Raw genomic sequence first — 144179 nt, 5'->3', positions numbered from 1 at the left:
AGTCAGAGGAGAAATGTGTTTGCTCTTAGCTGCCATTATATTGGCAGCATCCAACAATAAAAAATAAAGAAACATTATTTATAATTAAAATGATATACACAGGCCTATAAATTTAATTTTGCCACATATGAAATAGCATGTATTTTAAAATCATAGTTATGATATAAAATTAATAATTAATAAAATTGAAATGAGATAAAAAGTCTAAATTATGTCATAATTGCATAAGTCAAAAATACAAGATAAAAGTTAGGCTATAATTATAATTTTTAGCTTCAAACATAATTTTTATGGTAGACCATTTCTGCCACATGAGAAAAAAAAAAGCTTTGGCAAATATTTTAATATATATATATATATATATATATACACACACACACACACACACATAAAAGTCATAATTATGAGATAACATCATAGTTATGGCATTAAATGTTATAATTATGACATACAGTGTAGGTTGAAATTACAAGATAAGAAGTATGACATTCAAGGTCATAATTAGCCTATTCAGCATCATACATGCTTTTTGTGGAAGACCATTTTTTCCACATTTGAAGGGGTGGGGGTTATGCTTAAAAGACATAATTATGAGATAAAAGTAATAATTATCAGATAAAAAGATGAAATTATAAGATCAAAAGTCATTGTTGGCTTAATATGAAGTATCATATAAAGGCCTATGAGCTTCATCAATCCTATATAAGCCTTTATATGATTGGCTGCTTTTTATTTATTTATTTATTTAACACATTAAAACAATCCAAACTTGATTTAAATGATTGACAGTCACAGATCTGACCTAATATAAGACTTAACAATAACATTGACAGATGTAACAGTGTGACATATGAAAAAGACAATTGACTCGCCCACTCCTCCCCAAAAATAAAATAAATAAAAAACAAATAAAATATATACATATTTAGGGTTTAGACACATGAGACATCTTAGACTTCATATACACTCTTAAGGAGACAAAGCATGTTTGACATTATACTTATCTCTTTATACCATTTTTTTTTTCAATCAATGCAAGAAAAGAACCCCATATTTTCATTTACAGATCAAGGCGTCCTCCTGAGACTCTAAATATTACACTTTCATAGCCAGCAATATTGGACATGAGTTCTAGCCATTCATCAAAAGAAGAGGGCGTAACAGATTTCCAATGTCTCAGAATGACTCTACATGCAGACACCATAGCTAGACGGCACCACTGCCTTTGCTGCCCGCATCTTCTGTTAAAATACCCAGCATACAGAGAGCAGGATTTTTGTGTAACTGTAGGCTGAAAATGTTATTAACAAGATGCACAATCTTCTCCCACAGTTATTTAACCTTATCACAGTCATAGCCTACAACATATGAACCATAGTACCACTATCTGTGTTACATCGCCAGCACAGGTCGTCATCTCTCAATTTAAGTCTAGCCATCCTGCTTAGAGTCCAGTAACACCTGTTAAAATGTTATAGTTTATTAGTTCAGATTGAATTTCACTGACACAATTATGCCATTTAGATACAACCTGCTTCCATATTTCATCCTTTGATTGTTTCCTCCAGATCTCTTTCCCATGCCATTTTAAGTCCACTTAAATTGGGTGAATTAACATCACTAATTAAGGCACAGAAAGCTGAACAGCCTCCTTTTTTTATGACTAATTGTGACAAAGACAAGTTGTTTAGCCGTTGGTGGGTCAGGGGCATTTTTAATGGTTGCAAAGAGAGAATGTCTTATTTGCAGATATTTCTAAAAGTCATTATTCAGCAGGTTATAGGCTACTTTTGTTTCAAATTATTAAATGAGACCACATTTCCTCCTTCACAAAGATGATCCAAGAACCATATCCCGCTGGCCCACTGTGTCCAGCAGAAAAGCTTCTTATCTATTTGTAATTTAGTATTATACCAGATCGAGGCTCTAGATGTCAGCCATGGTGTTTGTTTGAAGTTTTGTTGAAAATGTCAAAAAGAGGATGCTTAAATTTAAGCAGAATTTCACATATTTTTAGTACTGATTTTTGTTTGTTTGCATTTTTCTTTAAAAACAGCAATTTAATGGAATATAATAAAACACAACACATGAAAAAGAACACATGGAGAAATACAGCAAAACTCGAGAAGGTACTTAAGAGGATTCGCATTTTGGAGAGGCTATACTCTGACATTTTAGGCTAATTTTCTGTATTAGTGTTGCTGGCAGGAGCGGGGGGAGCAGTAATTAGTATAATTAATCAATTGTTACTTGTTTACCCCTTTTATAAATGTCACACTACGTGATAAATATTTATATATTTTTCTCAGAAATTCCAGAACAACCCTCATTAGTGCCTCATTTGCACTTTAGTTTCTATATTGTAGGCTACTCTGTCACTAAACGTGCACGAGCGCTTGTTAACTGACTGATATCATTATTTCAACGACCGCTGCTGAAGTTCAAGGACAAGTACCAACCCAAGCCCTTTCCGGTCACTGTTAAAAAGTAAGTTTCATATTTAATATACAGTCAAAAGGCCCGTATGAGTCAGTGAGGTGTAGCCTAATAGTGTACATGCCAGCGGTGTGTCACCTGCTGCTCATTATCGCGGCTAATTTTCAAAAGTAACCCGCGGGAGAGAGAAAACTCTCATACTCCGGCTTGTTTGAGAGATTAATTGAGTGTTACATAAAGAGTTCAGATTGTAGGGGTTGAGAAGTACAGACCTCATCAGCTTTATGGCAGCCAGTTATAATTGGGCATCATTACAGCCTCTTGGCAAATGTCCAAATCCTCGTGCAATAAGGTGGAAGATCCAGAAGAGGGCACTGTTGTATTATTGTCTAGTCTTCACTAATAGGTCAAGGAATAGTAACGTTTCAGCTGATTACAGTAGCCTATTGATCCAGAAAATAGCAGACTTTCAAGGTGTATTACAGTGTCAGCTTGAAACTGAAAGAATAGGCTTGAACAAGAGTGGAGAAGAATCAAGGAAGGTGAAGGACTGAAACAAATGTTTGTCTTTCGTGTATGTTCAGACCCTGTCAGTGAAAGGTCACTTGGATTTCCATTAGAAACAGGTAATCTAAAATTAGATCTAATGCTGGCCCTGGAGGGTGGATGGATAGATACATTAGTATCAGGAGAGGCCACAGGCGAAGATCTGCTCAACCAGAGGGGACCGTGCCACACCAGTGGGCTAATAGTTTCTAATATCACTATCTGAGAGAATGAAATATCGTTTTTAGGTCAGACCCTCACACTGAATATGACTGATGATTGAGAGAGAATCCAGCTTCCAGAAATGATTGGGTAAAGCTTTTTAAAATGACGCCGTGGGAGAAGGTCAGACCAGAAAATTTAGTTGTGATGGAGGAAAGACAATTATAAAGGACTGCAGTGGAGTTCATTATATTCCTTGGCTTATCTCAAATGCTAACATGTAGATAAGAAGGAAAATGTTTGAGATTTACCTCAAATTAGGTTATCCATGAAATTGGATCTTGAGTCAAACAAATATAACCAGAGCCTATCTAAACAAATAACATCCATGAATGTTATATTTTCATAACTTTATTGAATGAATCGCAATATGGCGTGGTGGAAAAAGTATGTGATACCATGGATTAAATGGTTTACCCTTCCAGCAATAACCTCCAAGTGTTTCTTGTAGTCATTTGGTATATTTTTGTAACTATGAAAATGCATATGATAATCACTTCAATATTTATAGTGTAAAAATAACTGTAAAAAATATTTATTTAAAAAAATATGACATTCCTGCGGTTGTTTTGCCATTTACACAACACAAAATGATTTATTTGTTTGTTTGTCTGCTCTTTTTATTCATTTATTTATTAACTTATAATGTCAGTAAAAAGCTTGAGATAAAATCTGGTACGTGATGAAAATCAAGTTAAATATCTTTTTAGTAAATATCTGTATTTTTATAGCATGAAAATGGTTAATATGCATTTTTCAAGGAAGAAAAGAAAAGAAAAAGAAAACCTTTACAATTATTGTAGGCTGTAATGTGCTTAAGTTTAATTGACCTACACCTCTTCGCTGCTATTCCATAGTTCCTAGATATAAGTCATATGTAAAATAAGTGGCTTTAGTTATTCTAATTTAAAAGCTAGTATGACAAGGAAAAAGTACTGTTTAATTTTCAAACACTCCTATTGATGCCATTCTGAAAATTGCCTACACTGTAAAAAATTACAGTGAATTTAACAGTAAAAGACTGTAAAAATGCTACAGTAAAAACCTGTTAAATGGTTAACGGTAAATTCCCCTACTATATGCGGTGAAGAACCGTATTAAACTTTACATGGGTTGGACATTAATTTAATGGTAGCATACCGTTTTTGGAAGTGAAAAAGACTATTCGTAAATTGACATCCCCAGAATTCCTTGCGTCACATTTCAAATTTGATGTTTTTTTGTTGTTATTGTTGTTGTTGAAATAACTGTTTTTTCTTATCAGTTTTGAATATTAGGACTGTGTGTTACACCTAATGCTGTTAAATGAATGTTTCAGTTTCATGTTTGTTACATTGATGGTGTTTAGCGTTTGTGAATGTGGCTGTGCTCCTTCTATATATGTTATTATTTAAAAGCAGCTTGTGATGGGTTTGGTTCATCATGTGATTTCTCATCACCACCTGCTTTTGGTGGTTATCAGTGTATTACAAAGGTACAAAACAGATTTCAGCACTCCAATAGGTTGGTATATTAACATTTATTTCAGTTAATTAAATTACGGTATTTAACTGTAAATTGAAATGAAAAACGTTAAATCTTAAATGTTGCTACCATATTTTTTACAGTAAAATTCCGGCAACCACAGCTGCCGTTTTTTTTTTTTACCATACATTTAATGGATTTTTTTTTTTTTTTTAGTGTGTCTCTATCAGATTTATTATGATCTCTTTTGACTTTCTAATCAAAGATTAAACACCATATTAACAACAGCTAAACACTCAAATGAATTCCTGACTCGGAGCATGGCGAGTTCAAACCGAGCAAACACGCTTGTGTATCACTTCACCAGCCATAATCGAATCTTTCTGTACATAGACAAAGGACTTCAGCTGGATTGCAGTTTGAGCTGAGGTTTCAAAAATGCTTTTATGGACAGCAGAGTGAGATGCTCATTAATGAGGCTGACAAAACCATGTGGGCAAACTGACCTCTCTAATCTGGCTCTCTGGAGAGCTCTGCTGCTACTTTCTACAGCCAACTTTCAACCTGTGTGCAGCCACTAAAGAAAATAGGCTGTTATAATTGGTGCCGCCACATCATACTTTTGCTGTCCAAAGTAATGGGAAGAAAGCAAGGAAGGAGGAGTGGTGTGAGAGAGAGAGCGAGAGAAAGGGGGATGGAGGTTAATTATAGGCCGCATGCTGTAGATGGAGGGCCTAATCGATGCCGTGGAGTGACATAATGCTGCTTTCTTAAGTGTTTGCCTGCTGTTTGTATATCTAGTTCTTCAAATGTGAGATATCAAATAACACTTTTATGAAGGGATGATTAGGTTGAAATGCTTGTAACATTTGGTAAACAATACTGAATCGAAATTTACACTGGATTAGATGAGTTCTGAGGAGTTTAGTTTTCCGCGGTCTCATTATTCGAGATGCATTTGTATCAGATTCCAGCTTAATCGTCTTTGTTGATTGCATTATCATAAATTGCATTTATGAAACCTTGTTTGGATGTTTTGTTCTGATGAGGGTACCAAAGCTTACAAAATGTTCTAAGTTCTAAGAATGTCTTGCTAACATTCCCGTTAAGTTATGAAAACGTTTTTAATGAATGTGTTGAGGTTTGTTAATCAAATAGCATGTGATTAAAACTATGATAATCTAAACAAACTTAAGCAGTTTTATTATTTACAGTGTGAAAATGTTTTGCATACATTTTTCAAAATAAATAAATAATGCAATGTCGAACTAAACATTTTCAGAACAAAATGAACAATGGATAAATAACGTTTTTTTAAAAAAATGTTTTTAGGATGCTATTAAAGACCAGATACCTTTGAATGAATTTTAATTTAAACAAATAATATTATACTGTGAAAATTATGTACATAAAAACATTTAAAAAAAGTCCAATGTCCAACTAAAACATCTTATAAAACAACATTCCATGAACAATGTTTTTGCTAACTTTTTTTTATTAAAGACCAAATGTTCTATAATCTAAACAAATAAACATAATATTATTTATAGTGTGAAAATGATTTATAAAAACGAAAATGAAAAACATAGAAAATACAAATAAATTCAATCCAATGCCCAACTAAAATGCTTCATTAAAGACATTTGATGTATAAATAATGTTGTTGCTGATGTTTTTAGAACATTTTTAAAAACCAGATACCTTTGAATGTACTATCAAAGTTTATTAATCAGTTATAACGTGACTAAAACTATGATAATCTAAACAAATAAATATATAAACAAATCATATTATAATTATACTTAAAAAAATTATTTACATGAATTAAAAAATACATTGTCCGATGTCTAGCTGAAATGTTTCGTAAAACAATCATTCCATGGAGTATAAATAATGTTTTTGCTACCCTCTTGAAAACATTGTTGAATACTGTATAACTTTGAATGAGCACAAACATTAATTAATCAGTCATTACGATTAAAACAATGATGATCCAAACATATAAAGAAATAAACAATTTTATTTATTGTGTAAAAATTATTTACATTTGAAAAAAAAATCTTTATCCCATGTCTAACTAAAATGGCAGTAAAAAAAGCTATAATGTATGAATAATGTTTTTGTGCTAACATTTTGAGAACTTTATTTAAATTCCGATAACACTGAACTAACATTATCTTGTAACATTATTGTCAGATGTTTGTTCATAGCTCATGAAAGAACCTTGCCAGAATGTTCCGAGAAATCCAAACCAATGCCATTACCAGGCAACTTGGCTCAGGAGAAAAGAAATATTATGGTCTGTGCATGTCTATAGCTTTCTCTCTCTCACACACACACACACACACACACACACACACACACACACACACACACACACACACAATTCTATTCCTTTAGAGACATTTTACTACTCAAGAGCTTTATCATCACTTGAACTGTCTGGGGCTTCTCATTTTCTTCAAGCACACCCTGATGCTCACTGTGACATTAGCTTCGAGCTGCATTTGCTTTTCATGCTGATCTATGACTGACTTTCTGAAGGTGTTTCCATGTTATGTTAATAGCCTCTTGCTTTTTCATCCCGTCGTCCATTTGTCTGGCATTGTGTAAACATCACTGGGACTACAACAGTACTCCTTGTGAAAACCTGATTTTAGATTGTTTTGTTGAAAAATGAGCATCATGCAAAACATTTAAATTGGATTTAAATTGAAACATTAAAGTTGGATTAGAAGTAATGATGGAATGAAATTGAGATGCCTGAGAAGATGCCTTTTCATAGCTAATAATGTGCAATAACTAAAAATACATATTCACAACATATTACACTATCAACATTTCTTCGTATGTTGGAATTGCATGTTTGCGTGTGCCGCTGCTAATGTCCTGTTCAGTCATTCCTGTCACATTAAGTGTAAAGTTAAACTGAAGCTGAGCTCTGAGAAGGTGCAGCCTCGTGCCAGCATGACATTTCATCAAATAGAATTGAAAGGAGGGCAAGACACCTCTAGAATACCAAACACAAATTTAAGAGAGGTGTAAGGGTGAGGGGCTGATCTCATATCTAAGGATGACCTCTCCAATATTTATATTTATATTTTATACAACAATATGCTGACTGGGCTGAGATTTTATTGTATTTGTTTTAAGATATAGAAGAATAGAAACAACGTTTCCCCCCACCCTAGTCCTAACCCCCGAGTTATAGAAATAAACAAATAAGAAAAGTCTCCTTAATACTGAATTAGAGTGTATATATGTCAATAATGTACAAAGTAAACTTTGAATCAGAATTTAGAAACAAAAATGTATTAAAAAAAATAATCGCCCATGTACGTTGTACATATTTACATCAGCAAACAAAAGGGCAGAGAAAATTTAAGAGAATTCCAAGATAAATGTAAGGTGTTTTCTTGAACATTTAGTTGTAGCATGTATGAAGGTACTTGGGTTGGGTCGACGGTGAGGAGTCGCTGGTGGAGGGATGCTGAAAGACTAGAGAGAATGAAGGTAAGACTGCTATGATTATTTATAGTGGTTCTCTCTGGTGGTGGTTGGATATTTGATGTGATTACTGATGGTGTATTGGCCACATTGATTATCTGCACCTGCTCCTCCCAAAATTTGTTAATAAAACATAACGTTGAAGGCTACTCTCACAGGAAACACTCCTCATCCTCCGTAAAATTTGTTGCACACATATTTGGGTTAAACTGTTCTGTAGCTTCGCTTTCACAACCAAACACACAGCGTCTCCACAACATGGCACCGGTGGCATGGGCGTAGATTACCCCCCACTTTTAGTATCACGGAAATTCGTCCCCCGCACTTTTTCGGGCAAGTGTGTTCATATAGAGGTTTTCAAGAGCTGGTGTGAATGAATATAGATTTAAACTCAAAGAAACAGGATAGTCTGCGCATGACCCTATGTTTTTTTTTGACCGAGAAGGCGAAATGAACATCACGGAGCGCTAAACTCTCCTGCAGTGTGTGTTTCATTCATACTCGAAGCCAGAGGGCGCTCTCGCTCAGAAAGTCATAACACGAAATTCCTAATATGGGCAAAAGCGTCCAGCTATCGCTATATGAAAACAGTTTGTTTTCGGTTTTGTTTTTTCAAATCCAAAAAAATCTCCAGCAGGTGATAAAGTATAAGAACAATGCAGGGCTAATTGACATAGCATTTATTACAGTATAGAATCTATTCTGCCTTATGTGATAACAATTGTTTGTAGTACAAACAAATCATTTTATTTGTTATTGTCCAGCAGTTATAGATTTCTTAGCCAAAAAAAGAAAAGAAAAGAAAATCTAGAAATTAGAGAAGAATTAGTTGCCTTTAGTATCCAGTACCAGTCAAAAGTTTTTAAACAGTAAGCTTGTTAATGTTTTTTTAATTCTCTTCTGTTCTCCAAGCCTGCATTTATTTGATCCAAGTACTGCAAATCAGTGAAATTGTGAAATATTTTTACTAGCCTATTTAAAATAGCTGTTTCATATTTGAATATATTTCAAAATGTAATGTATTGAGATTTCAAAGCTGAATTTTTTTGCATCAGCTGAGTAGAATTTTTTCAGGTTTCTTTGATGAATAGACAGTTCAGAAGAGCAGCATTTATCTGAAATAGAAATCTCTTGTAAAATGATGTCTTTATCATCATTTTGACCAATTTAAAGAATCCTTGCTAAATAAAAGTATTAATTTTTATAATTTATTTAACAAAAAAAAAAAATATATATATATATATTGAAGGAGAGGATGGAGATTATGCCGCTGATTATATCCTTTCTTCAATATATATATTATCTCATTAATATTGTGTAATTATTAATCAAGTGTTTGATCAATATTTAACCTCCAAGATTGTTGTATGATGTGACTAAATGAAGAAGCCATCTATATACCATAGATTGATGCATGCCTACTCGGAAACATATTTTCTCTTCTTAGAAGTGTTAGGTTTTACATGTCATGAACATGTGTGAGTGTATTCTCTTTCCTAGGGTCACAAGGTCAGCTAAAAGGGACCGGAGGAGGCCTCTCCTCTATGTGCTACGAGGAAGACATGCAGTACTATGACATGTCAAAATGTATACTAGATATTAAGAACTCTGTTTTATCCTGTATTTCTATTCTTCAAGATTAATGTCAGCCTGCTATGTGTGTGTAACCAACCGTAGTGATGAGAAGACTTGCCAGTACTAGAGAACCTTGGAAGTAGATAAGGGCTGTGTTTTTGTGTGTGTGTGTGTGTGTGTGTGTGTGTGCCCATAAGAGATGCAGCTGACATCGCTGGATTTTAGACCTAAGATGAGGTGTCTTCTTCACCCGTGCTGACGCCTGCTACAGTCACTGGAGATATGCTGAAGATGTATATGCCCATATGTGAAGATTGTCTAAGTTTATCTAGGTTTTGGAACCAATCATATTGCTGCTGACCAGAGCTTTGACGTAACTAAAGTCTCCTGTCTGGAGTATAACTATGACTGATTTTGTATTGTACGGCAGAGAAACTGCAAACTTTTTATTATTAAAATTATTATTATTAATTGAACTCATCTCTGACTCCTGGTCTTCATTGCGACAACACCTGGTCCTTGGGTTTTGAACTGTTATTCCCCTAACAATATATATATATATATATATATATATATATATATATATATATATACTAAGCTTTTGAATGATATGGTGTATAATGTTGCGAAAGCTTTTTATTTCACATAAATGCTGATCTGTGGATCCTTCTATTCATCAAAGAATGGTGAAAAATAATGTACTCATCTGTTTTAAATATTGATATATTGATCAGCAAATTAGCATATTAAGAATGATTTCTGATTAATGTGACACTGAAGACTGGAGGAATGATGCTGAAAATTCACCTTTGATCACAGGAATACATTACATTTAAAATATACTAAGATAGAAAACCGTTATTTTAAACAGTATAAGGGTAATATTTCACAATATTACTGCTTTTGCTGTACTTTGGATCAAATAAAGGCAGACTTGGTGAGCAGAAGAGACTTCTTTCAAAATATTAAAAATCTTACTGTTAAAAACTGACTATTAGATTATATAGATTATAGAAATGTTATATTGTAATGAAATTACACACACACAGACATATATATATATATATGTGTGTGTGCGATTTCTGTCCCCCTCACTTATGAAAAGATAGCTATGCCCCTGACCGGTGGTATCAGCAGAATAAAAGCTACGCCTTCTTTCTTTTTGTGAACATTTTGGTGGCGTTCTACAAATCTTCCCACATCGTGACGACGTAGACGTGGGGGCGTGTTAGAATGAGCCGTTTTAGGGGGGCGTGGACGAGTCTAAACTTTTATAAAGAATATTTCTTTAGATTCGAGACTTTAGTCTCTGTAACTTTACAAATCTTCTTTATGCACCAAAAGCTTGTAACACTCCAAAGAGAAGGACAACTTTAAAACTTTTAATCGACTGCTTTTAATTTTTATCTTGTGTTTGGGTTTGCTTTTTTGTTTCTGGCTTTACTTGAATTCGGGTTCTGTTTATTTTGTTTCTTGCATTACTCTGCTTTAATTCTGAGATTTTTGTTTTGAGGGTTTTATTTAGGACTTTGTTTTAATTTTTGTTTCTGGCTTTCCTTTGCTTTGATTGTTATTGTGGCTTTACTGTAACTCCAGTTTACTGTTTATGCAGAAAGGCTTTCTTGTAAAGTCAAAACATTATGATGCAGTGACAAAAAAGGCATTCCCTGAACCTTGTTGCTACAAAGGACAAAGATAATTCATTTTTGTGACTGAAAAAATGAACATCATAAAACCACATTCTTTCAAAGGCTAAACCAATTTGCTGCTGTACACTCACAAAGCTAGTATTTCCTTTGCTTGAAAAAAATATAGCAAATTAATTACATCTGTGAACTCTATGAATCTACTGCTTGAATGCACAAGCTAAATCTAAATTCATGCCACATATATCTTCATCTGAAAGATACATTGAGTGAGAAGCAGAACTGACAGGCAGCGATAGCTTATCTGTAATACACGTGGACAACATTCAGACACTGAAGAGGTGAGGGAAAAATGACTTATTTGACAACAGCAATTCAGAGTGGTGGCCTTTGTGTGAGTGTTCAATCTATCACAAACCTCACAGAAATGTTCAATTAGGAGTTTCTATAGCTATATTAGAAAAAAAAACATGTTTTTGCAGGTACATAAAACGGTTGTACAATCACAAGACCCCAGTATTGTATAGCGGTTTCATAGGCTTAGCTGGCTTATATCTGTACCATCAAAAGGCTTAAAGGGGTCATATCTGCCTTTTTATTATTTTGTACTGTTCTCCGAGTTGTACTTATAATGTTAAAAATGTTTACATCAAAAACATCAAAATCTAGAATAGGTTAATTTCTGACCTGTTTAAAGACCCCTTTAAAGCTCTGATAGAAAGGTTGCAAGGTAATACCGTTTAAACCCCTGAAATAACACAATCATGTCCACCTATACAAAACATTTAACATAAATATTCAACAGTTCTGTCATTTGCTTGCTTAAGGCGGCTTCTTACAGATGGCACAGGATTGAATTTATGCAAATAGCAACATCAATGCATGTCTTTCTACCTCTTTGAACCATAAAGAATTAAAAAACCCGTCTTATCCACTGAAAGCTTTGAAACATGGTTTATGTTTATAAACATTAAATTAAGTGAACAAATTAAGACGAAACATCCTATGTAGCAGAATTACAAGCTGAACACATTCAACAAAAACAGGCAGTATACAGATCAGTATTCATTGGTTTCTTTAATGCTTATGACAAGAATACTACAAAGTGTATTTTTAACTTTTTTAACTTCTAAATCTGACATTTGACATACTGGCAAGACCTTTCACTTCTGTAAAAGCACATTTTATTCCAAGGCTAATGAACAAACCGCATCATTTCCTGCCAAATGAGGCTGGAGGCAAGCGATGCCTTTTCAAATGTGATCCAGAGTAACATGTCTGTGTTTGAATAATGTAGGCCTTGCTGTATTTATAATGCACTTCTACCCTTTTCCCAGTAATGAGTGGCATGGAAAGGGCAAAGCATGCCTGCTCTTTTATTAAAACAAATGAAAGATCCATTATCACACTGAATAGTCAGACCCTTTTTCTCCTCCTCCTCTTCTGCCTGGCAATAATGTAAGTGAAGGAGGGTAAGTGGAAGGTGTAAAAGCAAAGGCAGAGCCTGTCATTCATTAGCCTGATGTACTAATTCAAGTCAAGCCATGATTTGAAGCCTTAAATGAAAAGGCACGCCAACTTGAGTGACCATGAAAGTTACAAAAAGCAACTTTTAAGAAACTAGACGTCAAACTGGAGTTTTTTTTTTTTTTTTTTACATAGTAAGTATATTATGAAATGCATCTTTTATTGTCTTATTTAGAGCTTCTTTCGTCATACTGTTGTATAGTTTGGTTTAGTTACACAACGGCAGGAGTTTCATCACACTGACACTGTCATTATCTGCCTGAAATAACAGTAATATACAGCTCAAAACAACCATTAATGAAACAAAATATGAAGAAAAAAAAGCCAAAATATGGAAAATGAGAATCATATAAATATTTTTTAACCGTATTTAAACATTGAATTGGACTTTACGTAGACACTATGTATTTAAGGCAGGTAAAACTATGCTTTATGAACACACTAAGTGTTTGATCTTAAAAAAGAGAGATGGAATATTCTGTGAAAGATCAAAGATCAATACATAGTGGTTAGAAATTTTGGGGCACAAGAAATCAACAACATCCTGCGAGTGTATATCTTTGAAAAGGGGTCTGTGACAGCAGCTCTGTGAGATTTTTGATGTCCTCTGACAGATTTGGAGCCGCATCAGTGCCTGCGAGAGCTGACACCTCAAGGCTGGACAATAAATAAGCATGTTCATCATCTGTGACAGAAAATTACTGGATAGTCACATCCTGGGCTTGCGGCCTCCTCCGACCCGATCTCTGGGAATAATTCGTAGCTCCGAGCCATGCTTCAAGAACACATTTCCTGTAGAATCAGAGAGATATAGCATATTACATACAGCATATGACACATCATATGATTACAGCTAAAACTATAAATAAAGGTCTGTTCAGTGGACAGCTTCCCTTCCCTTCTTAGGGAACTTTGAACTGCGTCCTCTAGAGGTTGCTATGGGGAATGCTTTCAGCGTGACCAGTGTCTGAAGCATACATCCAAACGCGACAATAACATCGGCCAGCGAAAGCCTATGATGTCATTACCCGGTGGCTGCATCAGTTGATGGTCTCTCATTGGGCCCTGTTAGACTGCCCATTCTAATCTAATGCTGCCTTCTCGTCGAGCTGAGAAATGCTCCCCTCACTGCCAGGGTTAGCTATGCGCCTATCACTCCCAGTCTATGCTTTGAGGGCCCGCCTCAGCTTGAAAGCCAAGAGTGCTGCTACCGAGAACTCCATTTGCAACAATACTGAGTTTCTAGGACCATCCCTGTTGCCTCCTTGGTCAGTTGCCTCTATGCTGGGACCCTGTTATTCCCTGTTGAAATATGTGATCCCCTTTTAAGCTGGATCCTATTTCTGATGTCCCATTTGCAGTCAATCTGCACTCCTGACATGGCCGTGTTCCCCTTACTGCAGCAGGGTCTTTTATGAGCTTGTCGTTACTGGACAGATTATGTGAGTCCCTGGGCTATTGATCACTTCGGTTGAGCTGGGTTCCTCTCACTTAGCTAAGGGTCGAGGCCTCTAATCTTTGAGCTCTGTGACGGTGACATCAGGTAATTGGCCCCTTGCTGCCTCCCTGATTAGTTGCTCCTATTTGGTTGAGCCTAGCAGTGCTCCCCTCACCTCGGAGGCTTATATTTGAGTAAGCTGCTCCCAATCGAGTGTCTGAGGTCTCCTCTCATCAGGTCATTTGCTAGTGGAGCTCCACTGAGCAGCAGCCTCAGGTTGTTGGGCCTCTCTCCGCCTCCCTGTCAGGCTGCTCTCCTTGTTGGTTGAGCTAAGCAGTGCTCCCCTCACATAGAGGGTCACCTAGGAGCACGCTGCTCCCAGATTGAGCATCTGAGTCCCCCTCCTATTTTTGGAGTTGGGCCTCTGCTCCTTTGAGCTTTCGATTAGCAGTCATGACATATTACTGGGCCATCTTTTGCATCCCTGGCAGGTTGCTTGTTGAGTAAGCTTGATGTGCTCCCCTCACCATGGAGGGTCTTTTGCAAGCAAACAGCTCATTTCTGAGCATCTGAGTCCCTCTCATTTGAGAGTCTAATCCTTTGCTCTGTGAGTGTCGCTGGGTAGCACATCAGGATTCAGCCTTCCTTTTAGGCTGCTCTCTTGGTGAGCTCAACATTGCTTCCCTCACCCTTGAGGGTTATCTACGGGCATGCTGCTTACCAGTCAGGCACTGGTGTCCCCCTCTCAGTCTGAGAGCTGGGTGTTACGCCTCTTCTAGTTATGCATTAGCAGATGCTCTGGAGTCTGTTCTGTGACTGCTATCGTCAAGTTGGTGATACTGCCCTCAAATGGAGGTTTTTTTTATGAGATACGCCTTTTCAATCCACATACGTTCTGAGCTTTTTTTTTAAGACACCTAGCTGTATCCTCTCAAAGAAGGGTTGGGCGATATGGCAAAAAAAATTAAATCTTGATTTTTCCATAATGTTCAACCGATTCTCAATTATTTTATTTTTCTAGTTAAAGAATATTCTATTCAAAGTGCAGCACACACAAAGTTGTCAACGTTATCCAAATGTTAAACATCTTTGCAGAAAAGATGCATATATTGTACAAACTTGTCTTTTACATATTGTGTTCAGAAATAAGAGAAAACATTTCAAAAGTAAAAAAAAAAAATCAAATTCAAAATGGTATAACACCAGTAGACTATTATTAACTATAAAAGTTCTTTAAAAAGAACAGCAGCTTTCATCCTGTCACCATGATGCAAACATGAAATATCAGACATACAGTAATTATTCTTTACAGGTTTTTTATACGATTAAGCTGCCTTTCCATAGTCTTCTCTGTGTAAACATGGATTTGTTTTCACTGTTACGCTTGCGTCTCTTACGGTGTCTCATGCATGAAACGGCATTCAAAAAATACTGAGCTCAAGTTAAAAGAAGTTCCCCATCTTCTTGCATGTTTTACCTATTCCACTGCTCGCATCGTATCCATGTCAACACAAACCCGCATTCTGTGTGACTGGCGCATAGCGCCAATTTATGGTCCTTCACTCGCGTCACACGTGAGCAGTTAATCTCATGCGTCGACATGTGATTAAATAGTTCTTTTCTCTTTACTGTTATCACCAGCTTATTGTCAAAGTGTCTAATTGTAACATTTGGAAATAGTTATATTCAAAATTGCAATTCCTCAATTTCTAAAAAAAAAAAAAAAAAAAAAAATCATTGCAAAACAATGAATTCTAATTAATCGATAAAATCGGTAAAAATCGCCCAGCCCTACCTCAAAGGAATCTCTTTCTTCTGATTCCAAGCCTTTGATCTCTGCCCTAGGCTTGTCTTCCCAGCCCAGCACTTATCAGGGAAGTTGTTTCGGATATGCAGCTCAGGTCTTTGGCTGGAGGGGATAATGTCAGTGACAGCCATCAAGGCGTCCTTGGGGCAGCTCCCATGACAATGGTAGAGTTTCTGGCATGCACTCCCCTGAGCATGGTGGCATGAGTATACCGTTCCCCATAGTGTCCTCTAGAGGACACAATTTGAAGTTCCCTCACAAGGGAATGTCTCAGGTTATGTATGCAACTATTGTTCCCTGAGAAGGGAACGAGACACTGCGTCCACTAGTTTCTAGGCCTGTCTAAGTGACAGTTTCGGTTACCCCTTAGTAACGATGTTTCTAAATTCATGCTATGGTTAAGTATACATGCTGAGCTTCTGCGCACTTTCTAAAATCCTGTATGGTAAGGTTTACGCGCCGTTAGCCTCTTTCCCTTCCCGAGTTTGTTTAGGCCCTGGTTTTAACCTTGGGCTCCACTTAATTTATGTATCCCTCTTGATACATTTCTAAGCCATCAAGGCATCCTTGGGGAAACTCCCATGGCTATGGAAGAGTTTCTGGCATGCACTCCCCTGAGCATGGCAGGATGAGTATACCATTCCCCATAGCGACCTCTAGATGACACAATTTGAAGTTCCCTCGTAACGGAACATCTCAGATTATTTATGCAACCAAGAGACACTGCGTCTATTAGTTCCCTTACCATGCTTTGTACGCATGCTTCAGAAAGAAGAAGCGGATGTGTTCTCCCAGAGCCCTTTTATATGGTGATCACGCTGGGTAATGACATCATCGGTTGTTGCTGACCAATGTTATTGTTCCCATAGCAACCTCTAGAGGACACAGTGTCTCGTTCCCTTTTCAGGGTACCATGGTTACATACGTAACCAGAGACGTTTTTGTTTCAGCAGAATTCATGAAATCATATCAAAGCACCTGTATATTGTATATAAGCAACAAAGTGTGACTCACTCAGTCCCTTCTTATATAAGTAACTCACTCATCACATAAAGCAAAATCTATTCAGGTGTCTGCATTATATTTAGTAAGTGATTGTATAACTTGCAGAGCTGAAGGTACATGTTTCTATAATACACACGCTTCATATTCGGGTCAGGCTAGATAGGTTGCTACTATAATGAATCACATCTCATTTGACATTAATCTCAACCTATGACATGTATGAAAAATTACAGGCCATTTTCATGTGATTAGATGCAACATGGCACTCAGGGAGGAAAACACTGACAGAACACCATTGGGACAGGTTATTAGAGACTGCAAATAATAGATTACAGAGACAGAGACAGAGACAGAGACAGCTCCAGCGGTAAATGACAAGCAGGATGGAAAACATCTGTAAAGAAACATTTAGTCGGGGGAATAAACTCACAACAATGGGGAATTGTATAATTGAAGCACATCATAAATATTCATCAGCTAATATCCAAGATTAACATGCAAAGCCTATTGATGGAGTCTCAGCCAATCAATAACTTTTTTAAAACATGGTTCCCAGGGTGGGTTATGAAAAACCTAAATATATGGGACTTTTAAAGATGTGATTAATGTAAATAAGTCATGTAACTTAATTAAAACTTAAAATGGCACTGGCATTTTGATAAAGTACATACATTTTCCTATTTTTGTCAATCTCCTAAAATATTATCACATCAAAATTGTGAGTAAAACCATTTTTAAATATCCTTATTCTTAAGAATATTGTAAATGCACTGGATAATGGATTACAGACATAGACCGTTCCAACATTAAGTGACAAGTAGGATGGAAAACTCACAGCAATGGGGGATGGTATAATTGAAGCACATCATCAATATTCATCAGGTAATATGTGAAATTCACATGCAAAGCCTACTAAAGGAGTCTCAGGAAATCATTCGATCTCTCAAAAGGTCCCCAGGCGGATAAACGTGAACAACATGAGGCAGAAAACAGAAGGGTCCATTCATTTGCATGTCCGTTATTATGAGGGATAGGCAGGAAAATCACAGCCACGCAAGTAAACAGTGAGAGCAAAATGAGGTATCATTTCATAAGATGGCAATGAGAAAATGCATGGAAAAGGAAGCTTAAAAAACATGGAAGGTGGATTGAAGCACCAATAAACAAAACAACAACAACAACAAAAAACTATTTCCTGTGTGACATATAGATATATCTAAATAATTTATGGCTGACAAAATTACATTTATTACAGTCAGATGCTGCTGCAGAGAACAGCCCTGATCAAGTGAAGAAGCATCACCGACCTGCTGTCTGTGCCGGGTTGATTCCGATGCCATCTACACAAATATTAATCACAAACAACATCAGCATCACAATGTGAGTACATATGCAAAACAATCATTATTAAAGACAATCAATGAATAAGACAGATGGCCAAGAGCAGAGAAAGCCTTGAAGTGCTAAAACGCTGAACAATCACAATTCAAACAATCTCATTTACAATATCTGTCCTGTGTTGTGAGTGGGGAGTTATATCTTCATTCTGTTTATGATTTGTTTAATAAGAACTCATGACATAGCATAGCCCCACAGTCTCCCTCTCTAACTATATATTTGCACAACAGCTCATTTTGAGTGAATTCATTATGTGAAGGATTCAGCAGATGTTTTGTCTGATTCACGAAAAACAACCAGTTTGTAATTTGAGCTATAGTGTTTTTTTTTTAGTGCAGGTGACAAAAAAACTCAACCCAATGAAGATGCGAAGGTGATGTGAGAATCTGCTAGAGCATTAAATCAATTTAAAATAACACCAAAAAAAGAAAAAAGTTCCCATGGTTTGGGAAATACTGATTATTTTAGTTTAATTAAAAAAGAGAGAACCACTGGTTTAAGGATTTGACAAAATATGACCATTATGATGATAAGAATAATATCAGCAACTTACCGTTTGTAATGATGGCACTGGTGGCTGCTGGCACCTTAAACTTCAAATGCAAGAGAAAAAAAAAAAAAGTTTTATGGTTCAATCCATCAACAACGTATGCTGACAGCTAAATATGTCCTGTAAACATCCCCTCTGTCAGCCAAGGATAAGAAAATATCAACTTGAGTCTGTGTTTGCATCAGGTGATTTAAAGAGTCTGTCCTACAGAACAGAAGCCTTCAAACGTGTGAGGAAAGAGCTCTCTGGGCTGAGCTTAGTAGAAACTGTCACTGTCACAAAGACCAACTGGAAGGAAAAAAACAGGCAAATTCATTCTGAAGGGGCTTTAAAAAACTTGCGGGGTGACCTGAAGGCATTTCTACACCCTTGAACAGCATAAAACTGATGGGGAGCAAGCAGCCAGGCTAGTGCCAGAATTAGTGATCAGAAAATCAAATGTATAACTGTTTATATTGCACAAAAATGCATATTTAATCCACTACAGATTTTTGTGGGAATTTATTCAGTTTGTAATTCTCCTTTGCCTACCTTTTGTCAGTAGAAAAAGAGAAAACAAAACAATGAAAGATCACATAACCATAACCTGAAGTGGGAATACAAAAAATATTATTGAGAGGTGAAAAAAAGCTGAAAATAAGCCTGTGCCTTTTTAAAAAGGCACTTTATTATTATTTCTTGCTTCCACTTGATGCATTACATCTTCTTCTTATGAGGTTGTCAGATTTGGCATTTCATTATGTCAAAAAAGCAGCGATCACCCAAGCTAACCTGTAACATCGTCCTGCCGTGGGTCTGCGTGCCTTGAATACAGCCGTGAAACAGACCAGACAGCTCACCACAAATCAAAGAGTGTTCTGTCAAATTTGATCCTAATTTCATAAGATTCATGGCTAATCACGAACATATCGCTATCAGCCATTATTTGTGTTTTTTTTTTATTTATTATTAATTTATCAGCTTTATATTAGACTTTACTTTTTTTCCAGTTTGACTATACTCTTCAACAATGCAAGGTTTCAAAAATCAAGTGATAAAATCAAGAATAAAATCAAATATATTGTATATATCTAGATATAATTGAATGGCTATTATTGAATATTAAAATACTGATAATGGATTGTCATCTAACAAAAGCAAAAATAATAATAATAATGTTTGTTTGTTTTTTACGATAATTTAAAATCATATTAAATAACATGGGTTAATCAACCTTCATATAATTCTGCATTTATCCTGTTCTGATTTTTACAAGAGAGGCTATGGACAGAATAAATCATTAACTACTCAAAAAAGACACTCTATTGTTGCTACAGGATGCAACTGAGCTAAAGTTCACATCATGATCAATGCTATGATGATGATACATGCCAATTTAATAAATGATTGCACAGAACTGAGCAAATCTGACAGAGAGTCAGTAATGCTCCAACCACTGTAGCAAATTATTGTCATCATATATATATTTTTTAAACTATCGTCACTCAGTCAGAAGCACAATGGCAAATGCATTTCAGCAACTCTCTCAAAAATACATTTTCAAATGAGGTTGCAATAAGACTATGAACATTAATTAAAAACAAAAAAGATCAACACACCTCTTCCGCTGCAAATTTCAAAACTGCTGTGAATGGTGTGCTCTCAGGTACACTTAATCTGAAATACAATTATGCCAATGAATCTTGGTGCAACAGTAAACACATATACACACATAAATATTGAGAACTACCCCGTGTAGAAAACCTAAGTGAATGTGTGTTGTCCAGAAACAAAGAACAAAAAAATCTTATTGCCTAATTCTGTTTTAAACCAGAGCACATTAAGAAATCATGCTTTTTCAAATGATTCTCTGGTCATCTTAACCAGCCACTCAATGAGATCAAACATGTTAGCTAAAACTTGGCATGTTAAAAATCATCCACAATGCCTGGCAACCATCAGCACTGCAGGTGTTTGGAGAAGCAGGTAAATAAGCCAGTTTGAATTGCCCTTGACAGACCACTCTCACCCAAACAACATGTGAGTCTGCCCATCCATCAGACACAGTATGACATTCATAGATTACCACTGACCACAGCACTACTATAGTGATAACAATCAATATAGCAGACACATAAAAGAACACTAACATTTAGAACACTGACATCCAAAACATGTCCTGCTTCTTTTAGACTAGGTGAAGAAAATACAAAATACAGTTTTAATAGTTTATTTTAACAGTTGATCTATTTGCATCTGTAGATCTCTCTAAAGACTGTTTCCTCAAAATGATGCACAGCGGGTAAAATTAGTATTGAACACATCACCATTTTTCTCAGTAAATATATTTCTAAAGGTGCTGGTGACTTGAAATTTTCACAAGATGTCCGTAACAATCCAAGTAATCCATACAAACAAAGAAAACAAATAAATTTTAATAAATAAAAAATAAAATACCCGCTGTATCTGCATTTTTAATCCAAACACTTAAAAAACAAATTGTAAAACAAAATAAATGTCTTTATGGACTATAATTAATCAATATGGGAAATATGACATCTAGAAGTAAAAATGCTGCTTTACCTATTTTATCTAGGCATAAAGTACTGTCATACATTTCTCTGTTGACAGTTGTGCTAAAACGAAATATCAACACTAGAGTAGAAGTTTAATGTCTTAGTCAGGCCATTATTTTATCAATTACTTAAAATAAATATAAAAAATACTAAATAATAAATGTATAAATGACGATGAGAAAACATATTTAGCTATTCAAACTACAGAGCTGGGGCACATAATAAAACACGCTCCTGTCATAATGAATAAAATCAGGGCTAATGCATCCGTTGAAACATGAATATTAATGTTAATGTTTAGTTTGTCATGTGTTGAATGATGTGTCACTCACACTTTATATGGTAACCGAGGGTCCGACGTCAGCGTGATTTTAAACGTTACTTTCGACCTAAAGCAGAAAGAGACACATATTCACGGAGTTTATTTATATATACTTTACTTTATATCGCTAAAATAAAGTGTTGTTTTATGATAAACGGTTTACTTACATTTTTCTGATTTGTATAACAGGACCGAACACTGTTTACACGGAACCGGAAGAAGCAAGGACCCGCTGTAACACGTCATCTGTTCGATGGACCTCTCTTTTCCGTCTTTTATTTTTCCCTTTTTTAATCTTATAATGTTAGACTTAATCGATTGGATCATATTTATGTATTTTAGAGAATTAAAAAAATATGATGAGCGGAAAAAAACAGAAAGGGTTGTGGCATGTACATTTCAGTCAGGCAAATTTCAAGCTTACTTGAATTGGGTATTACCATAAAGTGTGCTCTTAATGCATCCAAACTTTTAAGAGCATGTGGATTGAAGGGAAACAGTAATGCATTTTTATGTACAGCGGCACAAAAAATATTTTGACAAATAAGTCATACTTAAAATGTGTAAATACTTATTCCATTGCAGTAAAAACTATTAAAAGTAGTATGCTATCTGCAGACAAATTATTCAGAACAGTCATATGATTGCCTTCAGGCTAGTCCAAATGTAATAATGGATGGGAAATCAGTTCCTCTTATCTTTTAAAATTATATATATTTTGTAAAAAATATATATATATAATTTAATTGTTTTGAGTTTAAAGTATGCTTGTGTTAGATTATTTCTTTATACTAAATTATTCCCACAATTAGATTTTGAGTCGGAGACAAACCTTTAGGAAGCCATTAGAAAATTTAGTCAACACCATTATATTGTTAAAGCTATTTTATTTTCTGCTCATTTTAAGGGACAGGATAGGCTATTTTTGACATGTGATGTGATTAAACTTGATTACAAATTTTTTATATAACTGATCAAAAATGTCTAATAAGTCTCTTCTTATCAGTGTTGTTGGATCCTGTAATTTGTGCTGTAGAAAAAATATGGAATTTAGAATGCTTTTTAAAAACATATTTAAATGTAATTAAATTATGTCTATGAACCCTGTTTTAAAATAATTACCAGTTGTATTTTGTCTTTCAGAAACATTTAACATAATTTATAAATAATAGAAGCACAAAGCAATAACTGAAAACATTTAAATTAATTTTGTTCACACCAGTAGTCAGTCACAGCTTCTTCTTTTTTTCCCTACCCTTTGCTGTATATGTTCTGAAAGGTAATTTACAGTCACCCTGGTAGGCTTAGAGTTGTATTTTATTCTTTTTTTTTTAATCTGGAAAAAAAACTGCATTATTTCTTGGCAGAAATTCAGAGGACTCAGTAAGGACATTATTATTATTATTATTATTATTATTATTATTTATGTTTTTATGTATGTTTGTGTTTGTGTGTGTGTGTTTTATATCTCCAATGCAGACAACTGAACCAATGAGCCACAGGTTCAAAATAAGCTAGAATACCCAGGATCAGTGTATAACAACACAGATGGAAATAGCCCTGTAGTAATACTCGTATAATTTTTCATATGCAAAAAGCCCACTTGGGCCCAATTAGGAATCGGGGGAGGACTGCTGTTGGAACAATTGATTAATCATATTTTAAATACACATTTGCCATAATCTGTTTGGCCCAGAGGTCTATTTCCTGGCTGGTCTCAGAATGCTGCTTATAGCGCCGGCGGCTGCTGTTTTTAAGGAGGGCTTGAGTCATCCTCATAAAGCCAACCCTGCTTGCTCGCACCATAGGGCACACTGCCAGCATCTTCCCTAAAGGGACATGTGGGTGTTGAAGAGAAAAGGCTTCTCAGTGTGCCTCGAAACCCAAATTCACCAGATGCTGACAGTTTTGCAGGAGTCCATTACACTTTTGTCACAGGCTTATTGAAACCACTTAAATAAAGTGGAAAAGTTGTTTCCTCTGAATACAAACAAGAGAATAGCTGCTCTGCATCTTTATTGACACTGAATAAAGTTGTTTTGTATCAAATGTGAGCTACTGTACTGAGACCTCTAAGAATCTGCAAATCTTTTATCTCCAAATCGTGCCCAGAGGCAGGAGCCATGGCATCTTCAAAACACAAACATTCAATTATGTATACTAAGTCTTGAGAAATTAATATTACAGACATCAAAAGACCTTTCAACAAAAGACTGTTCCTTTCTTTGACAAACATCTCCTGAAGGAATTTCCTGACTTTGTTGTCTTAATCCTAATCATGTCCCGTGCTGAAGCTCGTAGTGAGTCATATGTGGTGACAAGCAGCTGTGCGGTTCCCGTGGTGATGAGGATGAGATACAAAATTCATCGTTCATACTGTCAGATGAACTTTTTTATGCAGATAATATAACAAATAATTCAGTTGAGACAACTGAAGGTCGAAAATAGATGTGGTGAACACTTTAACCAATGTGAAAGTACATCAGGATTGTTTGCAGGATGTTCTGGGATGCGTTTCCTATATTTCAATTACACTGGTAATAACAGAACTTGCGATCACAGTTGCTTTTGGAAATGCACCAGAGATCTGTTAAACTAGATGCAAACAGCTACTTGTTTATTGGATTTTAATTTACGTTTTTGAAAGAAACGTGTAAAGTTAGTTACTGTTAGTAATGTATAATATAATAATGTTTAATAAAAATGTATAATATTTAGTAATGTATCTCTTGATGTGTTTTATTTCAACAAATTATTTTTGTAGATAATGTCATATTTATTGATTGGTTAATTACAAAATATGATGCAACAATATAATTCTTGTATCAGTCATTGTGGATTAAAATAATAATATAAAATAGCATTAAATGTCTTTAATCATGTCTTTATGTGTAAACCCTTTAATGTTTTTTTTTTATCTTCCTCTACTTTTTCAGTTAGGACAGACTTAATTTAATGTGTGAAATGATAACAGCTTATTCTGTCCTAGCAACATTAATTTATTTATAAAAAATTGAGTATTTTGGAGAATTGAAACAAAGCCAGTTTCTAAAGTGTCCTTGTTTGCTGTCCGTGGTGCTGAAAACCGAACTGTACAATCTAAAGCAAAAGACCTGAAGAAATCGTGTCAATATTATAAGAGCAATGCAACCTTACAGGACAAACATAGAAAAGCCACTGTAGGTACTGTTCAGGTTTGTAGTATCCCCCCCCCCCCCCAAGTCATTCAATCGATTTCAATAAGTGAACAAACGTGAGACATCCAAGCAGAGAAATTTGCAATATGCGATTTAAAATGAGTCATATTTTTGGAAATATAAGGAAATATGAGGAAATATAATAAAATCTTTCATACCTACACGTTTGCTCCTTCTGTACTATGATTTCATAGCAACTGTGTTTGCATTCACTGCAAGATTTTTATAGGCAACCATAGGACTTTATCATAGCCCTTTCCTCTTGCATTGTCTTGAGTGTGACACCTCACCTGTGCTATAAATAACACACAGAGTCAGTTTGTCGTTCCTCAGGGCTCGAGAGCAGAATCTGGATGGCTATTTCAGGCAGAATCGGGTTGTTTTCAGGAGGAAGGAGGATTTGGACAGCTTAGAACATCTGCTGGCTCTTGATAAGAGCAAAGGAGTGTGGCATCTTCAGTGCAGTGGAACAGATGAGCGTTAAGGAGGCTACGGACTGCCCTCAGGGATATGAGCTCCTAAATATCTCTACTTGCTCTTGTGCACAAAGTTTCTTGTCTGTTCTTGATATAACCACACAATACAGTGCATGTTTCTATTATTGGAATTCAGTAGTTCAGTTGTAAAGCTTAAATAACTATATTAAAACTGAATACTGGAAAATAGTAACCAGGTCAAAACCAACATTTGTCTTTGTCACATCTAAATCATTTTATGTTTCTTACTGTGCAATTCTTAGTTCATTCTGGCACTACTTTCTACTATATAAATGTATTTTGGCTGTTTTTGAAAGGTGAACTTGTTATTTCTAAAGGTTAATGATTCTGTTAAGCCTCCAGGAGAGACAAATGACACCAAAACGGAATATTTTAAAATACCTGACACTTTAATTTTTTTCAGCGACTGTGACTGTTCAGTGACTTTCAGTGTTTGTTTTTAGTGAGTCATAAACTGATTCAACCGTTTTGTTCAAAAACGATTCGTTCAGGAATGAAACAAGTGAGTCTCTAAATGAATGAATCATTGAATCATTTACTGTCAATTCAAACACACTGATTCATTAAAGAGCAAAACACCACTACTGAGTTTTACAGACTTTAATAATGCATTTACACTGTTACACTGTAAATCTTTTAAATTTTAATGTAATGTACTGTATATTTATATCAATATACTTTGTTTTTCTTACCTTTTCAATTAATTACATAAACCTTACATTAAACTATATAAAATCCTGCTAAAAACATATATTCCATTATTTAATTTGTACTTAATTGTATCTTGAGAAAATGTAGATTAAAAAAAATAATAAATTTGTCATGTACTGTATAAAAGACGTCCCAATGTTTCCGGTAAAACCATGAGCAATGCCAGTGCCAGGGTCTTTTTTTTGTGATTCTCTCAATTTGCGATGTTTAGAAATGCTAACAACTGGAACATTCCCTTTGAAAAGTACAGGAGAGTGTGTCATTTAACACATCTGAATGTACCTGTCAGGAATCAGTTGGAGGGCTAAAAAATGAAATGCAGAAAAGGTCAACTAGGTGCTTCAATTGTGTATATTCTAAAATAAAGAACATGGGCAATCATTTCATAAGATTTAATGCCCTGCTATTACTAATGTTCTATTGTATTTGTTCTGCCTCATGTTTTAAGTGCTATTGAAGTACACTCTCTGCTTTAGACCTTCATCAGACATAATTAACTATAATTGTTGAAAATAAGCCTATATAAAACAGTCAGGTTGAAATGACTTTATTGGAAGTTTAGTGTCTAAGGTATTCATATGTTGTGCTTTCACTCTAATTAAACTGGCACATGGCTGAACACCTACACTCACTTCACTGAAGTTTCCTGCAAGTGAGTTCCCCTTATGTTGCACGGAATACCACATTTTGGTAACAGACTGAAAGGTTGAACGACAAAGGGTACCCAAAGCTAATCCAATTTACTTGGTCACTGTGACATTTTGCTGTGCTGCATATTTGGTCAAGGGTCATACACTGAGCTCTAGATAAAAGCTTTCTTCAGACATTTCTTTTGTAAAATAAGGGTAAGATGTGTCAGATACCATTTAATCTAGCAAACTGTCCACATTTTTTTGTGATGTGACAATATATTCAGAAAGTACATTTACATATCCACTGTGTGTGTGTGTGTGTTTGTTTGTGTGTGTGTGAAAACATTTTTAGTTTAAGAACTAAAACTAAATAAAATATTAAAGTAAAATATTATTTAATAAAAATAAATAAATAAATAAATCATACATTTTAGAGGAAAAATGTAATTGTTAATAGTAACAAAAATAGATACGAATAAAAATGAAATGAAGTAAAAAAAACAATCAAAAACTTAAAAATAAAATGTAATTCAAAATGATGAATAAAATTAATATTACAAGCTAGAAAAAAGGAAACTTAATGGCATATTAGAACTGAAGCTGAAGTTTTAAAATGACTAAAACTATAACTGAAATAAAAGTGAATAAAAGTAAGCTAAAATAAATGCAAAACATAAAAAGTAAAACTGAAAATATAAAAATAAAATATAATTTAATAGAAATAAAACCATATATATATATACTGTATATATATATATATATATATATATATATATAGAGAGAGAGAGAGAGAGAGAGAGAGAGAGAGAGAGAGAAAACAAAATTAAATATTGTTAACTGTAACAAAAAAAAAGAAATAAAAATGAATGAAAGCTAAAAAAAAAAAACTTTAAAATTAAAACTGATAATATAATAAAATCTAAATAAATACAATCTAATTCAAAATGTCAAATAAAGGGTTCAGATGCAAAAGCCTAGTCATCTAAAATGTTCTTCTATTAGAAATTAGCATTTTTCTCAGGTTCCTATGTTTATGTTCAGTTATTTCACTTTAATGGCAATGAAAATAACCTATTCATTGCCATTAAAGTGAAATTACTGAACCTACACACAGGAGCCTGAGAAAATGCTAATTCTAGAAGAAAGTTTTGAATGGCATGTAGAGGCTTTTGCATCTGAACTCTTCAAATAACGGCTTAAATTGAACTTCAGATTTTATTTTTTTTAATATAAAAAGATCTGAATGGACAACTTAAGTACAGTGGCACATCTTACCCCAGTCTCATCTATCTCTCAGCATAATCCCTGAAGTGAGGCTGACCCTGATTAACTGTGTGTTGAAGGTGAACTTCTGATTGTGTCAACAGCTCTGAACAGATAAAAGTGCCCCATCATGGATCTCAGTTTTAACTTTAATTAATTTTGCTTTTATGCATGGTTAATTTTAGATTAAACTATCATGTTTATCTAGTTTTCTTTCCAAGAATAGCTGCAGAAATACAAATGAAAGTGACAGAGGAATTTCCAGAGTAATATTTCACATTTGCATGTTGGTGGAAGTCACTCTTGTTTCAAATCATGTAGTAGTGCACAAAAAGAAGAAAGGTGTCTGGGTGAACAGTTAGTCACCATTTTATCAGATTTACTCTGTTCAGGTCCACCAATTCTATTAGATCTTACAATTCTGGACACAATTCAACCTTATCTGGACAAACAGAGGTTGTGCCAATATGGAAGATTTAATTGATTAAATGTATTTTTAATTGGATTACACAATCATTTGTGTCTACTTGATTGGGCTGCAGTGACCTGAAACAACAGGAAATAAATAAGCCAAATGGTTCAGCAGTGACAACATGCAATCAAAGCCAATTATTTGTCTACAGCTGATTTCTTAACATGAAGTAAACTGTGCTAAGGAGGGAGACACAGTTGCTCATCAGGGCTTCCAGCCAGATCTCCAGAGATTTTCTACAGCCTGTTTGCCTTTGAGAAAAATCCATGCACACATTCTGCTGACAGATCATGACATATTCTGTGTTTACAGATTAAAAGGACAGTTTCCTGAAAATTCTGGTTATATCTACCATCTTCACGTCTACTTGATTCTGACAGGTCCCTGCAATCTGTAATCTCCATGTTAAATACAATCAGACATCTAATATACACAAGGCAATAGCAGCAAACAACTTTTCTATACAGGTGGAAAATGTAAATCCCTGTTTATTTGCTGTTTTCTTTCCTGTGTTTCCTCTAAAAAATTATTTTAGCAATTGCTTTTGGAAAGCATATTCTAAGATATTCTGCTACTGGAGCGAAGAATTTCACATTTTTGCATGTTCGATCAATATGCAAATCAGTAATCATAAGCAGCCAAGGATGGCAAATAAATGTCTGTACACCTGAAAGCTGACATGCTGTGAATCATTATGATTAAAATGCGATCATAAGCTCAAATCAAAACCACAGATGCCCCATTTTAGTAATTATAAGAAATGACAGTCAATATCTAAACATGATTAGCATTAATAGAAATATTTTCATCACGTATTGTGGGTTTGAGAAGAGATATAATTGCATTTGTAGCATGGGCATATTTAGGTGGGTTTTATTTTTAAATAAATGACGATGGAATTTGTATATAATTGTAATTCAGCTAACAACAGCATGACATTTGAGCTGATTAATCAAAGTCCAGAGAGCTACCCTTAGGAATAGCTCACACAAAAATGAAAATTTGCTGAAAATTTACTCATCTCAGGCCATCCAAGATATAGATGAGTTTGTTTCTTGATTGGAGAAATATAGGATTACATCAACTTACCAATGGATGCTCTGCAGTGAATGGGTGCCGTCAGAATGAGAGTCCAAACAGCTGAAAAAAAAAAACCTTACAAAAACGCTCAAATTATCCGTATGACTCCAGTCCATCAATTAACAAATGAATTATTAAGATGTTTTTAAATTCAAACCGCAGCTTCCAACTAAAATATGAGTTGTCTCAATAATATTGCTTTCTCCAGTGAAAAAATTTGTCTCGCCTGAATTAGGAGTAAAATATGCATAGATCAAGCACTCTTTACAAATGAAAACAAATGTTCATTATTTTAATTATTTTATTATCTAATTATTTTATATATTTATTATTATTTTGTTATTTATATAATAGTTAAAGTGAACTATTCCTTTAAAGAATATCACGGCAATGTTACAGTTTATGTTCATATGTGTATTTTAATTTTCAAAATTACATTTCTAGCTTTTTATAGCTCTTGTAAATTGAGACTCATGCTGGCAATTTATTTTTTATATATATATATTTTTTTTTTCAGTTTTCCTTTTATATCTCCATATTTAGCTTTCATGATCAGGCTCTGTTGACAAGGAGTCATAGGCCTGAACCGCAATCACAGATCTGCTAATTAGCACCTTGAGCTTCATTTAGTGCGTGGGCAGCTGAGACTCGCTCTGAAATAACATTGAGAAGGTACAGCTACATTTAAATGATCAATACTCTCATAGTTATTATGGCGCCATAATTGACTGTCCAACTGTTTTTGTACTCATTATAAAGTCCAATGTTTAACTTTTAGGATTTGTTCCAGTGAGTTACATTACATTTTGAAATATGAAATAACATGGACATATAACATAACATGTGCATATCTAAAAAAAATTTCAAAGAAAGATATTCTAGAAAGAAATTAGTTAATAATTTTAAAATGTTTCTATAGAAATATATTTAAATAACAATTTGTATTTTGTATTATAAAATGTACTACTTAAATTATAAAGTTGTACGTCATAAAATATTAAATAGATTATTATTGAAAATAATATTTTATATTTAAAAAAAATAGAAAAATGTTCAGTAGATATATTACATTAAAATAATACATAATACATGTATACAGTACATTCATTGACTGTCAAATCTTGGGGTCAGAAAAGTTTTTGTCTGATTTTATAATTGTATATGGGATTCCTGTATATACAAATACACCCACTGCCAGGCATTACCCAGAAACCCTTTAATATAGCATATTACACAGCTGGAAACATGCACCAAATTTTGGATCATGTAATATTGTTACATCTTCCTCAAACATCCACTTTTCGCTCCTCGTCTATTGTTATCACTGTCAAATGTGTGAAACACTGGCGCCTGCCCCATTAACAAATGTCATACAGTCAAAGACATATAGATACACACTGTGAACTCAACCTTCATGAAGAACTAAGCTGTCCTTTCCTTTTCTTTTTTTTTAACTATTGTTGCCATAACACAAGTAGAATGAAATACATTTCTCATGCCTTGCAGTGATAACGGTAGCTGAACGGTTTATGTCAAGAGTAGAAAGCCTCATTACAGCTGCACATCTTCCCTTTTCCCTTGAAATTGTACTTCAGGTTGATGCAGACACAGTGCATGGGCGTACTCAGGACATATATGAGACTTTATACATGACTTTGTATGTTTATAGCAGTATTAATGAGGGCAAAGGGAGATGAGTGGATGTCTTTACTTGATTTGCTTCCGATTTTATAATGGAATCTAGTGCCTACCCAGCATAACTAAAAAACTATTCATATTTTCTATAAATATAATGGAAATATATATCTAAATGACTGTAAATGGTTTTATGTTTTTAAGATACATCTTGTATTCTTTATATGGTGGCATGACATTTGATTTGAAGGTAAGTGACTTTTAGTTTGAGCAAACTGTTCCTTTCAGATAATTTATACAAAGCATTTTCATTTTTAGGGGTACACATTTTAAGAGCCATACAGTACTTGTATTTTTGAAACACAATTATGTTATAGTAGATATATATTCCAAGTAAAGCCAGGCACACACTGCATGATTTAGGCCCCAACTTTCAATTGCCGAAATCATAGACAAATACCTGAAAACTCAGAGGCAGATTGGTGCTCGTTCAATGTGAATGAAAATCACGTGGTACTGTATGTGTTATCAAAGACATGATCTGAGAGAAGATTTGTGACAAATGCCAATGAGATATTTAACATCCTAAATATCTGGAACTGTCTGTGACTCCTGAGAGTCCTGCAGTATGAAATATATTTTGACTGGAAATGGCATTGCCGATGACCTACAGCCAATGAGAAACTACGACAGGGCAAGGGGCGGTTCAGGGGGAGGGGTCAGATGAACAGTGTTCCGACAACTTTGAAAATCATGCAGTGTGTCTGGCTTAAGGTGTTTAAATTGCATGACCAATTGGTTTAGCTGGGTTATGGAAAGCGTTTAGCATGGTTTTATGATCCATACATAATCAGAATCTGACCAAACTCATCAGAATATTCTTTTCCATTTCTGCAACACTGTCGGTTGAGAATCACTGGATGAGATACTAAAGAAAGGAAAAGTGTCCAGCTATGCAGGAAACCAACACAACAACACCAGCCCTCATGGAGGGGAGATACTGAGAAAGATACGAGGAAAGATGCAATATCATGGTGTAAGTGGGGGTTAATTTTTCAAGCTGCAGTGATGTGCACAAAACCTTGTCTTTTTCCTCACTTCTCGAGCTTAATGTCGGCTAGAAACAGCACCTGTTCCAAATCATTGATCTCTCCCTTGGCAACACCTGTGGGCTCCATTGAGGTCTACAGAGGTTGAGGACAGTGATAATACATTGCTTTCTTTATTATAGGATATATTCCTACTAGGAATTTCCTGAATCCAAAGTGAAATTTTTTTAACGCCGAATACATAAATGTGATAAATGATTTATTAAAAAAACCCACTGGATGATCTCAAATGTAGCCTATCTGTCTGTGTCTGACATAGAGAGAGGATGTCACATACAAAAGCAAAAAGACGGAGATGGAGAGAGAGAAAAAGGTAGCGAGACAGAGAGGTGCTAAAATTAGACCAGCCCCATGTTGAGAGGCAGTTGAATTTCCACTTCACAGAGGGAAAAGTGAAACATCTGGATATTTTTGTACCATTGCAGAGGGAAATAATTTCAGAGCAGTTATTGATTGACAATGTGGCACACCTGTAAACAGGAAATAGATTTTTGGCAGTGGATTCTGAATCCACATTGAGCTGTTATGGCACTGCGGTTGGTCTGAAAGTACTCAGTTGCTACACATTGCGACATTTCACTGCTTTTCTCCCTTAAGGTGTTTTTATTTTTTCTGTTAAATAATACATTTTTAAAAACTACCATATATCTAAACTATTTGTAGTTGAGTTTTCCCAAAAATGTTGTGTTACATAAATGCATTTCAATGTTATTTTTATTTTTTGCTAAATTAATTTTAATCACAGGAATGGCCACCTATTCCAAATTATGCAATTTGGTTCCAAGTTCGATATGTTTTTACTCATATTTGCTTTTACTTGAAATCCATGTGAAACAGAATTTGCATTTCTTGCATGCAATTGTTTAACATTTTACATAAGTATTTCAGTTTTTTATGCATTTACCAATAAATGAGACCCATTTACAGTGACTGTTGCATATTTAATTATTCTGTTGCCAGCAGCAACATTTGGCCCCTGCTGCTGTGTACATTACTGCTAATCAAAAAATCAATTATCCACATGATTCATTTGTCTAATCTCGAGGACTCCATTCGAGCTTACATCTCGAATGCTGCTTTTCCAAAGTGATAACAGTTTTCCTTTATGCCCATCAACACACAATGTATGTAACAACATCAATAAAATGCTAAAACCAAACCAGAAGAGTTGACTGTGGGAAATGTATGTATAGGCTACAACTGATTACCACAGCGCAGGCTTTCAAAAGTACATTATTCAACAGTAAGAGGGTCGTTTATGTGGTTGTTATGCGTAGCACAGCTGCAAACCAGTCATATAAAATTACAGTGCGAGTCTCACGACACAATCCTGCTCTGTGATCTTAATCATTATTTCTGTAATTTGTATATTTTTCAAGTAATCATGTAGGCGTATAGGACATGAGTGTCAGTGCATGATAATGAATGTTAGTTCAAAGAAAGTATGTCTGTGGATAGTTTTAACAGGGTTTAGACACTTTTCACACAAGCCTATAAATATCTGAGAAATGTCAGTGTGTTGGACAGTAATTCGAAGCGCAGTTCATGACCACCTGGGGAATATAATCAAGCCTGCATTTCACTTTGATCCTCTGTTCCATATATGTGTCCCCAATAGCAAAGCTTCTTCTGAGGCTTTCTGAGATCATAAATAGTATATCATTAGAAGAGAAATACAATGGGTCAGAGAGAATCACATCAGATGCTGCAATATGGTCATTGCTTTAATGTTCAGATCAGTTTTTCAAATACACTTTTTAATTGTACAGTACATGCTTGCAGAATAATATATATAAAACAGAAATAGCTAAGTGTGCTAAATGCTCCTTCCACCGTTAAAAGGACAGAAAAGTACATTACTGGTCATTTTCATCTTTTCTCTGATGTTTATTGATTATGGTAAACCACATGTAGTTGTACAGCACATAGATGATATTACTCAGGTGACTTTCCAAACATATCAGTGCTTGATTGTTCATGAGGAAAATGGGTTTGTCTTTGTGGTTTGGGATGGTCTCATGTCTAAACTGATTTGTTTGCTTTTGCATCCAACCACATTAGAGAAAAAACTGTGTCCCTCTCTCTCCCTGCCACAATCAAGATGGCAAACAGGAAACCAGTGGCAATAAAAAAAACAGCTAAAGTGGTCCTAATGTGTTCAGAGAGAAGAACAGGAAGCCATTTCAATGCCATTTGATGTTTCTACTCAAAAAAGGCCAAACATGTCTACTGTAAGACAACCGCAGAGAGAGAAAGAGAGAGAGAGAGAGAGAGAGAGAGAGAGAGAGAGCATTAAACTGTAATGTCTTTTAAAGTTACCATTTCTTTTTAAATTTTATTTTACTTTTTAATTTATTTGGCACCATTGATTTATTCAATAGACTTCAGTTTACATTTATTTGTACAGCTCTTTTCATGATACATATAATTTCGAAGCGTTTTTAATGTAACTGTATCAAAGTAATGGTAGTTCTAAGATTACACAAATCTTCCTGTAAGTTACCCTCAAGTGTATGCAATGTTTACCTGAACAGATTAAAGCATGTAATCATTATGACTGCAATAAGGACAATTTAGCAGTTACGATATATCATTTAATTGATTTGTGTCTGTGCTTGCATATTCTACGTAGACTGTGCAGATTTTAGTGGTGTTTTTTTGTTTTGTTTTTTTGATTAAAGGTTGGAGGTTAAATGATTATGCCAGTAGAGGGCAGCACTTGACTTACTGAGTCGTTGAATAATTCATTCGACTGATTCCTTTAAAACACAAATCAATTCTGGAAAGAAACAAGTGACTGGTTTCATGACCGAGACCCTGAATCATTCACACAGATTTGTAGAAAATGTAAAAAAAAACTGTGTTACATTCAGGATTGTAACACATGATTCTTAAAGATAGTATTGTGTATAAACCACTGTATAAAACAAAACAGTATCACAGACATCACGGTCATGCAGCTGTATACTTGCCCTTACATGAAATTGCTTTATTTTATATTGCACGATTTCTCATTGTACTCATCCAAGCTGCAAATGTACAGATTCCATCATGACGATTAAGATCATCTAAATGAAAATAGAGACATGCAGATGGATTGCTTTATTTGTGGACAGAATTTCTTGTCTCATCTTTTTTTTATAATTCTTATTGTACTGTTGACACTTCACAATAAAGTTTTAAAACATTGTTCACATTATCCATCCATCCATCCATCTTCTTCCACTTATCCGGGGCCGGGTCGCGGGGGCAGCAGTCTAAGCAGAGAACCCCAGACTTCCCTCTCCCTAGACACTTCCTCCAGCTCTTCTGGGGGGACACCGAGGCGTTCCCAGGCCAGCCGGGAGACATAGTCTCTCCAGCGTGTCCTAGGTCTTCCCCGTGGTCTCCTCCCAGTGGGACGCGCCCGGAACACCTTCCCGGGAAGGCGTCCAGGAGGCATCCGGAACAGATGCCCGAGCCACCTCAGGTGACCCCTCTCGATGTGGAGGAGCAGCGGCTCTACTCTGAGCTCCTCCCGGGTGACTGAGCTTCTCACCCTATCTCTAAGGGATCGCCCAGCCACCCTGCGGAGAAAGCTCATTTCGGCCGCCTGTATCCGGGATCTTGTCCTTTCGGTCATGACCCAAAGCTCATGACCATAGGTGAGAGTAGGAACGTAGATTGACCGGTAAATCGAGAGCTTCGCCTTGTGGCTCAGCTCTTTCTTCACCACGACAGACCGGTACATCGACCGCATTACTGCAGAAGCTGCACCGATCCGTCTGTCAATCTCCCGTTCCATCCTTCCCTCACTCGTGAACAAGACCCCAAGATACTTAAACTCCTCCACTTGAGGCAGGAACTCTCCACCAACCTGAAGTGGGCAAGCCACCCTTTTCTGACTGAGGACCATGGCCTCGGATTTGGAGGTGCTGATTCTCATCCCAGCCGCTTCACACTCGGCTGCAAACCGTCCCAGTGCATGCTGAAGGTCCTGGCTTGATGAAGCCAACACGACAACATCATCCGCAAAGAGCAGAGACGAAATCGTGTTGTCACCAAACCTGACCCCCTCCGGCCCCTGGCTGCGCCTAGAAATTCTGTCCATAAAAATCATGAACAGAACCGGCGACAAAGGGCAGCCCTGCCGGAGTCCAACACGCACCGGGAACAAGTCTGACTTACTGCTGGCAATACGAACCAAGCTCCTGCTCCGGTCGTACAGGGACCGGATAGCCCTTAGCAAAGGGCCCCGGACCCCATACTCCCGGAGCACCCTCCACAGGCCGCCGCGAGGGACACAGTCGAATGCCTTCTCCAAATCCACAAAGCACATGTGGACTGGTTCTCCTCTCCAGTACCCTGGCATAGACTTTCCCAGGGAGGCTGAGAAGTGTGATCCCCCTGTAGTTGGAACACACCCTCCGGTCCCCCTTCTTAAAAAGAACATTATTTGAAACCAATATAATGAAACATTACATTTGTGTCGAAATGAAATGTGCCCCTGCTGTTAATGGTACATATCATAAGTGCAGTGATAATTTCTTCAAAATATGCATTCTAAATCTTTTTAAATCAAGCAAGTAGCTCTTAGTCTATAAATGGCACTCATATTTATATTAAACAGCTCAGAGTGGCAGGGTTGATTAAATCTCAGTGATGTCTTATGTTAATTGTTATACTTCTCGAATAAATCATTCTTTATTCTGATTTCAGTCCTTGCTAGTCAATTATGCAGTAAAACTGCATTTTAAGACACTATGAGTCTCTTATGAAGCAAAGCACAATGATACAATGATACCCAATAGTACAATACCACAAAATATGGAAAACCTTTACAGACCATATTTTAGCTGAAGAACAGACTCCAGCACAAAATAAACACAGTTCAGTATATGACCAGCTGAAAACACCTGCTATTCAGATGATTCCTTTGGGTTAAATCTTGTTCTGTGGCATTCATGTCACACTATCTTGTTCAGCAGCCTTTGAGGAGATCTCTGAGCTGTGTAGAGACTCAACTCGTGTTCTCAGATTATGTAATGTTTTGAGCACCAGTCCTAGTGTGATTCAACAGACTAAATGAACCGTATACATGTTTTAATAAGTTATTACGACCTTTTAAAGACCTTGTAGATAATTACTTTCTTAGTAAGCATCATTAGCACTACACTGGATTCTTCAAAGCATTAAATTGAATTAAAAACAAACTTAATATAATTTTTTCAGACCATTAGCATATTTATATTTCCTGAATACCTTATGAGTCTTATGGTTGCTCATTTAAACTGATTAACAGGAGTTTCTTGAAATTTTATTTCATGAAATTGTCTCTTTAAGTTGTTGTGCTGCTTCTTTATTTTACACACAGCTAAAGCAAAGCATTTCCTAAGCCTTGCCTGGCCTGCTGTCTTTAGTCAAATAGCCTGGGAGGTTCTCCTTCAGTTGGTCTGAGTAGTTTTTCAGCCTGAGCTGGCAGATGGGGTGGCAGCAGAGGTTACAGTCATTACCTCACTCTCAGAAAAAACACTCTCCAGCCCTCAGGGCTCTATTAGGTTTTCCTTTCCGCTCTTACCAGCACAACACGCACTTCATTGTTAGTCTGTTTGACAGGAGTGAAGTGTTGGCTTTCATTGGAGCCACAAGCGTTACTCGATTATGATTCTATTCACCCTAAAGATGTCAGAGAGGGTCAGAGAGGGTCTGCCTTCCTATTTGGCTTGTTACCAGATAATTGCACAATAAATTTCTACTCAGGGCCATTCTTTATTCTGAGAAATATGGTTTAATGGGTTCACTTTCAATATGAATCAGTTTATGACCAATGTGAAACCTTTGCTATTGATTTCATCGATATGAAATATGACCCGTTTTTATGTACGCTGTTATTTACTCAGCCTTGTGTTATTCCAAATTTACACCAAAACCGAAAACTAGAAATCATGTGGTCTTGCCATATACATTTATAGTGAATGAATGAATGAATAAACCAGGAAAAAAAGTATCCTGTATTCCAAGTCCTTTGAAGTTGACAGATTGTTTCTATCGTCAAAATGATGAGAAGATTTGAAAAATAAATAAATGTTAAATATTTCTTGCCAGTGGTGGATACATGCAATTGAGATAAACTGGCCTTACAAATTAGCCTTTTGTTATAGATAAAGTAAACAAAACAATAGTAAAAAAATAAATAAATAAATAAATAAACTAAAAAGCAAAGTAAACAAAACTATATTCAAAATATAGCAGTAATCATAACTCACCTAAACAAACACTTAAATTGCCTAAGATTTTATACTTTTTATTAGTAGTTGTGTTTGATTCACTAAAAAGAACTCACTCATTCAGGAATCGTACTGATTCGTGTGCTGGTAGTTGTGTGTAAAAACTCTGTCAGACCCTTTTAGTAGGCTAATACACATAAGCAGAAGAACCAAGGTGCAAAACCAAATTAAACATTCTGCTATTTTGAAAAATAAAACACATAAATAAAAAATGTGACCCAATTTCTGTCTCTTGTGTATTCAGTTCATTCATCCTAGGTGTCTCCTATGTTTAATTTCCATTGATCCCAGATGTGTCTCATCTTCCCCTCGTCAAGTCTTGTGCATTTGTAGTGATTCATATTCAAAGTTTCTTTGTCTACTGTTAAACGTCTATTCTCCCTGCTATGTGTGTGTGTCTTGCTCCTGTGTTCCCTGATTTGCATTGCATTTGCAATAAAGATGATTCCATATTGATCTACTCTGACATGTCCCCGATACCTCGTTCTCTCATAGTAGGAGTAACCGAATCGTGACATGTCTGATGCCACGTGACGTCACAAATTGTGATGTCAACACAATGTAGATTTTAAACCCAGAAGACGAAAAATAGTGCAAAAAAGCTGAAAATGAACCAGTTTTCTCCAACAGTTAAAATTATTGGACACTAACTTTGTCTTCTATGATGTGCAACACAAACACCTCTGCTAAAATCTCAGAAAAAGTAGTCTGGGGTTTCATGACCCTTTAAGTAATATTTGGAATATAGTGTTGCACTTTATTTTACAGTACATTTACTTACATGTATTTACAGTGTACTTACCTAATTTGTATTTTTTTAACTAGAAAACATACAAGTTGTATAACTACGCGGAGGTTATTAGCGAGAGGAAGAATTACTATCTTCTGTGGACATTTATTTCTACATTAACCATGAACAGATCGCTTTCAGATGCACACCTCAACGAGTGGGGTCGGTTTGCAGCTGGTGTTCCACAGTTGTTCACAGTTTTAAGTCGAGGTGAACCCATATAACTGTCTTTCATACATGTCATACTATCAAAAGTTTTACCTTTTTAACCATAACTTAATGAACAACAGAAAATAATATACCCGCTCATTCGTGTACTGGTGCCGCATTGCAATGCATTTCAGAAGAGGGAGAGTTCATTCTTAAAGTGGCCACATTTCACGCTTTACCTTGGTTCAGCAATATTGAAGAGTTTATTATGAAAGTCATGTTAAGTGATAATCAATTTAGAAAATTAATCATGAATTAGTTCAAAATATAAAGATACTACTAATAATAAATAATTTCCAATCATGTAGCTAATAGTACAGTAGGACACTCTTAAACTGGAATTTACTATTTGTGTATTCAGTTGGGCTTACAGCAATTATATTACTTTAATGGAGTGTAGCAGCAGTATAGAATTCAGACTGCGTTATTTAACGAATTATTAATTGCAGTATGCAGATAAAATTAAGTCAAACTACTACTGTTGTTTATAGCAGCGGCAGCAGGAAGTATATGGTTGCATGAAATTACAGTGATTACATAGGATTAGTAACTCTAAAAAACTGAAATAGGCTTTTATTACTTTGTTTATTTAACGGAGTACACAGGGCGTTTGTGAACTCTTCTAAGTGAAATAGGCCTTATTTGTTTGTGTTTCATTGTATAATAAAGATGCTTATAGTAATTCTAAGTACTTTGGTGCTGCTGTAGCAGCTATGCATAGCTATTCATATTGCAATTTTTAGTGAATTTAATAGCAGCAGAATGGCATTGCAAATCCTGATGCAATGTTAGAAACAATATTAGCAGCAGTCTGCATATCAACCAATTATTATTGTTGCTAATACAGCAGGGGCGGCAGAAAGTACTTTAGTTGCATGAAATTTCAATGATAATGCATGGATGGGCTACAGTAATTCTAGTACTTTCATGGAGTGTAGCAGCAGTATCCATAGAATTTCAAATAGGGTTATTAGTGAATTATTAATTGCAGTATGCATATCAAATCAAATTATGCATTTAGTTGCGGCAGCAGTAGTAGACCATAGTTTACATTTACATTTTGCATACGCTTAATAAAGCGACTTGCAATTGCTGAAGTTTCAGTGTCTAAAAATGGATGGTATGTGAACTCTTCAAGAAAATAGGCATCATTAGCATTTTGTTTATTAAAAAATTCAGTGATAACGCATGGGGTAAGTAACTCTTTAAAGTGAAATAGGCATTTTACTTATTTGCTCATTTTACAGGACTAGTAGATTTTGTGAACTCTTCAATGAGAAAAAGCCATCATTTACTTGCGTTTGGTTGTTAATAAAGACACTTATAGCAATTCTAAGTACTTTTGTGCAGCTGTAGCAGCAGTATGCATAGCTATTCTGATCGCTTAGTGAGTAGTTTAGTAGCAGCAGCACGCATAGCAAAATTCAAATGCAATGTTAGAAATATTAGCAGCAGTCTACATGGCAATCCAATTTTCATTGTTGCTAATATAGCAGAGGCAGAACAAAGTAAATTTAGTAGCATGAAATTTCAGTAATAAGATAACACTTGGATGGTAGTGTACTTTTTAGGTGAAATAGGCATTTTATTACTTTGCTATTCAGTTCAACATGGTTTATAGAATGCTTCAAAGCGAAATAAACATTCATTGGTTGTGTCTGGTTATTTAATAAAGGGACAGTAGCAATTCTAAGTACTTTTGTGCAGCAGTATGCATAGCTATTCATATTATTATTGTTGCTAATATAGCTGTGGCAGCAAAAAATACTTTAGTTGCACGAAAGTTTATTGATAAATCAATAGGCATTTATTACTTTGTTTATTTAACAGGGCTTACAGGTTTCATGCAGCAGCAGTAGATTAAGCTTTGCAAATTCTGATTAAATATCACAATTGCAGCAGCTCTCACAGTAAATTCCTACTACAACATTGTGAATATCATTATGCGTGCAGATGAGGAGTTAATGCGCCTGCTTGCTTGATGGCGGAACAGTGAACCATGTCTACACCAGACGCAAAACCACCACGGTGTCACTGACACAGGACATTTGAACTCTGTGTCTGTGCTGCTGCTCTTGGTTGTTGCTGTTGTTGTAAATTATTGTTGCTGTAAAACAAGTACAGGAACTTGCCACTGCCAATGCATAAGCTGAGACCGTGCTATGAGAATTCAAGACATACCAAGTAGCATATATTATGTAGCACATCTATACAGATGAGCCTGTCCTCCAACAAAAAACGACCATATAGGTCGTTTGTGCAAGCACCTCATTACGACCTATATTTACGTTTTAAAGTTAAGCGCCCTCTAGCGGGCGTAAAAATAATGACAGTATCGCGTTGCGTCTGTCATCATGAAATGACGTATCACGTCATTACCAATCAAAACGTACGTTTATTTAAATGCAATGTGTGGGCTTTTTACACCGATCTCACAGTATTTCCTACACATTTTACTAGGTTGCTTATTCGTTCGAATGACCACACCTAACCCCACCCCTAAACCTAACCCTCACAGAAATCATGCTAAATTATGATTTATTGAGCATATACATTTTCGTGCATATCCGTTCCCTAGGATCGAACCCATGATAGCATGATTACATATCAAGGTATAACGCAATAATCTACCAACTGAGCTACACGAAACACATACCGGAGTGCAAATAAAAGAATAGAAAACATTAATATGAAAACGACGTTTTGCCGATAGGGGCGCAATTGTAGGATACGCTCTTATGGGTCGTATTTCAGGGATTTGTACAAACGACCTATACGAGCGTATTGGTTGGAGGACAGGTTGATAAAGATGGAGCTGGGGAGGTGGAGGGTTTCAGATGAACTCTGAAAGCACACTGTGAAATGCTCTAGAGAATGCTAAACTGCCATTTAAATGTAAAGGACCAAGATCATTGGCTGTGTATGCAACATGAGCCAATCACCTTGTGCCAAGTAGTTAAATGCTGTGAATATCATCAATTTGCATTAACATCCCATCAGCCTGCATCATCTAGAGTTTCATGACAGAACTTGGCATTTTCTATTATAACTACATGTACATGTGGAACAGGACTGTACAATAAAGTGCTAAAGACTATTATTGTGGTGTTTTATTTGTTAGTGAGCTGTTGTTTATGGAAAGACCTGTCTAACAATTTTACTTTTGTGTTTGTGTCTGTCTGAATACAGACAGAAATAACAGTAGGTTTATGAGGGTGAAAAATAATGACTGAATCCTCATTTAGGGAACCCTTGATTCCCTTGATGCCAAATCAACAGCGATTGATAACCAGAGTGCATTCTGTTTTAAATGTTCACACTGTTAATGGTGTTCTCAGCTCTTGTAGATTGTGTTCTGTAATAACAGACTTTTTCTGACACTTTGAGTGCACTGTCAAGAACTAAGACACAACCTTGATCTCTAAAAAGCTGTTCCAATTTCATCCTGTTTAGTCTGAAATAACACAAGGAGAAATAAGGCTGATACATTGCGATAACTTATGACTTAAAACTTTTCTCGGCATGAAATGAGGTTAGATTTTTCAGCGCTATTCAAAATCCATCTGCTCATGGTGAGAAGTAATTATCTGGACTTCTGAAATGGAACAAATCCAACTGTTTTGTTGACTTAACTTGACTTGTCAATCATGTGAATTGAACCCCAGAAACAGATGAACTATTTGAAAACCCACAAGATTCCCCTCCCTTATCTGTCACCAGCAAATCAACCCTTTATTTGTTAAAACATATGTGAGTAAATCCATTATTTTTTGGTTTTGCCCTCATTTTTTTTAAATGCATCACAAAATTGCTATTTCCTCATAAGCGGAGTGGTTATTTTATATTATGAATTTTAAAATACTGTTGGGCTTTTGTGTGTTTCGAGTGAAAATTCTGCAGATGCATTTGTGGCAGTTCAGAATTGTATTAAAGTAGCTGGTCACTCCCCTGGCTGTGCTTGGAGGGAATTTTATTAGCTGCTCACTCGTGTCTCATATTGAGCTCTAGACAGTGGGAAATATCTTTCATCTTCTGTCTCCACCCACTCGCCTTACGAGAATCCAAACATCGGAAATAAAGCCACCTCCAGAATACAGACACTTCATATCACCCCGGCTCATGACAAAGGCTTATTTTGCCATCTCACCTGAATTTCCCATCCATTTAATGGGGAAGCGTATCAAAGGATTTATTAATATGATTTTTTTCCTTTTGGTTTTAGTGCTTGCAAATTGTAGTTTTTAAAAACCAATTTGGTAGTAAATTGTGCCATACACAGACATTGTTGGCATTGTTTGTATGATCTTTGACCTGTGATGTACTAGAAGCCACTTCCTGATGAAAACATCTTGAACTAACAAACATGGATACTTATTTCAGGAACCATTTTAACTTTTTTCAAGACATATTAAATCACATCTTTGAAATCAAATGTCTTTGTTTTATTTATTTATTTATTTTTATATGTAAAGTACCTATTTCCTTTTGACATGTCCAGTTATCCATTCTGCATGTCATTAAGCCACCCTCCTGACTTTGTCTGTGATGGATCAATCTTTAATTAATAAAACCCCCTCACATACGCCAGCTGAGAGGGGGCATGCACACTTGTAAAGTGAGTGAGTGACACTAATAGCATTCATGTTTTTATCCTGATTCCTGAGTCATCTGATAAACTTTATCTGAAATTAGAGCCTAATTCAGCTGCTGTTTACTATTATTTAAAAGGGTATTTGACTCAGTCACCTGGTTCTCTAGTTAACACTCAGAGACCCACTGCAGCAGTTGTTTTGAACAATGCTTTTTTTATTATTTATTTATTGTCTTCAAAAACATGAGTTAAAGGCAGTTCACAAAATACCTATTTTGGTAGGAACAGTTTGAATCTCTAGTCTTCAATTTGTATCATTTAATTAAAAAAAGTCTCTGGTGCTCTGCTTTATTTGATCAAAATTCAGTACAGCAAAAAAAATTCTATTTTAGTATATTTTAACATGACATTTATTAATATATTATTAATTTATTTCAGATAAAAATATGTAACTTTAAATCAATTTAATGTATTGTTGCTGAATAAAAATATTAATTCCTGCAACTCCAAACTTTTGCATGGCAGTGTGTGTGTGTCATATCTCCCCAAAAATATGTAAATATGAAGAATTCTCTAATTCAAACAAAAGTAAACATAAACCATAAACAGCAAGGATTGGTTCACCCAATCAAAAGTCGCAATTACTTTTTATTTTATTTTTTAATGGTGGGGGGAAAAATATCTGAATTGCCAGATGTAAACTTGGAATGGCGAGAAAAAGAAATTCTCGAATTCAGTTTATATTTTGCAATTCTGACTTTTATCTCCCCTCATAACTGCAAGTTTATGTCTATAAAAAAAAAAAAAGAATAAAAAAAAAAAGACTACATTCAATTATGTAAATATTTTATCTCTAGCCTACTCAAACACATAATGTTTGATGAACTAAACTGAACTGAGTAAAATTGCATGTGGTTGAAAATAACTGTGTTAGGTTAACTTGATTCAGTTAAACTAAACAAGCACCACATGGTCTTTTGTTAAATATTCTTTCAAACTGAAAACATTTAGTTGAACCAAAGCATAACTGTTTCAAATCAGTTTACCACAATGCAACTGTTTGAACAAGAACTCAAATAGAATGGTGTTCAATTAAAAATATTTTTTTAAATAAAGTGTACAGTATCTTAAAATCATTTTTTGAGTGTGTCGTTCATCTTCAGAACACAAATGAATATATATTTATAGAAATTTGAGAGCTTTCTGACCCTGCATAGACAGCATCACAACTACTACATTCAATGCCCAGAAAAATAGTAAGCACATTGTTAAAATAGTCCATGTGAGATCAGTGGTTTAACCAAAGCAACTTTTTTTTTTTTTTTGTGAGACATGAGGGTAAGTAATTAATGACAGAATTTTCATTTATTGAATGAAATATCCCTTTACTTTAATTTATGTAATAAATCTCTTTTAATCTCTAATATTGTTGGAGGGATGTGTCACAAGGTGACGATCTTTAGGGGCGGAACCAAAATTCGGGAAGTTTGGTTCCGCCCGGAAGTGTTTCCGCCCGGACCGGAAAAACAGAACACCGGAACTTCCGGTAGCGCCGTAAGAAGGAAAATCAGGGAATTCGATGCACCTGTGCCTAGTTAGGGACAGCGGTTGGTGATTGGAGGATACGCTGGACAAGGCAGTACTTAAGGCCAAGTTATTTCACAGTCTGGGAAGCTCTCTTTGGTGTGTGTGAAGCACTGGGTTGTGCCCGTCTTGGTACGCTGCTGGTAGCTGTCTAACTCTCTCTCTCCCTCAGGCTGGAATTGTATGATTGTGAAGACATCGCGAACCTTAAAGGTTGAGAAGTGAACAGATTATACGGCGAACTGAGACGACGTGAAAAAGGGGATTGGAAGTGGCATTGATGTGAGTACTAAGAGCCAGTCGAAAGTGCCCTGTATATTGACCTGGCGTTGTGTAGATCTCTCCAGGAGGAGGAGGGTGGCCCTACCCCTAATATAGTGTGGTGGGAGAGCCGAAGGAATACTTATTGAAGTAGTCGCAACGACGACATCACTAGCTAGGCCGCATATTCCATCGCCAGATCCGAACCAAGCGAAGTGAAGGAAGACGGGTGTCCTTTCCGTACACTGAGTGTGGTGGGTGAGTCTTCGTGCTGTGAAAACCTATAATTTTGACGTGGTGTTGTATATTGCTGTGGGCTGCTGTGTATTGCCGTGTGTCCTGTCAGATAAACCCCCGCCTTCACGCACTTCGGCGTGGGAGGACAAGGAGATTGCTGGCCCTAGCCTAGTTCAGTACAGTATATGTTGTGAGCGTGCTTCAGATCTCCGGAGATAGCACGGTACGCTGTGTCCAGCCCAGAGGTGAAAGCCATCCAAAGCAGAGTAACTGTGTTTTGTGTCCAAGTTGATACCTGTGGAGAGGAAAGGAAAGAGAGTGGGTAACACGAGGAGAGACTGAGGAAACCTGTACTTACGCCGCTGCCTGTGGAGAAAGAGAAAGCGAGTGAGCACCCAAGGAACGAACTGTGTGAACCAGTACTTACTGTGAGCTGTAATCAGCGAAGAGGTGAGAGCAAAACCAAGCTGAACTAACTGTGCCTGTGTGTCCCAGCCGTTGCCTGTGGAGAAAGAGAAAGAGCGTGAGCACCCAAGGAACGAACTGGGTGAATCAGTACTTACTGTGAGCTGTAATCAGCGAAGAGCCGTTGCCTGTGGAGGAAGAGAAAGAGAGTGGGCACCTCGAGAACGAACTGAGTGAACCAGTACTTACCGTGAGCTGTATTCAGCGAAGAGGAGGAAGAAGGAGGGCGCTACGGATACCTAAGACTCAGGCCGGGGCCCGAGCCCCACGCCCCGGATCCCCGTGGCCCCCTTGCTCCCTGACCTCTTCCCGGCCATAGCCCATCTGGAGGGCCGAGTCAGAGTTTAGTTTTAATTGCCCTTTCCCTATTCCCTAAGCTATTTTTAAATATTTAAATAAAGATTGTTTTATCACTTACTTGTTCTCGTGTTGCTTGGCCATTGGGTCGGGTTTGGGGACCTCCTCGAGGTGGAAGTTGAGAAGGGGTGTGGCTTAGTTAAAGCATAGCCAGCCCCTGGGTGTGACAGATTTGGCGTAGTCGGCAGGGTTTCCACCTCGAGTTGAGTAACCAAGGTCGTCCAATGACCGACAACGCGGGGCTTTCAGCCCAACCCCGTGCCATGCCCGTTTTTATGGGGAGCCCCTGGATTCAAAAATATGGGGGGACAGAATCCGAGGTACGATTGTCTGAATGGAAGGCTCAACTAGAGTACTTGGCCGACCTACAGGGCCTTAGTGCAGCCCAGCGGCTTCAATTTGTGTTAAACTCCCTGGATGGAGAAGCGCGGCGAGAGGTGCATGCCGCCCCCGAAGCCGTTAGAGCCAACGCCCAAACCGTGTTCCAGTTCCTCACTGAACAGTATGGTGACCACACCCCCGTAGCTGTCCTTCGCTCCCAGTTCTTCAATTGTAAGCAGGGCCCCCGCCAACCGATTAGAGCTTTCGCCCTGAGGTTGCGAGAGCAATTCGCCCGACTACAGACCCGTCGGGACCACGGGTTGGGAGATGGAGAGACTCTATTGCGGGACCAGTTTCTTCTGGGGTTGAAGGAGGGTCCGGTGAGACAGAGCCTACGTATCCAGTTTCGAAGGGACCCGGGTCTTACGTTCGAAGATCTGAAGAAAGAGGCACTGGCCCTGGAAGGTGATGAGACTGAGGTGAGTGGTTCCCCAGTGTGTGCGGTTGTCAGTGAAGTAGCACCAGCACAACCCGGAGGCCCTGACTGGAAGCAAGCACTGAAGGCTGAACTTTTGAAAGATGTCCGCGATCAGATGTCTGAACTGTCTAAAGCCCTCGTAGGAGAATTGCGCCAAGGACGGGCGCGGGAGGAACCACGGCCGGCGCCCCGAGACCGAGTGTACTCAGAGGGAGGCCGAGAGCCGTTCAGGCGCCCGAACCACTTTAACCGGCCCCGTTTCGAATGGGACGAGCAAGGGCGACCCATCTGCAACCGCTGTGGCAAACCAGGTCACTATAGCCGCCAGTGTGGGCCCCGCAGGGCGTCAGAAGGGGGTTTTTAGGTCGGCCGGCCACTGTGGGTCGTGTGGCCGGGACCCCTCGAGAAGACCCTGGAAGAGGATATGGCTCTAGGAGCCAGATGATTGGGCGTAGCCCCGTGGCGAAGGTGAGAGTGTGCGGCAAGGAGATTCAATGCCTGGTAGACACAGGCTCCCAAGTGACGTTGTTTGCTGAGAGTTTATCCGAAGAAGTGTTTGGGAAACAAGGGGCACCAGGGGCGGAGGCCCCCTGGCTTACTCTGAAGGGCGCAAACGGCCTCGACATCCCATATATTGGCTACCGATTGACGGACCTAGAGGTTCACGGAGTGATGGTCCCCCAGAAAGGTGTGATTATCGTGCAAGACCATTGTCTGGGTGCACATCGAGCCCTGTTGGGCATGAATGTCCTCGCTGATTGCTGGGAAGAGCTATTTCGGGCTAGGCCCGTATCGAAGATACCACCTGCAGAGAGGCCCAAGTGGGAGTGTGTGGTAGCTGACTGTCGAAGGGTGCAAATGAGCCAAGTCCGCAGGGAACAGGAAGAGGTAGGAAGAGTGATGTGTCGTTTTGCTTTGTCTGTCCCCGCAAAAAGTGAGGCTGTTGTGTGGGCGCGAGTACCGCCCCGAAGAGCGGGCCCAGAAGAGTGGGTGCTGGTGGAGCCCCATGTGGATTGTCCACAAGTGGAAGTGGCACGAGGACTATCGACGGTCCGGCGGGGGAGAGTCCCCGTGAGGATACGGAATGTACATCCATACGCGGTGCAACTACATCGGCACCAACGATTAGCCCGTCTGACAACGGTTACATCCCACCAAGTAAGGGAAGAGAGGGATATTAGTTTTCGTCAGGTGTGCCCCACTGTCATCGAGGTGGCCCTGACACAAGTAGACACCCCATGGGGTGGTATGGAGAGGAGTGTGCCGAGCCACCTGGCGGGTGAGTCGTTACAAGGGGAGGATTTAGAGCAGGCACAGACACAGAAGTTACAGGCCCTCCTTCGGAGATGGCAGCATGTGTTCGCCACCCACGATGAAGACTACGGATGCACCCAGGTGGTACAACATCATATACCTACCGGGGATGCAGGGCCCAGCCGGGAGAGGTATCGCCCAATTCCGCCCACTTTGTATACCGAGGTACGTACACTCCTGCAAGGCATGCTGAAGCAAGGAGTTGTTAGGGAAAGCAGCAGCCCGTGGGCGGCCCCCATAGTGCTGGTGCAAAAGAAGACGGGGGCTTGGAGATTCTGCGTGGACTACCGTAAGCTGAACCTCGTGACTAAGAAAGACGCTTTCCCTTTGCCACGGATCGAAGATTCGCTTGCCAGCCTCACGCAGTCGGCATGGTACTCTACCCTAGATTTGGCCAGTGGCTACTGGCAGGTGCAGGTGGCCGAAGCAGACCGGGAGAAGACTGCCTTTACAACCCCGTTTGGACTATTTGAATGGGACCGGATGCCTTTCGGGCTCTGTAACGCTCCGGCCACCTTCCAGCGGCTGATGCAGCGGTGCTTGGGAGGTCAGTTAATGGAGTCAGTATTAGTTTACCTGGATGATGTGATTGTCTACTCCCCAGATTTTGATTCACACCTGAGGCACCTCGAGGAAGTCTTTCGGGCCATGGAGAAGTACGGATTGAAACTACAGCCCAATAAGTGTCACTTACTACGGAGAGAAGTCAACTTTCTGGGCCACGTGGTCAGTGCGGCTGGAGTGTCCGTAGATCCTGGAAAGGTATCGGCCGTGAAGGACTGGAAGGCCCCGAGGACAGTGAGGCAAGTGCGATCCTTTTTAGGATTTGTGGGATACTATAGGCGTTTCATAAAGGACTTTTCAAAAATTGCTAAACCCCTTAATCAGTTGCTGGTTGGCACAGGTCGTAACCGGGGCCGGGGGTCGCCCAACGTAGACTGGGATGCAAATTGTGAGTCGGCGTTCCAGACATTGAAGCAGGAGCTGCTACAGGCCCCTATCTTGGCATACGCAGATTTCACAAAACCATTCCTTTTGTATACAGATGCCAGCAATCTCGGGCTGGGAGCGGTGTTGGCTCAACGGCAGGACGGAGTTGAGAGGGTCATCGCGTACGCCAGCCGGAGCCTCCACCCAGCCGAGAGGAACGATGCGAACTATAGTTCTTTCAAATTGGAGCTGCTGGCGTTGAAGTGGGCCCTAAGTGAGAAATTTAAAGACTACCTCTGGGGTGCCAAGGTGACGATCATTACAGACAATAACCCATTAGTACACTTACAGACGGCGAAGCTGGGAGCCGTGGAGCAGCGGTGGGTGGCCCAACTGGCCAACTTTGACTATCAACTACAGTACCGACCAGGGCGTGAACACATGAACGCGGACGTCCTCTCAAGGCTGCCCGAAGCGGAAAGCCCCGGAGGGGCCAGCCCGGAGGAGGGCTATATGGTAGGAGCAGTAGAGGCACCAGGCAGCAGACAAGAGGCCGTGCCTGAGAACTGGGGATGGGATCCCCGTCGGTGGAGGGAGAGACAGGCCAGGGATCAAGATGTGCGGCTGGTAAGAGAATGGCTGGAACAGGGCCGACGGCTGACGCCAGCGGAGAGGTTAGCCCAGACGGATACTGGGAGGAGGCTGCTGGGGCAATGGGACAGGCTGGAGCTGAGAGATGGCGTTTTGTGCAGAAGGGTCAGTGACCCGAAGTTGGGCGAAGAAGTACGCCAGATCGTGGTACCCGCAGATGAGGTAACGGCTTTAGTTTCGGCGTACCACAACCAGTTGGGGCATCAGGGACAGGAGAGGACCGTGTCCCTGCTTAGGAGATTCTTCTTTTGGCCCGGGCTAGAGGCATCGGTGCACGCCCTAATTCAAGCTTGCCCGAGATGCATATTGTTTAAGTCCAGACGGGAGGTCCGAGCGCCAATGGTACCCATCCATGCGAAGGCCCCCCTTCATATCATGGCTATGGACTTCTTGACACTGGGCCGACCACGAGATCGCTACCAGAACATCTTGGTAATAACGGATTTGTTCACAAAGTACGCTTGGGCTATCCCCACCCTCGACCAGACTGCAACCACCACCGCTACAGTTTTATGGCGGGCCGTCTTCCAGACGTTCGGATGCCCGGAGTTTCTGCACTCCGATCAAGGAGCCAACTTTGAGTCCAGGGTAATTAGAGAACTATGCCAGTTGTACGGTTGCACGAAAACTCACACCACTTCGTATCATCCTCAGGGGAACGGCGGCTGTGAGAGATTCAATCAGACCCTATTGGGGCTGCTGGGGACCTTGGACCAACAACGGCAGGACGATTGGGTGAGTGCCTTGCCAAACCTCCTACAGGCCTATAACAACAGTATACATAGTACTACGGGTTACGCTCCCACTTACCTGATGTTTGGCAGACACATACGAATGCCTACTGACCTGGTCCTAGGAGTGATAGCCGACCAAGAGGAAGCAAGTGTAACGGAGTGGGTGGGGCGCCATCACCAGCGCTTGCATTTCGCCTACGAGCAGGTGTCGAAAAGGATACAGACGGCAGGAGAGAAAAGTAAGCGGTTGTATGATCGGACTGCTAGAGAAGCCCCTCTACTGCCAGGAGAGAGGGTGTTGGTGAGAGATAATCGGCGGCAGGGGAAGGGGAAACTGAGTGACCGTTGGGAGGCCACCCCTTATGTAGTCTGCCGGCAGCAGAGGCCGGGGCAGCCGGTCTATACCATCCGGCCAGAAGGGAAGTCAGGCCCCGACCGTGTGGTGCACCGGAACATGATTCGCCCATGCCCTAACTACCCTGAAGCCGTGGAAGAAGTCCCCACGGAACCTGTACCAGCGGCCCCCTGGATTGAAGGTTGGGCTGTGGTACCAGGGAGACCCGTGGTGGCACCACCCCCGATCGCCCCGAGAGAACCAGAAGCAGCCCCTGAACAAGCTGAGCCGGATTCACCAGTGAGACGATCCCAGCGAGAGAACCGAGGCCGACCCCCTGCCCGCTATGGGGAGTGGACAGCCCGAGGACGTTCTAGGGACTAGAACGGATTGGCGGGGGAGGATGTCACAAGGTGACGATCTTTAGGGGCGGAACCAAAATTCGGGAAGTTTGGTTCCGCCCGGAAGTGTTTCCGCCCGGACCGGAAAAACAGAACACCGGAACTTCCGGTAGCGCCGTAAGAAGGAAAATCAGGGAATTCGATGCACCTGTGCCTAGTTAGGGACAGCGGTTGGTGATTGGAGGATACGCTGGACAAGGCAGTACTTAAGGCCAAGTTATTTCACAGTCTGGGAAGCTCTCTTTGGTGTGTGTGAAGCACTGGGTTGTGCCCGTCTTGGTACGCTGCTGGTAGCTGTCTAACTCTCTCTCTCCCTCAGGCTGGAATTGTATGATTGTGAAGACATCGCGAACCTTAAAGGTTGAGAAGTGAACAGATTATACGGCGAACTGAGACGACGTGAAAAAGGGGATTGGAAGTGGCATTGATGTGAGTACTAAGAGCCAGTCGAAAGTGCCCTGTATATTGACCTGGCGTTGTGTAGATCTCTCCAGGAGGAGGAGGGTGGCCCTACCCCTAATATAGTGTGGTGGGAGAGCCGAAGGAATACTTATTGAAGTAGTCGCAACGACGACATCACTAGCTAGGCCGCATATTCCATCGCCAGATCCGAACCAAGCGAAGTGAAGGAAGACGGGTGTCCTTTCCGTACACTGAGTGTGGTGGGTGAGTCTTCGTGCTGTGAAAACCTATAATTTTGACGTGGTGTTGTATATTGCTGTGGGCTGCTGTGTATTGCCGTGTGTCCTGTCAGATAAACCCCCGCCTTCACGCACTTCGGCGTGGGAGGACAAGGAGATTGCTGGCCCTAGCCTAGTTCAGTACAGTATATGTTGTGAGCGTGCTTCAGATCTCCGGAGATAGCACGGTACGCTGTGTCCAGCCCAGAGGTGAAAGCCATCCAAAGCAGAGTAACTGTGTTTTGTGTCCAAGTTGATACCTGTGGAGAGGAAAGGAAAGAGAGTGGGTAACACGAGGAGAGACTGAGGAAACCTGTACTTACGCCGCTGCCTGTGGAGAAAGAGAAAGCGAGTGAGCACCCAAGGAACGAACTGTGTGAACCAGTACTTACTGTGAGCTGTAATCAGCGAAGAGGTGAGAGCAAAACCAAGCTGAACTAACTGTGCCTGTGTGTCCCAGCCGTTGCCTGTGGAGAAAGAGAAAGAGCGTGAGCACCCAAGGAACGAACTGGGTGAATCAGTACTTACTGTGAGCTGTAATCAGCGAAGAGCCGTTGCCTGTGGAGGAAGAGAAAGAGAGTGGGCACCTCGAGAACGAACTGAGTGAACCAGTACTTACCGTGAGCTGTATTCAGCGAAGAGGAGGAAGAAGGAGGGCGCTACGGATACCTAAGACTCAGGCCGGGGCCCGAGCCCCACGCCCCGGATCCCCGTGGCCCCCTTGCTCCCTGACCTCTTCCCGGCCATAGCCCATCTGGAGGGCCGAGTCAGAGTTTAGTTTTAATTGCCCTTTCCCTATTCCCTAAGCTATTTTTAAATATTTAAATAAAGATTGTTTTATCACTTACTTGTTCTCGTGTTGCTTGGCCATTGGGTCGGGTTTGGGGACCTCCTCGAGGTGGAAGTTGAGAAGGGGTGTGGCTTAGTTAAAGCATAGCCAGCCCCTGGGTGTGACAGATGCTCTGAAGTGAACTTAAAGATTCAGCCTTCTGCTCTCTCTGTAAATGTCATAACAACTGTGCTGCAAGCTTTTAACATTCTATTTTGGGTATTATACCAGGTGTCAGTGTGGTGTGGGTTATCCCAGGTACAGTATATGAAACTTTGGGGTGAACAAAGGCCTCATGTAGAGAATCGATGCATTTTTGTAGGAAAAATATCTATATTTAAAATTTAATAATCATATAGCTAGTGCCAACAGTTTGACACAGAAGCAGTTCTGGGAGCATGACGTATGAGCTCAGCATTACGCATGCGTTGGTGAGTCTCGTGAAAACCAACGTATATTTTTAGGAGCAAAGGAAGCAAAGTTTCCTTCCCTTAAGCAAAGGAAAATCAGTCTCCTCTTGGCTTATATCAAAATCCTTCAACATTCTTCTTTACAAATCCTCGTTTCGTACTTCTAATTAGTGACCATTGTTTTGTTTTGATCTGTCCACTGCATTTCTGCATATGTCCATTCTGAGCAGTGCATGCACAAAGCTGACCTCATACGTCATCTGCCCGGAACTGCTTCCATTTACAACAGTGAGCACAAGCTACGTAGATTAAAGTGATTATTACGTTTTGAATATGGATATTTTTCTTACAAAAACACCGATTTGCTATAGGAGGCCTTTGTTCACCCCCCGGAGCTGTGTGGAACACTTTTATTATTAAGAATGAATGCTTTTTATTTAACTTCTTTTGTACTGATGCATGCAACACCCGCTGAGTGGCATCAAACAGCTTGAAAGATCTAAGACCATTTTTAAAATAACTCCTAGTGGATTTGTCTGAAAGAATAAAGTCATATACACCTAGGATGACTTGAGGGTGAGTAATTTATGGGCTAATTTTCATTTTATGGTTTCATTTTATTCTAACCCTGTAAGGAATTACTAAAGTTTTGCGCACCAGCAAATCTGCCCGTGTCTGGCAGTGTATGGGCTGCATTCTATGTCAAATGCTGACAAGAGAAAACAAGCATGGCTTGAAGTGCCTAAGTTAAAATACTGTGTGTAAAATAGGGCTGCACGATAAATCACATGCAATATTTAATGCGATATTGTGCCCTAATGTAAAATTATAAAATAACTTTGCACCCTTCAGGGCTGTATTGTAGGATATGTCTACTCAGTGTGTTTTCAAGGCAGCTAAACACGGGTCACTTCAAGTCATCTACCCACTCATTAAACTATGGGTTCCTCCAAAATGGCAGTCATTGTGACACAGTAAAGTGAATGGTTTTTTAAAACCATTTTCATAGGTTTAAAGTTATATTATCATTTCGAAAATAGTTCATTTGACTAGACTGGAAATGTAAAGCATCGTTCCAGTCGAGTGAGACACAAGACTTCTGCATTCAGGTGAAAGGTAGATAGCAGTGGTGAAATTGCGTTATCTTGAAAATTTCTTGTTTTATGAAATTCAACCGATAATAACATCATTATTTATTTATAGTCAAAAAAATTGTCAGAAGAGGAGGAAATGAATAGGCTACAGGTCTCTAACGATTAATTTATGCAAACCAACAACATGTGTACCACTCTTGGGTTCAATAATGTTTAACTCTAAGTGTGTATTTCAAAGTCAAGTGGACTATACTGTATTTTTCAGCTCAGTGCTTGTGTTTGTTGTTGCTAGGGTTTTGAAAACACACTACCACACACACACACACACACACACACAAAGGTTTCAAAGTATTTTGACTTTTTACATGGACGTAAAGCATCATTTGCAATCTCGGATTTGGATAAGTGTGTAATTTGCTAATTATTTTCATTAACACAGCTCTGAACCCACAGATCTAATCCTTCTCAGTAAGGCTTCCTAAAGCCATCAAAGACTATCAAGCAGCTCCATAGGTGATTTTGTTTTATCCCGCTCCAGTGTTGCCAACAACCTTCCAAAGAATCTGTCCAGCATTCAGCAGGAAGCTTTCTGCTTTTAATTGCCCCCTCAGATGCTTCATTAGTCCACTCACATGCCTATTACAAACAAACACAACAAGCCAATCTGTGACTGACAGAGTTTCAAAATGCTTCTCTGAGTTTTATCATTTCTTTCGACTTCCTGTGGCAGCGAGGTCAGAATGGGAGTACATTTTGAATGATAACCATTGCTGATGGAAACGCTTAACTCTAATCAGTTTCTAGATGTATTTCTATGGCATCTGGTCAGTCTGAAACATCAAATGTGTCCAAAATGTGGGGTCATTGATGGGAAGCAACTGAGATGCCACCCAATCCACAAGCTAATGGCGTATTTATTCACAGGACTACGATGTGACGGTCACTCATCACACCATCTCCAGAGACCCGTAGCCTAGGTAACAGGAGGTGTTTTTTCCCTCCCATCCACCTTTTCTCATATATTTTCCTCATTTATTCTGTTCTGGATGCTTTGGATTTGAGTCCCCATTGTTCAAGTGACAGTTCGCCGTCAAGCCCTCTCACATTTCTTCATTCAAAATAAGCAAACTGGTGCCCTGAGCGATGACAGCTTAGATCTCCAAGAGAGTTTTTCCACTGTTGAGGCTTCTGTGTGAAAGATCAAGTTCGGCAGTGTGAAGTCAACACGGAGAAAAGCCTGGCTTACCATCCATTCAAACTGAAAGAGCCAGACAAATTCAAGCTACTACAGAGAGAACATATTCTGCTGCCATACAGAGACATGCTGCATTTATTAACCATATGCTCATGATAAAAGCCTGGAAATGGCAGGAAACTTTATGAAATAAGCTTGTTGAGATGATTATAGATCTATCTATCTATAATACTCTTGTTCAAATGTAGTGGTATGTTGAAGTCAATTTAATAAAAAGTAATTAATAAAGATAAATCTTAAACATTTATATTTATATATATATACTTTGTGTGCACCTTTAAAAAAAGCCACTGAAATGATTTTGAGACAAGAAGCATTGCATAAAAGAAAATGGTGAGTAACTATGTGCATGCGCTAGAACAATATTGTCTATTTTTCTAATTGCACTATATTAAAAGGAGGTTTGCTGTCTTGCTGTCTGTACAAATACTATAGGGTCCAAGAATGTTGATCACTGGAACAAGCAGTGTCATGGCCATGTCCTCCAATCCAAATCCAATCAATTTTAATTAGCAGGTCTCTTTGTGGCAAACACTAATATGGTTTTAAACAGCTGCCGTGAATATAGAGGCCTGATAAAGCTTTTCTTTTCATTTTTCCACAAGTATGCTATACACAAATTCTCCTACCTGCACTAACAAAGAACAGGAGACATTTAATTTATTGTGTCTGGCCCAGTAAATCGATACTGACATTCTGCAAGATTATCCCATTTTATTATAATTCACTGTGTCATTATCTGCTCACAGGCTTTAATAGTCTAAATGGAGAACCTAAGGTCAGAATACACACTGAAAATCTTGGTATTTGTTTAGAAAGATTGGAATCAAAAAGGTGATATTGGATTTGTTTTCCATTCTCATTTTGATTACCCTGTTCTTTTTCTTTATGTAGGTTGTGAGTATTTATATTGAGATGTGTGAATACCAAGGTATGCCTGTGATTGCCTGGAGGAAGCAGTATGCCCAGATTTCGCAGGGGCTCATTTAAACATGAACATCTAAAAGCTAATTCAGCTGTTTGTTTGTTTCCACATCATCCAACCTCTCACTGCTATATTTATTTCCCATGCAAGGAATCTACAGGGTGTAGCACAGTATAGACATTATATGATATGTTATTCTAAACAATTATAGCCAGGCGAAAGGTTGAAATAGGATAGTAACAGCAACACTTGAAGGAAAAACTTATTATTTCTGAACTGAAAAAACATGTTTTTTTCTTTTTGAATGGATTAATTGGCTTTAATTGGCATTTGGGATAAAAAGCTACAAATTTGAATTTGTGTAACTTTGGTGAACTTTTAAAAAAAACATTTAAGTTGAATTATTCATGAATTGCTGCTTAGCCAGTTGATTTCATTAGCTTGTTGTTAGTATGTTGCTAAGTTAATTGTGCAACACTCTAACAAGCATATAATATTTAATGAAAATAAAATATGTTTAATTAATTTATTAATTGTTTATGTTTTAATTATTTATTTATTTATTCTTGATTTATTTTTTCTTAATTTTTTTTATCAATGCATTGAATGTATGGAAGCACATTTCCACCAAGGGATTAAAAAAAAGCTTACTGACTTTTTTTTTTATTCATATTTTTTTTATAGACATAAACTTGCAGTTATGAGGGGAGATAAAAGTCAGAATTGCGAAATATAAACTGAATTCGAGAATTTTTTTTTCTTGCAATTCCAAGTTTACATCTTGCAATTCAGATATTTTTCCCCCCACCATTAAAAAATAAAATAAAAAGTAATTGCGACTTTTGATTTCACAATTAATTTGTCTTGCAATTTTGATCAAATATCTCACAATTTTATATTTATTTTAAGATAAAATGTTGGAATTACATTTTTTTCATCCTGTGGAACATTCTGGGATTGCCTTCACCATGAAGGATGCTTGTAAACGTCTTCTACATCATTGAGAATCAGATGACTGATATTATGCAAACAACTGTGAAAGAGAAAGATAAAAAAAAATTAAAAAAAGGAAAAAGGATAAACAGAAACAGATTTTCAGTTTGGGCAGAAGACCTGCATATTCTCAGAGGAGTTTGAATATGACAGGTGGTGAACATTTTGCAATAGCTGCTGATGAATTATGTGAAATTTGCTTTATGGCTCCACATCTTTAATTTGTCTGTCCTTCAGATCTCTGAGATGACATGAAATTCTCAGAGAGAAATGTTTTTGGCTGCTGCTGCAGTTTGATTTGTCTTGCTCTGTGATGTTTGAACCTCTTAATCGGACAAATTGCAGGAAGGATTTGAAATTTTAAAGTTGGCTTCTTCACACCTAAAACTTCAAACCCAGATCAATGACTCAGTTTCACAGGTTTGAACAGGAGAGACAAAAATCATCAGTGTCTGGACTCACTTCATTTGTACTGTTTTGTCGGTGAAGTGTAGCCTACATGTGAATAAATGGCACAGGCGCTCACTGCCACTGGTTTACAGACAAGCCTGTCCAAAACATTCATCTGTTCTATCAGTCATTTGATTACAAACATTGCAGTGCCCATGAAGGAGCCAGTTTTTTTCTAGGTATAGGCTATTATATGTCTGTTTTTTTCTTGTTAAATCATATTTTTCAAAACTGCTTTTCAATCCATAATGTGCAAACCTTTATAATTAGCATTAAAAATCTGAGCGCACCTTTAAAGACTGTCCGTGATACTAGACGTCGAGTGTTGACCCTATAAACATGTACAAGCACTCTCTCAGGAGAGAGAGAGAGAGAGAGAGAGAGAGAGAGAGAGAGAGAGAGAGAGAGAGAGAGAGAGAGAATATGCAGACAGGACATCTGGTAGCCTTTGCGATCCAAGTCTCTTCAATTATCAAAATAACTCGTAACGAAAGATGCGAACGCGTCACACTGACGTGCGATGAAACCTACTTGGGAAAGCGAGTAGGCTATGCAAGATGATAAACCATCAAAGATCTCACACGTGCACTTTCCGGAGACAGACAACAAATATGTTGCTTTGGGAAACTCTGCAGATTAGCTCCATCTTGAATACGAAATGAGAGGATCGCTGTGTCTCGCTGCGCGTACACATGGATATGATTTTCCCGCGTTCTATTTCTATCTTTGCGCATTTTCGCGCTTTTTCCTCTGTGGAGGCGGTTGGAGTGTAACGGGTTTTCTTCTCGTTGGGCACCTGTTGTACGTTAGTTAGACGGAATCAGTCACGAGTCGGTGCAACATCCAAAACCAACAGGTGAGGTGATTCTGTTATTTCATAAAAGGGCAGTTCATCGAAAAAACGCAAATTCTTTGCTCACCCACAGATTGTTCTAAATCTGTGTGACTTTCTAATGTTAAACACAAATGGAGGTGTTCGGCAGATTGACAGCCTCAGTCACCATTTACTTTATTGCATCTTTTTTTCCCACCATACACTGGATACTGAGGCTATACTATACTTGTTGTTTCGTGTAACACAGTGAAAAAAGTAAGTCACAGGTTTAGAATAAAACAGGGGTGAGTAGGCTATTAACATAATTTGCATTTTGGTTGTAAAGTGACAACGAGTTCCATTTTATAAAAGCGCTTTTCCAGAGAATTACTGTGGTATTTGAAAATCAATAATACATTAAATCTCAAGTAAGTCTCTCTAAAGACTGCTTTAAACTATCATATAACACCACATAAAATGTAGCCTGCTTTTCATACACGTTGCCTACCTTTATATAATGTGCATCATGTTTGGGTGCGCGTGGATTGTGACATTTTGCTAACTCTAATCGCGACAAAAACATCTACGGTCAGAAATGCTGCTGAGGTAGGCAGCTCACTATATTTCGAGACACAGCCTGCGGCAGTCATGAGTGGAGACTGAAGAGCGCACTGCGCAGTGATCTGTCTGTGTTCATCCACCACTTCTGTGCACATTATGAAAATGCCCTCGTAAATTATAGTAAAACCACTTCAATGGGTAAAAGGTTAATAAATAGACCAAACAATGACAGAATTCCAATCTACGGGGTGCGGATGTGTATAAATAAACACTTATTTGGTTGAAGTAGCCTACATGCATTTCTTTTCCTGAAGCCAAGTTCAGCTAAGGTTGTCCTCTGAAAATGTGAACTGAACCAATTTATTGAACTCAGTTTTTTTTGAGGGTTTGCTTGAGGGTTGGCCTAATTAAATAAAATAAAATTGCTTAAATTATTTTTAAAAATAAAATATCATAAATTATTGCAAATAGTGTAAAAGGAATTATGAGTGAGTGGCCTCTTAGTAATTGAATATAAATTGATTATCAAAACACACACTCAAAAAAAAAAAAAAACATTCTAAATAACTTAAACAAAAGTCCCAGTTCACTAAAAAGCAAGAAGCAACAATCATCATATGGTGACTTACTAAATGCAACATACACAACATAAGACAAAAGAGCTTAAATCTATATAGATTTTTTTGTAATAATTATTAGGCCTGTAACATGTTCTCATATGTTCAAAAGCTTTGACTACTAGCGACATTTCTACAGTATAAGCAATATTTTGATTCCAAAGTTGTATAAGGAATTTATGTAATTTAGTAAAAAAAAAAAATAATAATAAAAAAAGTAAAAATAGCAAAACATTAAGCTTATCCTTCACAATTTTGTTTAATCTGACACAATGAGTGTAACAATATAAAAGCCTGGAAGTTCCTCATGAGTCTACAAGTTTGTATGAGAACACTGAGAAGACTGAGGACCATAATGTTTTATCACTAGACTATATTTGTCAGTGCCAGTCACAAGTGCAAGTGTTTGTTTAACTTGATATATATTTGGACCTGTAAAACACAATGAGGTTTTAGAATAGTAACTTAAAAATTTGTTGGAGAACAAAATGTTTTAACAGCATGTTCCTGTAACACACACACGAAAAAGCACTTTCCATAGAACATCAGAATCATCTACAAGCTGAATCAATTGTGGATGGTTAGATACTGATTTTCAGTCCCCTGATGCTATGAACCTATTATGACAAATATCTATCCCATATCTAGCGGAGACGTATGCAGATTTCAGTGACTACAGAAAATGTACCCATTTTGCTTGCAGGGATGACATATTTTTGTTGGCCGCCCAGGAAGTTAGCATCAACCTGTTTCCCTCAACTAAAATCTAACAGGATTTTTCCATTGGCTTTTGGATTATTGCAAAAATAAGTTTTGTGACCAACAAAAGTTTATGATTCTTATATATTTTGATGGGTATGGTAGTCTTTATAAATGAACACAACTTTTATGAAAATTAAAGCCTAAATACAACTGTCAGAAGTAAAAAAACCAAACAAAAAAACCAAACATAGAATATAAACAAACTATACCAAGTTGATGAAGAAACTCTTTGCACATCTCTGTATAAATTGGATTGATTGTAATAATTTTATAACTTTAACGTACTTGAAGTTTGCACCAAGCAATAGGGAAATACAAGTATTGGATTGGGACTCATTATTAACAGATATTCAATATTCAGTGACTCAGATCTGGGGCACAAAAAACCCTGATTGGGACATCCCTAGTAAAAATATGTTGAGCTTGTTTTAACCACAGACCTTATTTAGGGTGTTTAAAGTACCCCTATAGACGGTTTCATCGGGCGCACGCGCCTGGACCTAAGTTAACTTCCAGTCTGTGTTGTGTATATCGGTCTGGCTGCGGTGCTTTCTACAAAAGCAGTTAAAGTCAAGGTGATGAGTAGACTGAAGTTGGGCTCAGGTGGTTGTGCTGTGTGATGTGTTTCTGAAACATTTATTTATTTTTGGAGACTCGCCACGATTTTAAAACCGATCAATTTTCAAAAAGGCTTCGTTGAATAAACATGAGTAACGTTACGTACCGCACGCTTAATAATAATATTTCCTTATATTTATATGTTTTAATATCAAAACGAGGCACGGGTGTTTTTATATCACTATTTCTGAATAACGCAGCGTTTGTGAGCATACCAGCTCTGCTTTGTTTACAGCTGTTGCTGGGGAAACCTCTATTTCTCGCGCTTTATGCATCTCCTGCTCGGAAATAATTAATTTGCATTGTCATTAAGTCCACCTGATTTACGCAGCAAACATATTTTGTTTGTTATCAAAAAAAATATCTACTCTAGAGGGACTTGGCTGTTGTTATTGATTCTATCTGGAAGTTAGGGCCACAAAAGCGTGCATGCGCAGTAACGTTTGTTTATGTTGTTGCCGTTGAAACCGTCTATAGTACAGTGGCCTAGTAGTGCACAACATAATGCAATTAAAAAAACCAAACATAAGCTCACAACACAATTAAAAAAGCTGACATAAGCTCATGACACAATGACATTAAGCCACAACACAACGGAAATGCTCCCGACCACTAGAGGGCAGTGTTGACAGTTAAACATTAAAAAAACATTAAACAAAAAAAACATTAAAAATTAAAAATATTTCCTTGAGATGCCACTAGCAATTCTCAAAGTGATTAATATGTGCAATCGATTTTTTACTGAATGATTTGATATCCTGGTTATCTTAATGTATCAATTCATGATTCGAGCAGAAAATAAATCAATATTATTTCTTAGGGCTGTCTTCGACTAAAGATTTTTCTCGGCGACCAGTAGTCATTTATGTTAAGCAGTTTGTCGACTAATCGCACTTTTATATGAATAAACCATAAATCATAGTAATGAGCATTTAACTGCTTATGTAGCACACGAATAAGGTTTGCCACACAGCGCACCGGCATAAGTACAGTATTGATTATGAATGCGTCATGAAAAAAAAGCAAGGAGCCTTAACATTTGAATAATTCGTTGATAAACCAGTGTTTGCTGAATTTTCGTCTGCAGTGATGAATTGACGATCTCTTCAGAGAATGCGCCTATATTAATGTTTCATACAGATCACATCACCTGAGAATAGTTGTTTTCCATCTGAATTGGTTCGTTTTAATGAAGACATTTTGCTTTCTATAGATAGGCCTCAATTTCTTATGCCTGAGTTTCTTTTATTATTTGACGCGCTCAAGTTCAAAGACCGTGATGGGACAGCAGAACGTGCACGTGAACCCTGTTTGCTTTCATTAATTTACAAAATCACAATTTTTTATTTTTTATTTTATTGTGACTGCAACAGTCTTTGAAGCTTACGAAAATGTATAACTTGTATTTGTATGACCAAACAATGTTAAGTGCAAGTGAGTAAACCTATGCACGCTTCCTCATTCCACACAAACACTGAAATAGCTCACATAGGTTAATGTCAGAGTAAGCGGCCAAGTGCAGTTGCTACTACTTGCATATTTCAGATGATAAACCATATTTGAGGTCAATAAATGATAGGCGAGCATTTGGATGCCCTGGCCGATGTCCTTTAAGTTACCACATAGAGCAGCTGTTAATGATCTTTCGTCGCAAAATGCATGACTTCACCACTTCCTGTGGATTTTTTTTTTTGCGACTAAAAAAAAATGTGGTCAATTAAGCCTTTTCTCTATAATATTGTGTTGTGAGCTTATGTTTGCTTTTTTAATTGCGTTGTGTTGTGCACTACTGGGCCCCTGAACTATTGTGCCATTTTTAAGGTATATTGTTTTGGGACTCTCCTACAATAGGTTTACATGCATATAAGGTCAAACAATGTTTTCTCAAATTATTTGTTCAAAGCAGTTTTAAGATTAAGTCTCTCTAAACCCCTCCTTTCTGTGATCGTACTCTGCTCTGATTGGTAAGATGGCCCGGTCTGTTTTGATTGGTCTACCCCATACAGCACATGTCAGAAACAATATGCACATTGCCATAGTACCGTATTTCAAATGCTTGAGAGAAAATATAAACATCATAATTTGCTAAAGATAATTTGCATTCACATACAGCTACATTACACACTGCATTAAAGACAATATTCTAACCGTAGAACTGGTATTGATAAATTGTTAACTCATTTCTGGGTTTTGGTCTATAAATATACAATATCCCCTTAGTGGTCCAAATGACTACAAGAGGGCATTTTCAGAGTTTATTTGTGTGGTGAGGGAAAGCAAAACTGATCCATTTTATTTATTCATTTCATTGATAAAGTTAATGATGACTTTTGAATGTACCAGGTTGCTTTGCCCTTAGACAAATAACAAAAATCCAGTCCATGGTATACATTTATGACTTAACCAACATCAAGTGCACTCTTGACTCCATTAAGATCTTGTCCCATTAGAAGTATCTGAGGTTTTCATTGTGGCCTTCAACATAACGCCCAAATCTAATAACCTCCTCATAACCTCGAAGTTCTACAGAAAACCAAGCAAATGAGGGCTAAGTGTCATGCTAATGGGATGTTGGGTGTGGAGATGATGGTTTGCAATGCTTAGAGCCATTTCCTCTGTAATGCATGATTCTTACCCTCATTTACCAGCATCCTTTCATTGTCTGTACTTGGTCTCTCTATTTCCATCTCTCTTCTTGCCCAGTTGTCTCACACGAAGGCATAGCAGCAATGTCACAGCTCTACTTTCGCAGAACGGATAACTTCTCATACAGGGACAGGATCCCTCTGCGGATAGTTCGAGCCGAGTCTGAACTGTCAGCGCTGGAAAAGGCCTACCTGTTTGCTGTGGAGAAAGGTGACTACGCCAGCGTCAAACAAGCTCTGATAGAAGCCGAGATCTACTTCAAAATCAACATCAACTGCATCGACCCTTTGGGACGGACAGCTCTGTTGATTGCCATTGAGAATGAGAACCTGGAAATTATTGAGTTGCTGCTCAGCTTTAACGTGTATGTGGGGGATGCGCTTTTACACGCTATACGAAAGGAAGTGGTGGGGGCTGTGGAGCTGCTTTTGAATCATAAAAAGCCCAGTGGGGGCATGCAGGTAAGATAGCAATCACTGACAAATTTACTTCCGAATTTCCTGTATACCCAAAAGAATTCGATGTCTCACCTACTGTACCATCTCTTGGGTCCTCTTTTCAATTCAACTTACACATGCAGGAATTCCCAGTTGCCTTGGTAATCCCTTCTTTTGTGAAGCGACTGTAAATGTGCAGATTACATCCAAACTGTTTCAGAGCATTTCAAATAGTTTTTCTGACCATGTTGCAGAGGTACGTGGAAACAGAGAAAGCACTCATCCTCTTGAAAGTGATTTGTTCCCTGTAGACCTGGCTGTTTAATTAAAAGTTTTGGAAGTAGTGCTCTTCTTAATAGTGCTTTCTTACTTTTTCGTGAAGATTACTTGTATTATACTTTTTTACTGTCTTGCAGCTGAAGATTAAGTAATTTTCCACTTTGTTTGAAGGGCTTGTGACCCAGATAAAGTTGTAATGACTTCAGTGGCACACCGTGTAGCAAACTGATTGTCATGCCACCACGTCTCACAGAAAAAGAAGGTGAATTTGAAATAATACCTGGTTGAGCAAATTAAATACATTTTTTTGGGGGGGACAGCACAGAATAATTGAATCATGCATTGAGCAGCTTAAAGGCTTTGTTCAGACAGGCAGCAAAAGTTTTATTTATTGCTGTATACCACAGAAAATCCCCCTTTTTTATTTATTTTTTGTAGTCTGAACAGCAAAACACTTTCAAAACACTTGAAATTTTACCTAGCCTGATCCAGATGTTTTAGTCTAAACCACTTGGGTTTAAATTTATTTAAATTTATAATACACAATTCACAATATTGTCCAAATAATTTTTTCTCAGTTTTACCTTTTATTTTTTTTAAGAAATTAATAATTTCAGCAAGGAAACATTAAATTGATCAAAAGTTATGACATTTCTATGAACTTGGAACTTTCTAATCAGCAAAGAATCTTGAAAAGAAAAATTCACAGTTTTTAAAAAAAAATTCAAAATCCACAAAAATAAAATAAAAATAATAATAGTAATTATATATTTAGACCAAATTAGCATATTATAAAAATTTCTGAAAGAAAATGTTACACCGAAGGCAGGAGTAATGATGCTGAAAAATCAGCTTTGACATTACAGGAATACAATAAATTTCAAATTGTTATATATTTTTAATCAAATAAGTTAAGTCACTTTCTTGTCCACAAGTGCATTAAATAAATGCAGTCTTGGTGAGCATGAGAGACATCTTACCAATTCCAAAATTTTGAACAGTAGTGTATATACAGTCATTTAGCAACACTTCTGATTGTTAATTTACAGAGGTTACAGGGGGAGGACCCAGACTGCTCCTAGACAAATGAATGTGAGAAAATGTAATGTTTAATATGGTGGCAATAGGAATGGATCACTCAGCTTTTTGATGAATTGGTTCACTCAAGTAGACCTGACTGAACTGACTTGCCTTGAATGGACTTTAATTTACTGTAGAGATGGACTCCATGAAGCATCCTGGGGTTAAAGGTCACAGTGATAGCTTGTGGCTTTTTTAACAACAAATCAATTTCTTCCTTGGTATCCTTGTCTTCCAGTGAAAACATCATTAAAATAAGGTACTACTGGGAAAGGTATTGTTTTGTTGTTTTTTTTGTTTTTGAGAAATCAACCATTAATGAGGTTTATGCTTGAAATATTTTCCGACAGGATTAAACCATTATGTTTTTTTTAATTATTATTTTAATAACTAAATTTAATTTAAATTTCTCTGAGAACAAGACTTGAACATCATAATTCTGCTTTTTCAAGCAGATGTATCTTGTTTTAAGCACATTTATACTAGAAAACAAGAAAAAAATACAAAATAAGAAATTGATTGTGAACTTTATCAACCCTGATTTCTCTCTTTTCTAGGTGCCTCCTATCCTGTTGGATAAACAGTTCTCCGATTTTACCCCTGACATAACGCCCATCATCTTGGCCGCTCACACCAACAACTATGAGATAATCAAGATGCTGGTTCAGAAGGGTGTGTCCATGCCCCAGCCCCACCAGGTGCGCTGCAACTGTATGGAATGCGTGTCCAGCTCAGACGTGGACAGCCTGCGACATTCCCGATCCCGTCTCAACATCTACCGGGCCCTGGCCAGTCCCTCGCTCATTGCCCTCTCCAGCGAAGACCCCTTCCTGATGGCCTTCCAGCTCAGCTGGGAGCTCCAGGAGCTCAGCGAGGTGGAGAATGAATTCAAGTCCGAGTATGAAGAGCTTTCCCAGCAGTGCAAGCAGTTCGCCAAAGATCTGCTTGACCAAACGCGCAGCTCCAGAGAGCTCGAACTGATTCTGAACTATAGGGATGATATGAATCTCCTGGAGGATGAAGGGAATAATGATCTCGCTAGGTTGAAACTGGCTATCAAGTACCACCAGAAAGAGGTGAGTTTTGTGCTCTTCAGACATCAACATTGGACAACAACAGCTTGGAAAAGCAGTCTACAACTACTTCAAGATCATTAGCAGTAGCACAAAATAATCACTCCAGATAGAAACAGCACTTGAGCGTATTACAAAGGTTCATTCAGGGACTTTGCTTGGATGATTGTTGATTTGGCAATTTGATGTATTTTACATGTTGTGGATAATATATTTCAGGTGGTGTTGTTTTTCTGTTTAGCAAATTTTGTGTTTTAAAACTGAGTGGAATATTGTCACCACCAGAAGGTAGGTTGTTTTTTATTCTCTCTAGAGGAATGGTTCCCACGCATGTCCATGGATGCCCATTTCAGGTCTTGGAGTCTCTACTATTGGGCTGAAGAGTTGATCAGATGTGTCAGACAAAGAAGACATGCCAAATGTGCCGTGTTGAGGACATCCAGGAACATAATTGGGAACCACTGCTCTAGAGGGATGCTGCATAGTGGCTGCAACATATGAATCTATGTTGCCCCCTTCTGTGCACATTAAACATTACAAGCTCTTTCTGTTTGAAAGGTAGAAGGAAATTTCTTCTTTTTCAAGAGAGGCTTCTATGTGATATACATCAACTTAGAGGTTTTTACTTTGCTATGCATATGTACGTATGGTACTGTATTGCACTTCACTTGCTTAAACATGACTGAAAATGGAGAAAGAATTGGATGCTTACAAGCTGTGGAAGCTGTAACCTTTTATTTACCTGAGGCATCTGTATGTAAATTAACAGAAGCCCACCAGGATCTTATTATTCCATAGCTGAGTCATTGAAATTCCTCTGGAAGATCTTCCACATCAAAGCCAGATGATAGCAAATTTGGCTGAACGGCCAGACCATTCAATCTCATTATTTGTCTTTCATAAATTAGAGAAACAAAATAGAGAAAAATAAACCTAAAAGGAAACTCAAATGGTGGTCAAGATATTTAAATTTGATAGTTTTTTTTTAAATCATTTTACATAGAAACAATATATTGTAATAATATATATATATATATATATATATATATTGGGCTGGTACCTTTTAAATACCTTAAAAGTGCATATTAGTATGCAAATATGTACCACCCCAGTGACAGCTTTTGGCTATTTTTCCCTGAGAGTGCAGAAATAAATATATACTTTTTGTGAAAAATTAAATAAATAAAATATTTATATTTGTTACATTTTGTTTAATTACAAAATATATGTAGTATGCTGATTTCACTACTGCAAAGATGCAGATAGGGGTAACCAGAACCAGATAGCAGCCTGAGAGAAAAGAACAATGTGTGCCTGTAAGCCCTTCAGTGCCTTATGTGTTTGCTCCTTTTCAAATGGTACTTGTTTCTCATTAGGACATGGCTCTGTTATTTGTGTTCTCCTGCAGAGAGCATTTCTTATGCAACTGCAGAAAGTGATGACAGGCTCCATGCATGATAGAAAGCAGAAAATGGGTTTGCTTTGCTGTACATTCCAGTGAGAAAATGCAAGCAGATCATTAAATTAAAGTTCAGCAAAATCCCAATAACTCAATGTATACATTACATGTACTGTTTGTCTTTACTCCTGTAGGAGACTCTTTTAGTTCATTCAGTATCAATTTAATCTCTTTTCATTATTCTGTGGTTAGTTTGTAGCACAGCCAAACTGTCAGCAGCTGCTCGCATCTCGCTGGTATGATGAGTTCTCAGGCTGGAGACGGCGCCATTGGGCCAGCAAGTTCATCACCTGCATGTTCATTGGATTCCTCTTCCCTTTCTTTTCGCTGCTCTACCTGATCGCTCCCAAGAGCCAATACGGCCTCTTCATCCGGAAACCCTTCATTAAGTTTATATGCCACACTGCTTCCTATCTGACCTTCCTCTTTCTCCTGCTGTTGGCCTCCCAACACGTGGACCGCAAGGACAGTCAGTTCACCAAGCAAGGTCCAGAGCCCACCACTGTGGAATGGATGATCCTACCCTGGGTTTTAGGTAATTTGTGTTTATGGCTGAAAAAATATGATTTGAACAGTTTTTGATTTGAATTTCAAAGAATTTGAAACTTGAATTTGAAATTTGACTTTGCTTTACAGGATTTGTATGGGCTGAGATCAAACAAATGTGGGATGGTGGCTTTCAGGATTACATTCATGATTGGTGGAACCTCATGGACTTTGTAATGAATTCCCTGTATCTGGCCACCATCTCATTGAAGTTCGTCACTTACTTTAAGGTAACAAATCAAAAATAAAGTACTCTTTTACACTTTTTGTATAAAACTGAATTTGACTTAATTTTACCTTTTTATTTTGCATGAACATATGCTTTACGAACTGAAACATTTCCCTGAGATTTTATGTGTGAATTATTATTTGTCAAAAGTACATTCCAGGCATTGGAACAATCCAGCTGGAACATTTATTGAAAAAACTCATATACAGTAATATACAATTCTGTTCAAAATGGGGTCGGTAAGATGTTTTTACAAGTCTCTTATCCTCACCAAGACTACATTTATTTAAGTAAAAATAGATTTTGATATTGTCACCAATTATTGGGGTCAAACACCTATTGTATCTGTTAGTTTTCTTCTTCATCTTCAGCATTTAGTCTATGGCAGCCCATAGAACCGTATGGTAAAAAATTGTGAAATTTGGCACACTGATAGAAGACTGTCTCAACATTAACCACCAGCAAATTTAGAGTCTCTAATTCAAACCATAATGTCTAAAGTTACACATATGTTTATGCTAATAACTTCTGAACTGTAAGGTTTAAAAACAGAATCCCAAAGCAAAAACACTTTTGTGTATTCCAACTAAACTACATGCAGTATTTTTGTTTTGGCACAGTACCTAGTGGTCAGGAGATACTGTATGAAAAATAGATATTTTTGCTTTAGCTTCTGAACAGTTTGTCAAAAAAATCCTAAAACTAGTCTCTTCAGATTTCCACATTTACCAGGATTTCCCATATTGGCTCCTAACATCTTGAGACCATGCCAGAAAACAAATTACCAAGAGCTTTTTGACAGACCAAATGGTTCTCAAATAATGCATCATTGAAATTGTTGGCATAATTTAGATGTGAATATTGTAATATAGTAACATGAAATCCCTAAATACACTATATCAAAGAAAAAAAAAACATTAATGCAAAGAAATATAGTACATTCATTTTGTAAAAATAAAATTATATGATTATCATCTACACTCTGTGTTGACCACAAATAATGGCAAATGACCTACTAAAGGAACAATACCAAAGGATTAATAAATGTATTATAAAACAATTAAGTTAAATTTACAAAAAAAAATCATTTCAGCAAAAATGTTTGCATGGCAAGTGGAAATCTCATTTACGGACCAGCTGAAAGTGCTGCTAACCAGTGTTGGGTAGCCCCGCCCAGTGTGGAATCTCATTGGTTCAAAATTGTGGCATACCTGTATATTACAGCAGACACATTTTCACTGACTGTGTATTGCATTCAAAACATTTGGACTTTCATTGTGGACAAACAAATTATCACTGGAAAATGTTTTGGGTTGTGCCTGGTTAGAACAAGATATTGAGCTCACGGCAACCCGAGTTCTATCTCTTCTCTAGGTCCTATGCCGGTCCCGCTCCCCTCTCTCTACCCAAATCTTTCCTTCCATCTCTCCACTGTCCTGTCTTAAGGAGTAAAAAGCTAAAAAAATATAAACCTTAAATAAATAATGACACTTTAATTCTCAACATTTATCTTTTTCAGTGGTCTGAAGACTACAAGCAGTGGAAGGCATGGCAGATGTGGCACCCCGCCTTGGTGGGCGAGGCCTTGTTTGCCATTGCTAACATATTTAGCTCCCTACGACTGATTTCACTTTTCACAGCCAACTCACACCTGGGCCCCCTTCAGATCTCCCTTGGCCGAATGCTGCTGGACATCCTCAAATTCCTCTTCATTTACTGCCTGGTGCTACTCGCATTTGCAAATGGACTCAATCAACTGTATTTCTATTATGAAACTGATGGCAAAGTGACTAATAACAATGTCACATGCAAGGGTATTCGCTGCTCAGAGCAGAACAATGCATTCACCACGTAAGCAAACTCGTATCTATAGATTTGATCTTAACTTTGCTTGTTTTGCAGTACAATAGTGATATTATGTTTTTGGATTGTTTTTTCCAGCATGTTTGAGACATTGCAGTCTTTGTTCTGGTCTATATTTGGTCTTGTTGCCCTGTATGTGACCAATGTTGAGGCCGACCACAAATTCACTGAATTTGTTGGAGCCACAATGTTTGGGACCTACAACATCATCTCTCTGGTGGTGCTTCTTAATATGCTCATTGCCATGATGAATAATTCCTACCAACATATTGCTGTAAGTGCTGTGAATTATGTAATTTCTGTAATTTATGTAATCTTTTGGGCACAATAAAAATAATTGTACATTTATTTAAATATTTTATCACTTTTTGCCTCGTTTGGTGTGACAAATGAAATACAAATAATAACTGGCATATTCAGCTCTTCTCTTTGACTGTTCCACAGGACCATGCTGATATTGAGTGGAAGTTTGCCAGAACGAAACTTTGGATGAGCTACTTTGAGGAGGGCGGCACGCTGCCTCCTCCCTTCAACATCATTCCAAGTCCAAAATCAGGATGGTACTTCATCAGATGGATCAAGACCCACTGCTTCAATATTAAACACAGAAAAAGAACAGAGACATTTGGATCACTCGGGGTAATAAGCCATTTGCTCCTAACAACAAAAGATTTTTATCAGAATGTTTACGCTGCTCTTTCCCAGACAGATGATGATTTATATTGTCAATATACAGAAAGAACTAAACATCCCCCCAAAAGAGTCCATGTCTTACGAAGTCATACGATTGCTCTGTATGACGAGTAATCTTCAAAATGTTCAAATGAGGCTAAATGATTCAGTGAACAAAATGATTGGAGCTGCTGAGGTTTTAACTACCTTGTAATATAGCTAAGTAGGTGTCATGAAAAATCAATACAATCGATCTGTTCTCTTTTTTTCTCAGATGCGTGCTGCTGAAAACGTCCGCACAAACCGCCAGTACCAGGTAATGGTGTCTCTTTCAAAGCAACCGATCATTTAATGTCTACAAAGTGCACTTTGCATCAGATCGACAGATGAAAGGTTCCAGCTCACCACAATCTCTGATTTAATACAGTGTAAATCAACTCAAGTCCTTCTGAATTTAGACATTAATCTACCGTTCAAATACACGTTGACTCTCCTGAAAGACTCTATGGGCTGCTTGTTTGGTCTAATCTTTTCCCGGCTTATAATCAAATTAATTAATTTTTTAGGAGGTACTTAGAAATCTGGTTAAGCGGTATGTGGCAGCAATGATTAGGGATGCCAAAAAAGAAGCAGGATTAACTGAGGAGAACTTTAAGGTAAAGTGTACTTGTTTTATATATATTAGTGCTGGGCAACAATTAATTGTGATTAACCACATTCAAAGTAAAAAAAAAAATGTATATGTGTATGTACTGTGTATACTTTTGTATATATAAAGACACACATACAGTATATATTTTTTATAAAACATGTATATATTTATATTCATAGAATTTATATGATATATATTTAATGTGTAAACATAACATATTTCTCCTAAATATATAAATGTATAGTATATGTGTGTATTTATATATACACAGTACAGACATATGTTATGTACACAAAAACTTTTATTTTGGATGCGATTAATTATATTTGTCCTTTCTTGAATTGTTTTATATCAACTGTACATTATAGTTTACTGAGCAATGTGTGGTTATTATTACTATAGGAACTTAAACAGGATATCTCAAGCTTCCGTTACGAGGTGATGGGAATGGTGAAGGGCACTAAGAGTGGTGTATCAAACTCAAAAGGGCACACAAGAGCTTCAAACCTAGTGTATCCTGATAAGCCTCTAAAGTGCAATTCTACTTCAGCTGGAAGTCAACTAAAAGGCAAAATGAGACTGCAGAACATCGCCACCTCTGTGATCCAGGAGGGTGGACCCAAAGCCAACCCCTGGAAGCCTGGCGGCTTAAGTGGCTTAGCAGATGGTTTCATCTCAAAAGATACTGTTACGAATCAAATGCACTGCAAAGGGCCAATCAACCCAGGAGAGATTTACTCTGTGTCAGAAGAAGCTGGAGAATCTGAAAGTGAAGAACAGGATGACATCGAACAGGGAGAAAACGAGAACCAAAACAATGAAACAGAGAAGGACGGAAGGAATGAGGCTTTGCAAGAGGATGAAGAAATGTCATATATGCGTTATATGTGTAATGAAGAGATGGAGGAAAACTAATATGAAGGAAGCAGATTATAATGGCATTCACTCTCTGAAAAAGCAACAATCAGATTCCGATTGCTGCAAAATAAAGAGAAAGATGCTGTTCTCCTGAACTCTCTCTTTATCCCAGAAGCAGCTGTGGCGAAGGTCCAGTGCAGGGCGCTGCGTCTGGATGATCTGAAAATCAAGTGTTGTTCTGGAGTCTCAGGGATGAATGCCACTTTTAGGAGAATATGGGGTCCGACATTGTTATTCACAGTGATTTACACTCTCAACTGTGTAAATGCTCCTGTAGTTTATCACTGCTCTGCTCCCCTTTCTGCTGAATCATATATGAAGGAGCAACAGCTGACCCCTTGCTATTCTAGACTTTTCATTCTGCCTTTGTTAGATTTAGCATTTTATGCTATCTGTGGTTCCAATGTTAAGAGATGTCATTACCGTCATGCAACCTAATCTCTTTAATGAAGGTTACTATGCAAATATTTACAACTTTTTACCTTTTTAGTCACGTTTTGCATTGAGCAAGAGTTAGTTGTATAAAAGATAGAACTGGATGAAGGGTGTCTTTTTATATACATGGATTAAAACCCAAAGTAAACACTTCATATCATAAAGTATGGTACAATGTACTGTGTAATCATTTCTGTTTCCTCCTCCTCTCATTTGTATTCATCGTAAAGAACAAGGAGAACATGGTATTAGAGAGTTTGCACAGTACATAGTCCTTTATGCTTCTAAATGTCTTATTCCATCTATCCTTGTTGTCTCCATAACAGATTACTCCTCTTATTACAGATCTTGAATTAATGCACAAATATAAATAAATAAAGAAATGCTATACATTGACGCAGTATTATTGTGAGTGTCTCAGTATATATTTTCATAAGCTGAGGGAAAAAAGAAAATCTTACACTGCATTCAAACAGCACAGTGAGAAGGAGCTTAAAGCAATAAATATTATATTAGATTTAATGTAAATTCTGTTGTGATTCATTTTATTTTGACCGATGGCATGCCATATTTTAACCAGCATCAGGTTATCTACTATACTAATGTAAATGGAGGATCTGTAATGGTTTTACTGTAAATAGGCTCAGACTCCTGCAGTGCTGCACAGTTTGATGGGGTGGGAACGTTAAACTGTGGGCACATTTCACCATCTAATTTGATTCACATTCTCCATCCTTCACCAGGATACAAAGGCTTATCTATAATTTATTTGAATTAGTACCCTAGAGAGTCCAGTGTGCAGCCCTAGGGCACTTGAATGAAGCTTTAAAGAGCAGCAAGTCATTTGCACTTCAGTGAGGGTCAATGCGCTGACACGCTATGCTTTGTGAATGCTAAAATCTAGAACTACTGAGCTGACCTCACAGGGATCACTGAAGAGGGATAGAAAAATACTGAAAATGTGATCATTGTGTATTCCAGACAGGCTGCCAGGCTGTATCATTCAGGAATAAAACAACCTTCATTATGAGTGAGTCACTGGATCATTCACATTCACAGAATTATTGCTAAACCGTTGCTAAACGTCTGATATAAATGAGCACCAAATTCAAAACACTTCAGGAGTGTCAAAATCGACATTGGATTGGTTGAATTCTACAGGATTTCCAGGAGACGTGTGTGTCAAGTTCTTTAATAACATTCTGGCTGGAAGAAAGATGCCATGCTGCCAAACCCCCTCACTAAAGAAGAAAGTCATCATGTTTACAACTGTAATGACGGGCGCTTATCATGATCAACTAAACACTGGAGTTTCAAAAGTATGTGAAATATTTAATGTTCATGGCATAGAATCTTTCAAATAAGTCCAAGAGTTTAACACACAGGTCTGTTATTGTGGAAACATTTCCACGCCCCGAAACGTGACGCTGTATGAAACGAACTGTGATGTGTTGTTTGACACGTCAGTTAAACAGCCTCATGGGCGGCCCTTGGCCACTGAAAGCTGCCATGAATTCCAGACCATCAGCCGTCAGTCTGAAGGTCTGGCTACGCAAGACTAATATTTAAGTAACTATATGTTTTTGACTCAAAAATCTCATTTCATAAACATCTCTTTTGATTTTACCAACCTACAATAAAAATGTATAAACAATTTTATACCATGTAGGAGTTGCTACATTAGGTTTGCATTATGGCCATTGCTATTTGCCGTTCTTGCCATTGGCCTTAAATGGAGCCTCGTGGAGATGGGTACTGTGTTCTGCGAGTGAACACAAAGGTGGTGGTGAATATAAATATTGAAAAACTATATTTCAATGTTTTAAGCAAGTGAACACAAAGGTTCTCAGGGGAATGCAAGACTTTTGTAAGCAAATAAAACTTTTTGTGTGGGAATTTCTTTCCTCTTATCACAAAATTTTCCATCACCATGCCCACTTAGAACACAAAACCTCTATTAATTCATGTCTCAGCATTTTCTTACCCAAATTTGTCAATGATGAATCTCGTTTATAAAATTTCAGTGCTACAATTCCCTGGAATCAATGAGTCCATTCTTTTTGTTTTCTGTGGATGTGGCACATTGTAAATAGCTATTCTGGTACTAGTATTTTAATCTATAGACTAATGAACGTGACTACTAGATCAGTATCTTCTAGAACACAATCTAAATGACTCTGTAGACCTTTGTTCGGCTAGTCACTTCTTGTCAAACTCAGGAATCTTTATTACCAGTGCATTTCTCAGAAATGTTGTACAATCTAAAGTTACTGTAAAATAAATCTGCTTAGTGACCCTAGTGGACTTTTTATAGGACTCTGTTAATGGTAAATACCATCACATCATACAGACACACCTGTTCTGCTGCCTTCCCTTAAACAGAATCAGGAAACTAGTGTGGTGTTTAGCTGTCTTCATCTACATGTATTCAAATGGCTGAAGCTAGACTTTATGTGAGTAGGGATCAGTTCAACTGTTCGATCTGTCTGGAAATTCTGAATGATCCAGTGACCATCCCCTGTGGACACAGTTACTGTATGGACTGTATCAGACGCCACTGGGATGAAAATGCTCACGGGAGACAATACAACTGTCCCCAGTGCAGACAGAACTTCACTCCAAGACCTGTTTTAGGGAAAAATGTGGTGGTTGCTGAAATGGTGGAGAAACTGAAGAGAACAGAACTCCAGCCTGCTCAAGTTTCTCAAACTGAAGCTGGACCTGGAGATGTGGAGTGTGATGTCTGTACTGACAGAAAATATAAAGCCATCAAATCCTGTCTGGTGTGTCTGAACTCTCTCTGTCAAAGCCACTTTCAACAACATGAGAAAGTCTTCAAAGGTGAGAGACACAGTATGATTGATGCTACTGCGCAAGAGGAGATGATCTGTCCAATACACAATGAGCTTTTGGAGATTTTCTGTCATACTGACCAGATGAGTATTTGTAAGCGTTGTACGATGGATATCCACAAAAACCATGATGTGACATCAGGAGCAGGGAGAATGAATCAGGTATGAATTAGAAACAATAATGCAACAGAGCAAATGTTTGTCCATCACATACATGCCATGTACTTGCTTTCGGTTTTGAACTGATTGCCAACTCATTTCAACAAAGTTAATCATCCACTGACGAACATTATAGCCAAATTAAATCCCTCTGACCAAGCACTAATGCGTAAAGTATAATTATGCCTTGCAAAGAGTATATTACAAATGTTTTGCCTTGTGTAATAGTATCCATTTTTAAACTGACACAAATCCAAAATATGCAGTTAAAGGGTTTGTTCACACAAAAATGAAAATTCTGTCATTAATTACTCACCCTCATGCCGTTCCAGACCTATAATATATTTGTTAATCTTCGAAACACAAATTAAGATATTTTTCAAGAAATCTGAAAAATACCGCAATGTAACCACAATGTTTAAACATCATTAAAATAGTTCATGTGACATCAGTGGTTTAACTGTACTTTTATGAAGCTAAGAGAATATTTGTGTGTGTGCAAAGAAAACAAAAATAACTGCTTTATTCAGCAATTTCTTCTCTTCTATGTCAGTCTTCGATGCGCGTTCATGAGAGTATCATAACACATATGTGTGATGCTGCTGATGCAGGAGCCGGCTTTCTGACACATAATGTATAATATATTTCTTAGTTCATATTCTGTATAGTCTGGTTCAAATAAATGAGATTTGAATCTAAAACAGGTTTGAAAGCAAGGATGTAAGGGACTGATATACAGTATGATAAACTCTTTTAATTTTGGTGTGTCAATTTAAACAAACTAACAAACATACAGTACATGCCTTTTTTGGTACATACATCATAACCAGTTATAAAAAATAAATAACAAATATGCACAGTCCAATAAGAAAAATAATGTGTTACACTAAAGTTGGAAACTTGGCAACATTTTATGGAAAAGAAGAATTTTATATTAAATCCTGAACAAATATCAAATCTACCAAAATGTTAGAAAAAGATACAGTGATTGAAATAAAATGCAACACGGTCACTGTAATAGATCAGGTAAACAAGATAGTTTAGTTTGACAAAACTAGTTCGTTTTGAAAGTTAGTGTGGATTTAGATTTAGATCTTTTTTTTTTTCCAGAGTTCTTCATCTTATTTGGTTCCTCCTGAACCTTTCAGTTTTGATGTTGTTTCTCGTTCTGATCATGGGAGAAAATCTTTCGCCAAAAGACTAAAGAAAAAAATGGACAATTTCCTTAATTCGGAGGTAATGGTTGTATCTGGTTGGGGTAGGTTGCATTCATTCAAGCATGAAGCATGTAAATAAATACTACTGTATATTAAATACAAAGAATTACATTAAATATGATATTTCTTTCATAGTAATGCGCTGCAAATTTCCTACTGATGGACCCAGAAACAGGAATCAGATCCTACAATGTACGTCACTCCACCTTCAAACATGTACACATATGACATGACTTTCCACTAACTTCTACTGTTTTAATAGTACATTTAAAGGCATGAAAAAGAAGTTGTGATAGTGTTTTCTTCCCATTGTTACGTAGTATATGCAAAAAAATTTAATTTTCCATTTTTAAATATTGTGTTTAATATTGTATTGTATCTCCCTTAGATTCACACGAGCTCTCAATGGATTCAAACACAATGAATGAAACACTCCTACTGTCTGTAGGGAACAGAGTGGCTACAAACACTGGCAAAGTCCAGCTATATCCCGAACATCCAGAGAGATTTGATTGTTGGCCTCAGGTCCTGTGTGGAGAGAGTGTATGTGGACGAGCCTACTGGGAGTTTGAGTGGAGTGGAAGAGCTGGTGTGGGAGTATCATTAGCCTATAAGAGCATTTGCAGAAAGGGAAATGGCGACGAGAGTAAATTTGGATGTAATGATCATTCTATGAATCTGTACTGTTCTCCTTCCAAATACACATTCTGGGACAGTAACAAAAAGACTAAACTATATGTAAACATTTCTAAATTAAAGACTTCTAGATTGGCAGTGTATGTGGATTACAGTGCTGGAATTGTGTGCTTCTTCAGCATCTCTGACAAAATGAAGCTCATCTACATAGTCCAGACCACATTCACTCAGCCCATCTATCCTGGGTTTAGGGTTTATTGTGGATCATCAGTGCAACTGTGTGATCCAGCAATGAACTGTACATGATTTTGAGAGAGATGTGAGATTCAAATTGACGATGGTATTTTTTTTCAGTCAATAAATCTGTTAAAAAAAGAAAAAGAAAAATGAATAACAAACAAAGAGAAAGATTTAGATTACATTTACATATACTGCCATTAAAAAGTTTGGGATCAGTAAAAATGTTAATGTTTTTTTAAATGTTTATTTTGCTCATCAAGGCTGTGTTTATTTAATCAAAAATACAGAAAAATACCTTAATACCTAAATATTGTGAATTTTTGTAATTTAAAATAGCTGTTTTCTATGTGAATATATGTTAAAATGTGATTTATTCCAGAGATACATAGATTAATTTCCATCAGCCAATACTCCAGTCTTCAGTGTCACATGATCCTTCAGAAAATTATGATTTATTTATTATCAATGATGGAAACAGCTGCTTGATATGTTTAGGAACCTGTGATACTTTCTTTAGGATTCTTGGATGAATAAAAAGTTAAAAAGAACAGCATTTATTTAAAATAGAAATATTTTGTAATAATATACACTACCGTTCAAACGTTTGACTGTCATTTTTTTCTTCCATTTTTTGAAAGCAATCAGTGCTTTTTTCAGCAAGAACATATTTACTGATAAAAAAATGATAGTAAAGACATATGATTAGAAAATATTTCTATTTTGAATAAACACTGTTTTTAAACTTTTTATTCATCAAAGAATCCTGCAAAAAATATCTCAGTATCACAGGTTCCAAAATATATAAATAAATAAATAAAAATAATACTTTTTTTCAAAGCACCTCAACTGTTACCAACATTGATAATAAATCAGCACATTAGAATGATTTCTGAAGGATCATGTGACACTGAAGACTAAAGTAATGGCTGCTGAAAATCCAGCTTTGCATCACAGAAATATAATATGTGTGTGTGTGTGTGTGTGTGTGAACTGAAAAGTGTAAAGAGTTAAAAGACACCTTTTTTATTTCTATAATTGCAACTGTATCACTGTGTTAGCAGCATGATAAACACTATTTGTGTGATGCACATTGTATGTTGCAAATCAGATTTGAGGTTTCATTTCAGGGAAGGCAGAAGTGCCTTAGAATTAGAATAATTGTGTAAATGATATGTAGAGTAAAAATACTCATTACAGGCAATCTGTACACAGACTGGACTGGGGCAAAATTTAAGTAACCTAGTGAACTCAAATGTATCTCAAATGCAAAACGTATGTTACATTAAAGAATAATAAAAATTCTGGTCAATACATTGTTCTCTTTGTGAGTCTTGCTGTCTTTCTATAACTTTAAAATGTATCCCAGGTCCCTTCTATCTGACCTCAATACTCACAGCTAAGTTAATTTTCGCTCTTTAGTTTTTGAAATTATTATTTTTATATTGAAAGTGGTGACAAGTAAGTCTTTATGAGTGAGTCACTGAATCATACACTGAACTGAGGCATCATTTGGAACTAACTGGCAAATAGAAACAAGCAATATAAATTTTTACAATTGTAAGTTACAACATCAAACTTCTTTTTTGTATAATAAATACAAAATTTAGCTCATGACAGCGGTAGTTTTAAGTCATATTACATTCTGATACAATACCATTGGCAAATTAAAGCTACAAGATGCCGTTTCTGTGCTACTCGAGTCAGCGGAACTACAAAACGTACAAACCTTTGCAAAAAACACCCCAAACAAAGCTCGTAAAGTACACGTAAAAGTACGCTACTTTCAACAAAAGGTCCAAAATAATACTTTCGACTTAATGCTTGGCTTACCTGTCAGAACAAACATCTCAAGCTCTTCGTATCATTTGCAACCCAACTTTCCATCAAATTCCTCCATCTTGTTAAACACTGTTTGCCCTTGTTGTACCTCACTGTCTGTCTCTGTGTATTTTAGTGAGTCTTCAAAATTTGCATGCAATTTTTTTAAAAGAAAAATGAATCCACACCATGTAAACACCATCCGGAACAGCCTCCTGCAGTAGCCACGCCCCCAACTCTCGCTATTGGCTGCGCGGAAGTATGCAAATACACATGTTGACAGACAGGTGGAACATCCCATCATTGCATTCGATCCTAAGACTTCCACAGAGGAAATATATTTATATTGATATATTTAGACCACTTTGAAGAGTCTTAAGGGACTATCTTTATGATGTTTCTCGTTTTTAAAAATAACAACTATTATAAAAACTCTCCTTACTACTACAGGACGCTGCTCTGCAGCAAATGGGGGATTTAATTGTTGTCATTTGTGTACTGCTAGGACTCCACCACTAGAGGTAGATGCACACACAGGGTTAAAGCAGACATAAATTAATGATAATAGTTCTTAAACCAGCGTTTTCTGACACTAATTCAAATCCCTTCCCACTATTATTCCCATCATCTGTTCACTTTTTCCCCCACTTACCTTTCCATGCCAGACAGCATGAGATAAATGCAGATGAGATTCTTGGAAGCTTTTAAAATAGTCCCATCTGGCTTTGACTTGTCCAAAGAACTGCCTGAGGCCTGAACAACTAGCTCCAGCTTAAAACCGTCAGAATCCAGATATGGACAGCAGCCCAATGATAAAGAAATTGGCAGGAGATTGAACAGTTAGTTATCCTTTCATTTGATTCCCACAGTAGCTTTCTACAGATAATGAACATCCTGTTTCTGAGGACAAACTAACAGAGCACCTGAGAAATGATGGTGTAATTTAATGATTAAGCTTTGTTCTGTCAATTATGAAGATTTATACTGAGCTGTAGTGATTAAAAAAAAGTGTAATGTTTGCAGAATATGTGCATATATGCATCAAAAACATTAGGCATACAATCTGGATATTTTATATGTAATGCACCTAAACATTTCCAGATGTCATACCATTGTAAGGGCCTTCAATTCTCTCCTCTCTTCTGTCACTGTAAATATAGAGGGTCCTCCTTAGGCGTGCAGGGTTCTCACGGAGGGGGCGGATCCATAGGAAGCAGGTTGATTCTCTCTCTGTATTAATCTCCGTCAGTGTGTCATTGTGTGTGTTTGAGACAGAATGAGAAGGGGAGGGCTGCTATAAAGGCCGGTTCCCTGTTGCTTGCTCCCATTCCTTCAGTTGTTTCAGTGGGTTTGATCTGCAGGGTATACACCAGAATGATACTCCTGTTTACGGTCACCTTCACCATCCTGGCACTGTCCTCCCTGGACCAGGTGGAGTCTTCAGCCTATGACAAGATAGTCACACACAGTCGCATCAGGGCTAAGAGAGAAGGGTAAGGGTTGATTGTTTTAAGGGTTTACCTTGCCAGCTGGGAAAATGTGGTCAGATTTGTTAATACTGTTAATGACAAATGTAAAATTAAAAATTATTTTTTTGGGGGGAGGGGTGGGGTTGGTGCTATTTATAACTTTAACATTCACTCTAATTATGTAGATATGTAATTATTTTAATGGACAATTGTATGAAATTGCAAGATTTGTTTTAATTGTATTAAATAAAAAAAGAAAATACAAAACTTTCACATAGAAGTCTCACACTACCACTGTATTTCATATTTAGTCTCATATTTATCGTATACACAGTATAAATCTATGTTCAAGTAATATCTACATAAAAGTATTTTATTGAATAAAAAGCATAATGTGCATGTACTTGAAGCTGAAGCTGAAAAATTTAATTTCTTATTATTTCTAATATATATATATATATATATATTTTATAATGTTAGAAATATGTGCCATCAATATAATTTAACAATGCTAAATATCTGAGTATTTTTTATTTACTAACCATACATTTCTAAAACATAAATGGACTAAAAAGCCATTTTCATTTTGTTTAAAGCAATTTGTCAGGACTTCAATATAATCACCTGCCTAACTGAACACCCTGTGGTCTGTTAGTCTGTCATGTATGCAGTTATCAACCATCCCCAGAGGGTTTTTTCTAATGCATATGCTCCCTCCGCTCTTTTTTCCAGGCCCAATGTGTGTGCTTTACAGCAGGTCATGGGGACCAAGAAAAAATACTTCAGCACATGCAGGAACTGGTATAACAAATCCATCTGTGGTAAAAAGGCGTAAGTTATCCATCGCTCTTCACTCTGACCCTCTCTGCCTTTACGAGGTTTCTGCCCACTGACTTATTAGAGGTCAGGGGTCAACGGGACACAGCACCTGTAGTTCTCAAGGTGACGGTGGGTCATACTGGTGATGGATTACATTGGTTAGGCTTGTTCAGTGCTGTAGGGTGTGTTCAGGGAAAGTGAATGAAGCAAAAGTATTTGAAGCTGTTTTGTAGTGTTCATACAGATTTGTACATTGTACAGGTTTTGTTCTTTGTTTTGTATTAAGACAGTTGGATTTTTGCCAAAACAAGCTGGTCCAGAGCATAAATACTCCCTAGAGCAATATGATTTATGATAAAAAAACATATTACACTTTGGAGCTCTTCTCCCAGTTCACAGCAGGCTGAAACAACAGTTGTCAGCCCGAGTGTATCTTACTGTACTTGTTCATGGCAGATAAACCGCAGCTCATGTGCACTGACTATGACATGTTTATTGTCGCTCCACTGGATTCTCTCTCTGTTTTCTTCACATATGCCACACTAATTTACTGCATGTTCACTGAGAGGATGATGTAAGCGTGTTTCTGGGCTCTGTGAGACTGTGATGGAGGCCTCAGGGACTGGTGACTAGTAATTGGCAGGCAAAACATTTCAGGCTCAACTCAGCCTTTCCACTGGCAGAGATCTGTTGAGTGTAAAAGAAAAGAGAAAAACCTTTGGCCTTAGGAAATGGCTGTGTTGGGCTGTGCAGTTTTTTTTTTTGGCATTCTCTATTTTGATCTTAGGTATCTCCATGTGTTTGGTTTCCAGGACATTCGATAGATGTAATAGTTATTATACTGTACAAATTATATTTTCCCTTTACCCTAACACTACCGCCATAACTTCTCCTCACACAAAACTTTCTGTATTTTTAGACCATTTTAGACCATTTTGGACCAAAAATGTCGCCATGACGTCAAAATTTACTGGTATTACTGTCCTTGTAAACTACATTTGGTCCCCATAATGTAGGGAACACCAGGTACACACACACACACAAACACACACATTATTGTATACAAATTGTATCATTATTGGTGCTCAATAATTAATAATAATGTTTTATATTTTATCTAATGTAATGCATTCATATATTTTAGATGTGTTTTAATTGTCCAATTGTACTATTGTACAATTAACTGTTCTTTTTGCGGCCAGTGTACAATTGTACAATTGTATGGGTGTTATAATCATGCAGCAGCATGTTCAGAAACCTAAAGGCCTGATTCTTCTTCACTCCTGTAGTCTTCAGACATACATTGATTTTGGAAGAGAGAAACCAAACTAAATATTCTCAGCTTCTTTTTTTAAGCTGTAAATTTTCATAACTGTTATCCTCAGTTTAGCCTTCTCATGAGAGACTTATAGAGAATTACTGAATAAAGAATATACAATGAGTCTCCTGCAAACTTCAATCAATCTCCTGTCTTATGATACAGCTCAACTATCATACTTTTTCTCCTGGATTTCTTCCAGCATATATGGCTGCAGCCCCTCTGGTCACTGTCGGAAACATATGAAAGAAATTTAAAATGCGTCTCCTGGGAGGTCAATAATAAAAGCACTAAACACTGGTGTCTCCTCCCAGTTCCCCCTGACTATAAACTCTGGGCAGCAGTAGGTCCGGAGCTGCCCAGCTTGCTGTCTCTCCTCTGGGGAAATTTGAGTCAGGCCTTTCTCATGGGTCCCGCTGGCTTCCTTTTTCCTTCCATCACCGATACTGGGATCATTGTTCAGTGTCAGTGGATGAACTCCTCCACAGCTGCAATGTCTTTGCCTCCAGATGCTATCATGATGATAAAAAAGAGAAACAGAGCAATTGAATCTGTGTGGTGTCAGGTGCGGGCTTCCAACCGTATCGCTGTCTGACAAACAGCAGGCCTACATGGCATGATAATTCTCAAAGCCACAGACCTCTCGCTAAAACCAGTGAGGAACAACATTAGTCATGGGAGAATTTTATTCACGGCATCTGCAGACAGCTGTTACAAAGCTTCTTTGCTCATTTTTATACATCAGAACAGCTTTTAGGCTACTAGCCAACATTCAAATGACTGTGTTTACTCTTAATAAATATCTTAATATTAATATATTAAAATTAATATCTTATATCTTAATAAATATACTAGATTTAAATGTAAATAAAATAAAATAAATAGTTTACACAAATTAAGATATTTAGCATAGAAAGGAGATTTTGTTTTCTTTACCAGCTTTTCCCCACATAATAGATTTTTGGAAGTAATACTTTATTTCAACATCTAGACATCATTCAGATCAAATGAAGCACAAATTGAGAAATTTTGAAAGTATCTGGCTTCTATTTTTAATCTAATTGATTTGAGATCTCTCCTGGGCTCATATTTGCCAAAAGTTAAGATATTTCAGTTTAAACTTTGCTTAAAAAATAACTTACACTTGGAAAAAAAAGCATATATATATATATATATATATAGTATAATATATGTCTGCTTCTACTTTCTCATTTGTATCAGATTTTACATTACCTACAGTAATGTTTAATGAGAAACATCTAAAACAAAGTTGATACTTGCATAAATGTAACTGAGACCACCTGAGCCACATTTTGAGCAATAAAATTTTCCTCTGAGAGCACATATCAACTTGTATGCTCATGATGTGTTCAATAAACCACTGGAACAATTAAAATTTTTCCCCACCGCATGCCAGATACACTATAGAGATATCAGTTGAAATTACTGCTAAAAAATAAACATCAATCATACTGTCAAAACAGCCCAGAGGTTGTGTTCCCTCACAGGTTTCAGAGAGTACACGTTCTCTGTCAGGGATGGCTCAGATTTGGATTGTTGCCCTCTTATTATGTCAAATTTTCAAGGATTTGCAGATGAGGTGATACTGTGGAATCTGAGGTTTATATTTACTGTCAACATTCCAAGAAGAAATTATCTTTCTCTAATATATTATAATTTTTTTTTTTGCTCATTAAAAGAGATGGTCTTTTGGAATCTTTTCTAATTCATTAAATTATGTTATTTAAATCTTAATATAATGGTGGTGGATTATGTAAATGCTTTTTTCACATTTACATCTTATTGGTAGACGTTGATTCCAGACGTTCGTGTGGCAATTCAGTTTATAAAAAACTGCAGAAATGTTAGATTAAAAGCACTAAATTAATAACAAATCCAGATAAAAGTCCAGATGGTTGACCAAATGTGTTATATGAAAAAGACACATCTGAATACATTTAAAAAACGAACAAGACATGCTTAAATAATTTATCATGTGAGTTTTCAGGACTTAAAATGTACAAAATGTCAATTCCTTCCATTTTCTATCACTTGAAAAAATTTTGTAGGAATATTTTACATTACAGTTATCATCTCAGCAACATCCTTTGAAAATGATGTACATCAGTTTGATATTTTGACTCTTTCTATGCAGAATGGTCTTATATGAGTGCTGTCCAGGTTATATGAAGTTAGAAGGGATGCGAGGGTGCCCTGCAGGTCAGTATTAATTCATTTCACCAATAGAAATGTATTTTCTTAAGAGGTTTCTAGTCTGCATAGTAAGTTAACTATAGATTTTTTTTTATAGTATTTTAGCACAATTATTTTTTTTATTTTTTATTTTTATGATTATTTATTTATTGATTAATTGCAAGATTTAACAAGGTCCATATGAGACCACCATTAACTATATACAAGACCAGAGTTTGCTTTGAGAAGAAAAAAAAAAAGAATAAATAAAAAATATAACAGTAAAAATAGATGAATAAGTTAGGGGATTAATTAACGTTAGCACAGCTCTAGGATTTCCACTGCTCCTTAACAACACTCCGAAACATTCAGTACATATGAGCTAACGAGTTAATATATGAGATATTTTTGTAACAAAAAAAGTGTCTGTGGTTTAGCTTTGTTGATTCTCGCTGTAGTGAGCTCTAGTAGTGCAATATATTTAATTTCTATAAGCCATAGTTTGGCTGCTGGCTCATGCCAGATCTTAAAAATTATCTTTTTGGCTGCAGTTAGAGCAGTGTGTAGAATCCTGCGCTGGCTAACATTATTGAGGTGTGATCATGTCTGTACCAACAATTATCACACATTTGACTTCAGTTTATAAGGTCATGCTTAGATTAAATGTCAGGTTATTCATTGGCTATGAGTTAAGTGTAGCTTTTGTTCTCTAAACAAAATCCAGACCCAGCTGGCTGTACTTATGCATGAGGTAAATGAGCCACAGCTAGTCTTGAATGAGGATTCGAGGTTCACATCATGTGAAAGGATACTCTTTACAGTACTCTATCCTGTGCATTAGACTCTTTTGTTTATTTCTTTTATATTTCGCTCCACCTCCCAGTGGCTCCTATTGACACTGTGTTTGGCACCCTGGATCTGGTGAATGCCAAGATCACCCAACGATACTCCGATCAGTCCAAAATGAGGGAAGAACTCGCGGGAGCCGGATCTTACACAATGTTTGCACCAAGTGACGATGCCTGGGAAGAGTTAGATCCTGTGAGTCAAATTCCCTGCCACATTTGATTTCATTCGAGCCGCAGTATTTGCATGCTAAGTTTTAATCTGTGATCAAATGTGCATGTTATTAAGAAGTGAAGCATTGACTGGAACTTATTAAAATGAAATAAATTGAGGAATATGCCGTCATGCTGTCTTTTTTTTTTTTTGAAGTGCTGACATCATTGTTTCTCTGTTTCCAGGCATTGAAAGATGCCATTGTGAGCAGTGGAAACACTGAGCTTTACAATGCACTCCACTATCACATGGTCAACAAACGTCTTCTCACTAAGGACCTGAAGAATGACATGACCCTAGAGTCCATGCATAACAAACAAGGCCTCTATATCAATCACTACTCAAATGGAGTATGTTTCTCTTTCCTTCAAATTCATTTTGTGTATGAAACCATGCTATTTAAGTATTATTTATATATTGTTGTAGTGTTTATAAATGTTTTGATTTAGCTCGTTTTAAAACATATTTTCTGTTTTATTACATTTTAAGTCATTTTGTTTTGTAATTCTCGTTCTTTAAAATAGATTTTTATTTATTTAGTAAATCAAGTTTATTTTGATTTCAGTTTATTATTATTTTTTTTTGTAATTATATTAGTTGAGCTTTAACTTTTTTTGAATTTATTTCAGATTTAATACATTTACAAAAGCTCTTTTTATTTTAACATTTTTATAAATATTTCTAGTTTTCGGTAACAATTAGAACATAGTTTTCACCTATAAGATTCTGCCATTATTTAGTCACCCTCATGTCTCTCCAAACCTGTAAGACTTTCTTTCATCTGTCGAGCACAAAAGATATTTTGAAGAACCTTTTAACTATTTTGTGTGCATATAGGGCAATAGATTTTAAAACAACATTTATAAACTTTAGATATTTTCCTAAACATTTTCTATATTAATTTTTGAATGAACAATCCCCAACTTCAGTTTTAAAGGCACTAAACTCTTTTTCAACAATTTTGCAGGTTGTCACTGTGAACTGTGCCAGGATCATTCACGGCAACCAGGTGGCAACTAATGGAGTTGTGCACGTCATTGATCGGGTCATCAGCGTCGTAAGCCAAACGATAAAGGAAGTGATCAATTCCAATGATGATCTGGCTTCACTCAACGTATGTGTTATCATACCCGTGGTTTTGTAAACAAATATGATGAAAACTCTTTGGAAGCTATCTGAGCATTACTCAGCATGGGCATATGATTTCAGAGAGTGATCTTGGAAAACATTTTGTTTTTGATGTCTTTTATAGACAGTTGCTTTGAGATCAGGTCTCCTGGATCAACTGGGAGAGCCCGGACATTACACACTTTTTGCTCCAACCAACGAGGCCTTTGACAATGTAGACAGAAAAGTCCTTGAGAGACTTATGAGTGACACAACTGTACTTAAAGGTAAACATAGAGCACAACCACAGTAACATATTTTAGACAGCATTAAGCAAAGGATTCGTGTTGAGGTGGATGGAGTCTTGATGCACTACAAAGATAGTAACAATACTGTTATTGTGGTTTCATCATAGAAAAAAGATTTCTAAAGGATTATATAACTAGAGTTATGATTCAGCTTTGCCATCACAGGAATACGGCATATTTAAAATATATATTCAAATAGAAAGAAGTTATTATATAGTAATAAGAATATTTCTAATATTATTATACTAATTAATAATATTTCACAATTTTACTGTATTTTTGATCAGATAAATGCAGCCTTGGTGTGGTTAGCATAAAAGACTTCATTCAGAAACATTCAAGAGCCAACCACAAACTTGTGAACAGCAGTGTATGTGCAGACAAAACCTGCACATGATGAATAATCACCTTCAAAGATTTGAAAGACTAGCAGCCGCGTGTTTTAAGTAAACTGCACAATTACAGTCCAATCCAAGCAGTGGCACATTCTCAGACGGTGGGCAAATAGCAGATCTGGCCAGAGCCGTACAAAGATCCAAAACCAAGTTTGGTCAAGACCTCTAACGCTTCCTGGCAGGAAATGCTTAGATGTTGCATAATACTTCATCTGATTATGGTGAAAAAAGATGGTCAGACAATCGTAAGTGTTGTAACAGACCAAATCTGTTTTCCCCATGAAAAATAAAGAGGGTCTCATTACAGATCTAATCTGTGTGACCTTTTAGATGACTGAGATCATCATTATAGAAAAAGCATTAAAAGAAAATAATGTTAAGACCTGTATTCAAAAGCAAAGACTAGCTTTTAAGTAAACATTCAGTTCTTCTGAGGACAATTATCTGAAGACCTCGCTTATGTAAATGCTGTGTGAAAAAAGCAAATCATTAGAGCAGATCAGGCATCGGGGTTCTGGTTGAAAGGCCTACGGCACACCGACTGATTTTCTAGTGTATTTTTTCTACTTAAATTAGATTTAGCATGCCTCATTTTAGGCTAGAAGGGAAAGACCACACAGATGTATAAAGTCAGCATTACATCACTTCTGGCTCTTACAGGATCTGTGGCCCTGTCCAAATGGCTCACTTGATGTGGACCTGTGGTCTTGTGGACTTTGCTCGCATGTGTATATGATGTCCACAGGACCCTAGCAATAGTTTATCAACCTTTTTGACTCAAAGGCCTGACTTGTCCAAGACAATAATCAAAAGCCCTCCATTTAGGCCAGGGTACTTCTGGCATTTCTGCTGTAATGAAAAACTTTTTTTATTTGTTTAATGAAACTAGGAGTGGCAATGTCTTAATAATTAAATTAATTCCAGAAGTTTTAAGTTTCAAGAAGGGTTCATTGCTCTTCACATTTGAGATTACAGGATAAGTTTTTGTTTTGTAATTATTCTTTTATTTTTACTCACATACATTACTTCCAATAAAATATTTTAGAGCTTGACAAAATAATATATTGTCAGTTTAGAAATAGCCTCTTAAGATTTTATTGAATGTATTAATTTCCATCACTTTTCTATGTGTAGAAATCATGCTTTTAAAATTCTTGCATATATCCAAGATTTATCATGTAAATATAAATACACACACATGCATGTATTTATTTAAGAAAAATATGTTATGTTTATATATAAAATATTTTTTATATAATATAAATTATATGAATGTAAATATATACATGTTAATATTTTCAAAATATATACTGTGTCTGTGTCTTTATATGTGCATATTAAATGTCCACATTACACACATATTATATATTTTTTTAAAAACTTTTATTTTGGATGCTATTAATCACCATTAATTGTTGCCTATAGTACTAATAATGATATATGCGCTTGAATTTAAGATGGAAATATAAAAATAATTTTTTTTTGTCTATACAGACATTTAATAAATTGTTTAGGAATATTTTGGAAACTGCATTTGGGATCATTATATGCACATCTATATTAATAAGGGGAGACATATAAGGGGAGTTCACCCAAAAATGATAATTCTTTCATTAATTACTCACCCTCATATCGTTTCAAACCCGTAAGATCTTTGTTCATCTTCGAAACAAAAATTAAGATATTTTTGATAAATCTGAGAGATTTCTGATCCTCCATAGACAGCAATGCAACTGACCTGTTGAAGGTCCAGAAAGGTAATAAGGACTTTGTTTAAATAGTCCATGTGACATCAGTGGTTCAACCGTAATGTTATAAAGCTACGAGAATATTTTTTGTGCGCAAAGAAAACAAATATAATGACTTTATTCAATAATTTTGGCCCTTCCATGTCAGTCTTCAACACACGTTCACGAGAGTACCATGATGCATGCCACAGCTAACTGTTACCCAATAGCCCATGTGGTAAAGTTTAGAAGTGTCGATGAATAGGACCTGTCTTAAAAAGCTTGCTTTGATTTGGATTTTGGTTTGGCAAAGCACTTAAAGTTGTCAGACTGCGAATACATGTACAGCTTAAACAGATGCAGGAAATTGTCGAAATAAGCTCAGCTGTTGGGAAAGTGATATCACAGTTGATTTAAGAGTCTCAGCTCTCCACCACATTGCCTCCGCACAGGAAGAACTGGGCGGGTGTCCCATTGGACAACATGAGCTTCTGTGTTTTTAATTCTCTTTAGTGGTCTATATCTTGATGCTTACTGGACTGTGACGATAAAGACATCTCAACAGTTCAGGTCAGCACATTGTTTATCTTACGATCTGTCACTTAAACTTTCTCCTTCTCTCTATATCTGTTTATTTTTCAAGCCCTTTTAAAGTACCACCTCCTGAACTCAGTGCAGTGCTCTGAGGCCATTATGGCGGGTTCTCTCTATGGGACTCTTGAGGGCAGCAATATTGAAATCGGATGTGATGGCGAGAGCCTTACAGTCAATGGTATCAAGATGGTGCTGAAGAAAGACATTGTCACCAGCAATGGGGTCATTCATCTGATCAGCCATGTGCTCATGCCTGACTCGGGTGAGACTCTGTACCTGACCACTGACTTTATTTTTACATCCTTATGCCGTACATTTGTATATATTGTAATATACACATTTGTTGTCACTGATATAACATCTAAGTTTTCTGAAGTTGTGATAGGTGTGTGTCTTGTCTTGCAGCCAAGCAGGTGACAGAGCTTATAGGCAAATCTCAGAGCGTCTTCAGGGACCTGGTGTCTGAGCTCGGCCTGTCTGCCGCCATGCAGCCTGAAACTGAGTATACTATTCTTGCCCCACTGAATGGAGCCTTCTCTGGTGAGTTGATCTCATGACTCTATCTTTCTGCAGAGATAACTGTGAGCGCTCACCAGGGGTCTATCATTTCTAAACATGTGAACAAAATTATAATGTGATACAATATAGACATTTATAGAGAGAGAGAGAGAGAGACAAGCACTCATTCACACACACACACACACACACACACACACACACAGAGAGAGAGAGATAGATGGATGGATGTATAGATAAGGCTGCAAAAGATGAAAAAATATATCATTTGTATCTTCAGCTTGTAGTTAATATACGTACGTTTCTAAATGACACTTAAAGTGTCTTCACCTGTCATGCAGACGATGTAATGTCCATGGATCAGCGTCTCCTGAAGATGATTCTAGAAAACCACATTATGAAACTCAAGATCTCTCTGAGTGACCTCTACAGCGGCCAGCTTCTGGAAACCCTGGGAGGAAGACTCCTCAGAGTCTTCATTTATCGCACGGTGAGAGGGAAAGATTTAGAGAAAGAGAATTAGTGAAAGATTGAGGACCTGCAAACAATTATTGTGTAAACCCCATGAGTGAAAACAAACACTTGTTAAGTGTGCAGGCGGTTAAACTTTATGCTATTTTTCTTCAGTTCATTCTCTTTTTTATGTGTGTGTTTTAGGCTGTGTGTATTGAGAACGCATGTATGGTCCGAGGCAGCAGAGAGGGCAGTAACGGAGTCCTTCATCTCATGCGATCACTGATCCAGCCACCCGAGACAACCATCTATGAGCTGCTCTTAAAAGACGGACGCTTCAAGTGAGATTATCATCATGACTCCATATAATTACTATTATCAAGTGTTTTATTATCTTAACTGCAAAAAGTATTTGTAACAAGATAAGTTAATTATTTAAATACAGTGAAAAAATAATTATAATTTAACAGGACACTGTCTGCATGTAATAAAAAAAAATGTAAATAGACTATATAATATTTTTCAAAAAGCATTTTAAATACTATAATGTTAAATCTAATTATATTAAAATATAAAAATATTTTTTCTTTATTAAAGCATACATAATTCATAGACTGGCTGAATTATTCCAGAATCTTCCTGTCTCTGATGGAGAGTGCTGGACTGACAGATCTACTGAAGCAGGAGGGATCATACACACTCTTTGCTCCTGAAGATGCTGCCTTTGGCACCCTGACAGAGGAAGACATCACTCTTCTGAAAAGTAAACCTTTCGTTCTCTGTTTTTTTTTTTTAGATTATGTCCAACTTTTGCTAGGTCTGACGTTATGACTATTCTGTTATCCAGGCGACATCAACACCCTCAGGGTGATCCTGCTCTACCACTTTAGCAATGGCGTCTTTATTAATGGTGGCTTGGAGGGTGGAGTGACTAATCTTCTCAAGACCATTCAGGGCAACAACCTTCAAGTGCTGTCTGTAAGTACACTGGGGTTGTTATTTTAAAACTGGATATTTTATCGGTCAGGTTTTTTAAGCTCTAACCACAAACCAACTATATCCAATTAAACTGTAATTAGTGAAAATGTCGAAATTTCCTCAAATGTGGGCTTTATCAATAAAGGTTAACATATAAAGTCCTCCATAATATAACTAGACTTTGACAGAATTGAAATTTGAGCCAGTACTAATATTTTGGTAGGACAAGAGAGGAAGGACGTGTCCTGCTGTTATCTTCAGACAATACAAGTAGATGCAGCACACATGTTTGTGTGTGTATTTGGAGCATTGCTACAGCAGTAACATCATAACTTCCTGACAGCTTACTGCATCAATCAAAGACAGCAGAAACATCATTTAATGATTAACACCATCTTATTCTCAGGTTAACAACTCCATCCATGTAAATTCAGTGGAGGTTCCAGATTTTGATCTTATGGCATCCAACGGAGTGGTTCATGTAGTGAAGGCCATATTATATCCTCAAGGTGAATTATTAACAGCAATGAGCATGCACTATATTTGAATATAAGTTTAAAATGTCATATTTTAAAGGGATGTTTACCAACAAAATCAATTACATAATGGTCTTTGTCTTCAATATACCTGGTTTTCCCCTTTTTATATAACTGTACAATTGCTGAGCCATAAGACACAGTCCCTAGAGCTTAATAAAGAATTTGACTGCATTTCACAGATCTGCCAGTTGGCCGTGAAGACATATTGATTCTGCTGAGGAGACTCATCAAATACATGCAGCTGAAGGTACAGCAGAACACACATCATATCTGAACACTGACTCTCATTATATAACAGACCCATCACAGTTCAGTACATCACTGAACAAACACACATACCAGTTTGTTCAATTTTTTTGCTTTGGTTTGTGTGTAGTTTGTATCTGGATACACCTATCGTGAGATTCCACTTACATTCATCAGTAAGTTCAGTTTCATCCCTCATTACTCTTCTAATGTTTCACATAACATAATAACATTATCAACGGCTTATGGATTATGCTGGACATGCTTTTTTATTTATGAATATTGTGTTTCACCTTGCAGAGAGGACAATAACCACACATGTCATTGAGAAAGGTAGAACATTATTTCATGACTTCAGTTTTTATTTTATTTTAGACCTCTAAATGCTAACTCTTTTCCTCATCCATTTACCACTTTTACACATCTATAAGCATTTATTCAGTTTATTTGCAATACTGAGCTCCTCAAGCACGTCCTTCTCTGCTAGCCGATTATTCCCAGCAGCACTTTTAGGTAGCCTATTTGTAAAATTGTGTATTTACGTGATCATTATCCAATGCTAAATGCCTGAACTTTGCCTCAGATGCATTTCAAGAAAACCGATTCTTCATAGAGCCCCAGAGGAGAGCGTGCACATTATTCTGTTGGCTGGAAACAGCACTGGCATCTCCTCTGGCTTTCATCAAATTAAACTCCTACAATTATGTAGAGCTAATATGTGTAATTGTCAGAGCCCAACACTGGTTCATCCAATTCTTTAAATTTATAATATGGAATATCAATATACTGACAAAAGCTAAATTGATTGTAATGCAACTTTACAATCATAGGTCTTGATAAATCAGATCTAGAATTGCCAGAAGCTTTGTGAGGGTATGCTGTAAAAGACCCAATCCCACAGTGGGACTCTTATTTATTGGTAAATGATAGACAAACTTTTTCCATGAAAGATCTTTTTAATGACAAAGTTAGTTCTGAATGAAATACAGATGGGACAAATGAAAGGCAAATCATCTGGAGTCTTTGTGCGGCTAAATTTAATAAGTCTATGTTACAGTCTAACATTTGCATGTGTCATTCGTTTTCTGATCTGTGCGTCACAATGGTTCCAATCTGTCTTTAAAACCACTCAGAGTAGAATCAATATCATGTCAAAGTAAATGGGTCAACAGATGATTAAATGCTGATTGTGTCAAACGTGTATATTATACTATATGTACGAACATTCAAAAGTTTGGGGATATTTATTTTTAAGAAATTAATACTTATTATTTAGCAGGAATACAAATTAAACTGATAAAAAAAACAGCAATGACATTAATAATGTTAGAAAAGGATAGTATTTCAGATAAATGCTACTCTTTTGAGCTTTCTTTCGATATCAAAGAAAATCACAGTTTCCACAAAAATATTAAGCAGCACAACTGTTTTAATTATTAGCATTTTCAGCACCTATGAACTAAATAAAAATCATTGAATTGTGATTGCTTACTTCTTCGATCCCTAATTTGGGTTATTTTTTGTAATGTTTTATTTTGTACTGTTGGTTCTTATGTACATCTGTTCACACTTTGAACTGAGCTGAGCTTGCAATCAAAAACCTTATGAGCCTGATCCACAGCCAGTTTTTCCATCTGCACTATGTCTTAGCTCATCTTTGGCAAATTATCCAAATTTATGTTTTATGAATCCAGCAGTAGCACGAAACATGACCCCCGTTGCAGAGTCTAGAAAGAAAGTCCTGTCTGGTGTACATTAACAGCTCTGACAGCGCCAGTGATTATTAATGATTGGCTTAGACTTCCATTCTCATCTATGATCATTTACTTGTGATTTATATCAGTAAAAGCAGCAAGGAGCAATGGCACAATGGACTCAAAACCATTGGAAATCAGCATAATAGTACTTAAAAAAAAACAAAAAGAAAAATGTCCCTAAATAATTGGTTCTCTTACGAGAGCTCTCTCGTAGTGCGTCTTAGCTAAGACGCTACGGGAAAAGTCTCTTTTCACGAAATACTGAAGCAAAAAATTATCCTTAATTTTGCATTTTTGTAAAGCGCATTTGCAGCAGTACACAGCCATAGGCGAGACGGCTCGTTCGCTCATTGGCTTGTTCTGCGGCAACTGCACAGCCTATCGAGCGGAGGCTGATGCAACATCAGACCAAGGACTTCGCGCCCTTCTTGCCACTTCCCGCCGAAACGGGTGTGGCCCAACCTATAAAAGGAGCTCGAAAAGGCTGACTCACCTGATTTTTCATCTCTTCAGCGAAGCTCACGCATCGCTGGATCACGAGGAAGCAAGCGCCGTCTGGAAGAGCATATCAGCAGGACGAGCCATCCTGAAGCCGCTGGCATCGCCGCCTTCCACTGCCGTTCCTGCTGCGCTATCCGGCGCCCATATCCTTTACATCCTTATTCTGTTATATCCTGTGTGTGTGTTCGCCCTGCGACGCACATTCACAAAAGAGCTGCGTCTTTTTAAAGATGCCCTCGTGCGGCTCGTGCAGAGCCCCGCTCAGCGAAGGAGATCGTCACGTCATCTGCGTCTCCTGTCTGGGTGAGGACCATGCAGCGCTCGCGCGGAGGAAGAAGACACGTGCTCTCTGCTTGCTTCGGGCAGAGAGGGTTGGGCGAGCTCCGTGGATCTCGCGCCCGCTGCTCAGAGGCCCAGCAGACGGGGGGATATCGATAAGGAGCTGATGCATGTACTCTCGCTGGCCGCGGCGAGCCTCGGCTTCGAGTGGTCTGCACCAGCACCCCCTTCACGTTCCCGGCTGGATGGTAGCTATCTTCCGGATGAGCGCTCTTCCTCAAGCTCAAAGCACGCCCCTTTTCTCCCTGAGCTTCACGAAGAAGTGGCGAAAGCTTGGGACGCTCCATTCTCGGCGAGAACGCCAGCATTCTCCACACTGGACGGTGCTAAGAACAGAGGCTACCTGTCACTTCCGCCGGTGGAACAGGCTATAGCAGCGCACCTTTGCCCGCCCTCTGCTGGACGGCGGACAAAGGCGGCGTTGCCATCCAAAGCCTGCCGCATGACGTCATCGCTGCTTGCACGGATATTCTCTGCTGCTGGGCAGGCTGCGTCTGCGTTACACACCATGGCTACGCTACAGATTTTCCAGGGCGATCTTCTCCGCAAGCTGGATGAGATGGGACCTGAAGCGATCTGTCTCGCGGATCTGAGGAGTGCTTCGGATCTCTCCCTCCGCGCTACTAAGTCCGCTGCACAGGCCATGGGACAGGTTATGGCTTCCGCTACGGTGGCTGAGAGGCATTTGTGGCTGACGCTTTCTGACATCAAGGAGTCTGAGCGCGCTGCGTTCCTTGACGCGCCGCTAACTCCTGCCGGCCTCTTTGGATCTTCCGTCAACGAGTTTGTGGAGAGATTCGCCGAAGATCAGAAAGCTTCGCAGGCGTTCAAGCACTTCTTGCCGAAGCGCTCCAGTTCTGCAGCTAGCCGCTCTAGACCGGCCCCACAGAGCTCTCAGTCACACCCACCGCCTCCTGCTGCGTCATCGCGACAGCGTCAGCAACGCAGCTCGGGACCCCGTTCTCGCTCTTCAAGCCGTCGCCCCGCGCCGCGGGAGCCGCGGCAGAGGATTGTGGTGAAGCCAGAAGCCCCGAAAGCATCCTAGCACTGCTGGGAAAGCGCCGGTGTTCGAGTTCCGCTGTGGCCGAGGTCTCACCCAAGCGCGCCGCTGTTGCAGTTCCAAGAGTTGTGACTGCCTCAGTGTCTTCTGCAATGCGCAAGCCTGCACGAGTGCCCGCTTGCCTGCACACAAAAGCCGTTATCACGGCTACCCAGATGTTTCACAAAAAGAGTGTTTTTTCTGGTGTTCCGGCCATGGCCGATGGTGCTATAAATGTTGTGACGATGCCCACTCCTCAGTGCCCATCTCCACATGTAAGCACAGCCCTGCACACAGGGCCTGCGCCCATAATGTCGACTCAAGTCGGTCGCGCACACTGGATAGTAAACGTGCCCACCCCTCAGTGCCCACAATTACTATGTCACACGCGTCATGTGGTTTCTGTAAAAACGAAACCCGTGCATGCTCGTCCGGCCACGGCCGATGGTGCTATAAATGCAGTGACGATGCCCACTACCCAGTGCCCATCTCCACATGTAAGCACAGCCCTGCACACAGGGCTAGCGCACATAAGATCGACTCAGATCGGTCGAGCGCGCCGCATAGTAAACGTGCCCACTTACCAGTGCCCACATACACTATGTCACATACGGCGCGGGGCTTCTGTAAAAACGAGGCCCGTGCACGTACATTCTGCACAGGCAGACAGCGAGTTGAAAGTTGTAAAAGTGCACACATGCAGCCCACGGTTACTCGCAGATATATCGAGTCCCATGGGACCCGCTCAGCCTCCCCCCAGTCGGTTAAGCGCCGGAACGGGGTCGAGGAAGAGCGATCTGCCCGCTGTGATCAGCGCGCTCCCCGCCTCAGATGCGCAGCACACTCGAGCGCCGCCGTTGCCCAGTCAACAGAGCGCGTTTCGCATCCAGCCCTTAGCCATTCATGCAGATGCATGGTCAGCGCTTCCAGGGGTTTCGGATTGGGTGCTAGGCATTTTAAAGAGAGGCTACTCGCTACAGTTTTCTCGACGCCCGGCGCGCTTTTCAACGCGCGTCGAAACGACGGTCAAAACGGAAGTAGCACACATACTTCGGGCCGAAATATCAAAACTGTTGAGCAAAGGGGCTGTAGAGCCTGTGTCTCAAGCTCAAAGCGAGGGGGGGCTGTACAGCAGATACTTTCTGGTGCCCAAGAGAGACGGGGGTCACAGGCCCATACTGGATCTAAGACAGCTGAACAAGGCATTGATGAAACCCAGTTTCAAAATGCTCACAACCAGGAAGCTCCTCGCGCAGATTCGCAGAGGGGACTGGTTCATGTCAATAGATCTGAAGGACGCGTATTTTCAAATACAGATAGCGTCAAACCACAGGCGATATTTGAGATTCGCCTTCGAGGGCCAGGCATACCAGTTTACAGTCCTGCCATTCGGCTTGTCCGTAGCTCCTCGTACGTTTACAAGGTGCATGGATGCAGCGCTCGCTCCTCTCAGACTCAGAGGCATACGAGTGCTGAATTATTTGGACGACTGGCTGGTTCTGGCCCGATCAAGAGCGGAGCTCGTGGACCACAGGGCCGTTTTACTCGATCACCTCGAGAAGCTCGGCCTCAGTGTCAATTGGGCGAAGAGTTCGCTGAACCCCAGTCAGATGATCCTGTTTCTGGGTATAGTTCTGAACTCGTGTTCCATGACGGCGCGGCTGTCACCACAGCGCGCGATGGGCATTCAGCGCGCAGCGAGTTCTTTCCGCTGCGGCGCGACCGTGTCGCTCAAACACTGTCAAAAGATGCTGGGTCTCATGGCCTCAGCATCTCCGGTTCTGCGGCTGGGCCTGCTCCGCATGTGCCCCCTGCAGTTTTGGCTGAAGGCTTGGGTGCCGCGCAGAGCATGGGCGTCTGGCCGGCTGCATTTCAAGGTCGATCAGAGCTGTGTTGCGGCTCTAGCACCTTGGACAGCGAACGTCTGGTACCGATCAGGTGTAAGCCTGGGGACTTCCCCGAGTGTGAAAATGGTGTCGACGGACGCCTCCACTTCGGGATGGGGAGCGCTGCTCGAAGGCAGACCGTCCTTTGGCCTATGGTCAGAACGGGAAAAGCTCCATCATATCAACTGTCTGGAAACGCTGGCAGTGGAGAACGCGCTGACGCGCTTTTGTCCCCATATCAAGGATCACCACGTCGTAGTCCGTTCGGACAACATGTCCGTGGTGTCCTACATAAATCGCCAGGGCAGTCTCGGGTCCCGAAACCTGTGCAGGCTGACGGAACGCCTCCTGGTTTGGGCTCAGCGCAACGTGCGCTCGCTGAGAGCAGTGCATGTGCCTGGACTGCAGGATCTGGGTCCAGACAGGCTGTCCAGAGGCAATGTTCCTACAGGCGAATGGTCTCTACACCCGCAAACAGTCCGGCTGTTGTGGGAGAGATTTGGCATGGCGGAGGTGGACCTCTTTGCGTCCCACGAAAACGCTCACTGCCCCGCGTTCTTTTCCAAGAATGAAAGCGCGCTGTCACGGAGATGGCCGTGCTGCCCGCTTTATGCGTTCCCTCCCGTCTCCCTCCTTCCGCAGGTGATAGAACGGGTGAGAGAAACGAGATGTTCAATACTGCTTGTAGCACCTCTTTGGAAGAACCAACCATGGTTCCCAGATTTGATGCAGTTAGCAGATGTCGCCCCGTGGCCGGTACCGTTGAGGAGGGACCTCCTCTCGCAGGCCAGGGGCTCAATTTGGCACCCTCAACCGGAGTTGTGGTCCCTCCATGTGTGGGCACTCAACGGTTACCCGCTGATCTCGCAGTGGGAGTGCTAAATACCATCACTCAGGCTAGAGCTCCGTCGACACGACGTCTGTATGCCTCGAAGTGGTCGGTGTTCTCCAGCTGGTGCACAGCTCGAGGTTATTCACCCCTTAGTTGTGAGGTGACGGAGGTCCTCTCCTTCCTACAGGAGCTGTTGGATAAGGGCAGAGCCCCATCCACGCTCAAAGTTTATGTTGTGGCCATCGCGGTGTTTTCTGAAACGGCGTCCGGTCAGTCAATAGGAAGGAACGATTTAGTCATCCGGTTCCTCAGAGGAGCTAGGAGGCTGAATCCTCCCAGACCTCCGTCAGTCCCTATGTGGGACCTCGCGGCGGTTTTGGACGCCTTGAAGGGTCCCCCTTTTGAGCCTATCCAATCGGTTAGCCTTCAGCATCTCTCGTTCAAGACAGTATTCTTGTTGGCTCTCGCTTCTGTGAAGCGTTTGGGTGATTTGCACGCGCTCTCGGTGAGCCAGTCGTGCTTGGAGTTTGGGCCCAATGACTCAAGAGTCATACTCAAACCTAGGCACGGTTATGTGCCAAAATCCCTCAACACACCGTTTCGGGCTCAGGTTATTGCCCTGTCTGCCCTGCCGGTGTCAGGGGAGGATGGAGACTCGAGTCTTCTTTGCCCTGTCAGGGTTTTAAGAGCTTATGTGTCTCGCTCTGCTGCCTTTCGGCAGACTGAGCAGCTGTTTGTCTCGTTCGGTGGATGTTCCAAGGGAATGGCTGTTTCGAGACAGACTCTATCCAGATGGATAGTTGACGCCATAGCGTTAGCTTATGCTTCCAGGGGCCTTCAGTGCCCGTTGGGCATCAGAGCACACTCCACAAGAGGCGTCGCCTCGTCGTGGGCGTGGTCTACTGGGATCTCCTTGCAGGATATATGTATGGCGGCAGGTTGGGCCTCGCCGTCTACATTTATCAGGTTCTATAACCTGGAGGTTCCCGCCTTGCATGCAAGGCTGCTGTCGGTATAGTCGAATCAGGGCCCTGAGGGGAATTCTGAGTTCACGAGCGCTATGCGCTGCCGACTGTTATATTGGCAGTATTGCGTAAGACCCGCATTGCCACATTGGTCAGGCCTTGCCTCGACTGTGTGATGTCATATTACCATACCATACCATACCATACCAACTTTATTTGTTAAGCACTTTACAAACACCAAAGTTGACCAAAGTGCTGTACAGAAAAATAAATAAATAAATAAAAATAAAATAGATAAAATAAACATAAGTACCATTTATAACCACACAATAAAAGCATTCAAAGTAACAAATTGAATCAAGTAAATAAAGTCGACTTCTTACTAGGTGTCAAAAGCCAAAGAGAAAAGATGGGTTTTAAGAAGGGTTTTAAAAACAGATAAAGAAGAGGCCTGCTTAACATGCAAAGGCAGATCATTCCATAGTTTAGGGGCAGACACAGCAAAGGCACGGTCCCCTCTGAGCTTACGCTTAGTTTTAGGCACAGTCAGGAGCAGCTGATCATCTGATCTGAGAGAGCGGACGGGTTTATAAGAGTGTAGAAGCTCAGAGAGGTATGGTGGAGCAAGACCATTTAGTGATTTAAAAGCAAATAACAGAATTTTAAAATGGATCCTAAATTGAATAGGCAGCCAGTGTAATGAAGCTAAAATAGGGGAAATTTGCTCATGTTTACGTGTGCCCGTTAAAAGACGTGCTGCTGCATTTTGTATCATCTGGAGACGGGTGATGGAGGACCCACTAACCCCCGCATATAGTGAATTACAGTAGTCCAGCCGTGTAGTTACAAAGGCGTGGATAACAGTTTCAAAATGTTGTCTTGACAGAATTTGCTTTATTTTGGCCAGCTGCCTTAAATGAAAGAAGCTTGATTTGACAACAGCTTTGATCTGACTGTCAAATTTAAGCTCAGGGTCCACTTTAACTCCTAGGTTTGTGATAGTAGGTTTAATATAGGGTGCTAAGGAGCCCAGATCTACAGGTGGGGTCCCAGTGGTGCCTCCAAAAACCATCACTTCTGTTTTTTTATCATTAAAATTTAAAAAGTTTAGAGCCATCCAGGCCTTTATGTCGTCGAGACAATTGAGTAGTTGTCCAACAGAGTTATAATTTTTCTTTTTAAGAGGTACATAAATCTGACTGTCATCTGCATAACAGTGGAATGAAATGCCATACTTTCTAAGTATGGAACCAAGTGGAAGCAAATACAGAGAGAAAAGTAGAGGGCCGAGGACTGAGCCCTGTGGGACCCCACACAAGAGAGGAGCAGAGGAGGATACAGAGTCACCTAAGCTAACACAAAAAGTTCGATCCGCTAAGTATGACCTAAACCAATCCAGTGCTATGCCACTGATGCCAACCCACTGCCTTAAACGTGAAATCAATATTTCATGATCCACTGTGTCAAATGCAGCAGTTAGATCTAAAAGCACAATGATAACACAGTCACCAGAGTCAGTAGCTAAAAAGATATCATTAAAAACTCTTAAAAGAGCAGTTTCGGTGCTGTGCAAGGTCTTAAAACCGGACTGGAAAACCTCTAGTATATTATGTTCTTCCAAAAAGGCCAATAGTTGACTGTACACAATCTTCTCCAAGATTTTTGAAAGGAAAGGCAATTTGGAAATAGGCCTGAAATTAGCAAGAACTGACGGATCTAGAGCAGGTTTTTTAATCAGAGGTTGAACTACTGCATGTTTTAAAATTTCAGGGACCACACCCGAGGTCAGACTACTATTTATAACTGCTACAACAGATGATCCTACAGTGGGGAAAACCTCCTTAAATAGTCGAGGGGGGACAGCATCATATGGAGAACCTGAGGGCTTCAAATGACCAACAACCTCCTCTAAAGAGGAAAAAGTCACCAGCTCAAAATGATCAAAGACAGCCGAGCAGGGGACAGAGATTGAAGGGTCTGAAGCTGAAGGGACAATTTGAGACCTAATAGAAGTGACCTTATCAATAAAAAAGCAAAGGAAGTTTTCACACATAACAGGGGATGCTTCCATACAAGCATTCTGCGGGGCATTTAAAAGTGAGTCAATGGTGTTAAACAAAACACGAGGCTTGTGACAATTTGCCAGAATAATATCTGAGAAATGTTTTCTTTTGGCATCTTTCACAGTTTTCTGGTAATGACGCCAGCAATCCCTTAACATTTGAAGAGACACCTGCAGTTTGTCCTTCTTCCACTTGCGCTCAGCTCTATGGCACTCACGTCTGGCGGCACGAGTCATGTCATTTAACCAGGGCTCAGATTTAGTTTTAGGCTGCCTGGATTTTAATGGAGCCACAGTGTCTAAAACAGTTTGGCAGATGGAGTGAAACCATGAGCAAAGCTCATCTGTGTGCAATACAGACTCGGGAGTGATGGAGTTCTGTTTGAACGCAACCGAGAACTGAACAGCAGTGGAAGGGTTAATCATACGACAGCGCCGTGCAGCAGCGCGAGGTTTAACTGTATGACAGGCAAGAGCAGTCTCAAATAAAACAGGCATATGGTCAGAAAACACTGTGTCACATATCTCTAGATTAAGAACAGGCAAGCCATATGATAAAACAAGATCAAGTGTGTGTCCATGTTCTTGTGTGGGTCCAGACACAGATTGCACAAGATTAAAAGAATCAATGAGGTTTAAAAACCCCTTTGCCATTGGCTTATCAGGACAACACACATGAACATTAAAATCCCCAACAATAAGAACACGATCATATTTAGGCATGATTTCAGCCGAAAAATCATTTAAAAAGTCCTTATTGTACTTAGGGGGCCGATAGACCACAGCACACAACACTGTGTGGGGGTGACCCATCTCAAATTAATTCAGCTCAAAGCTGCTGAAAGCGCAGGACAACAAAATCTGTTTACATTTATAATGACTCTTATATACAGTCGCTATTCCTCCTCCTCGGCCAGATGTTCGCGGGGAGTTAAAGTAGCGGCAATCTTGGTGTACAAATTCAGTGAAAGCGCTAGACTCACCATCGCTCAGCCATGTCTCAGTCTACGCATCTACGGATGCTGCTAGATATGGGACGGAGGGCTTTCCCCCTTTCTGTCCTGGACTCTCTGGGAGTCTGATGTTGCATCAGCCTCCGCTCGATAGGCTGTGCAGTTGCCGCAGAACAAGCCAATGAGCGAACGAGTCGTCTCGCCTATGGCTGTGTACTGCTGCAAATGCGCTTTACAAAAATACAAAAAATTAAGGATAATTTTTTGCTTCAGTATTTCGTGAAAAGAGACTTTTCCCGTAGCGTCTTAGCTAAGACGCAGTACTCGTTCGCTCTTCTAGAGAGAACCGAGGTTACGTTTAGTAACCGAGTACGTTTTTCACAAGTATTGAGAAGTTTTTTGGAAATGTCATGTTCTTGTCATGCCACCTGATGGGAATTGAAGAAGATATTTAATCCTCAGTGTTGCTGTAATGATAAAAGTTGCCCTTTCTATGACATTAACTTCATTGTAGACTATTTTTAGTGTTATTTTATATATGTGACCCTGGACCACAAAACTCACTGGGGTATATTTTTAACAATAACCAAAAAAACATTGTCTTGGTCAAAATTATACATTTTTCTTTTAGACCAAAATCATTAGAATATTAAGCAAAGATCATGTTCCATGAAGATATTTAGTAAATTTCCTACCATAAATATATCAAAACTTAATTGTTGATTACTAATATGCATTGCTAAGAATTCATTTGGACAACTTCAAAAGCTATTTTCTTTCTTTTTTCTCTTCTAGAGAGAACCGAGGTTACGTTTAGTAACCGAGTACGTTTTTCACAAGTATTGAGAAGTTTTTTGGAAATGTCATGTTCTTGTCATGCCACCTGATGGGATCTCTACCTTTCCCTCAGGTCCCAAATACAAGGTGGTGATTGAAGAACCAAGTGTCACCAAGGTTACACGAGTAATCAAAGGAAAACCAATCATCACAGAAGTTACACAAGAGATTGAAGAAGATCCGAGCATCACCAAAGTTACACGACTGATTGAAGAAGATCCAAGCATCACCAAAGTTACACGACTGATTGAAGAAGATCCGAGCATCACCAAAGTTAGACGAGTGATAGAAGAAGATCCGAATGTCACCAAAGTAACACGAGTAATTGAAGAAGATCCGAACGTCACCAAAGTTACACGAGTGTTTGAAGAAGATCCAAGCATCACCAAAGTTAGACGAGTGATAGAAGAAGATCCGAATGTCACCAAAGTAACACGAGTAATTGAAGAAGATCCGAGCATCACCAAAGTTAGACGAGTGATTGGAAAAGATTCAAACATCAAAATTACACGAGTGACTAACGGAGATCCAAGAATCACCATAATGAAAGGAGTGGTTGAAGGAGATACAGGCGTCACCAAAGTTAGACAAGTTAATGAAGGAAAGCCGTCTATTACAAAAGTCACAAGGCTCATTGAAAGTATGTCCAATCTTCATTAGATTAAAAGAAAAGTTCACTCAAATATGAAAATTTGCTGAAAACTCATTTGCTTCAAGGATGGCCTGAGGGTGTTTCTTCACTGCTAAAGATTTGGAGAAATTTAACATTAGATCACTTGCTCAACAATGGATCTTCTACATGTACATGGATGCCGTCAGAATGAGACTCAAAACAGTTTGTGATAAAAACATCACACACACACAAAAAAATCCACAAGTAATCCACATTACTCTAGTCTATGAATTAATGTCTTGAGAAAAGCTGCATGTTTGTAACAAGTTCATCATTAAGTCTCTGTGCATAATATTGCATTCTTGTCTGAATCAGGAGAGAAATATGCACAGAAATATCCAATATTTGCAAGTGATAACAGTCCAAAACAGTTGTAAACTGATTGATTTTGATATGAGAGGTCATCAGAGGATGGACTTTTTCACTGGAGGATTATTATTATGGATCATGGACTGTTTTTAGACAGACGTGATGGAAGTTAAAACTTCTTAATGATGGATTTGTTTCTTACAATCACACAGCTTTCACTTCACAAGACATTCATTGATGAACTGGCATCATGTGGATTATTGTGATGTTTATATCAGCTGTTTGAACTCATTCTGATGGCACCCATTCACTGCAGAGGATTCATTGGTGAGCATGTAATTTTTTCATTGTTGGATGAACTGTTTCTTTTAAGTAGCAAGGTTAATTTTAAAATGACAGACCTCTGTTTTGTGCTCCCTTTTCTTTTTGTGCCTTTTTTGCTCAGCTCACAGTGCTTCATCTGATGGAGAAATTGACACTGAGGGAGATATCAAGAGAATCATGGGTGAAGGTCATTAATTTTAACAGCTTTATTTGGTTATATGTTGTATAATAAATCATTATGTATATTATATGTTTTGGGTTAGAATGTCCAGTTGGTTTTATCAAACATTTGAAAACCGATTCATGCGTAGTAAGGACTGGATTAGAAAGAGACACTCCATGTTCAAGTCTATTCTATAAGTTACCAATACTTTAACAGTTTAGTTTGTTTCAGAATGGCTGTAAACAACTGATAAAGCACTAAAACATTGTGTGTCCATGTTTTGTAGATGTAACCAAGGTGCAGAAGTTTCATGGTGGTGATGTACACATCCTCCGGGAGGAAGATATCAAACAAATCACTGATGCGATTACCCAGGGAGGTTAGTCCAAGAGAGTTTCATATGAGTTGACATATTAATAATAAATGACTATATTTAATCCTCAGTGTTGCTGTAATGATAAAAGTTGCCCTTTCTATGACATTAACTTCATTGTAGACTATTTTTAGTGTTATTTTATATATGTGACCCTGGACCACAAAACTCACTGGGGTATATTTTTAACAATAACCAAAAAAACATTGTCTGGGTCAAAATTATACATTTTTCTTTTAGACCAAAATCATTAGAATATTAAGCAAAGATCATGTTCCATGAAGATATTTAGTAAATTTCCTACCATAAATATATCAAAACTTAATTGTTGATTACTAATATGCATTGCTAAGAATTCATTTGGACAACTTCAAAAGCTATTTTCTTTCTTTTTTTTGCACCCTCAGATTCCAGATTTTCAGATCCAAATATATATAAAATAGTCTGGCCAAATATTCTCTTATCCTAATAAACCATACATCAATGGAAAGCATATTTATTCAACTTTTAGATGATGTATAAATCTCAATTTCAAAAAATTTACACTGAAGACTGGTTTTGTTGTCCAGTGTCTTGTATAGTGTTATAAAGTATATTAGTAAAGTATTTTAAAATGTTAAATTCATTTCAATTTAGTTTAAGTTTTAGAGATTTTTGTTATGTGCTTTTCTATTTTAGTTTAGCTTTTCTAATTTAAGTTTCATCTAATTCATTTGTTTCAGCTTTATTTCAGTTAATGGGGAAAAAAAACATTTTCAATTGGATACAATTTGAATGTGTATAATTGTATGTAAAGGGTGATCAAACTCATTGACACTAAACTGGTGAGCCATTTACATTTGAAAAAACAGAGATTGTTCTTAAATCTTCCCCTTTGGAATAAATTCTTCACATATGTCTTTTTCTCCTGCCAAAAATTTACCCATAATCCTCGGCATGTGCAATAATCATGTTCTTTCCCGTATTGTTTTTTTTTTATGCCACTGATTCAAACATTAATGTTATTTATGATTTTGAAGGGCTTTGGGATCTGTAAGCTTCTTTTGTAGCTTCTTAAAGAGCTTGACATTTTTATTGAGAGCAGCTGTGAATGCGGTGATTCGTCCTCGTTTAGTATTGTTTAATGTTTGTTTGTCTGTATCATTTTATGCCCATGGATTACAATCTCTAGTTACGTAACAGAATAAAGCCCTGTTGGTTTCCCATGGCTCATACACATGGCTCTACTCCAGATGTTCTTGATTTACTGTAACTCCATACCCTATGGTTTTGATTCATTCTTGGCAAGATCACACTTATGATTCAGCTAAAAGAAAGAATCCGTTTTAGAACCTTTAAGCAGTACAGCTAAAGTTAGATTAAGGCTTTCATTATTGACTATTACTCACCAATTTGGCTCATGGTTGGTTTGACTTTCACCCAGAGGTTTGTTCATCCATTCTTCTCATCTCTCCTTGTTCTCAAAGGTGGACCGGGGATCACCACCATAAGTAAAGTAATCAAACCAGGGGTCCAGGTTGTTGAAAGTAAGGCCTAATAAATCAAACGATGATATGCTGTGAGTTAAGTTTTGCTCAGATGTTTGTGTCATTGAATTCTGTTTTTGCTTGAAGCTGAACCAGGGCTCACCACGTTTACTAGAGTAATTAAGAAAAGCCCTCAGATCATTGAAGGTAAGACACGATACATCAAACAGTGGTAAGATGCAGTTAAATCAAATATTCATCTTTTTGTATTCAAATGCACCAGATGAGGAAACCACTGTTACCAGAGTAGTTCGACCAGAACCACAGATAATTGAAGGTAAGAAATTATTTTACACTTCCGATATTCAGATTTTTGAGTGTTTTATTTTAGTGTTTAATATATATATATATATATATATATATATATATATATATACTGTTAAAAACATCAACCCAACATGGGTTATTTGGCAACCTCATGAACTCATGCTGGGTTATTATAATTAATGTTTATACCCAATATGCTGGGTTGTTTTATTTAAGTCAACTATTATTTATAAGTTACATTCCTGCCTTAAAATGGGCTGGAAATTAAATTTTACTGACTCCATAACCTGCCCATAACCAAACAGTACTGACATTAGAGGACATGTTTTAACTTCAAATTGAATTAAAAACAATATTATAACGAATAAGATCCATTTATGTTATGCGAGGCAAAAGGTGTTTCCATTGTTCCATCATTTAAAAGAATATAATTTACAGGACTCTAAAGACTTTATAAATTAAATAAACTGTATACAATCCTTTATTTTGCTTGTGCTTGTGCTCTGACTGTAACTCCGGGTTGTTTCTTCGGAGACAGGCTGAACCCAGTAGAAAAATAACCCAGCATTAAAAATGACCCATCAACTTCGTTACAGTAAAACTACCCAGCACCTGGGTAAAAAAATATTTTAAATAACCCAATAAAATGACCCAACAAGCTGAACCCATCATTTGGGTTAAAAATTATAACCCAGCACCTGAGTAAAAAAATTCAAAACAGCCCAATAAATTGACACAACAGGCTGAACCTTTAAAAAATAATAAACCGTTTTTTAGAATGTAGTAACTGGCTTCAGTTACATTAATTATAATTATAAAAATCATAGTATCTGATTTGATATTATATATGCATACATGATGAATTATTATCATTATTATTATTCTTTTAGGACCAGACTTTTCTAAGATTGTATCTTTCAAGGACAGTCCAGACCTCTTTGAAACAGAATCGGAGAGAATCACCAGAATCATCAAGGGTCAGTGCTTTCACGACTGTGGGAATAATATGAAGACGGATTTAATGCCCAAGATTTAATTGAATTATTTTCCTCCTCAGAGGGTCGTTCTAAAAAACGAGCTGCCATCAGACCACCACACGGTATGTGTTTCAGCTCATTAGCATCAGTTGTGTTTTGCTGTTTTTATATCAATTAAGACACGTACAGTACACATTTAAGTATAGCATCTTTTTGTTCTAATATCCAATTTTACCATAATCCAGACCTTCATAATACAAAGAGGAAAATTAACTATAACTGTCTAGAACAGCTGTTTATATATGTGTGTTTGTGGACTAAAACGCAGGATCAAGGCGGAGAGTGAGAATGGTCAGGCATCACTCCAGACGCAGACAGTGAGATGAATGAGGCTCACTCTGAAGATCCAGCTAAAGAGAAAGACAGTGTTGTAGGGCAGTGTGTTTATCCTGCAAATACACTGTTACTTCAAACCGCATTGAATGTTTACACATTACAAACCAATGCAGTAATATCTTGGATCTATGTGGCACACACCCCACTTCAACTCAGATAAGGGGTACTTGAAATGGTGGTGGTTATAAAGAGAGACATTGGTCATTTTTGTTTGTTTGTTTTTTAAGCTGTTTATATTGTTTCTTTGAATATATATATACTGTATGAGCCTGTCATTGAGCTTGTCGTGCACATGAGATTTTGTGGTGCTTGCATTCAGGGATATGAATGCATTTTTATCTGTAAGGATCAGCAAAGCTTTGGCTGTTGAGTTTACTTTAAATCACGCAGCTTGCCACTTTTCATCTGTTTCTAATTTTCTGTTCATTTTTCATGAATTTCTTCACATCTACATTTTTTAATTGCTTCTTTTTTTTATAGAACTTTTTAATCATAGAAATTCAAATCATCACATTCAAATAAGCCTCAATGGAGTTAAAAAAATTCAATAAAATATTTTCTGTTTAAAGCACCTCTGCTTGTGATTTTATGTCCAAAAAACGGTGACCTGTCTGTTCATTTTTAATGTGCGGTGCACCTATTTCAGTTAATGAATCTGATATAAATACTTAACAACGGTATGAACTGTCCTGAGACATTGCACTGTGACTTTTAGGGTCATTATATACTTCATGAATATGATGGCAGTGACTGCTAATGATGAGCTTAATGATAAAAGGCATCACCAACCATTTACATCCAAGTACAAAGTCACTTTTGAAGTGACTGATTGTCAGTCTCCACACATTCTGCTGTCAGTTTGCTATTCATCTTGACTTTAGTACGGGCTAACAGAGTTAATCCCTTTGTGTTCTTGTTTCAAGATAAATAGCATGTCAAAAATGGCATGAAGTCAATGCAAAAACTAACAGTGTAGAGTTAAAGAAATACATATGTTGACAGGGGATTATGTAGCATCATGCAAGCCTTTACATAAAGACATATGGATGTCTTCATGCCTGAAAAAATAAAGCTTGGCTTCTTAATATATACAATCTGAAGCCCCAGACTTCATTGGGGGGATAACCTTGTCAAGTTTGTTTTAGATAGTGAATATACTCTTTAAACTGAATGTGACAGTTTAAAGCTGCCCATTATTTGCACTGGTATGAAAACTGCTAAATTCACACTAAATACTGATTCAATTTATCCACTTAAAGTAAAAACAAAAATAAACATTTTTGTTACTAGAAATAAATGTTAATGGAAATGAAATAAAAAACCTTAAAATACTTTTACAGTTTTACAATTTACTTTTACCGAAATATATAAAAAATGAATGTAAAAAATTATACAAATTACAAAAACACAACAACATTTCTAAACCTTTAACTAAAATGAAAATGGAAAATATATAAAAAACTCAAAAGAATTCAAAATATTCATAAAAACTATACGTATCGTAATGATACTAAATTAACACTTGTAAATAAAATCATCTAATTACAGCTATTAATCCTCACTTTGTTCTCATACATTTTGAGGACACCCAGAGAAGCTTTTCATTCTACAGCAATATCTGTGAGGAATGAACATGTGACGTTAATCTACTTATGTAGCATTAATATTATAAGTTAATATTTACATTATGGAGCAAGAATACCTTGCATTCAAAGACCGATATTCTTCAAAGATCATACAATCACAACACTATCTCACGACCAATTTGTACGTGTTTTACGTGGTGGCTAATTCATACGAATTCGTATGACCTCACTTTTGTATGATTTGTCTAGACCCCAGTGATGGGTAGGTTCAGGGGTGGGGTAAGGTGTAGGTCATTTATACAAAAAAATGCGTAAATGCTTGCAAAATACGTATGATTTATGAATTTGCATGAGTGAAGTCAGATGAATTCATACAAATTAGCCACCTCGTAAAATATGTACGAATTGCCGTGAGATCGTGATCAATTGTGACATTAAAACACATTTTAGACTTAATATTAAGAAATGTGTTTTGTGCACAAGTAAAGTTTAATTAGAATTTTTATATCAGTAGTCCCGAGCGTCAGTAAATATGTTTATAGATTTTAACTATACTTAGTATGAAATAAATGTATTTTAAATATATTTCTTTTTTACTTGGGTACATTATTTTTGCCGTTTATGTTAAGTTACTGATTCCTATATAACCTTATGCCAGCTTTCAGTACAAGAGTTACAGTCCAGAATCCAATCTGATTTGGAGAATCTTATAAAACAGTCCGTTACGAATGGAACTGCAAAAAAGAACGACAATTTTTCAAAGCCACTCCCCCTGCTTGCCATTGGTCTAAAAACATGTAGCCCCACCCCAAACTCACACCATTGGTAGAGTCAGTGTTGCTGTGCCAGACTGGCCAGAATATATATATATATATATATATATATATAAAAAAAAATATATATATATATATATATATATATATATATATATATATATTTTTTTTTTTTTTTTTTTTTTTACTATAAAGGAAATAAAACGTAAAATTATTAAATTATTTAATTTATAAAAAAAAAAACATTTACATTAGCAATAATGAGTAGCCTATTACTTTTCTGTTTATTACAAAATCCTATAATTGAGTGTAATTTCTATTAATATTCTGAAAGAAACACAAAGACCACATATTATTAACAGACTTGGGAAGTAACGCCAATAAAGGGAATCATAATACTGAGAGGCACTTCCTTCTGTGTAACAAGATGCTGTCCCTGATATCAGAGTGTTGGCATGTCTTTGACTCCAGTCATATATCTGACATAAAGTCATCAGTGGGGTGATGAGTGATATGCCTGCAGGGTTCAGGAGCTCCTTCGTTAGACAGCTTTAGTATTGAGAGATGGGCTCCAACAGAGAAAGTCAAAAGTACATCTGCTGTGCCAGAAAAAAAAACACTTTTTTATGGCTTTGCTGTTTGAATATAGGAATTTAAGTAATAAAACAGCAGACATGATCATTAAAAATATATTAATTTTATTTGAGTTTCTCACGTTACGAGTATGTTATTTTGTCATATTTTTCAGTTTACTTCTGTCGGATCTATCTATCTATCTATTCATGCATCAAAAATAATCCTCAATCGATGGCAAAAATTACATTTTTTAAAAAAGTTAGCCAGACCAATTCCCCGTCTTCCATGGTTATGAACAACAAAAAATCCTGCCCCCAAATCACACTACCAGATTTATGTTTCAATTTGAACTTTTTAAATATCTTATTTAGTTATTGGGACACAATAAAGCACAAAAAACTGCATTATATATATAGCTTATCATTAGCATTGACTGGCATCATTAATAATAATAATAATAATAATATCTTTTATCTATAGGCGCCTTTCAAAACACTCAAGGACACTGTACAATAAAACAAAATATAAAATGCAAACATCATAACAACAGATTAAACAAGCAAATCTAAACAAATTAAAAGGAATTCTAAACAAATAAGTTTTTATCTGAACTTTAAAATGGGAAACAGAATCCAGCTGGCGAATGTGCAAAGGTAAAGAGTTCCATAGCTTCGGCGCTGCACAACTAAAAGCCCTACCATCAAAGGAACTCATCTTGAAGTTTGGAACAGACAATAAATGTGCAGAAGATGATCTCAAAGAGCCAAAGGAGTATACAGATGGAGAAGATCTGAAAGATAATGAGGTGCAAAATTATGAAGAGCTTTGTAGGTAAGAAGTAAAATTTTGTAATGTACACAATAATGAACAGGAAGCCAATGCAACTTAAAAAGAATAGGAGTTATGTGATCGACAGTACATGAACGGGTCTAGCTGCTGAATTCTGAATTAACTGTTATCAATGAAGTTGCTTTCCAGGAATGCCAAATAAAAGAGAATTACAATAATCAATCCGAGATGTAACCAATGCATGAATAACAGTACTATGTTGAGAGAGTGAAGAACGAAGTTTGGCAATATTGCGTAAATGAAAAAATGCAGAACGTGAAATACTACTAATATGAGAACCAAATGAAAGCAAACCATCATTATACAAAAACATAAACGGAACACAGTGAACGCACTATTACAGTGACTACTGAGTTTTGGACTTGAATCAGTTGTGACAGATCCACTGGAAGAACAGGCTGTGTGTGATAAGTTAAAGAACGGATGAAAGGCTCTCAAGTGGTGCACAAAAGTCTCTGCCAAAACACCCCTGCACGTGGGGATCATTGCAATGATTAGGAGGTTTTACTAGAGCCATAAAACATACTGAAGCGGCTGTGGTCTGTTTCATCATGACTCTTCAGACCTTTCAAACAAAAGCAAATAACTGTACTTCTGCTTCTTGCTGTCAATGAACGTTATGGCCTTGAACTTTTTTCTTGCTTGAAAAAAAATGCACATTACAGCCATCACCAAGTTAGCACAAAGTGTATGGGTGAATATGAGTGTTTCTTTGTGCATTTTATGTCCCGGGATATAAACATATTTCACCTTTTTTTTTTATAAAACAGAGTCTTACACAAAGCTGTAATAAATAACTGATGGAGTGCAGCTTGCTGGCACATGGCAGCCTTGCTGTATGCATGCTACACTGGAGGCCAAATGCCCCAAATTCAGAAGAAAATGTGCTCTCTTGTGACTTTCATGTCAAGAAGTGTTCTTGTTAATTTGACAGCCAAGGAACACTCAATGGACACTGGCTAACAGCCATACTTCACTGAAAGCTCTGTGCAAGTTCTTAGAGATTGAATTTAACAAGAAAAGTTGTGAAGAGGGACTTCTAACATACAACACTACATCTATGACTACCCCTGCGCAACACATGATGGAGCAGGTTCCTCTTCTAGGTGTTTATTGGAGAAACAGTTGAATCAATTCATATAATGTATTTTATTTCACATTTTAAAACACATTTATAAATTTTAAAGGGTTACTTGTTTAAAAAATCATGATACAATCTTGTAATTTCAATCCTGTGAATTTCACGTTGGACTATAGTTGTACTCTAATATTTTAAAAGTTTTGTGAGTTGCGCCCCCTTAGACGAATCAGCAAATAGTTCTCACACATTAAACTCTACCGCTTTGACAATACACAAGAGCCAATGAGGTTTATGTGGAACTTCTTATGCTCCGCCTTCTTTCTCCTTATATGGTGTTCACAAGCACCAAAAGTGTGTAAAAAAACAGATTCTCTTGGTTGCACACCAGATTCAAACTTTTTGTTTTATTTATAGTCATCAACAACTGAAATTTCCCACAATGCTGTTGAATGGCTTCTGGAGACTTGAAATAATGGGACAAGACAAACTGACTATTGTTATAGTAGATTTATGTGCTTTTTGGACACAAATTTCATTGTAATTTTGTTGTGATTTTAACCTATTATGACTTGTATGACTGAGAACTTCTTGTTCATTAGTAATTGTACCGTGTGTCTCTTGTGGGTTTGTGTTTTATATGGAATTTTCTATTAAGCTCTTTAAGAGGCATTTTAGAAGCAGAAGGATTCCAACGCACCGGACATGAAGTTCAGCTTCACGGCTCTTAACTCATTATTTTACAGGTCATATCTGGAATTCCACAGCTGTGCGCCATACTGAGAGAATAAATGAACGGATCTGAACTTCATTTCTAACACATTTCATATTCAAACACCACAGCTATAACATTTTTGTTTGACGTTCATATTGAGATCTATGAAATTCCAAATGGTTCGGCCAACGTTTTGTTTGATGAACTAAAACAATGTTTGTGTATGTAAGAGGCTGCAGTTTTTAATGAACCTGAATAAATGAGTGAACAGAAATGACCTTGAGTTTAGAGCAGGCCTGCAGCTGGGCATTTATACTTTTCTTCTGAAACAGAGAGGGAGAGTAAAATAACACACACGTCAAAGAAATAGGTTTTATAATACTGCCAGTGTAATCTCTGTCTAAACCAAAAGGTGTTTCATGCCATGTTTACTCAAAAATTAAATCATTTACTCACTCGACTGTTCCAAAACTTTACAAAACAAGATATTTTAAATGTAATTTTTAAAGTGCTTTATTGTCCATACAATTCAAGTCAGTAAGGTCCAAAAATATTTTGAACCCATTGACTTTTATTGCATGACAAAAGCATTCTTCAAAATATCTTTTTTTGTTGTGTTCCACAGAAGACCACGTCATACAGGTTTAAAATTGTGTTAGGGTGAGTCAATTATGACAGAATTTCTCAATTTTGGAGCAACTTTCCCTTTAAAATGACTCACAATTATAGAGTGCCATAATGATCTCATTCCTTTTCATGACATTTGTAGAGAAGAATCATTTGCTAGATTGCCTTTTCAAGAATGGAGCCATACAGAAATGAGTCCTTAAAATGTTATGTCTAGGTTTTCGATTATTACCACTGCTCATGTTCTGAAAGGCTGTACTAATCCCAGCAAAGTCAATTTTTATGATTTCAACTGCAGTTTCACCCTGGCATGTTAAAAGTTTCTTTGTATAAACATGCTTGACGTGTTTTAAAACTGTACATCCGTTCGCTTACAAACACGCAAGTATACATGACCTTGTCATCTCACAAAGAAAAAAAAACAGATGACATGCATGTATCTTCAGGGTGCTTTTTCAGGACATATGATAAACTGTCAAGAACGTCACACCCAACGAATAAATCTTTTATGTGAGGCGAAAAGAAAAAAGGACATGCTTTGATTTGCAAAACTAGTCCCAGGCAGCTGTGTTTACGATGCTCGCATCCTTCATAAGGTTATAGAATAAAACATAACACATAAAAGTACATCTATAAACATGTACAGACTTATTTATTGCCTATTAACCAGAGAATGCTTTGGCTTCAGTGTTATTGTGCATTTAATAAGGAAAATAATGGATGACAAACAATAGTAACCCTTGTTTTAAAATGTATCCATGTTGTCCATTATGTAGTACTTTTGGGATGAAACAGAATCTGAATTGCACAGGAAGTGACACTGTCTCCAAACAATCACAACACAAACTGTGATGTAAACACATATGGATTTGTAATTTAACCTGGGCACAGTCCATATTTTGGTGATCATTTGGCAGCAAAACCATGTGAATTTTAGTGTAATTCACTGAAACTTCTGGTCATAATTACCTTAAGCAAAGGGCTTAGGACTCAGGATATTTGTATGGCAAAAAAAAAAACATGAATGTTTCCTTCACAAATGAAACAGCAGGAGACAGTGCTATTACCTAACAAGCTTATGCTCCCAAAAGGGTCAATTTGAATAAATGCACATGAATATGCAAGCCCTGGAAGTCTGACTAGATTTGAACATCTAAAGGGTTTGCCAAACCTCTGGGTATAGTACAGTTTAAAGTGAATTGGAGAACAGATGTTCAGAGATGCTCTATGTTCATGTATATAAAATAGTACCTTTATTTATTATTTGTCTTGTCTGCAACCCAACTGTATAAATGGCTCAAATGTAAGTATTTGAGTGTTAAATTCATACAGGTGGGTTTAAAATGCTTTGATTTAGGATGTTTTTAGTTTTATTAACACCATAAAGTGAGTGAAACATTTCAGAATTGTTTGTGTTTTGCTTAAATGACAGCAGAACTCAAGCTTCAGGACCTTTTTCTTCTGTTTGCATGCTTTGTCTGTTTTGGAGCATCGTGGTTATCCTGCATGGGTCAGTTTTTAATGTCTCCTACTGTGGAACTGTCTTTTTCCTGTTAAGATCCCCTGCCAACTGCTGACCTAATGACTCATGGTAAGCAAATTATGCCTTTTATTAAATCACAATTCTGCCAATTTTGTCAAGATTAACAGCCTTGCCAAAAGGCAACATTGCATGTACAGTATACGTCATTGATAAAGCAATCCCATAAGGATTAAGAAAATCAGATTATCTAATGAATAATTTTGCTCATATATGTTTCTCAAGTCCTAAGTCTGGTTGAGGCTGGTGCACATTTGTCTATGAAGAACATTTCAAGTTAGTAAACAATAGGTTGTACTGTTGTTTTTTAAGTTTGCCATTGAATTCTGTTACCACAGATCTAACTTCTCTAGAAATACTTCACAGGCACCAAAATATGAAGATAAAAACAACACAGATGGGGTGATGTTAACATTTGTTGTGTTATGCTTGGACCATATTTTGTTGTCAACCTCCAAAACAACATAAAAGTGTTTCAGATGTGGTGTGGAAACCACTGTTGCTTTGGCCTGACTGCCTCTTCATTTGGCATAAATGCACCTGATGGAATCGCCCTCTTCTTTTTTTTTAATTGACTTGCAGCTACTTTTTACGACATTGTAAGTGGAGTTAGTGGGAACTTCATGAAGGCACCGCTGGGTCCCGTTCATCCAAACTCGAAGACAGAGATTATTCTCAGCTCCACCTCAGTCCACAGTGAGTCAACATCTGACGGCTGTCCCAAACTGACTCAGGCCAAGTCATCAAAAAAGTGTTTACCTTGCCCACAGTGTTGTGTAATGCTAACGGCCTTCAGATATTGCAGGACTTATTTACTTGAGAAGAAATAGAGAGTTTGTGATGCTTGAAACCCCTGCATACCTGAAGAAGAAACAATTAAGCGCACATGCATAATGCTTTCTTGATTTATTCACTAAATACGAGGTTCAAAGAGTGCATTCTTTAAGACTGTTACTCGACAGTGTCAAGATTAATGACTCAATATAGCCATCTTGTCCCCTAAGGGACTTTTTCCAAAGGATATAAAAAACCTGGACATCCTGAACTGTTTCAGTGTGATTAAAGTTCATTGGCTAATTAGACAGATGGGACACTGTATGTGTTTAGGTGCTCAGAGGTTTGGAGCGTGTTTTATGCTGCTCTTTTAACTGAAGCCATTGTGGTTACCGTATCTCTTGGATCGGATTGATTAATCTGGATGGGACTCAAGTTGGATCCTCGTTTCTGGCATGGCTGCTTTCTCATGAAAGATCAGCATCTGAATGAGAAGGAGTGATGGATGGGTTATATGTTTGTGGGTTTGTACATGCTTAGCTGTGGTTTAGGGACAAATCTGTTCCAGAAGTGAGCTGAATCTAACCTTTGGGGGAAATCTGAAATTGTAAAATGTATTCATAAATAAAACAAATAAAGGTTCTAGTTTATTTTATTTTTTCCTTTAAAAAAACAGATTCATGAGAATGTTTAACTTGTACAATATGCTGAAATTGTGATTATGGCTTGTACAAAAACACACTACCTGAAAAGAAGTACTAGCTTTTTGTACATTCTAGATATACAGTATATTATTCCATTTTGTACAAATTATTACTATGAGGATTTGTGTTTTTTTTTTTATAATTATTTTTAAAAGCAATATGTTAAGGTATGAGTATTTAGATAACCAAGTAAACCTAGAATTAGACTAATATTTTAAAATACTTAGAATAAGACTAAAATATTCGTCTAAAATCAGAGAACAATAATATTTGTTAAATAACATATATCATTAATTAATATTTTCAATAATTTACTATTTTTTAATGTCTACTGGTTTACATAAGAGTTTGTTTATCAAAACATGAACTTACTAATGGAAATGTTATGATGACACCTTTATTCAAATGGAAATGCTCTACTTTCAAAACCACACATTATTGGCAAATACAATAGAAGTGTCTGGATAAGGTGTTTCATTTACATATTTGGCTTTTGGTACTCTCCATTTTCTAATTTCCATTATAATGGATCATCACGGTGCGATTTTTAATGCACTGACAGCTCTTATTGAAGTGGCTTTAGAGAGTCATTACTCTGATGTTCTTGAGTTGATGTAATATGAACGGGAATACTAACAGACCTGCTTGTTCTCCACCATCTGCTGTGCACCTCAGGAGAACCACTCCAATTGGCTCGTCTTATCAGACTAGTTCTAAGAATAAACGCATTTCCTCACTGTTTCATCATTGTTTAGCGCTTCACTGACCTTCTGGTGTTGTGTCCGTCTTCACTTCTTCACTCCTGAGGACAGCCAGTTATAAGGCATTGCCAAGTGTAACATCCCCTGTACTCGTAATATGTCTAGTCAGTGTGTAAAATAAAACAATGCCTGTGTTTCTAGACGGTCTTTCTCTAGACATTGACATATCCTATGGATGACAACTTAAATCAACACTGTTGATGTTCCCGGCAGAACTAAATCTTGAGTGATGATTAATGTGAGTCTCATGTACAAAAATAAATAAATGAAAAATATGCAAAGAGTTTATTAAGGTTAAAACAGCAACATGTCTTCATGAATTATATTGGAGATGCCATCGGCTCCATGAATCTGAGGGGGGCAGAAAACAAACACAATATTATTCCGAACACCTTAAATACATTATACAGACAATAACATCCTTTTTGGCCAGTGAAGTCTTTTATTCTATTTCATATCACATTTAGTTGTCAGCAGGGCTTTCTTTGTTTGTTATTTGTTTGTTGATCAGTTGCCATAACTCTCTTTCATTTGCTGGAGAAGAACATGGCAGAACATCTGTACTGCACCAGAACATTTATTTCAGTTACCACAAAGTTTTGGAAGATCTTATGAAAATGTGAATCACACTTGTATTTCTTAGTATTGCTGTGTTTGTATGAAGGAAATGAATGCCTACATTATGTCACTGTATGAGATATAAACTTTTTCTTTCTGATTTATCACATCATTTGTGTAAACACAGCTAAATTTTTCTATATTTTAGGGGAAAAGGATAATACTGAAAATAATGTATATAAGTATCTATCTATCTATCTATCTACAATTACAACTGAAGCATGGTGGTATGGCCTCAGAGAATTTTACCAAAAAAAATTAATTAATAAAAAATAATAATAACATGATATAAATCACAAAAAAAGAAAGATGTCCAGGTCATAAATTCTTATGAATGATGGATACATCTTCAAAGCGTGCCTCATTTCAGCTCAAACTTGTTGAGGCGTCTCATGTTGGACAGTGACATGAAGCCCAAGGTAATGTCTGAGCTTGTTTGAGTCCCATTACATGTGCTTCCTTAGTGACTCAAAGTTTCCATCTCCCAAAGGGTGTGAGAGCTGGTCAAAAATGGTCACAGCATTGAGAGGAAAAAAATGATATTCATTTAAGAAGTGGGCAAAAGCTAAAACATTTTACAGTAGGTAATGTTTTTAAGGAAATTCAAAGTTAGAAAGTGGGCAGCACACCTGAATTTGCAAAAGCTAGCTATGTAAGGTAGCAAGGTAGCTATGCGCTCATTTGTTAATCTTGTCAAGTATTGTTCTCTTTGACATTAGTCTTAAAGCGGACGCCATCTCTCTTATAACTCAAAAAATCAAGCAAAATAAAAAAATAGCTCCGGGCGATCTCCTTTCAGAACAGTATCCAGCACACAAATAAATAATCCATCAAATCAGCACACACACAGCTGTTCTTTGCCATTACTGCATCAATAAAATAAATACAACACACCCTTCACTGTAAAAAAAGCTTTGTCAGTAAGCCTAAAATGTGGTCTGTATTGGCATTGTCTTTGTGTGACATTTGTACTTTTGTGTTTGTAAGTCTTTTATGCCAGTCAGAGTCTTTTATTTTGATATGGTTTTTTATATAATTGATATTCTAAGGGTCTCGTTTTCTGTCATTAGCTTCCTGTTTTCCTTGTTCATTGTTTCCAGACATGTCTTTTACTTGGGTGTGTCTTAATCCACTCCTTGGTGTGTTTCTAAAGATATCAAAATATTTCTATTTATAATTTAGTAAGTAAAAATGTGACAAGATCAATGTGTCTGAGTTCAGTTTCATTACTTTTGACAAGATTCTGAAGCACCTTTACTATCCCATAAGGCCACAGGATTGGATTGGTAAATGGTGGTTAAGTTGACAATTTAATTGACAGTCCTAACATGGTACTGTAGATGTAGTATATTCAGAGTAAACACATTCTTACTAAATATACTTTTACAATGGTCACAAAATAATTCTGTATCTACTGAATGAATGCGATTTCAGGGTGCTTCAAAATAGCTGCCAATAGAAATAAAGAATAAACAATATAAAAAGTCAGTAAGGATGCATATATATTTTTGTAAAAGTAGTTTATTCCTGTGATCGCAAAGCTGAATTTTCAGCATCATTACTTCAGTCTTCAGTGTCACATAATCCTTCAGAAATAATTCTGATGTATAGGGATTTTCTGCTTATTTTATTACTTTTATCAGTGTTGAAAATAGTTACACTGCTTAATATTTTCATGAAAACACATTTTCTTGGATTATTTTTGTTGTTGTTGCTGTTGAAAGTTTGAATAAACAGCATCTGAGTGACCATTCTCTCAATGTTTAGTGGACCAAGTACCTTTAGTAAACAAGTTCATTGTGCTATACTGATTCATAACACAGGGAACAACTGAGTTGAAGAAGATATTATTATTAATGTCATCAGGAGCCTCTGTGCAGCTTGATGAGATTAAAACCTGGATTTTAACAACCTTTACATGAAGAGGAAGCAAGATATACAGGCACCATGTCAGCCTTCCACTAATGTTCTCTATTGTGCGCTTTGTTTTGAGATGTATTATATCAGATCTATAAAGATTCCCTTGAACACACAATAGGCCTATGAGCACCGTCTTCCATTCTGTAATCCCCCTTTTTGAGCCATCTGTGCACAGGATGCCAAACCTGTAATGGCTGAGATTTGACATTAAAATAATATTTTTTTTTTTGAAAACCGCATGCATTTTCTAATGCAGCTGTTGGAGGGAGCAAAGGTTTGCAGCTCAATTTACAGAGGAAAGCTTTTACATTAGTAAGACTTGGACAGCAAGTTAATCATCCTGCCACAGGTTGTTCCAAAGGTAGACCCCATTTATTCCATGAAGATAAATAGGTTCAGGTAATTATATAGTAGGATGGTTTAAAACAAAAGTGATTCAGGGAATCTACTGTACACCACAAATGGAAAAAGCCTATGCGCTTGAGCATCATTAGCAAGTGAAACTTGTCGTTTCATACAAACAGACGGCAGTTACCTGGATTCTTAGTAGCTCTGTTTTTTCCATGTCTTTAAGACTTGTAATTTCGTACGTACTGAACACATCTCTTTAGCTATCACATCTGTAAAGTCTAGTGCAGAAAACAAATGATATTCTGTTGCTTCGTGACTTGAAAACTTATGCGTTCATTATGGCATTGGCGGATGAAAAGGGAAAATCTTGTGCAAGTCCCTTCAGTATAAGAGTTTTCATGTTTATAAATATAAAATAAAAAAAATTATACATAAAATATACATTCGCTAAATCCATCCCAGACTGTTCTAAAATAAATATTAAATATAATATCTGTTTAATACAATGCAATTTAATTATTTAATAATATAATTACTACTATTAATAAAAACAAATAAAATTAAAATGTATGTGTGTGTATATACAGTACAGACCAAAAGTTTGGACACACCTTCTCATTCAAAGAGTTTTCTTTATTTTCATGACTATGAAAATTGTAGATTCACACTGAAGGCATCAAAACTATGAATTAACACATGTGGAATTATATATGGAATTATATACATAACAAAAAAGTGTGAAACAACTGAAAATATGTCATATTCTAGGTTCTTCAAAGTAGCCACCTTTTGCTTTGATTACTGCTTTGCACACTCTTGGCATTCTCTTGATGAGCTTCAAGAGGTAGTCACCTGAAATGGTCTTCCAACAGTCTTGAAGGAGTTCCCCGAGAGATGCTTAGCACTTGTTGGCCCTTTTGCCTTCCGTCTGCGGTCCAGCTCACCCCTAAACCATCTCGATTGGGTTCAGGTCCGGTGACTGTGGAGGCCAGGTCATCTGGCGCAGCACCACATCACTCTCCTTCTTGGTCAAATAGCCCTTGATGCCTTCAGTGTGACTCTACAATTTTCATAGTCATGAAAATAAAGAAAACTCTTTGAATGAGAAGGTGTGTCCAAACTTTTGGTCTGTACTGTATATACATATATATATATATGCATTAAAATGTATGTGTGTATATGTGTGTGATATTATAATTATATATTAATAATTTATATATGTTTATATACAATATATAAATGTATTTTCAACCCCTCTCAGATGTTACTTGATGATCTCATTCTATTTAAATTCAGCTTGAAATGCTGAAAACCATTCAAATATATACATGTTTTAAAGTCTTGTCAAGAAATCTTAGTGTCCAGTATAAGAACTACAGGCAAAAGCAAATAAAAAAGACGGAGTTAAGAAAACAGATTCCAGTCTATAAGCATGAAACCATGACTTAATCAGCGAGTGTCTGGCCAGGTTCTAGGCAGGAGATGTGGGCTGCGTGGATGGATGGATGGGGCTTGGGTCCAAGGCTGGGCTTTCACAGCATTAAATATCATCTGTCAGTCATATTACTTCCACTTCCAGAATCATCCATTGTTAATGGCTCTCAGAGGGTGTTAGGCCTGTTTTTTCCTGTTCTAAATTCATTCAACCACACAATACTAATATACATCTGCGTGCTCACACCTGCCATGATATAAAAATAAAGCTTTAACTGTTACAGGACATGTTTGATATGCCATAATGATAATTACATTTAATCTATATTTCCAAATAATTTAACATGTTCCGCTGCTGTGTGAATGCAGTCATTGTTTCACACAGAAGATTCATGTGTGTCATTATTTACCTCAGGTACATCATTTTTTTCTGCATGTCATACTCCATTAGGTCCCCTGAAACCATTTTGATAACATGCAACATTTTCATGTCAAATTTGAATGTTGTTCCACCTGAAGTCAGCTCTAATCTGCATGTCGGACAAATTGCACCTTGCCTCAGGTTGTTAGGCCTCTCGTCGCCTCCCTGTTGAGGGTCTCCTTTTGGGTCGAGCTTAACAGCTCCCTTGGGGGTTTCATATAAGCATGACCCTCTCGATCTAAGAGTCCCCCTTCTATTTTTGAAGTCTGGCCTGCGCTCTTTTGAGCTCTGGATAGCAATCATGCCAGGTGGCTGGACCATCTCCTGCCTCACTGGTGGGTTGCTTGTTAAGTGAGCTAGCTGTGCTCCCCTCACCATGAAGGGCCTCGTGCAAGTGTGTCGCTCCCTTCTGGGCATCTGTGAGCAGATGCTTCGGAGTCTGTCCTGTGAGTGTGCCACAGTCAGGAAGGGCTCCTAGGCTGGTTTAATAGAGCTTTGGTTACCCCTTAAGCAACGGTGTTTCTAAATCCTGCTATGGTAAGTGTACACACTAAGCATTCTGTGCACTTTCTAAAATCCTGAATGGTAACCGTTATGCGCTTTCAGCCTCGTACCCTTTCTCTGAGTTGGTTTAGGCCCCAACTGCCACCTTGGGCTCCACTCAGCTTATGTATCTTTGTTGATACATTTCTGAGCAAGGTGTTGCTACCAAAGATCTGTCAAGTCAGTTCTTTGAGCAGGTTTATTCAGACCCACTGCATCCTCTAGTTCCCTTGCCATGCTTCGGATGCAAGCTTTAGATGAAGAAGCGGATGACGTGTTCTCCCAGCACCCTTTTATACTGCGATAGTGCCAGTTAATGACGCCATAGGCTGTCGCCAGCCAATGTTATTGTCGTGTTTAGATGTATGCTTCAGACATTGGTCACACTGAAGGTGTTCCCCAAAATGACCTCTAGAGGACACAGTGTCTCGTTCCATTCTCAGGGAACCATGGTGGTTCCTGGGTACATGCGTTACCTGAGACGTTTTATTGCCATTGATTTTAAGCTACAGATGCCTCCACTGTTTCTGAAGGCATTAGGCAGATTTCTTTGATCCTGGCAACACGATTGCTGAAATATGATTGGATAAAAGCTCTACTGAACACATACACTACTGGAAGCAGTGCAACCAAGAGAAAAGCTATGAAATGAGGAGAATAGACTACTGGAAATACTGTAATACACATAAATGGAAAAAATATATGAAAACTATGCAAGTGATTCAAATAATGTCTAGCTTTCTCAGCTGGCCCGTAGGCCCACAACTGACTGCAACATGGCAGATAATATTTTTGCAAACACTTATTTGAAATAATGTTATCTGTGTCATTTGGGTTTGTTTTATGAATTTATATTAAATCGCTTGTGCAGTGCATCCCGTGAAATGAGTATAGTAGCAGTACCAGCTTTGACCACATATAGATACAGCTGCCAAAAACAAGGAATCACTGAATGAAATTAGTAAAAATAAGACTTGCTGCAGTTGTGAAATGTAACCGACAAATGGAAAATAACAGACATTGTAATAGTTGAAAGTTTTCACTTTTTAAGGCCTCTAAAACATTTAAATACCTTCTTGCTGTATTGGGACACAATAATATTTTCTAGAGATATTTTCTTTGTACGCCCATAAATAATCTCATAATTCATCTCAGCAAGTTTTTCAACACACAGAGAAATGTCAATTTGTGTTTGTGCATCACTTGCAGCATGTAGCAAAAAAGCAACACATGTAATACTGGCCTATCGTTGCACATTATTGGTTTACACTTGACTTTCCCATTTTGAGTCAGCTCACTCGTTTGTACTACAATAGGATCGAGCTGTAAACTTTTGGATCAAGACAAAATGCACATATTTATTTTTAGCTGTCTTTTATGACAAATGATTTACTCTCGTCAGATGCAGAGCTGTGTGAATGAAACCTCAGTTCAAACAGTACTGAGAACAAAGATGATTGCGGCAACACTCATTTAAATTCTTCCCGCTGGCTGACCATTTTCTCAAACACAAGGCTGAAGGCTCTCCAGAGCACACATGTAAAGGTAAATAGACTGTTTCTCTGAACATTTTTTGGTAAGCTCATTACAATTCCCCTTGGTGTTTTGTTGTGTTCAGCCATTGTTTGTTTGCATTACCTGAAACCAATTAGTGGATTTCTTGGTTGAAAAGGTCTGTGTCAAAAGGAGCTTTTACTGGAAATGTGTCACAGCAAACATGATCAGTATTGACTGTTGAACTTATCCTAAAAAGGTCACACAAACTGAAACAGTAATGTGTAGATCTTCCAGTGAGATGAAAATATATAATAACACCATCATGCATTTTCAATGTGGTAAATCAAACCGCTACATCCTAAAGTCCAACAAGTAATTATCCTCAATCATTCTGGTGCCTTGTTTGAATAAATAATGGTAAATCTGTTTAAAGTGCCTGCGGTTTAGGTTAATTAGCAATGTGTTACACAAATTTATTGCAGCACTTCTGTAATAGATTGTGGTTTCAGGGTTCAGCAGCCTCTGACCACAGAGGTCAGTAAAATAGCTACTCTAATGTGCAAAAACCCAGATGTTTAGGAATTCTGGTTGTGTTCATGGTCTGTTAACATCTTGAGTCATTGGTATGTATTTGAAACTCCTTTACATTTTTATAAAACCACATAACACAGCCACAAGGTCATCTGCAAACATTTCCAACAACAGCTGGAAGAGACCAGTGATCCACACTGTGCTTTTGGGAATTATGGTAAATGTTTATATGTATTATTTTATTATTTTAAATGCATTTTTTTTTGACAGTTATGGCATGTAATTTCTTTCAAACATGAATAGACCACAGCTGGGTGCAATCAGAGGCACAACTGCTCTAAAGGTTCACTGTAATTCTGCGTAAAAGGGGTAATGTCTTCACATCGTTATGCCTATCAGAGTCTCCTTTAAAAAAGCAAGCATGTTAGTGCATGAAATTACCCTCTGCGGTGACCTCCATGAGCTCAGGTTGCTCCAAACCATCAGAGAGAATGCTAACAATGAAACATTTCTCATCCTCTCCATCTCTTCTGTCAACAAGAGTCTGAAAAGGCACTCTAACATGAACATAGATAGCAGCTATAGCCTCAAACAGGAAACATTAGCCCAGGGCTGAATTTTTTAAATATGGCTCAACTGCTTTCATGTAATATTATACCACAAAGCTTACAATGAAGCAGTTTATTTATTATTGTAGGGTTGGAATCCGAGAATTGTTTCTTATTCAGAACTGTTTCTATCATACACCTTTCAGTGATCACAATCAATCTGCAGTGTTTGTGAAATTCAATGACTTATTCTTTTTAGTGAATCATTAACATACAGCGTGACCAATTTTCTGATTCCCAAACCACTGACTCTTATGAACCATTTCTCTTTATTATATCATAAACCACAAATCCTGAAAAGTGAAACCAAAACAGTTTGATTGCCCCCTGCTGGCTAGCTGCACTATAGGTCATAATCCACCCTCTTCAGGTAAACAGATGGGACTCGAGCCCAACTAAAATAAATAAATGACCACTTCAAATACATTTCCCCCAAAGCTAGTTTCTCTAATTTTATGTAGTTCTTATAACGCTGATGTATGTTCAAGTGTTTGTTTTTCTAATAGGTTTGGTTTTAGTTACTTGATGCTGTAAAAATAGGGTCTGATTTAATGATTGACAGCTGTGATTGACAGTAGATAGAGAGATAGCTTTGAGATCCTCAGGAGGAGATTAAAGCTCTACTTTAACCTATTAGTCTTCCATTTAGTTCCAAAATTAGTTGTTCTACAGTAAATTGTACAAATCGACGGAATCTGGGGGATCTTTGAAGTTTGTTCAGTTAAATTTGTGCTTCATAAGCGAATTAGTAAATAAAAGTGATTGCCTAACTAGCTAAGACAACAAACTTAGTGTTAGCATTGCAGGGGGAAAAAACGGTTACTGTTAGCAAGCAATTTTTTATGAATAATATGAGTCGCGATCACTACTGTGCAGACTCTGGCTCCAAATGACATTATCAACATAAGATGGCAGCGGCCATCTTTGGGACATTCTTGCTTCACTTCATCTTTTTTTTATAGTCTATGACAGACAGCACGACCAGCGTAGTCCATTTCCCAAACAAATGTCTCATGAGCCGGTACTTTTTAGGAAATCATAAACATACAGTGCGACCAATTTAGTCAAATTCTCAAATTAAAGGTTTTGAGCCGGCTCTTTTAAGTGAATCACAAACATACAGCATTACCAATTAAGTCGGATTCCAGAACAAATGTCTCTTATAATAAGCCAGTTCTTTTTAGTGAATCATAAAAATGCAGGGCGATCAGTGTAGTCTGATTCCAGAACAAATGAGTTTTGAGTAATTATTTTTAGTGATTCAAACACATACAGCATACAGTGAAGTTTAGTTACTAGTTGTTCATATAACAAGGTTGGGGGTTCGATTCCCCGGGAACACATGATAGGTAAAAATTGTTAGCCTGAATGCACTGTAAGTCGCTTTGGATAAAAGCGTCTGCTAAATGCATAAATATAACAACTTTTAGTTTAAAATTAACACATTAAGCAGTTTGTCAGTAGTATTTTATAAATATTAATGTATTAAATATGTTTCCAAATTTTTTGTATTAGTTGTTGTTTAATATATAATTAAAGCCAGTTATTAATAAAAAAGAAAACACACCTTTTAAAAAAGAAAAGTATTTATTGTTGAAATTATCAAAGCATTTGAGTAAATTCTTTACCTATTCCCCAGTTATTTAGTTTTTGCATGCAATTCTGAGTATAAAAATCAGCATCATTCATTTTTTATTTTTCGCTTACAGCATGTTTTATAACATACATATCGGATTATTGCAACCGTAGAAAACACAAACACAACAACAACAGTGAAGAGAACCAACAAGACATCCACAGAATGGTACGAGTACCACGGCATCTTGTAGAACTCTGAGCGCAGGTGAGTCGCTCCTTTATTCCTCATCACATACTCGATCCAGAAAACAGCTGAGTCCAAAGGCCTCATCTGCTGGTCCCTGTGAAGAGTAGAGAGTCTCTGCATGTTCGTCCTGTAAGAGGTGCTACTGAGCAATTGCCATAGGGCTTTTCCAAAATTATGACCACTGAACTCTGACAACTTAAGTATCTTCCCCGCTCCTTTCTCCTGGATGCGTATTAAGTTGTCAAACTGGTCGAAGAACAAAGGGATGCCCAGGATCGGGACCCCGTGGTATATGGCTTCCTGCACTCCATTGGTTCCTCCGTGGGCTACAAACGCTTTGATCTTGGAATGTCCCAGGAGGTCGTTCTGTGGTATCCAGTCCACGATAAGAGTGTTGTTGCCCACAGTGGATGGCCGATCTCCAAGATGTCTCCAGATGACTTTCTGAGGTAAACTAGCAAAAGCGGCTGCAATACCGTTAGCCATGTCGGCAGGGATACTTTTAACAAGTGTTCCCAATGACATAATAATAAAGCCGTGGTCTCCTGAGCTCTGCACAAATGCTTCCAGATCTGCAGGAAGAGGCTTGGAGGGTTTGCATTGAAATCCACCCATGTAAACAACATTTGGCATGGTTGGTCTTGGGAACTCAAAGACAAAATCAGTCCTCATGAGCCAAATATCAGCAGCTTGAATGAGGCTAACAATGTCCGTTTTGTAATCCAAATACTTATCTATTAGAGCATCATAGTGTGGACCAACCACGAATCTGTCCTGGAAGAAAGTAAAGCTCTGAAATAAAACATTTTTAACCCTTTGAGTGAAACTCATTTTATCTGTATGGCCAGAGCCTGGTAAAGGTACATAAGACATTGGAGATGGTGCTATAGCAAAATGTCCTTCACCAGCTGTGATCCAGCGTACATTGAGAACAAGAGGGAGTTTTAGATAATGCGCTACAATCACGCCACCTGCTAATGCAGGATCGGTGAGCACCAGGTCGTACCGATCATCCTGAAGTCTTTTCACAAGCATCTTATCTTCCAAAACAGCCGATACCATTTTACATATAATATAGTGTGCTTTTGATAACATGGAGAACAAATCAACCTGGAGCTTCAAGAATGACAGTCCAGAAGCATCGCCTCTTTCTATTTCTATCACTTTAGATAGATACTCATCAAAAAAGTTATCAGATTCACTTATTTCATCTGCGATTGTGATGGAAGTGTAGAGAGGGGACTTTTCTGTGATGTACCAGCTGGATTTGGGTCGGATCACGGTGATGCTGTGGCCCCTGGAGTGCAGCTCTTCTATCAGAACTTTCATATTGACCCAGTGACTTCCGTCGACAGGGTACAGTAAAATTTTACCTCCGCTGCAGCTCAGAGTGAAAACAGAAAATGCCAAAAATAACCCAACAATGAAGTGTGCCTGGTTGGAAAGTGACTTCATCGTATCTGAGCAAAAAAATAAATAAAAAAAATGCAAATAAATATTAATATATTTTAATTATACCTCCTTTGCGCTCACAAAAAATATTTTTTACACTGAAATCATCTGTTAATAAATTTCATATATTGCTTTATCTGACACTGAAATTATTAATGTACTAAACATACACAACTAAATTGTTACTGACTGACTCTTACCTTAATTGTTCATGCATGAGTGAAAGACCAACTCTTGCTCATTCCAGCTCTATTCATCTGAACCACTAAGTTCAAATTCTGCTTTACAAAGTCCACTTGAATTATTAACATTCAAATCAATAATTAACAGCCAGAAACTGCATATGGTTCAAGGTGTACTCACATATTTTTTGTGACCCTTTTGGACTGTTGCATGTCATTTTGGTCCAGCTTTGACCAATTTTAGACATGCATAAATATACACTACCACTATATATATATATATATATATATATATATATATATATATATATATATATATATATATATATATATGTGTGTGTGTGTGTGTGTGTGTGTGTGCGCGTGTGTGTGTGTGTGTGTGTGTGTGTGTGTGTGTGTGTGTGTGTCAGGTTTATGTCCAACACTAAAAAGTAGTTTATGCAATTTTGCTACTTTTTTCTTTTGTCTTTTTTTAAGGATGTTTAGATATTTTGCTGGACTATCAGGCAACATTAAGTATGATTAAAGTCTATAGTCTTTGGTATGATCCAATTATACAGATCTTTACTTCATTAATATTATGTGTAAAATATGATTCACAATTTATTTTTTTCAGACAGCTCGGTTTCCCAGTGGTTGTTTTCTTGATTGTGATTTGCCTTCAGGTGTCACCTTAGGCTCTGGCGTTTTATGGGCTCTGGCTGTCAGTGTGTATCAGCATATTCTCAGATATACTATAATGTCAATGCATGCAGGGATCCAGACATACATATGTGTTACCTGCACACTACATGCTTACTTTAAGAGAAATCTACAAGTGGAGACATGACTGATACTCTGATGAATGGAAATATCTGCCCCGCAGGACAAAGTATGAATTAAAGTTGAAGAATGCAAACATGAAAACGGGGGGGTGACACAATGAATAATAGTAAAAAATAATAACTATAGTTCGTTAGAGAAGTGGCACATAGGAGTTGCAATTGCTCGGGCGATGGAAGTTCAAGTCAATCTCATTTTATTTAGGATCACCCTTTACAGTCTCTGTCATCAAAAAATGCCAAATGTAAACATTATATAAGAGTCTGGGGCAGTGTCAGCGCACACCTAATGCAGAGGCAAATACACTTTTTTATGCATTATTTTCTAATAGCTAATTTAGCAGCATGACGTAAGTTGCTTAGCTTACATTACCCCATCTTAAAACATTGCTCAAATGTTTTATTTTTAGACATTTGTCAGGTTTTTGTCCTTAAAACTCTCGTGCTCAGGATTAATTTCTTAGGCATCTCATCTAATCTCTCTGTCGCTCATTCCAAATGAGACAGAGCGACAGATGTTTTCCATAGATAATACAATTTTCGTTGGAAATTTCTTTGGAAAAATAGTCATTTGTTATTTTTTTTAGCTTGGTCAGTGTTTTGTGAGTTTTGTTGCTGTATAAGCTGCAAGGATCTTTGGAGCTGTAATGCGGTCAAGACCTGCCTGGAACTATTTTAGCTGTGAGTTTCCTGAGAAACAGAAGAAGAGAACCTTTATGGCATATTTCATTGTGACAATATGCCCCTTGTGTTCAAAAACTGTACATTTGCTCAGTGTTTTTTATTTTATTTTTTTTTTTTTCTGAATTTGGCCTGTCATAAACTGACTGTAACTAATTTTGAAATCAAATCTATATACATCAAGCTTTTGAGGAATATGTTTTTGCCCATCTCTTAATCATCATTGTATTGCATAATGTTTTTGGTCATTAAACTAAGAATTTAAATAAGATCTTGCGACATATCATTGGGAGATAGCCTAGAGTGACAACTGATATTGCATTTTTAAGATCTCAGTGATTTACTTTACAATCAGAATTACTTTTTGACAATAAATATATCAGCGTCAGCACCAAATTGCATGTTTTTTTGTTCAGTTTGGGCCTCTAAATAAAATTAAGACATTACTTCCCCTGTGTGAGCTGAGCTCCGTATCATACTATATTGTCCATGAAAATCTTGATGTTTCAAATATGATACTTATAGGCTACATTTCTGTGACTGTTATTTCAGTATTTACAGGGTTAAAGGGTTATTAATTTCAGTGTAGACTATTTTATGAAGGTCATGAACCCTATTACTGAAGAATAAGTAATCACAGAGCCCACAAATCTCAAGAAAGTAAAACATCCCTCACAAAGGAACGGCAAAATACATCTAGGAGTAACCAATGTGGACTATTGCAAGGCTGTTTTATAGCAGCCTCTTCTCATCCCAACCTGGAAATTGAGTTTTCACCCATTCCCCAAGCTGTCAACACAATTAGACATTTGAGGGGATATTATAAACCGAATCAAGGTAGTGCAACAAGATAGCAAGCTTACTCATATCATGGCAACATGGAGGTCCATACTGAGCTATGTTTTGTCCCTGTAGGTTGTTTCCACTTACACTGAGAACATTTTGGTTTCAGAACCCCTTTTTCTTCTCCAAATCAGATTTAATGTCATCTTTAAAAAGTTTGGAGCAAAACACAATGCCAATAGTGTGATGCCAAACATCATGGTTTAAATTACAAGGCGTTACACAATATGTCTCAGTTCGCCGGTCACTTAGGCGTGCAAAATAAACCATAGTAAAGCTGGACACTTTCTCTGGATCTCACTATTTCCTTCTTCCAACATTAAGACAATGACAGTGAGCAGTCCAAGCAGCCAGAGGCAGGCTTACGTAATCTGTTTTAGATCATGATTTCACTCTTGGATTAAAGCCATTTGTTTTAGAGTACCATGGCATGTCCATCAAACATTAACACTAGGCTTATGCACATTAATAAGGGTGGTTAATACTGAAACGAAGGGAGGAGCTTTATAATCCAATCATAATAATATGCTCATCAAACACTGACACTGAGCTTATTGGAAAAACTTTGTGAAATTTTAACAAATCATATAAATCAACTGTTTGCCATTTTATTCTGAAATGTTTTGACTTTTCCCAGAATCATTTTATGAATGATAAGCTGCATTTGGACAATTTGACCATATTTCAAATTATTGAGTTGTCTTTAACTAAATGACGCCCTCTGTTGGAGTTACAGTTTTATGAACCTGTGCTAGACTGCACTATACTTTTCAAAAGTCTGGGGTCAGTAAGATTTGTTTTTGAAAGTATTAGGCTAATAATTTTATTAAGCAGAAATGTATTGTATCTGATTACAAGTAAAGTAAAACAAAAAAAAATAACTTAAGACTTTCTAGTTCAAATAAATGCAATTTTTTTTCATTTTCAATTCCTCAAGGAACCCTTAAAAAGTATCACAGTCTCTGAAAACATAAGCAGCACAACAGTTTTGATCATTAATAATAATAATAAGTATTAATAAAAATGAGTAATAATGTTAAAATTCAGTTTTGGTATCATAGAAATAAATTACTTTTTTAAGATGTATTAAAATATAAACAAATGTTATATTAAATAAATTAATATAAATTAATATTTCAATATTACATTTACTGTATTTACTGTAACTGCAGCATAATAGACTTTTAAAAACATAAAAACATCTTACTGACCCCAAGCTTTTGAATGTTAGTTCCTTTGCTTCATTTCTGAAGTGAACTTGAATAAACAATGAACTTCAGTGGAACATTTTTTAATACAAGAGCCGAAGGTCAGTGAAGGCCTCTGAGCATGTAATGCTTTGTCATGAACGTATTCAAGGCGTCTTAATCTTTTCATCCTTTCAATTTGAAAGGATCTTCATCTCACAAACCCTTTGAAAATCAGCTGTTTCTTGTTACAGACCTACAGCAAGTTTTAAGTGAATGCAGTTGCTCATGAAAGAGGGACTGAATCATCAGTTTTATCCGAACTGTCAAGGGCGGTGGGTGGACGGGGAACGTGATTTCACCAAGAACAACATGTTCCTGGAACAACATTCCAATCAGCCAATCAGCATTGAGATATAACTTTTCAGGAAATGTCTGTTTCAGGTTTACAATCAGGATTAGGCGCTTCTACACCCTTGTTAATCAGCTAATTTTTCCCTCTGATTTTAGGAATAAATTATGGGTAAGGTTAGGTTTAGGGGTGGGGATTGGGTTATGTCTTTATTTTTGGACAGTAATGTTGATCCAGGAACATCTCTTACTTGGTAAAATCACGGCGACCTGAACATCAGGCAGCCTCCAGCATCTGGAATAATAATGAGCAGAATTGAACCCTGGAGGATTTGATAAACCATATGTAGTGTAGTTAAACCATATTTTCATGTTTTATAATACAGGAACACATCATTTATAATCACTATAATGTTTGGAGTACACAAAATATAAAAGCACCGAAGGTGCGTAGGCACCTATTGTATCCGTTAGGATTCTTATTATTATTCTGCTTCTTCTTCGGCCGCAAGTCTATGGCAGCCCATAGAACCGCTTGCAGGAAAGTTGTGCAATTTGGCACACTCATAGAGGACAATATCAACATTAACCACAGCACGTTTAGAGACTCTGTTTCCAACTCTCTAGCGCCACCTAGAGGTCTTCACAGTGCACCCGAGACCCGTCGACCCGGCTACGGCTCCTTAAATTAGGTAAGACAAAAAGCTGTATTTTTCGCAACAGGTTTATTGACTTGTAATAGCAATTTAAGGTGGAATATGTGACAATCTGGTCCAGTCGAGTTTGTGTCTTCCCGACGGGTTCGGGTCCAGCTTTCAAATAATAAACGGGTCCGGGTAGGCATTTCTCGGATCTACACGGGTCCGGGTCCAGCTTTTGAAATATTAGACGGGTCCGGGTCGGTTCGGTGTAGTACATTACGGGTAGGGTGACCACCTGCTAATAAGTCCAAGGGGGGACAAGGGGTATGTTTCTGAGGGACAATGTGGGACACTGCCTTGCGTGGCGGTGCCCCCACACCATGGGCAGACTCACTGATAGTGGTTTACCCATTTCTAGCACCACCTTACATGGTTTATTAATAATGCCCTATTCCCCTAAACATGTGTAATTGCTGATGTATATGCTCATGACAGAATTGACAGATGCACTTCCACTTACGATTTACTTTAGCTATTTTATTTATTTTTCATTACAATTTATTCACTTTAAATAAATTAAAATATAAAATTATAAGATTAAAATGAATTGTAGTTGCTCAACACCACAGGAACAGTTAAAAAAAAGTCTAAACTCACAACTCCAGAGGTTCACGGAACGAGAAGGGGGAGGAAGGATGGTGAACTTGCATGTAAGTAAAGGCAGGCGCATGAAAAAAAAAACAGTTTGAAACAGGACACACCTTCTCTTTTTTAATTGATGATGGCGTTGCCTCACTTTCTCCATTTTTTGAATTGGAAAGCATGCATCTAAAAGTTCCTTCCCAGTGTGTCTGGTATGCACGTGCGTGCGCTGTCATGACAACAACGAAAAAGTTGACAACAACCTAGTCAGCAGTTCAAGTGAGGGGTGGGTGTGGCAACAGCAGCGTGCTGAACTGTCAAGTAATGTTCGTTTGGCTGCCAGGGGCTCGAGGATATAGAGCGACCAACTTTTTTTGAGCAAGCATTGATTATGCGTGACACAGTCTCAATTTGTGGGACGCATAAATTGGGCTCCAAACGCTGTGCGCGCACGCGCTACGCGGGACGGGTGGTCACCCTAATTACGGGTCTCTTTCGGGTTTGGGCATGAATTTTTGGACCCGTGAAGACCTCTAGCGCCACCACTTGTCCAAAAATTAAATGTTTCTATTCTAATAACTTTTGAACCGTGAGCCACAAAAGTACAATTATTTTACCTCTGAATCCTTGGCTCATGCCAAATCGAATGAACACCAAAATTGAAAAATCGCAAGGTTTAGATTTATTGCTTTATTTTATTGTTCGTAAAACCTACTTTTTCGAACTCGTCCTAGACGGTTAGTCCGATTTTCACGAAAATTGGCTCAGATCATCTTCAGACCATGCTGCCAAAAAGTTATGGAATTCAAGTTGATTCGTCCAACCGTTCTCGAATGACACGTGAATAAATTTGACGAAAAGCACGCAAAAACGCCTGTGAGGCTATATCTCGGCAACGGTTTGGCATATTGAGACCAAACCTGGTGTGTATCATAACAAGCATGAACTGAGACTACCTGCAGTGTTTCGACGCAGCGCCACATAGTGGTCAGGAGATATGAAAAATGCATATTTTGGCTTGTAACTTCTGAATGGTTTGGCCAAAAATCACACAGCTGGTCTCTTTAGATTCAGTGAATCATGTCGAGTCGAATGATATCCAATTTTTACCATGTCAGCCATTTTAGACGTCGGCCAATTTGAATTATGTTTTAAATGCTGTATTTTTTGAAGGCATTATCGTATCATTACGAAAATAATTACAAAAATATTCGGCTCCATAATTTATAATATTATAATGAAATATCACATAAATGCTAATAACTTTTGAATAAATTAGACAATTGAAATGAAAATGGTCTCCCTAAATTCTGTCAGTCATGCCGAGAGTATCAATATCCATTATACAAAAATTGGCCATAATTCCTGTCCGCCATTTTGATTAACGTTGAAAACCTACTTTTTCGAACTCCTCCTAGACTTTTCACCAAATTTGACGTGGACCATCTTCAGACCATGCTGGCAAAAAGTTATGGATTTCGTGTCTATATACGAAACAGTTCTCATTTAGCACATCAACGAATTTGCTGGAAGTGTGCCAAAATGCATTTGAGGCTGTATCTCTGCAAAGCTTTGACATATTTGCACCAACATTTGTATGTGTCATCTTCACCTCACACTGACCATGCCACATAAATTTGGTAACAGCGCCACCTATTGGTCAAGAGTAATAAACCATTCATTAACCATGAATAATTACACTTTTAAAAATGCTATTAACTTTTTAATGCATTAGCCTATTGGAATGAAACAGGTCTCAAAATATTTCCTGGCTTATGCCTACAACATAGATACCACATATGCCAGATTAGGCTGAATTTCCGGTCTGCCATTTTGATTTATGTTGAAAACCTTCTTTTTGGAACTCCTCATCAACCGTTGGTCCGATTTTCACCAAATTTGAATCAAATGATCTTCAGACTGTGCTGACAAAATGTTATGGATTTTGTGTCGATAGACCAAACCGTTTTTGCATACCACAGCGACGAATTTGAGGCACAATGCCAAAATGACACATGAGGCTGTCTCTGCAATGCTTTGGCATATTGACACCAAACTTTGTTTGTGACATTGACAAGTCACACAGAGTACACCAAATTGATTTGATAACAGTGCCACCTATTGGTCAAACTTGATAAGCCAAGTAATCATGCTACTAGAGATTGCATTTATGTTTTTTTAGCCATTTCAATTACAATCATCCTAAAATTGCTTTAATTGATGCACTTCGTCTGATGCTCCATGCCATGCTTAGCTACTCAACTTTCCGCTGGAGTGCTTGGCTCCGTAATTGCTGCTTGCAGCTATATTTTTTTATTATTATTGTAAGTAGGATCGTTTTGGAGAATTTTCCTCTATAATTCATTTTCTTTTATAGTAAAGGTGTTTAAAAATATATATTTACATTAGGTAGCCTATTAGTAGACTTGTGTCTCATTTACATTTAATCTACATATCTCCTTTGGTGCTTGAACACTTGTTTAAATACATTTGAAATAGGCCTAGTGTCCGCATTTACCATGACAATGATTGACAATATTATATGCTTCAAGTTGTTTGGTTTCAAATGCATTTGTGTTTGTTATCAACTAAATGTTAACTATTTCTTGTAAACTTGGAAGATTGCCTTTGTATTGTTATAAAATCCACTCATTAATAAGAATGTGATTCTGTGATGTTCTTCTAGCGCCATCTAGGGGCCTTTTGTCGCACCAGCAGCCTCTCAATCCCATCCTGCACCGCGAGCACCGCGCCGACTCCGACTCCGAGTCCGAGCTGTCTGTCTGCTGCCAGGGGCGGCCTGCTGGAGACGGCACCACACATATTTCTGATTTTAAGGGAAAAAACTGACTGCAAAGCAGGGACGGGACACCATGGATGCCGTCAACGCTTTTAATCATGAGGTGTGTGTGTGTTCTGTAAGATGAAACGGCTGTAAAATGGCGGTTTGTTGAGGACAAGCGTTCAATGTGTTGCAACGGACCAAGCCAGATCCAGGCCTCAGTGTTTAAAATGCGCAGTTGCATGCTGCCAGGTTGAATCTAGCTGATCATACGAAACTGCCCTTTCGTAAATGTCAGTGTAAATGCTTAGATCTGTGTATTGTGGTACTTTAAACGCCATAACAACAGACCTTATCGTGATAATAGACAGCATGGTCAGCAATTGGTCACTGTTGGTTTCGGCTTTTTTTCTACGCCTGATCTAACATGTATGAATACACTTCTGTGCTAAAGTTATAAGATCACGTACAAACTAGTGCCCGTGTTGTTTACAGTCTGCGCTCTGAGTGTGTAGCTCCTCCAGCGTAAAGGTTCATTTTAATGGAACATCCATAACCTGTCACAGTTAATTCTTTCAGGAACTTTATTGTTTGCTAGTCGAGATAAACATTCGTGGCCGCAAATAGCTCACTTAAATGTCCAAAATTATGATCGAAGTATTGTAATGATACCGTGTTCAGAAAGAAACACAATTTTCTCAATGCCCATGAAGTTTTGCGCATAAAACAGTGAAAATATAGTTGAGAACGACCGTTTTCTATCTTTTCTCTGGCCCTTTAAAATGATGTTTTTGTTGCCTGTGCCTTTAAGAAATGCAAATGGGTTCTCTTCATCTAACCTCCGCCTACTGTAGTTCAGTGTTTATCAGTAATCTTGCTGGATGCGAGTTTATGTTAATGTGGGCGGTTGTTTATTTGCAAAGTGTTAAAGTTAAAAAGTGTTCATTATTCCAAACTTTCAGGTGAAGTGTGTAATTTCTGCACCAAAAGCCTAATTAAAACTGAGATACAAAAATAATGATTGTTTTCAATCACGTTTTTGCACACGCTCACTCTTGTGTTATTGGTCAGCCAAATTGATAGTCCCTCCCCCAAATTCTTGCCATTGGTTTAGCGAGTGTCAGTATGTCAGGACTGGTCAGTGTTCTTAAAGGGATAGTTCACCCAAAAATGAAAATGGTTATTAATTACTCACCCTCAAGTGGTTCCAAACCTGCTAGACCTTGAGTCATTGAATAACCTTATTTGTCAAAAATGTTCTGGTCCATCTGTGTTTGTGAATGGTATCTCAAATTATAAAGGCCTTTTGTTAATGCTGTTTTGCTGAGCAAGAAGCACAATTTGGTTCATTTGTAACATAAATAACTTTTTTTAAATATAGTGTTTATAAGTTACATTTCAAAGCATATTCCTTACAAAACAGAGATGGGATGAGTTGCTAATAGCATGCTACTTTGAGATATACTGCTGTATTGAATTCTTAACATATTTCATCCGTCATGGGATTTACATGGTAAGTATGTCCATAAAACCATGGTTTAATACCAAACTGCAATATCATGATACTTTTAGTAAAAATGTTATCTCCACAAAACCTTAAGGATGCTTTCACTCTAAAAAGCATTTTTAAGCTTTCAGTGTGAGGTTACCCATTTACCTCACTTGCATTATATGCCTTAACATTATTGTATGGCTTCATTGCAGCTGTTCTCCTTGATGGACACCAAGCCTCCCATCTCAAGGGCCAAGATGATCTCAATCACCAAATCTGCCATAAAAGCCATTAAAGTAAGTTGATGTTGAGGTTGAAGCGCAGTAAGTGCACCCATCACCCAACTGATACCTGATGCTGTTGGGTTAAAATATGATACAGTGTGTGTTTTAGCAGAGTGACACATTTGAAAGCTTTCCATTTAATCCTTTTTTCCTTTTTGTGTTTTCCAGTTATACAAGCATGTTGTCCAAATCGTAGAAAAGTTTATAAAGAAGGTAGGTGCATATCTGGTCTGAACTCAAAATGGTTATGTTCATTTACTGAATGCTATCTTGTGCACAGTGCAAACCTGAGTACAAAGTACCAGGGTTATACGTGGTGGATTCCATCGTGAGACAGTCACGGCATCAGTTTGGAGCAGATAAAGATGTGTTTGGGCCTAGGTTCACCAAAAACATCACAGGAACATTTGAGAATCTTTGCTTGTGTCCCACAGAAGATAGGGTGAGAATATCCGGCGATACAGCTTTTTATTCACTGCTCTTGTATGATTTAAATGATTCTCGCTTGATCCTTCTTCAGAGTAAGATAGTGAGAGTGCTGAACCTGTGGCAGAAGAACGGAGTGTTTAAGATTGACGTAATCCAGCCTCTGTTGGACATGGCTGCTGGATCCAGCAGCTCAACAGGCTTGGACAATGGCCCTGATGGGGGTAAGACACTAATGTGTAACCTTGGGAATATCGTATTTTTATGCACTTCATCTCTGTTACGAGATTTGTTTTGTGATACAAAACTTGTCTTTCTGGTCGCAAGTATGAGCAGCAAGACAGTAGCAAATGTTTGGGGTAAGTAAGATTTGTTTTGAGAGAAATTAATGCTTTTATTTAGCTATGAAACTAGAAATCGATCAAACTTAACAGTATAGATAGAAATGCTGTTATTTTGAACATTTTATTCATCAAATAATTTTATAATATATAATATCAGGGTTTTGACAACCAAAGCCGCAGAACTGTTTTGTCTGATATTTCTTGAGCACAATAAGCATAGTAGAATGATTTCTTGAGTAATGTCTGCTGAAAATTCACCTTCTCAGGAATAAATTATATATATATATATATATATATATATATATATATATATATATATATATAAATAAATTGTAATATTGTAATATAAATAAAGTATATTACAATTAAAAAACAAAGTTATTTTAAAATGTAATAATATTCCACAAGCTTACTGTTTTGCTGTATGTTTGATTAAATAAATTAATGCAGATAAATGCAGCCTTGGTAAGCGTAAGAGTCTTCTTTCAGAAACATAAAAAAAAAACTTACAGACTCCAAACATTTGAATTATAGTGTAGATGTCTCTAATTTAAGCCTCAGTATTAAAATGGTGTTTTTTTTTTTTTATTAGTTCATACTGTTCATTGAATTGTATCGACTTCTGTGACTGTGATTTGCAAGCATCATCAATCAAAATACCTTGTGGGGCATTTGTCTTGTTT

The 144179-nt window shown here is 37.7% G+C and overlaps 6 protein-coding genes across 10 annotated transcripts in view; 4 read left to right on the top strand and 2 right to left on the bottom strand.

Moving 5' to 3' along the window:
• Positions 1–13257: 13257 nt before the first annotated feature.
• Positions 13258–22256, bottom strand: ufm1 (ubiquitin-fold modifier 1). The gene is made up of 6 exons (XM_059538938.1): positions 22166–22256; positions 22009–22065; positions 20720–20777; positions 19125–19164; positions 18481–18513; positions 13258–13715 (listed from the first exon to the last, which is right to left on the bottom strand). Coding segments are annotated over exons 1-6 (273 nt in total). The 5' UTR covers positions 22168–22256; the 3' UTR covers positions 13258–13632.
• A 37321-nt stretch (positions 22257–59577) lies between these two features.
• Positions 59578–75188, top strand: trpc4a (transient receptor potential cation channel, subfamily C, member 4a). The gene is made up of 11 exons (XM_059539492.1): positions 59578–60010; positions 65230–65633; positions 67526–68044; positions 69693–70035; positions 70137–70276; positions 71795–72126; positions 72217–72412; positions 72583–72777; positions 73085–73126; positions 73377–73466; positions 73865–75188. The coding sequence occupies exons 2-11, from the start codon at positions 65256–65258 to the stop codon at positions 74375–74377; spliced, it is 2748 nt and encodes a 915-aa protein (XP_059395475.1). The 5' UTR covers positions 59578–60010; positions 65230–65255; the 3' UTR covers positions 74378–75188.
• Positions 75189–77191: 2003 nt separating this feature from the next.
• ftr54 (finTRIM family, member 54) lies at positions 77192–80215 on the top strand. The gene is made up of 4 exons (XM_059539432.1): positions 77192–77829; positions 78937–79084; positions 79179–79235; positions 79432–80215. Exons 1-4 carry the CDS (start codon positions 77248–77250, stop codon positions 79983–79985), a joined length of 1341 nt encoding a protein of 446 aa, XP_059395415.1. The 5' UTR covers positions 77192–77247; the 3' UTR covers positions 79986–80215.
• A 2805-nt stretch (positions 80216–83020) lies between these two features.
• Positions 83021–112090, top strand: postna (periostin, osteoblast specific factor a). Of its 3 annotated transcripts, none has more exons than XM_059539015.1 (26): positions 83021–83230; positions 83939–84037; positions 87499–87563; positions 88420–88577; positions 88781–88945; positions 89563–89709; positions 89848–89989; positions 92776–92988; positions 93132–93266; positions 93584–93732; positions 93900–94036; positions 94328–94458; positions 94543–94673; positions 95080–95182; positions 95392–95459; positions 95589–95634; positions 95759–95791; positions 106703–107269; positions 108057–108116; positions 108385–108477; positions 109938–109997; positions 110085–110144; positions 110221–110274; positions 111155–111241; positions 111322–111363; positions 111570–112090. In XM_059539015.1, the coding sequence occupies exons 1-26, from the start codon at positions 83112–83114 to the stop codon at positions 111620–111622; spliced, it is 3117 nt and encodes a 1038-aa protein (XP_059394998.1). In that variant the 5' UTR covers positions 83021–83111; the 3' UTR covers positions 111623–112090. The 3 variants fall into 3 exon arrangements, with proteins under 3 accessions (XP_059394998.1, XP_059395000.1, XP_059394997.1); XM_059539014.1 differs by having other exon boundaries at positions 83022–83230; positions 108057–108122; XM_059539017.1 differs by lacking the exon at positions 110085–110144 and having other exon boundaries at positions 108057–108122.
• Positions 112091–131111: 19021 nt separating this feature from the next.
• On the bottom strand, positions 131112–133105 carry ugt5d1 (UDP glucuronosyltransferase 5 family, polypeptide D1). The gene is made up of 2 exons (XM_059539581.1): positions 133021–133105; positions 131112–132828 (listed from the first exon to the last, which is right to left on the bottom strand). The coding sequence occupies exon 2, from the start codon at positions 132821–132823 to the stop codon at positions 131225–131227; it is 1599 nt and encodes a 532-aa protein (XP_059395564.1). The 5' UTR covers positions 132824–132828; positions 133021–133105; the 3' UTR covers positions 131112–131224.
• A 7692-nt stretch (positions 133106–140797) lies between these two features.
• Positions 140798–144179, top strand: part of scaf4a (SR-related CTD-associated factor 4a) — an 8493-nt gene continuing 5111 nt past the window's right edge. The window contains exons 1-5 of one of the 3 annotated variants that reach the window (XM_059538520.1): positions 140798–141071; positions 142655–142738; positions 142895–142939; positions 143007–143168; positions 143247–143376. In XM_059538520.1, coding sequence (XP_059394503.1) covers positions 141042–141071; positions 142655–142738; positions 142895–142939; positions 143007–143168; positions 143247–143376 — 451 coding nt within the window. In that variant the 5' untranslated portion in view covers positions 140798–141041. The remainder of the gene's footprint in view (positions 141072–142654; positions 142739–142894; positions 142940–143006; positions 143169–143246; positions 143377–144179) is intronic. The other 2 variants (XM_059538521.1, XM_059538519.1) reach the window with 2 other exon arrangements.

This window comes from Carassius carassius, chromosome 45 (assembly GCF_963082965.1).
Source record: "Carassius carassius chromosome 45, fCarCar2.1, whole genome shotgun sequence".
Taxonomy (NCBI): domain Eukaryota; kingdom Metazoa; phylum Chordata; class Actinopteri; order Cypriniformes; family Cyprinidae; genus Carassius; species Carassius carassius.
The sequence above is the reverse complement of the archived record's forward strand: the minus strand, read 5'-3'. Positions and strand labels throughout refer to the sequence as shown.

What these genes read in the sequence shown, in the direction of transcription:
- ufm1 (XM_059538938.1), bottom strand. An exon ending in CAGTGCCATCATTACAAACG is followed by an intron (nt 18,514 to 19,124) that starts GTAAGTTGCTGA and finishes ATATTTGTGTAG; the next exon opens with ATGGCATCGGAATCAACCCG. An exon ending in CAACCCGGCACAGACAGCAG is followed by an intron (nt 13,716 to 18,480) that starts GTCGGTGATGCT and finishes CTGATTCTACAG; the next exon opens with GAAATGTGTTCTTGAAGCAT.
- trpc4a (XM_059539492.1), top strand. Translation starts at nt 65,256, where the DNA reads ATGTCACAGCTCTACTTTCGCAGAACGGATAACTTCTCATACAGGGAC. An exon ending in TCAAGTACCACCAGAAAGAG is followed by an intron (nt 68,045 to 69,692) that starts GTGAGTTTTGTG and finishes TTCTGTGGTTAG; the next exon opens with TTTGTAGCACAGCCAAACTG. An exon ending in AGACATTTGGATCACTCGGG is followed by an intron (nt 72,778 to 73,084) that starts GTAATAAGCCAT and finishes TTTTTTTCTCAG; the next exon opens with ATGCGTGCTGCTGAAAACGT.
- ftr54 (XM_059539432.1), top strand. Translation starts at nt 77,248, where the DNA reads ATGGCTGAAGCTAGACTTTATGTGAGTAGGGATCAGTTCAACTGTTCG. An exon ending in GAGCAGGGAGAATGAATCAG is followed by an intron (nt 77,830 to 78,936) that starts GTATGAATTAGA and finishes TTTTTTTTCCAG; the next exon opens with AGTTCTTCATCTTATTTGGT. An exon ending in CAGGAATCAGATCCTACAAT is followed by an intron (nt 79,236 to 79,431) that starts GTACGTCACTCC and finishes TATCTCCCTTAG; the next exon opens with ATTCACACGAGCTCTCAATG.
- postna (XM_059539014.1), top strand. Translation starts at nt 83,112, where the DNA reads ATGATACTCCTGTTTACGGTCACCTTCACCATCCTGGCACTGTCCTCC. An exon ending in GAGTCTTCATTTATCGCACG is followed by an intron (nt 93,733 to 93,899) that starts GTGAGAGGGAAA and finishes TGTGTGTTTTAG; the next exon opens with GCTGTGTGTATTGAGAACGC. An exon ending in GGCCATATTATATCCTCAAG is followed by an intron (nt 95,183 to 95,391) that starts GTGAATTATTAA and finishes TGCATTTCACAG; the next exon opens with ATCTGCCAGTTGGCCGTGAA.
- ugt5d1 (XM_059539581.1), bottom strand. Translation starts at nt 132,823, where the DNA reads ATGAAGTCACTTTCCAACCAGGCACACTTCATTGTTGGGTTATTTTTG.